This window comes from Notolepis coatsorum, assembly GCF_963971535.1.
Source record: "Notolepis coatsorum genome assembly, chromosome: 4".
Classification (NCBI taxonomy): domain Eukaryota; kingdom Metazoa; phylum Chordata; class Actinopteri; order Aulopiformes; family Paralepididae; genus Notolepis; species Notolepis coatsorum.
This window is the reverse complement of record NC_140168.1, coordinates 15,970,825-16,103,427: the sequence shown is the minus strand read 5'-3', so window position 1 is coordinate 16,103,427 and position 132,603 is coordinate 15,970,825. Positions and strand designations below refer to the sequence as shown.

The following is a 132,603-nucleotide window of genomic DNA, read 5'->3' as shown; positions in this document are numbered from 1 at the left end:
AGTGTTTGAGTCCGAGTCAAAGTCCGAGTCACCAAAGCAGAGCCAGACTCGAGTAAGAGTCGAGTTCTCATTACCCTAGTCTGAGTCATCAAGGTTGAGTCCACTCCCCTCTGGCAGTCAAAGAGCTGACATACAAATAAAAAAAGGTCTACATTAAACATAAATGACACAGCAGTCACCGTTTCAAAGGGAATTTATTTACTTTGTGACACAATAGCCAAACAAATGCACTAGCCATCAATATCTTATGCCATTATATATAAATAAATAAAAAAGAAATGCTCAAGTCCGAGTCATCATCAGTGCTCCAGTCCAAGTCGAGTCACGAGTACAACACTGGCTGAAGGTGCATATTGGTCTTCATGGTGCAAACGGGGAAACGGGACCCAGATCGCTGCATCACGGTGTTTGTTGGTTTCAGGGTGATGCCAAGAACGACTCCTGGATCTTCTCCTTGGCCATTCTGTTGAGCAGCACTCTGGTCTACAACAGCAGAGGAACCATAGACAACCAAGCGGTGGAGAGCCTACAGTATCCTGCAGTGAGATCCTGTTGAAAAGCAACTGTAGTACCAACACACACAACTACTGTACCACATTCTTGTGTCCTTAAGATGAACAAGACCACTAATGATCTACACACTATATGCTCAAGCTTATCTCAGTTAATTTAGTAGTAGTTCATACTTTCTTTGTGTTTTTAACTAATTGCATTTGATTGAAAGTTATCCCCTCCTATATTCAAATTAATTTGTTTACAAAAGATTTATTATTATTATTATTATTATTATTATTATTATTATTATTATTATTATTATTATAATTATTAATAATAAGTATTACTAATTACTAATGGGAATAATGACAGAATGGCTAACTGGGACATCCGGTCAGTGTCTTGGAGCAGGGAATAATAATTGTTTTAACTGATCGATTTCTTTTCTCTCTCTCTCTCTCTCTCTCTCTCTCTCTCTCTCTCTCTCTCTCTCTCTCTCTCTCTCTCTCTCTCTCTCTCTCTCTCTCTCTCTCTCTCTCTCTCTCTCTCTCTCTCTCTCTCTCTCTCTCTCTCTCTCTCTCTCTCTCTCTCTCTCTCTCTCTCTCTCTCTCTCTCTCTCTCTCTCTCTCTCTCTCTTCCCCCCCCCCCCCCCCCCCCCCCCCCCCCCCCATGTGGGTGTATTTCCTTGATCCAGCAGCATTTCTTGTAAATCCCCTCTACGGAACTGAAACTGAAAGTGTCATTCCCTGTTCCCTTAGCAGCAGGCTGTTATCTCCAGAGCTATTTATATCCAGAACTATTTATTACCAGAGTTTGGACAGCAAGGTTTAAAAGATTGTGTCATATTGACTCACTATGATAAGGTGGCCACAACATTGCGTCCATACTCTCCAACCAAGAGTGGAATGAAGTTACTACCCACCCCAGTTAGGACAGCCGAAACCCGTCCAATCTTTCGCCGTCGACTAAAGACGCACTTCAACCATTATCTAAAAAATAAAATAAAATAAAAATATATCTAACCCTAACTAACCTTACTGTCATGCACTTGTCCTAATAAACTAACCTACACTGTAGCATGCAACCCTTTGATGAACATTTACTCAGCTGATAGAGTTGTACCCTTCCTGATGACTTGTTGTACAGAACTTGTAAGCCGCTTTGGATAAAAGCGTCAGCTAAATGTAAATGTAATGTAAGAGTAAAAGGAATAAAGTCAAAACGCTATACAAAATATACAATATACAAAACGCAAATGTCCAAAAACTACAAAATGCTAACAAAATGCTAAAATGCAAGAAATGAGATAGAAAATGACCGTTAGTATGTAATATAAACATAAGTGTATCAGTTTTGGAAGTCCATTGTGGGAGTAAATTAAACTGAAAGTTAAATTTATTTGATTTATATAAGCCAGTCTTGCCCAGCAACCCATTGCATTGAAACACAAGGATGTAGTAGGTTATTATTCGGTTGCCGCTGTTGATATTTAAACCTTTTGAAATCTTGTAGAACTCATTGTATCGTGTCAGTTAATCCTCAACCACGGCCCAGATATGTGACAGAGTTGACAGATTTGATTAAGGTGAATTCCTCCAACGGTGCGTCGTCCGCTGACGAGGAGGAGGAAGGAGCCGACGCCCAGTTTGTGCAGTTCTTCCCCAGCTTTGTGTGGGCTGTGAGGGACTTCTTCCTGGAGCTGAAGATAGACGGCAGAGATGTCACTGAAGACAAGTATCTGGAGCATTCCCTGGAAATCAAGAAAGGTGCTCTAATGTAAAGGTTAATCAATGGGGCTCCTTGGCTAGATTTAGTTTAGTTTATAGGATCCCCACTTAGCTACAGCATTGCAGTAGCTGTTCTTCCTGGGGTCCACAAAAAACGTACATTGTGACCACCGACCGTGCAACATAATACTTAATAACATAACATTACAAGTAAACCGGACAAAGGACTAGTACACACACACAGACATAATACTTACATCATAGTGTAGCAGGGTGGATTATCCCTGCTTCGTGGGAACGGGTGTGCACAGTCACTGGGTAGCGAGACACAGTAGAGCTCCGTCTGACTGCACCCTCGTCTTTGGGCCTGGAGCGTCAAACTGGAGGCCGGCAGTGGGAGTGGATGGGGCCCGGGATTTACCAACCTGGTCTGGTACTCTGGTCTTCCTTGCCTTTCCGGGGCGGTCAGCAGTACTCCCCAACTCGCTCTCACTTCCCCCAATACCTCCGTTAACCCTCCCACACCTAGTGACTGATATGTAAATAAGTAGCTTAGTTCCTCCCGCAAGCAGTACCCTCCCTCGGTGACATTAGAGACCTTAATAGCTGAAAGGGGAAATTGGGTAGGAAGGGGTTAAGTGTGTTAACGTTACCCGCACCAAAAGGGTTAATGTCAAGGCTCAGGAATTGACACGCACACAAGACTCCCATCTACATTCTTTATCGTTATTTAAGGACTGGTCAGCTACAAATACTTAATAGCAATGGGTCAAATGGAAGGTAGTTCTATTATTACTTCAGTTGTAATTCAATACCTTGCAGACACTTATATCGTACACCCACACCGTATAGAACCAGGTATTGCAAACCCAAATATAATAGACCCAGATATTGTAGACTTCAATGTACTTGACTCATTACCCACGTCTGGGCTAGTACCAATAATAATACCTCTCTAAGGCTTTACTTATATGGCAGCGTTACGTTTACCTCCAAGAGGGGAAGGGTTAAGTAGATGGGAAAGTAATATTTAAGGAACATACATGTTATCACACTCAAAGGAAATGAAAAAGGTGGGCCCACTTTACCAAACAAAAGTCCTAAACTAATGCCGGCATGTAATGTTTATGGGGTACCCCTATGCACTGTGGTTAGCAACCATTAGCTTCGCCCGTAGGCCGCGACACACTGTGTAATGTACGATAGGATCTTGGTCACCGAAGTGCCAGTGTACTCAACCAAGATGGCGGCCTCGCCGCACCACCACTAGTCCGGGTGGTAAGATGGCGTCGAACGCTCTCGTCCCAGGAGCTAGCAAGCTGTGTTAGGCAGAGGGGCAGTAGCGGGCTGGAGGCGCGTGCTGAGTGATGGCGATCTCTGCTGGACGGGACGAACTCCCGTGCTAGGCTGCTGACTGCCGGTGCTGACAAGCTGCTGGCTGCCGGTGCTGACAAGCTGCTGACTGCCGGTGCTGACAAGCTGCTGGTCGACGAGCTGTGTTGACGCGCGTGGTAATCTGGTGGCTACCTTAACTGAAGCTACTCTGTGGGTCCTAGACAGCCCTCCTGCTAGCCGAAACATGCAACAACGCACGGTGCCTCTAACCACCAGTTCTCTTCAGGCAACGCTTGCCGGGGGCACCTCGCTGGAGGGGATAACGTTAACATTAGCCACTTTGATATACCGCTTTCTTCTAGGATAACTCGCTGTATCACTAGGGTTATTCCGTTGAGATATTCAACACGCTACTACGCTTATATTTCTACTATAACCCGAAATATACTCAAGTCCAATACATTCACCTGCATGCTTCACTACGGGGCTCTACAACGACATGACCATCCAGGTTCACGTTCAACGTCGAAGAGGCTGGTTCTCTCCACTTCCGTTTCAGTTGACTTGCTTCTTCTGGGCGCCTCCCTCCTGCGCTCCGCCTGCCACCGCCGCCCCCTGCTGGCACCGCCAACTAGCCCCACAGGAAGAACTGGGTGAATTGAATATGATTCAGTTTAGTGTTTATAATCCATATACCAGCCGGTGAGAGAAGGAGAAACTCGCGTCATTGTTCAGGAGAATATCAAGGGAAACTGGTTAACATGTCTTTGTGCACAAAGGGGAGATAAAAGGCCAAGTCAGCACTTCTGAATAATAGTAGAATATTCAGGGTGCTACAATAGCATGACATTACAAGTAAACGTGACAAAGGACTAGTAGGCTACACACACACACACACACACACACACACAGACATAATACTTACATCATAACATGACATTAAAAGTAAACATGACAAAGGACTAGTAGGCTACACACACACACAGACATAATACTTACATCATAACATGACATTAAAAGTAAACATGACAAAGGACTAGTAGGCTACACACACACACACACAGATATAATACTTACATCAAAACATAACATTAAAAGTAAACATGACAGGACGAGACTTGGACTGGTACACACACACACACACAAGACAAGCTCCAATATGGATGGATGGCCTGGTTCAATTCTCTCCACTGACAGGAGGGTGTATATACTGTATGTGAGCTGGTGACTGAAGGGTGGCTGGTATTACATCTACGGTGCCCACCATCTCTGCCTAAGTGCCCCTGAGCAAGGCACTGAACCCCAAAACTGCTCAAGGGGCGCTGACCTCTCTGATGAAATGCATATCAGTGGGGAACTGTGTGTATGTAACTAGGAGGGATATGAGGACTCTGTATGTGTAACTACTGTAGGAGGGATATGAGGACTGTGTGTGTGTGTGTAACTAGGAGGGATATGAGGACTGTGTGTGTGTGTAACTAGGAGGGATATGAGGACTGTGTAGGCTATGTGTAACTAGGAGGGATATGAGGACTGTGTAGGCTATGTGTAACTAGGAGGGATATGAGGACTGTGTAGGCTATGTGTAACTAGGAGGGATATGAGGACTGTGTAGGTTATGTGTAACTCCTGTGATGATTTGATAAGAGGGATATGCAAAAATACATTTAAATGCCCTGTGTACATTGACAATAAAGTAATTTTCTTAGGAGTGCAATAAATAAATCCCATATACATTTCATTTGTCTCGTAGGTCGTGATAAGAAGACCCTGCTCTACAACCTTCCTCGTGAGTGCATCCGGAATTACTTCCCCTCCCGGAAGTGCTTTGTGTTCCCGACCCCCTCCTCTCCTGACAACATGAAGAGGCTGGAGACCATGAACGATGGTGACCTCTGCCCAGACTTCATACAGGTCTCAGACGCCTTCTGCCGCTATGTCTTTGAAAAGAGCCGTGTGAAGACTGTCAAAGGTGGACATGAATTGACCGGGAGTAGTAAGTGAAGCACCTATTTTTTTAATAATTCTTTTGAATGATCTTTTCCCCCCTTCTTTTTCCGTTTTTCTCCCATCCCAATGTTAGTCGTTGCGCACTCTACCCCCTACCGTCGGTCTGGGAGGGCGGAGACTATCATATGCTTCCTCCGACACATGTGTAGCCAGCCCACCACTTCTTTTCACCTGGCAGCGCGGACTCTCACTGGGAGAGTGTAACGTGTGGAAGGTCACACTACCTCTCCCATAGCCTCCCCTTGCTGTGCAGGCACCCCGACCGAACTGTAGGAGTCACTGTTTACAACGACCAGGACCCACCCACGCCGGCTTCCCACCCGCTAAAACTGCCAATTGTGTTAGTATGGACGGTCGGCCAAGCCGGAGGCACCACAGCCGGATTCGATCCCACTGGCTCTGTGGTGGTAGACAGACGCTTAGTCCGCTGCGCTACCCGGCCGCCCGTGAACCACCTATTTAGATTAATATTACATGCCATGTTTATATAGATGTTTGCTGCCGTTTGCACATGTGATTTCAACTTAGTCGTCATATTTGTCTTCGCAGTGTTAGGTCACCTGGCTCAGACGTACGTGGAGACCATCGTCCGAGGCGCTGTGCCTTGCCTGGAGAATGCGGTGCTGACCATGGCTAAAATAGAGAACGAGTCTGCGGTCAGGGAGGGTCTGGACGTGTACAGGAGAGGCATGGAGCTAGCGGAGGCCTCGTTCCCTGTGGACACGGGCATGATGTCAGACCACCACCACCGGTCAAACGAACAGGCCACCAAGGCCTTCATGAGCAGATCCTTCAAAGACGAAAACGGAGACTTTCTTAAAACGCTGGCGGTAAGGGTCCTCATTTGAGTCGCTGTTGCACTAAAAACCTCCAACACAGAATCAAATAAAACAGCAATGGTTGCAGAGAACAATTGGTTCAAACCTTCATTTAATTTCAAACCTTTATTTAAATTCGAAAGGCAACTGAGGTTTCCCTCCTTTGAATGAATGAATGAATGAATGAATGAATGAAAACTTTATTAACAGATTGCAGAATGGGTACAATACAGTACGGCTCAATACATACAATTGTTAAGGGGATGCAGACCTGAGAAAGACGTTTGTCTTGTTTCCATCAGGGTCCCCCGTTTTCAATTCATATAGACATATATGACATACATGACATACAGATAGTCAGTACTGCTACATCTATACATTTATGACATACCAGATTTGCAAATACAGTACTGTAAATGCCACCAACCACTTCAATGATAGCGTTGTGAACGCATAATCTCTGTTTTAAATTATGTGTCTAATCTGCCCGTCGTTTATCAATGACTTGTTTGCAGTCAACATTGTTGAAACGGATAGTTTTTTAAGGCCCTCGTTTTCAAGGAAAATATAAAGATTCTGTGATAATCGGCATTTACTGGAATATTCTGGCATACACAAAAGCGTTGTAATTTTTTCTGCCTATTTATGAATCGTTTTCAAATAAATGCTAGATTATCGATAGTATATGTGTACTTATGCACGCTATAGAAGCGGGCTGAAATATCGATTCTCTCATTTCCTCATCAGCGATCACAGCCACACACACACAAGCATAGGGCAAAACGCTGATATCTCTGTGAAAATAGCTCTGATTATCCTAAGACTGGTAAAATAAATTCCTTACCTCAGATCAGATGTTATCCAAAAAGATAACGATATCCAAATAGATTCCAAATATTGATCGCGTTTATTGATTCAGCGTTGGGTACTGTAAATACATAATCCACGCGTTTTCCGGGCCGGCGATCACAATGGATTCTTCAGTTGGCTTGATGGAAAAAGTAAAATGAGGAAACTGCCCCCCCCCCCCCCCCCCCCTTCATCAGTCTAAAGCAGGGGTCAGCACAGTGGCGGCTCGCCACTGGTGGCGCTATGGGCGCCGACCCACCTGTTAAATGAGAGAATAAGAAAAAAAATAAACTTTTTTGTTTTTTGTTTTATAGCCCTATAAATAATATAAACATGTTTAAAATGAATAATATTTACTCATTTTAAGTATGTTTGTATTTCCAATGCACAATATAACGTTATTATCTAAATTAAAAAAACAGCGTTTTCATGGGCAGGAAGTGACGTTTTTTTTTTTTTTTTCGTATTTCTCGCCTGGGCAAGAAGCGATAGCGCTCTGAGTGCGCGTCACAGTTTGATCGCTGTCTCCGTCACAGCCAATCAGTGCATACGGCGTTGTGCGTTGAAATATGACTATTATGTTGGAATCCGAGCGCGATTTGAAGCGGTCTAGAAAGCAGCGTGAACTTCCGTGAGAATTTCCATAGCCGCATTTCGCGGAGACGCTCTCTGATTGGCCGACGCCAGTATTTTTTTCTATGGCAGAATTTCACAGAGACGATCTCTGATTGGCCGAATCCAATTTCTAATGTTCCAATTCTAGCAAGTTCTAGCTTGGTTCCTGGTACTAGGACTGTTGTTTGTCTTAGAGCGTGCCGTGCTGTGACTGCAAGTTCTTTAGACTGTTAAGCTTAGGCACTCTTTCAAAGTTGGTTAAGGTTAGAGTTTGTCTTAGAGCATGGCGATAGAACGCCAGGTAGTTTGCAGTCTGTTCGAGCGGAAATGGACAAAGGAATGTACTTGTTGAGTTTGATTGATTGATTGATTGAAAACTTTATTAACAGATTGCAGAATGGGTACAATACAGTACAGCTCAATACACACAATTGTTAAGGGGATGCAGACCAGAGAAAGACTTTCGTCTTGTTTGTTGTGCTAACGTCGACGAGCTCAGCTGAGCTAACACTTGGCTAACAAGCTATATGGCGGATTATACACGTTTCCTGCCCTGGACGTTTCAACTAAACAGTGAGTCTCTCTCTCTCTCTCTCTAACGTTAGTACTACTAGGCTGGTGCGGGCTAACTGGCTATCGTTCTGGGAGCTAACGTTAGTAGTACTACTAGGCTGGTGCGGGCTAACTGGCTATCGTTCTGTGATTTGTTTACTTGGTAACACGGGTTGCTAAGGAATTTGATTCAGCGTTGGGTACTGTAAATACATAATCCACGCGTTTTCCGGGCCGGCGATCACAATGGATTCTTCAGTTGGCTTGATGGAAAAAGTAAAATGAGGAAACTGCCCCCCCCCCCCCCCCCCCCTTCATCAGTCTAAAGCAGGGGTCAGCACAGTGGCGGCTCGCCACTGGTGGCGCTATGGGCGCCGACCCACCTGTTAAATGAGAGAATAAGAAAAAAAATAAACTTTTTTGTTTTTTGTTTTATAGCCCTATAAATAATATAAACATGTTTAAAATGAATAATATTTACTCATTTTAAGTATGTTTGTATTTCCAATGCACAATATAACGTTATTATCTAAATAAAAAAAACAGCGTTTTCATGGGCAGGAAGTGACGTTTTTTTTTATTTTTTCGTATTTCTCGCCTGGGCAAGAAGCGATAGCGCTCTGAGTGCGCGTCACAGTTTGATCGCTGTCTCCGTCACAGCCAATCAGTGCATACGGCGTTGTGCGTTGAAATATGACTATTATGTTGGAATCCGAGCGCGATTTGAAGCGGTCTAGAAAGCAGCGTGAACTTCCGTGAGAATTTCCATAGCCGCATTTCGCGGAGACGCTCTCTGATTGGCCGACGCCAGTATTTTTTTCTATGGCAGAATTTCACAGAGACGATCTCTGATTGGCCGAATCCAATTTCTAATGTTCCAATTCTAGCAAGTTCTAGCTTGGTTCCTGGTACTAGGACTGTTGTTTGTCTTAGAGCGTGCCGTGCTGTGACTGCAAGTTCTTTAGACTGTTAAGCTTAGGCACTCTTTCAAAGTTGGTTAAGGTTAGAGTTTGTCTTAGAGCATGGCGATAGAACGCCAGGTAGTTTGCAGTCTGTTCGAGCGGAAATGGACAAAGGAATGTACTTGTTGAGTTTGATTGATTGATTGATTGAAAACTTTATTAACAGATTGCAGAATGGGTACAATACAGTACAGCTCAATACACACAATTGTTAAGGGGATGCAGACCAGAGAAAGACTTTCGTCTTGTTTGTTGTGCTAACGTCGACGAGCTCAGCTGAGCTAACACTTGGCTAACAAGCTATATGGCGGATTATACACGTTTCCTGCCCTGGACGTTTCAACTAAACAGTGAGTCTCTCTCTCTCTCTCTCTAACGTTAGTACTACTAGGCTGGTGCGGGCTAACTGGCTATCGTTCTGGGAGCTAACGTTAGTAGTACTACTAGGCTGGTGCGGGCTAACTGGCTATCGTTCTGTGATTTGTTTACTTGGTAACACGGGTTGCTAAGGAATTTAGGTTCGAGGTTGAAGAAATCTCTCTCTCTCTCTCTCTCTCTCTCTCTCTCTCTCTCTCTCTTCTTAACGTTAACGGTTGTAAATAGTTTTTTTAGGAGCAGTACTACTGCTGGCCATTCATGAAGCGAGACATTGCTGATTGTTTATTTATCGATGGCTCATTGATTTAACTACTGCAGCTCTCTCGGATTGAAAATACGTGGATTATGGCTTGTTCAATATCGTCTATGTTTGAATGAATGAATGAATGAGAACTTTATTAACAGATTGCAGAATGGGTACAATACAGTACGGCTCAATACACACAATTGTTAAGGGGATGCAGACCAGAGAAAGACGTTTGTCTTGTTTACATCAGGGTCCCAGATTTTCGATTCATATCGATAGTTTAATAGCTAGCCTTGGCTCGTTTAACAATATGCAAAATATGTGTACAGCCCTGTACTCATACTGAAGTTATTCTTGGTATATAATAGGTCTGATTGTGTAACGAATCGATTCCACGTCGCGCTGTGTGTGAGAGAGAGAAGGAGAGAGGGAGAGATCTGCCTGTGTTTGGAGACGGGCGAGTTTTGTTTCTAACTTTTCTATTTATATTGTGTTTCAAGTTGTGAATTAGAGTCTAGACTATACTTTATTTGACTGGTTGTGTGTTGTTGTAGTAACAGCTGAGCGACTCGTTCATAAGAGCCGATTCATTGCCGTGAGCGTGAGTCGAATCGCTCATGTCTTGCCATGAGTCTTGCGTGGTACAGTACTGTACTGTACATGTTCGCAAAATATTTGGTATAGCGCCCCTAGTGGCGAAGTACCCAGCGGCCGCCACTGGTCAGCAACCTTTTTGACATGGAGTGCCTTTTTGAAATATAGTTGTAACTAGTGTGCCTCAACAATATTCCATGCATTGTAATTTTTTTTCTCATAATCAGGTCTTTTTAATGAAAATCTTTACATTATTACATCATTATTGTTATTATTAACAATATTATTATGATGGTTGTATCAACCCTAAATCTGAGTTGGGGGGGGGGAATGCAATGCAGACAAACAGCTGCATACAGTGCAACCATTTCACTCACATTTGCCCATTCATTTTTGGACACATCACACACCATCTATGTGTGTACTGTACGTGTGCTGTCATAGCTCCACCTACAGGCCTAATGGAGAACACCAGGAGAACACCAGGATGTGAATGTAGGGTGAATGTGAGGTATATCGTGTAAATACGTTTTGATTGATCGCAAGACTACACTGTACACAAATAAATAATAATAAGTTACCAGAACTTAAAAATATTGAGTTCAGTTACTGTGCATTTTAACACTTTCTCTGCCACACTTATGTACATCCTTATACCATCCTCTGCCAGCTCTATTTGTCTATGGAGAAGTTCCCCTTCTTTGCAGGGCTATAACTTTTTAAATTGTATTGCTATTGACATTACTATGGCCCATTCAACGTCAATTATCTATCGTTCAGGATGTAGGAACGTTATACTTTTTCATTCACATATTCATACTAAAATATGGTCTAAAGTATAAATATGTTTTTATCGTTTTCTGCAGCATTCTGCAGAACGTGATTTATAGCCCTAAATGCATTATATTGATGATCAAATACAGTTTGATAGCGATCGGCGCCGGATAAAGAATTTCAAATGGACGTGCTTCTAGAAGTTACTACTTATCATCTGATGTTGACCGGATGGGGGGGGGTCGTTTATAATTCCGTGGCCAACGTTAGATGATTCATGTAGTGTGGGTGATATGATCATTAGAGCAGTTTGTATTGAACACGGTAAACATAAACGCTGAAACTTACCCCAGTCTCCTCGGGCCGTTGGGCGATGAGCGTGGAGCAAAAAGATTCCTATTATGGATGTTGAAATATGCGATCCATCTCCAGGTTGTATAATAGTATATACGTCCAAATCATGTTGTTTATCGAGTTATTGGTAACGGATCGCTATCCATTGTGTCGAGCTCGAGTCCCGGGACCTATAGCGAGTGGTCGGACCGAATTTGGATGAGCACCAGTTTCCGGTTTGGGCGATCCGCCGATCGGCCACCAGATGGCGCTCTTGAACCGTTGGAGAGTTGAGAGGGGATCAACAGTAGATCTCAAGTCTCCGTGGGAGAAATATGATTGCGATCACAGATTTTTGAAATATTGATCTCAATGACGTGTTGGCAGAATTAGCATGGCGGGGAATGACGTGTTAAGGCGTCCTTGGCGATTAAAGTGTTAAGGTTCAGTTTTCAATCCATAATAAGTTAACAGAAAAATAAGTACACAACCACATTATTTCAACCTAATAAAACTATGTTTATTGTCATTGTTTTAAGAACACAAGTTGACTTGGTAATACTCACATTTTGAGTAAAGAAAATGGCTTTTAACATGTGCAATGTTCAATGAAATAGAAAAATAAATAATAAAATGTGTTGATTAATCAATGGTGACCGTAATAATGTTTTTGTTATAAGGCTCTGCAAATGTTACTGAATGATGTAGCAATGTATTTCCAGCTAAATTGAAATAATAAACAAATAAAGGGTCTCAATTAAATATGTGGTAGTAAAAAGAACCTGTGGGAGGATTTCAACAAGATAAATGCGACAACAGTGCAAAATATTTCACTATAGTATTCCAAAGCAAAAAAAAAAAGAAACTCAAAGTGTTAAGGACCAGCCAGTCACTAGAACGGGTTTCATAGGTTCCAAAAGTCCATTCCAATAATGATGTAGTATAAGGAGGTACCAACCAACCTTCACCTGGTTAAAATACCAGCTGTTTCATATTAAACAACCCATCATCATCAAAGGCAAAATAGTCTGTGATGCCATTGAAGTATCTTAACAAGCAGTTGTTCAACCTTAATGGAAACAGGACTAGAAGATTGGTTCCAGTGAAACCAGTAATGTAATCATTGCATAATTCATCCATATAGATAACTGTTGGTCTCTTACTTTAAATGATCCTGATTGCTTTTAGAGGGATATTTCAAGCCAGTATGCTGAACTTCTCATCAAGAACGAGGAGGCCTCTGAGAAAAGGTGCAGTGATCTGCTGAAACAACTGCATGGACCAGTGGCCCAGATGATGCAGGGAGGGTTCTTTGCCAAACCAGGAGGCTATGAGCTGTACTGCACTCAGCACGATGACCTGGTGGCAAAGTACCGCTCCACGCCGGACAAAGGAGTCAGGGTGAGAATTCAACTGTCAAATAAGACTTTGACTTTTTTGTTAAACTTGTGTTTTGACGTACAGTTTGTTCTTGGTTTCTAACATTAGAACCTACGGTTAGCAGATTAAAAACCCACAGATGAAAACTCAAGTTGCGGCTCTTACTCCGTTTTTTCACCCACTATCTCTGTCCAGCACCTGTTGGAGTTCTTTTTTTTTTTTTTTTTTACGCTTATGTTCTGTTTTTACTATGTTTTATGATTAGCCAACGTATTGTATGTGGCGTTAAACAATAACCGGTAACATATTTGATGTTGTTCAGGCTGAGGAGGTTCTGGAGAACTTCCTGAGAGATCGCAGCGTGGAGTCCAAGTTCATCCTTGATGCTGATAAGAAACTGACTGAGAACGAGAAAAAGATACACGGTAAGTACATGGTATTCTGGCCTAAATCTTAATCTTTTCTTTTGTGCTTGGACCACATTGATCCAACCGCAATCCCACAGTGAATGACTACTGACCAGTCCTAACTGAACTGGTTGAAAGGCAGGCACTTGCTAGGGTTGCTGCAGTGATGTGAAATTTCCCATGACTAATAAACTCATGACAACACCGGTATTACCAGTGACACCGGACATTTGACAAAATCAATATCTGAGTGCTTGCAGTACTTTAATCTTTAATGTTATGCGGCTACATTGATCCGCTGTGTCCGTCAACGTCTGTTTTTAATAAATCTTCAATTAGGCGTGTCCGTTTGATGGACAGACAGAGTTGAAGTTATGTTCTAATTTAAAAATAAACCAACGGACAGTAATACCTTCCATACATTTTCTATCTGTTCATTGACAGATCAATGTAGCTGCAGCCTTATTTAGCGCATCGCGTAAACATACTGTTACTGGTCTGGACTGGTCCTCAGCTCCTCTCCAATCATTCTGCTGCAGAGTTTAATCAGAAATATTTCCAAATCTTCTGCCATCTTTGTGTCGTGTCGTCTTTCGAGCCTCCTTTCTCTCCTTCACGCAAACTAAAATCTACTCTAAATGAAAGTGAAACTTAAGCTACACTTTCTTTGAGACTTAACACTTTAACTGCCGAAGGTTAAATTCATGATATAGCATCCCTTGCCAGCTCTATTTGTCTATGGAGAAGTTCCCCTTCTTTGCAGGGCTATAACTTTTTAAATTCTATTGCTAGATTGCCATTATTAGGGCCCATTCAATGTCCTATATGTATTGTTCAGGGTGTATGAACGTTAAACTTTTTCATTCACATATTCATACTAAAATATGATCTAAAGTATAAGTATGTTTTCATCTCTTTCTGCAGCTTTCTCCAGAACGTGATTTATAGCCCCAAATGCATTATATTGATGATCAAATACAGTTTGGTAGCGATCGGTGCCAGATGAAAAATTTCAAACGGACGTGCTTCTAGAAGTTTCTACGTATCATCTGATGATGACCGGATGGGCGGGGGATCGTTTATAATTCCGTGGGCAACGTTATACCATTCATCTAATGTGGGTCAAATGTTCATCATAGCAGTTAGTGTCGAACACGGTAATACTACACGCTAAAACTCACCCCAGTCTCCGCGGGCCGTTGGGCGATCAGCGTGGGGTAGACAGTTTTCCATTATGGGATGTCGAAATACCCGGTCCATTTCCAGGTTGTATAATAGTATATACGTCCAAATAACTTTGTTTATTGAGTTAGGGCGAGCAATCTATTATCGAGTGTTTCAAGATGGAGTCGCGGGAGCTATAGAGAGTGGCCGGAAGTAATATGGGTGATCAGCACTTCATCCACATGACTTCCTGTTTGGCGCTTCTGCCGATCGGCCACCAGATGGCGCTCTTGAACCGCAAATCTGATATGTCATAAATGTATAGATGTAGCAGTACTGTCTATCTGTATGTCATGTATGTCATATATGTTATGATGAATTGAAAATGGGGGACCCTGGTGGAAACAAGACGAAAGTCTTTCTCTGGTCTGCATCCCCTTAACAATTGTATGTATTGAGATGTACTGTACTGTACCCATTCTGCAATCTGTTAATAAACTTTTCAATCAATTCAATCAATCAATAGAGGGTTGAGAGGAGGCCAGCACTGTGTCTCAGGGCTGCGGAGGAAAAATATGATTTCGATCACAGATTTTTGAAATATTGATATTAAAGACGAGTTAGGGCGTCCTCGGCAACTTTAGCATGGCTAGGAAAGACGCCTAAACACGTTTTCGGCACTTAAAGTGTTAAGCTACACTCTCATTCTTGAGACAAATGAGACTGGGTGCTAGTCAGTATTAGAAAGGTGCTCTGAGCCTGTTATTCCTGTAGTGAACAGTACAGTACAATCAGGATTCTAGAAGATAAATAACTTTCTCCCAAAGCCAGAAACTCAAACCTAGGATTTTATGGAGCTGTAGAATTCTAATTCATTCTACTATTTGTGCATAACTGCATGTTGTTGGAATTTCCTTATTTATATTTGCAATTAAAAGTCTGGAGTATTTTGTAATGCATTTTCCGGGATCACATTAAAGGTAATGGCAGTGATTGAGTGGGGCGTTGAACACTAAACTAAACTACTAAAACAATAATATTATATAATGGGGGACGACAGTGTCTTGGGAGCAGTCGTCTGGTAATCCAGAGTTTCCCAGTTTGATTCCCGCTCCTCCCGGGCAGCGTGTCGAAGTGTCCTTGAGCAAGACACTTAACCCCTAATTGCTCCTGATGAGCAGGTTGGCACCTTGCATGGTCGCGGTGTGTGAATGTGTGAGTGAATGGGTAAAATGTGAGGAACAAATTATAAAGCGCTTTGGATAAAAGCGCTATATAAATGCAGCCATTTACCATTTTGCCATTTATAATAATAATAATAATAATAAATATTCAATACACAGACGACAGATATAACTACCATTAAAGCACAGCAAGGACTTGTTACAGACCCTAAAAAAATCAACGAGACATTCAAAAGAGTTCTACTCCAACTTGTATAAATCAGAAACGGCCTTAGATCAAAACAAAATGGACACATATCTTAATCAATTAACCTTCCTAAACTATCAGAGGATGACGCTAAACAGTTAGAAACACCCATCACACTAGATGAACTTAGGGAGGCCATATCTGAAATGCAAAGAAGTGGTAGGGCTCCTGGAAGAGACGGTATCCCACCAGAAATGTACCTCTCATGTTGGGATGTAATTGGACCCCTATTACTTACTATGATTTTATATTCAATCAAGGAGGGGAACTTCCATAAGAACGACAATATTGCACTCATAACAGTCCTCCTTAAAAAAGACAAAGACCCCACCGATTGCGGTAGTTATAGACCCTTAAGCCTCCTTGGAACCGATATCAAGCTGTACTCCAAGGTATTAGCCATCAGACTTCAAAAGCATATGACGTCTTTAGTTCATCCTGATCAGACTGGCTTCATAAGAGGCCGCTTGATCACGGATAATATAAGACGGTTACTACATGTGCTAGATGCCAGCAAGGATGACACCACACCTAAGGCGATGCTGTCCCTGGATGCGATGAAAGCCTTTGATAGGTTGGAATGGTCTTATCTATGGGCAGTATTAGAAAGGATGGGGTTAGGAAAAGGATTCATTGATATGATTAAAGTATTATACAAAGACCCATCGGCCATGATTACAACAGGTATAATCACCTCCGAAATCTTTCCGGTATCACGCTCTTCTAGACAGGGTTGCCCTCTTAGCCCCGGACTATTCGCTTTATCATTAGAGCCTTTAGCACAATATATAAGACAATCCCAATCCATAGAACCAATCGCAATCAAGGGCACACAACATCAAATTAGTTTATATGCGGACGACGTAATACTGTTCATGCAAAACCATAACACCTCAATGCCTCATCTTCTCAAGTTGATTGATGACTTTGGCAATCTATCGGGATTTAGGATAAATTGGCCAAAGTCGGCTTTCCTTCCACTTAATGCCCCTGCAAAAAATATACTCCTTCCAGAAGAAATACCAATGGTTAAACACTTCAGATGTTTAGGAGTTGAAGTATTCCCTACTATAAGCCAAACGGTGAAGTACAATTACATAAAAATCCAAGATAAGATCAAATACAACTTTGACAGGTGGTCCAAACTTAAAAACTCAGTACAGGCACGGGTATCAATAGTTAAGATGGATGTCCTACCCAGAATCAACTTCATTAGCTCAATGCTACCGTTACCCCCTCCAGATGGTTACTGGAAAAAATTACACTCTACCGCATACAAATTTATTTGGAATAACAAACCTCCACGTATAAAAAGATCCACCGCACAGAGAAACAAAGCCGACGGAGGTATGGCATTTCCAGATTTTTACCACTATTTTAAGGCGTACACTTTAAGACCACTGACAACCTGGTTTGATTCCCAAGCATCTGTATCCTGGAGAAACTTAGAAGTAAATATAGTAGCACCACATAGACTGCAGGACATAGTATACACCAAATTATCAATTAAGCAATGCGAATTGAAATGTGGCCCCATTATTACTAATGCGATCCGGATATGGCGTGAAACACAAAAAGATATTCTAACCCACATAAATGGCATAGTCATACTCCCCTATTCAATAACAATGCACTCCTGATTGGAAAACGACCTATAAGATACCCTAAATGGGATGGGCATACACACATTAGGAGATGTTTTCAACAAACATGGTTTTTGTAGATATAAAGACATACATAAAAAATGTAATATCACCAGTTCCACACATTATTTTTACGCACAGTTATTGGTATGTTTGAAGGCTCATGGAGTCCCATTAAGGATACCAATTGAACACCACAGATATCACAAATTATTCTATGAAAGAGAGACATCGAGAGGTTTTGTATCTGATTTTTATCATCAATTACTAACATCCTCGTATGGAATCCTCCCCCTAGACTCAGTCTGGAGGAGAGATATACCAGACCTGGAAATAAATTTTGATTGGCAAGAAGTCTGGGCAAATGTTCGAATTGCGTCACGTAACCCGGACCATCAACAAATTAATCTTAACTATATTCATAGGACATACCTGACTCCTATAAGATTGAACAGAATGGGACTTAAACAAGACTCCAGATGGTCCTTATGTACAAATGGGGATGAGGGTACATTTATGCACATGTACTGGGATTGCCCACCAGTTAAGATATTCTGGAAAGAAGTGTCCCAGCAATTATCAAATTTCTTAATTCTGAATATACCTGTACACCCCTCTGTATTGCTGTTGAATGATGTTTTTTAGTTTGCAGTCCCTATACAGCTAAAGAGATTAGTTTTATCTGGTATCACAGCGGCTAAAAAGCTGATAGCATCACGATGGTTTCAACCGGAAGAAATTTGTCGGAAGGTTTGGGTTCTTACATATCTCGATGTGATTTATCTAGAAATATCTACAGCAAGAATTTTAGGTGTCAGTGAAACCAAAATTGCAATGTGGTTAGAAGTGGTGGAGAGAATAAAAGCTAGCATATGAATTGTAGTGCCTGGTTAGGAGCGAATGATAATGGATGGATTATCCAAGTGGGGGTCCGGGGGGGGGGGAGCAAGCCAGAGCATATGTATGTAGGGTATTAGATAGCAAGTATTAGGTGTATATCTCGCATACTACATTTATTTAAATGGTGATTTCATTGGATGTGTACTGTTAATTAATGCTTGTATATCTAATTTTATGTTGTTTAAAAAATAATAAAAAAATAAAACACAAAAGAAAATACACAGACGACACATCTCTTTGTGTCCTTTCTGTGTTCTCCTTTGTTTTTGTCAGCATATACCTTTTGCTTTCTAAAGATACTGGATGGACAGTAGCCTGATTGTAAAATAACTTTTGTTTATGAACAGTCATTATTATATATTAACTTGATTGATGGACAAGTGATTTTGTTTGCAGATCATTCAGTTTGAAGAAAATGTAACACTGTTTAGAAAAATCGTTAAGGCTATTATTGCAATAAGGGGGTAGGTATAAGCATATTGCTTCTTCCTATACCTTTTCGGACAAAATACTTGTTTTTCATTTTATCTTACTTTATTATAATATTTATTTTCACAGCAATTATCTTTGTTTTTTTTTGTTTTTTTTACATTGTTATTATTTGTTGTTCTAAATAAAACTATTTATTCATTCATTCATCCTTGACCATCTGCCAGAGGAAAATAACAAAGTCGCCATGTTGGCGCAGCAGAAAATGGCCGCCGAGGAGAAAAACCTGGAGACGCAGCGCATCATGGAGGATGACCGCAGGAGCCAGGAGGAGAGGCTGAGGAGGATGGAGGAGAAGTGGGAGGAGGAGATGAAGGAGAAGAAGGATGAATTTGACAGAGCCATGGAAAGGAAACTGCAGGTACAGAGGGATCTGATAGAGAAGGGCCACAAAGAGAAGGCTGAGTTGATGGAAAGGGAGATTATGGAGTTGAAGAAGATGAAAGCCTCGACAAAGGAAAGTAGCTTCTTCGATAAGATCAAGCCATGGTTCAACGCTGGACTGGACATCGCAAACACTGTCATCCAGTTCAAGATGATGAAGAGGATGTTCAAGTAAAAGATGATGAAGATGGTGTTCAAGTACAAGATGATGATGAAGATGATGATGAAGTAATCGACCGAAGGTTCTAAAGGTTACTAGAGGTGGTCACCAGGGAAAGGAAAGAAAAGATTTAAAAAAAAATAGATTTTGGAACACTGTTTATCTGTAATGGAATGTTTTAGAATTATCAGTTAGTGGAGTAATACTTAACAGAAAATATGATTTACTTTAAGTGCTTTCATCTGTAACCTACAATGTGTAGAGGCATACAGTAGGTTTGTTAACTCAAAAGAGGGAGGATGTTGTGTAGTGATATATGGATCTACTTTATATGCTCAAGCTAGTGTAGGTATACACACTATAATAGCAGTGCGATATAAGCGGCTGGGCGGGAGTTACGGGAGATGACAAGTAGAGCTGCATTTGGTTGTAACTGTCACAACGGTTAAATGAAGTTGGACTTCGAAGGTTTCGGAATCTCTGTTTCTACAAGGTTTACTCCTTGAAGCCTCAAAGTGTGAGGAGTAGAAGTGGGACCTGCTGCTGTCTGTGTGCAGTGTCAGTAACTTGTCAGAGACACTCTGTTGACATAGACAAAACAAAGTTGCTAGTTCTATTTCCAAATGAAATAATGTCCAGGTCAGGCCAGCTTGTATCTCTTGTTTGTCAAAAATATCCAAGGTTCACTGCAATTCTTTTCCACTGTCAAGAGATTTTGACTGATGCTTATTGATGACTAAATGGACTTATTGTTCCTGCTTTGATAAATCTATTATGCACATTGCATGCGACATTTCACACTGTAGTTGTTTTGAAGTATTTTTTTCACACGTTGAACCAATAAACTATTAAATCAAATCATCACGGGAGAGAGTTGATCTTTTACAAATATTGATTGAACTGTTCTGGGCCAAAATAATTGTATACGTGCATTCTTAAATTAGATGGTATGTTCCTTCTATAGTGACTGTACTAAAAGCTAAAATGTCTTCCTTTATATACAATTGGCAGAACACTTGGCAGCCATGCAGAATATCCTTTCCTCTTGTCTTTGTCGTGTGGTTTGAATTTGCATTAGTAATCATGCTCACAACGATTGAGTGTGATTTGGGTTTTGTAAAGTAGTCAACATTATTTCTAACCTGAAACAATTCCTTCCAGATGTTTTCCTTTACTACTAACTACTGTAATACTACCTCCACTACTATTACTACTACTGCAACTGCTACCACGGTACTAACTAATTACAGCTAACTCTACTATGACTGCTGCTGCAGTTGAAGTGGCTGAAAACCATACAGTGTATAACAGTCCAATGAGGTCCATAGGGGAGTTAACTGGGCAACTTAGATGTACAAGGCCTATGACACTCTTAATATTGTATACGGTTTGCAACCATTTCCTCAGTAGAACATATGAAAAGTGAGCTTCCTGTTTTGGAAAAGGGAGATGTATCATGGCTTTTGAAGGCTAAAGCACTTTGTATTGGATTTGTATTGGATTGGAGTTTTCACAGTGATCTGTGAGATGATGGCCTGTACTAGTCAAAACTATGCCAGACAATGTTCACATAAATAAGTGAACCTGTTAAATAAGTGAACCCGTCCTTTAATAGTCATGAATATGGTAGGTCAGACAATATAAAAAACAAAAGAAAAACAATATATATGTTTAGACTGCAGATGAAAGTGGCCCAAATCAGATTTCTTTGCTCATGTGTGACTCAGATCGGAACAGTGAACAGCACAAATTACATGGACTTTGATCTTTTCAGGTCAGATTTTTTTTGCAATGTGACCTCAGTCATGCGACTTTCATGCCATTTTTAAGTCACTAGTCTAGAAATTCTTTTCACGTCGATCTTCGTTGTTATTCATTCATAAATTAATTAATAAATATTATTAAAATGTGCCCAAAAAAAATCTGATCTGAGCAATACATCTGAATTCAGCACTAAGGCGTGCAGTGTGAACGAAGCCAAAGTAGCACTGAGCTTTATAGAATTGTAAGAGCATCTTTACAGCGGAACTCTCTGCCGGGTCCAAAGTCACTGGTAGAGACAACAGGTATTCCTAGTATTCCAGAACGACGCATGCTGCCCCCGGAGACAAGAATGCACATTTAAGTCTTCACTTTTCTTTATTACAGTATATAGATTATTGACCTTGTTTTGGAAATCTTTCTTGCTACAGAGGAGAGAGAGCGAGTGGTCTTGGCTGAGCAGGAAATGAAGGTGATGAGAGAGAAGGAGGAACAGCTGGAGAAAGAGACGCAGGAGATGGAGAGGCTTCAACAGGAGACCATCCATCAGCTCAAGGTATCGACCCTGAACATACTGACTGGACAGCCAGGCACAGTTCACCAATACAGAGCTGCCAGGCTGCCTCTTTCTGGTTTGGCGTTGGTCTACCTGTGTGCCAAACGGCGTATACTGTATATATAACGTATAATATAACCGATAGGGCATACAGACCCTCATCTGCACCTTTGCTTACACTGTTTCTTTTTCTCATAGATTCAAGATTCAAGAGGTTTACTTATCACATATATACCAGGGCATACAGTGAAATGTGGTTGGCCATGCCCGCTTCGATTGTGCAAGAATACAATAGTAAATAAGTAGAAGATGATAAAGTAGACATAAAATAGACATGATAAAATAGACATGTAATAAATCCTGGCTGATCCACACATCTCTAAAACATCTTAACAAACTGGGCAGTGCATTAGATCTTCATCTTTCCCCAGTGCCTACATAACAGTTCAGCCCTCCCTTTAACATTACACGTTTCCTCCTCGATGACGCACTTGAACCACTGAGTCCTTATTCTAACGAGCTGCCTAACACCGTGACCTCTGTCACCTTCAGATCAAGGGCGACCAGGAGGTGGAACAGCAGAAGCGCGAGATGGAGAGAGCGATGGAGAGCAAAGTGCAGGAGATGAGGTTGTTGCAGGAGAAAAACTTCACAGAGAAGGAAAACCTCATGAGGGAGGAGATTGCCAGCCTGAAGACGAAGATGGAGGAGATCAAGCAGGAGGAGGACAAGGGGGAGAAGTCTGGCAGATTTGCTACCGTGGTGCGCAGTCTCATGCAAGGCGTCAGTGAGGGCATGGGTCACTATTCCTCATTCCGACAGGCACGCGAACAGCGCAAAGCGGCAAAGTATGCTGCTGGCAAGGGTGTAACTAGGAGGACACCGAATGTCAACAATGCAAAACGGAATCCAGTCCAGCCAAAAAAGGCCGGCTCAGCAGGATTATAATTGTTCTGATTCTGAATAGCGTTCACAGCTTAACACTTTCGCTGCCACGCTATTCGGTTATCATTACCCTTAGAATGCCAGCCTTCTAGTCGTTTCCGTGGTCGTTGCACTATGTTTGCGAAGCTGTTTGTGTTCTGTATTATAGCTGTAGAGACACGGTGTGGCTCATTTTGACAAACATTACTTGTAGTCCAGCATGGGAATAATAGTTTGTTTCCACACGCTGTAGTTTGTAGTTTATTACAGGCTAAACATCGCGCATTTCCAAGATAATACAATCTTTTTTCATAGATCGCGAGATAAACCGTGTTATGTGCAATAAGCCCAAACCGTTCTGGCTGATCCCCTGAAACCCTGAATACTCCCAAATCAAAGGTATATGACATGTAGATATATACCATCACAACAAAATCGTCCGGTGAAACACAGAACTGTGATCGTTAGAAAAACACGTTTCAGATTCGGTAAAATAGACATAGAATGTACCTTACCTTAGCCAGAAAGTATTCCAAGAAGAATAATTCCAAGTGATCACATCGCCATCGCGGTTACCAGTGTATATGTCTATACACGTTTCGATGGTCAAATACACTTAGGCATTTGGAATTTCAAGGTGATTAATGTGAATCTATGTCCCAACAGGAGGAGTGGCCACAGGCCAAGCAGAAGTGATTCAACCCAAGCCATCGCAGTTCAGACACGGATGATACCGCCACCTGGTGATAGTCGATCGGCATTGCAGTTCTAATGTGTGGGGGTGGTAAAAAATGATGCAGATCGCTCTGGGCAAGTCTGTAGAGGGGGGATTAAAGTAAAAAGATCAAACGATCCAAAAACTACTTTTTACGTTTTTGGCACTCAACCGTCGGCGCCCAATAATGACTTTTTACGTTTTTTGCACAGAAAGTGTTTTCTTGATCTTTATTTCTTCGAGGTTTAGTTGTATTTTTTCTTTCTTTTTTCGTCTGTATAATCTTCTCTCCCTGAACTGTATTGTTGAGATTCAGGTAGTACTACTTACTTGAATATAATCTGTTAACACTGTAACTATGAAGCAGTTAACTAACTAATTTAAGATTTGGTTACCGTAAATTGACAGCAAATAATCCCTGTTCTGATTATTATTAAAAGTGGTGATGCATTCATTGAGTTTAATGATTCATTTGTCATATTAGTTATTATTCAGAGGGTTCTTTCAGAGGGTATATTAAGATAAGATATTCCTTGGGGAAATTCAGGCATAGCAGTACGGGGAGGGTATATTAAGATAAGATAAGATATTCCTTAGGGAAATTCAGGCATCATAGCAGTACGGGGAGGGGGGTACAGGTGTGGGCAGGGTAATAGTAGAAACTAGACATAAATACAGGCAATACAATGATTGATTGATTGACATTTTTATTAACGGATTGCAGAATGGGCACAATGCAGTATGGCTCAATACACACAATTGTTAAGGGGATGCAGACCAGACTTTCGTCTTGTTTACATCAGGGTCCCCCATTTTCAATTCATAACATTTGACATACAGATATACAGTACTGTTTATTTACAGCCAGAGTTTCTAAAAGAATATATACAAATTATAGTACAGTAGAAAAGTTAAAATAGGCAGTGTAAACAATATAATAAAATCTGAATATAACAATATGAGCAATTTGTTTCTTGTATATGGTATAAATGATTATTTTGTGTAAATTAGGTTAGGAATAAGGGGCAGGTAACTATAAGATTTATTCTTCTTCCTGCTCCTTTTGTCCATGGTATGATATTTATGATTGTGTATGAAGAAACTCTGATTATATTGATTTCATGTGGCAAATAAAACTCTGAATCTGAATATGAGCAAGTACAGTAGGCAGTGTGATCAAAGGTGCAATGTTCTGAAATCTAAATCTAGCCTACACTGTACTTTACCATCACTGAAATCTAAATCTAGCCTACACTGTACTTTACCATCACTGAAATCTAAATCTAGCCTACACTGTACTTTACCATCACTGAAATCTAAATCTAGCCTACACTACTTTACCATCACTGAAATCTAAATCTAGCCTACACTGTACTTTACCATCACTGAAATCTAAATCTAGCCTACACTGTACTTTACCATCACTGAAATCTAAATCTAGCCTACTGTACTTTAATATAGCCTACACTGTACTTTACAATCACTGAAATCTAAATCTAGCCTACACTGTACTTTACCATCACTGAAATCTAAATCTAGCCTACACTGTACTTTACCATCACTGAAATCTAAATCTAGTCTACACTGTACTTTACCATCACTGAAATCTAAATCTAGTCTACACTGTACTTTACCATCACTGAAATCTAAATCTAGCCTACACTGTACTTTACCATCACTGAAATCTAAATCTAGTCTACACTGTACTTTACCATCACTGAAATCTAAATCTAGCCTACACTGTACTTTACCATCACTGGAATCTAGATCTAGTCTACACTATAATTTACCGTCAATGAAATAGTTTTTAGTTCTCAGCATTTGTGCATCTTTAAGGTTTAAGCAGTTTAATGTTTAAGCAGACGGTTATTAAGACTCATTTAATGGCTGACCCCCCCCATGGAGAAATGAAAAGACGACATGGAAGTCGATCAAAATCATCCCCTATATGTCCCCCTCTTCAATCTTGCTTTCAAATGCTGTGCATTGGGATGTTTCACAATCAATCATTGATTGATTGATTAGCTTGATATGTTATTTCTGACAAATGGGGGCCGCTTACCCGCAAATTCCCGGGCTGCTTTTTGTTGCCAGTCCGCCCCCGCATCACAGGTCAGGGAAGCTTTGTTGATGCCCTGATGATGCACCTTGTACCAGGTGTGACCATGTGGGGAATGCAGTGGGCCGAGGGTCGGCTTAGCGGCCAGGAACAAAACCAGTGTACTGGACGGACAGACTCTTAAATCATCACACAAGCATACACACAAAAGCACCTTAGTGACTTACACACCACACAAGCACACTTATTACACGCACACACTGCTGCTAACATATACCTTGTATTGTATACGTTTGTATAGATGGAAGATACGTTTGTGTGGTAGCCCAGCCAAAGGGTCTAGGTCAGGGAGGGGCAACTGGCGGCCCGCGGGCCGCATGCGGCCCTCACTGACACTCCATGCGGCCCCAGACCAATATTTTTTTTTTTTTTTTGCATTCGACTAAGAGGTTGGCAGTCGACTATGGCTCCTTTCGATCGATTAGTCGACTATTCGACTAATAGGGGTCAGCCCTAGTGTGGACATATTCAACACTGTTGAAAGTGCCGTGCAGCAATATGGGGGGTTTGATAAACTGTCCGCTGTTGTTACCGATGGAGCACCCGCAATGAAAGGAAAACACACAGGTGCATTATACATCAGGTAAGTTCGCTAACATAATTTCCATCTATTGTGGGTCACTAATAATCAGGGGTGCAGTGGTCATGCCACGCGGTACCACGCCGTCCCAGCACTTTTCTGAGCAGAAGTACGTGGACGGATGCACACAAAAATGAAATGTTATTTCATCTGATGCAGATTGCATGCACAAACATTGAAGTTGACATTCCTTCTATTGTGCGCCAACAGGAGAGACCACAAGTGTCTCATTAAAGACAGAACCATTATTGACCCACTGTGGGGGAGGGTGATTGGTCAATGGAAGGCACTCAGGAATGTTTTGTTTAGTAGCAGGATAAAAGTTTATACATTTAACTAAATCATTTATTATTGCACTTTTGATTTACTGTTGTAGTGAAATGCAGCAGGAATGCTGCTTTGTGTTTGTTGAGCAGTGGGCTTTAAGTTCATACATTTATTTTAATAGAAGCCTTAATTATAATTTGTCACTTTTGTATATATTCGGGTTACACAGCAATACTTTCAAATTCGGCTGTATTTATAAATTCATAAAGTTGAAATTAAGCATTACTAAATGCGTTTTAAATGGAATAAAAACAAAGTTACAACAAATTATAATAGTTTATATGCCTTATTTATCACATCTGTGACTATTATGGGCTATTTGAGTGATGGGGTACTACTGGCGGGACTGCCGATAAACAATGCGGCCCCCCAGATTGATTGTGGAAATTTAGTGGCCCTCACCATATACAAAGTTGCCCACCCCTGGTCTAGGTGGAGGGTGGTAGGAGGCAGACTCGAGAGGCACAATTGAGGTCCAAAAGTGAAAATTTAATTGCAAAAGGTGAATATCTTTACAGATGTGGGGGGAGAATACAAAAAAATATATATATATACAGTATATACACTGACTTATAATTACTTACACTTAACTCATATTAATTTCAAATCAAAATAACAACATGCTATGGCAGCATGCCTGACCCACTCTGCCCAACTGACAGAAACCAGCTGGTTATATAGACCCATAAGTTCTAGCCTAATAATTTCTGTAGAGACCATTCTTTCCGCAGGGGTGTGCTTCATTGACACCTAGGTACAGGTAAGTATTTCACATGGGATTTTCTTCATATGTTTTCCATCACACAACAGTAAACCTAAAGTCAAAGTTTTACTATAAGGTTCTCTCTAGCTTTCAAATACATAACAGCATAAACCAGAAGCATGCCATTGCCAACACTGATGGTCACTGCCGGAGGGGCTCCCTTCCCATTCAGTGTTCCCGCAGCTGGTGAGTTTGTCTACACAACAAATAATACATTTGTTGATTCAAGATTCCTTTATTGTTACATGAAATTATTATAGAGTACAACTTAAGTATAAGAAAGTAAATTATACAAGTATAAGAGAGTGTAAAGTACAAGAGAGTAAATTATCCAAGTATAAGAGTACATTATACAAGTATAAGAGTAAATTATACAAGTATAAGAGTATAAAGTAAAGTATAAGAGAGTAAATTATACAAGTATAAGAGAGTATAAAGTAAAGTATAAGAGAGTAAATGATTGGATTTTGGCTCCTTGACATTACAGCAACAATAGCAATACAATGACAAGAGCCCCTCTGTGAGAGTTCCATGGCTCGTGCCGTCGGGTCTCCAGAGCAAGTAGGACAGAATTCAATGTGCGAATCACACCGAAACAATCTGGATGGATAAATAGCACTCCGGGTAAGGGGGAAATACTGTATATTAGGGCTGACCTTCGAATAATCTTTTGGCATTCGAAGCTTCGGGGCCGAGATTCGATTTTAATTCGAAGCTTCGAGATTAAAGAAATAATAATTATACATTTATTTTTTTGTTTTGTTGTGGGACTTGAACAGCACTTTGTTCAACTTTGTTGTTTTTAAATGTGCTCTAAAGTGGATTGGATTAATTAATTAAATTAATAATGAGTCGGGAGCTGCGCTGCCTGGGCGGCTGCTCTCCGTTACACAGCCAACAACATTACAGTACATAATTATGTTGCAACCTTCGTCTATAAAGCAAACAATTATATAAATATTTATATGTAGTTAATAGAGACAAAGGCAGAATTCGACTTAATTTTTTATTAAGACATGTTTTTATATGGGTCGGGACACTATAAAAAATACTATAGAGAATTGTCAGTGCTGTAAAGTTTAAACCTTTTAAAATCTTAGACAAACAAAACACTTTGCTTTTATGAAATATTGTAAGCCGTCATTTGAGGCTTTATAAAGGCAGCACAATGAACACAAATCTGTCGGTGCCGAGTCCGACCTCATCTTAAATAACAAACGGCATTGCTTGTTGTAGTTAACAAAGAGAGGCAGAGTTGATTTTGCAGGTAAAAAAAAGAAAAAAAGATTTTTAATATATTCGAATTTTATTTTCCCATTCGAATCCCATGCCCATCGAACAAAGCTTCGAAGTATTTAAGACAGCCCTACTGTATATATATATATATTATATTTTGGGTTAAATACCCCTTTAAAATACCTCATACAGTGTTGTATGAAGTAAAAAAGGATTTGATCTATTTCCCAAACTAATGAATGATCTAGAACCCACCTAAAATATATTTGAAGCACCTTTCAATGCCATCCCACCCATCATGGCATATGGGTGCGGGAAAAACATCAGTCCAGTTCCCACTGTATCGCAGATCTTTCCAAAGATGGACTGCTCCTGCTCTTCCTCTACATGTCTCACATTCTTCAGAGCATTCATCTGTTCTTGCAGACGCTCAGCCTCCTCCTCGAGGCGTTTGTGGTGCAGGTTCTGAAGCTCCTGAAATTGATTATCATCAAGACACACATTGTAAAACAGCAGAGACACACGGCCGTCACAGACACCATGTAATGCCAAAGATCAACATAACGATTCTTGAAAGAGCAATTCTTGAAATCCTACCTGATCTTTATCCTTCATCAGACGTTCGTGGTCTGCTTTGGTGTCGCTCCTGTGTCTCTCCATCTTCTCCATGAGCTGATTCACGTTCTGCTCGTTGGTTCTCCGCTGGTCGGCCGCCAGCCTCTCCTGGGCTTGGAGCCGCTCGGCCAGAACCTGGCTCTCTCTCTCGGACTCCTTCCTCTTCGCCTTCCCCTCTGTAGGGAAACCAGAAGAAGAGAACCATTGAAAGGACAAAGGTTTGCCTATTGTCTGCTATTGTAGCCCAATGAGAGTCTGTGGGAAAATTGTAGCTCAATACTGGACCGATCAGTGAAACCATGGTCTCTATGTGTCAGGTACACGGTAGACCAAAATAGTGAAGGTAACCTTTAACTTCTTAACTGGTGCCCCCAAAAGTGGCCATTTTTAAACTTGAACTTGAGGACTGCATACTTTTTTTGCAAACCAAAATACTGGTCTCTTTTGAAAGATAACATTCTGAAGTTTCTGAGAATAGAGAATTCACTTTTAGTGCTAATGAAATATAGTAACATAGGTCTGAACTTGAGTTGAACTTGAACTTCTGTACTCGTGTTTTTCTGTAGTAGTTGCAATATCCAAAAGTATATTTCCAAAAAAACTGATATGGCTGAAAAAATACCCTCGGCCCATAGCCTAAAGTCTTGTGTAGTACATGTCCAGATTTCATAAAAATCCGTTCAGAAATGAGTGATTAGGAGCAATTTTGGTATAAAAAATAAAAAAGCTCTGCAGTAAACCATTTCCTGATTGACTTCAATGCATTCGGCGAAGATTTCTCTTCCTGTTTTCGCTTGTGACTTTTCACCTAGATCCTTGATTCGCTCATCCTGACGTGGGGTAGCATTGGAAAGCCACACTCATTGGTTACAACCCTGTCCAATAATCTTCGCATGTAACTCGAGAACCACTTTTGAGAACGGATTTTGTCGCCTGAAACGGCAATCGACGGGCAACAAATAGGGCTTCGATATATATATATATATATATATATTGTGTTAAAGGGGAACTATTTTGCAATTTTTTTCTCTATTTGGGCAATTTTACACAATTCCTGTGAGTCTATGGAACATATCTGTAAGTTTTTTTTCAATAAAATTCATTGTTTTGTATTTTTATTCAAGTACTTTGGTGGACCACTTTCTCCCCTTGCAAAGTCCAAGCTGTTTTTGGCTGGGCTCCGCCCATACTCGCAATGTGCTTTGAGTGACAGTCACCCACCTGCACTATAGCCTACCTAAGAGATAGTTGATACGCTAGCACAGAGGAAAATCGCAAAACGCAGAAACGCTACAGTAAAATAGTAACATTAATACACTATTGACACATGTGCAGACAGTTGACAGTTGCTGAGTAATGATTTGACAACTTCTGTCCATAATAAATATAACCCCAACGGTGAATCAATGGTCAATGGCTCAGCTTCAACTCCCATATGAAATGCACACACACACACACACACACACACACACACACGGAGGAGGAGTACCGTAAGCGCTAACGTTAATACACTATTGACACAAACAGATGAATGAACGAGGTCCTACTGCCAATTAACTAATTACGACGTACTGTATGTACTTACTGATTCGATACTTTCTTTCGGTCCCGAAGACTTGGTACAGGCTACAGATGAAGCCTTTAGTTTTCATGGACGCTTTGCTGCGACGCTCGCACGGTGATATCACGTTGTTGGAATTAATTAGGAACCCAGGCTGCTGTTCTGTTTTATGCCGCCAGGAGGCGCAAAGTCATTAGACGGACGCTACAACGTCCTAGAGTACTGTACTGTATGTAACGATCTGTATATGTTTTGTTGTTTTGTTGATCCGCGTTTATGCAGGAATGGAATTTAACTATGGTTACCTGGAACAAAACAACAAGCCGACGTACGTCCATTAACACTTTGATCGCCATGGTTAAATTCATAATTTACCATTCCTCGCCATCTCTATTTGTCTATGGAGAAGTTCCCCTTCTTTGCAGGGCTATAACTTTTTTAATTGTATTGCTAAATTGACATTATTATGGCCCATTCAATGTCCTATATATATATTGTTCAGGGTGTAGCAACGTTATACTTTTTCATTCACATATTCATACTAAAATACGGTCTAAAGTATAAGTATGTTTTTATTGTTTTCTGCAGCTTTCTCCAGAACTTGATTTATAGCCCCAAATGCATTATATTGATGATCAAATACAGTTTGATAGCGATCAGTGCCAGATAAAAAATTTCAACTGGAGGTACTTCTAGAAGTTACTACGTATGATCTGATGTTGACCGGATGGGCGGGGGGTTGTTTATAATTCCGTGGGCAACGTTATATCATTCATCTAGTGTGGGTCATATGATCATCAGAGCAGTTAGTATAGAAGACATTAGAAAATAACGCTGAAACTCACCGTACCTTCCTCTCGCCGTTGGACGATGAGCGTGGAGCAGAATTTTTTCTATTATGGGATGTCGAAATATCCGATCCATTTCCAGGTTGTATAATAGTATATACGTCCAAATCATGTCGTTTATCGAGTTATTTGCACCGATCGGTGTTCACTGTGTCAAGATGGAGTCCTGCTAACGATCGCGAGTGCCCGGACGAAATATGGGTGAGCACTTCCTGTTTGGCGCGTCACTTCCTGTTGGCCGATCTGCCAATCGGCCACCAGATGGCGATCTTGAACCGTTAGAGAGTTGAGTGAAGCTCAGCAGTATATCTCAGGTCCCCGGCGGAGAAATATGATTTCGATCACAGATTTTTTAAATATTGATATCAAAGGCGTGTTACGGCGTCTTCGGCAGAATGAGCATGGTGAGGAAAGACGAGTTAAGGCGTTCCCGGCGATTAAAGTGTTAATGTCATCAGAAGAAAGCGGTAAAACGGTTGTGTAAACACGCAATGTTGCTGAATAAAATAATTAACCAGTTAAAACCTGTCGAATGGAGCAGTCAATGTGTATATTTTGTATAGATTGCTAGTGGAGGTGCCAAGTGGGCTCTGTTTATAATGGATATATAATGGATATATCATCTTCCCTTTAATCATCTCCTTAGATTTTTCGTACACGTGATCTCAAGAAGGTACTGAACGAGCTCAGTGGCAGTTTCCTATGTCTGGTAATTTTTAGCATGGTGTTATTCACTGTCAAAGATGCAAAGAAAAATCATAATTCGTATTCTCCTTTGTTTCATCACAATTTAAGCAAGACTAGTAATAGACACAATATTTCTGACACTGGGAATACATTCACTGAGGTCCAGTGAGGTTTCAGAAGATAGGGCTCCGGGCTTAAGAGGGACTTGATACTCCTTCATACCCTTTGTTATCTTAGGACCACTGCCCTTTTCAAATGCATTTTGAAAACACAAGGGCCGTCTCTGCTAAAAGGCTAAAAGGTTATTGTATATATCAGGACATTCCCTTCACTGATAACTTTTATGGACAGACAAACACAGTTTAAGTGGGATGGGATTCATGTAAACACAGATGGGGTGATAACAAGTTACTTTCAGCTAACATACTGCAAACATTACACTCTCTCACGTGGGAGCCGACCACCTATAAACAATTGTGTATGAAATGTTATAAAGAAATTAAGCTTTATTGATGGACCGACTGACATTCTACTACATGTTACCTTCTGCTCGCCGCTCTGCCTCGGTGAGACTTTCATCTGCTGCTAGTAGGGTCCGGCCGAGTGTCGCCTTCTCATCCAGGTATGCCTTCAACATCTCCTCAGCCTGGTACCACACAAACAAAACATATACGCCTAGATGGAAACCTGTTGCCCCCTCACCAATACCGATGGTTAAATTGTATTCTGCTTGCATCTCACACACAAGACGCAAGACCGCTGAAGAACTAAGTAGCCATCTGACGTTGGCAGGGATCCATCTCTGGAACTTACCTTCACTCCTCTGCCTCCTGCACGCCTGTATCCATCGGTCATCGCTTGGAGGTCTTCGCAGAACTTCCTGTATCCTCCAGGAGTTGTGTAGGAAGCAGTGCTCAGTTTGTTCTCCAGAGGTTGAAAGATGCATTTGATGATGCGTTCACATGCCTTCTTGGACTCCTGGCAGTTTTTCTCACAGATCTGTTTGTATTCTCCATCAAGTACTTCCTAGAAACATAGTGTTAATAAATTCAAAGGTATATCCAGTGGCGGACTTAGGCATGGGCAACACAGACAACCGCCCAGGGCAGCATCTTGTTGAGGGTGGCATGAGGAGGCGAAATCTCTCTATTTTTTTTCTTTCTGAATGGTGACATTTGCACAACGGTTTTCTATCGCTCATTACACGTCCGGTCAGGTCAATTAACCTTGTCGGATTGGGCGCCCTGTTTGTGACTGTGAGCTAGACAGGTGACTGCCTGGGAAGGTCCTGTTTGTGACTGTGAGCTATGCAGGCAATGGCCTGGGAAGGTCCTGTTTGTGACTGTGAGCTAGACAGGCAACTGCCTGGGAAGGTCCTGTTTGTGACTGTGAGCTAGGCAGGCAACTGTCTGGGAAGGTCCTGTTTGTGACTGTGAAGGTCCTGTTTGTGACTGTGAGTTAGGAGGCAACTGCCTGGGAAGGTCCTGTTTGTGACTGTGAGCTAGGAGGCAACTGCCTGGGAAGGTCCTGTTTGTGACTGTGAGCTAGACAGGCAACTGCCTGGGAAGGTCCTGTTTGTGACTGTGAGCTAGACAGGCAACTGCCTGGGAAGGTCCTGTTTGTGACTGTGAGCTAGGCAGGTGATTGGCTGGGAAGGTCCTGTTTGTGACTGTGAGCTAGGCAGGCAACTGCCTGGGAAGGTCCCACTCACTCAGTACCACATGGGGAGGGGGCAGGGGATTCCGGAATCTATTCTAGATACAGTAAGATGAAGATATAGATACAGTCTGTTGTTTGAAATTAAATTGTTTAATAAAAGTATTTGTTTGATACAGGATTTGTCCAATGTAGCGTTAATTTGATAGTGTAAGGGTGAAACTTGTTGGTGGATGAAAACAAAAGAGGGGGGTGGTAAGGGGGGTTCGCCCAGGGCGGCATCTAAACTAGGAACGCCTTGGGTTAATCTGTAGTGTGTTCCAAAGATTATTGCTCAGTCTATCTGTGCCTTTGCTGGTCTAGTAGATGATTTTTGTAAAAGGGGCATGACTGAATAGTTTACCCTGAATATACTTTTATTGAAAAATATACAAACATGTATATCACAAATGGTGTGAATGCCAAAGTCTTTGTTTAGTTTAGGCAAAAGAGCCCCGCTTGGTATTGCACTTTGTTTAAATCGTTTTGTTTTGGTCTGAGTGAGAGTTGGAGTTGAGTGGGGGTTTCTTCTGCTATCCACAGAGGTCTGGAGAAATTCACAGTATAATAAGTTACTACAACCCACACAGAAATGTAAACAATGTGCAATACCAAGCGTGGCTCTTTTGCCTAGTGGTCACTATTTGACAGCAATTACAGATTCTACCTTTAATTCAGTTGAGCCCATACATGGCACAAGTAACAAATACATGTAGGAGGGGTTCCCACAGTGATAAAGACAACTGACTGATTCTGATGCACATCAAAATAAAAATAGGGAAAGACAGGTTTTAAAGGAACACGCCAATAGTATGGGAAATGTGCTTTACGTCTTCTCCAGAGTCCGACAATAAGATAGATACCAATTTCCTCCATGTGTGTTCAGTAGAAAGCTATCTGGCTGCAAGCTAGCCTAGCTTAGCACTAATGAATGGAAGCAGACATGGCTCAGCTAGTGTAGCTTAAAACTTTGGGAGAGGAGTTTTTGCGCCACTCCATATTGTAACGTTTGGGTCTTTACTCTCTCCTAGGAGTAAAAGCTCCTAGCGCCACCGTGGAGTATTTCACCCTCTCTATTCTTCCAGGTTGTCCTGATTGCTGATTGACACCTGCTGTGTGTTTGACTCTCTTTATAATGGCCTTGTGTTTATTCTCTCATTTGTCAGTTCTTCATCTAACGTTACCGTGAGTAGCTGTCTACGGAGAGTCGCGTCGCTCCAGGCCTGGAGGATGCAGCTGCCGTGTTTTTGATTATTGTTTAATTATTATTTAGTTTGTTTTTCTTTTTTATAATACCAGTATCACTCTTGATGTTTCAAAAATAAAAGGAAACACTGTTTTTGGTGAGAAGAGCAATTACCGTCTCCGCACCTTTCTTCTGTACTGCATTTGGGTTCAACACACCTACCTGAGTCGTAACACATATCTGCTTCCATTAATTTGCCGCTCAGCTAGGCTAGCTTGCAGCCGAATAGCTTTCTACTGAACGCACAGGGAGGAAATTGATATCTATCATCTTGTCTGACTCCGGAGAAGACGGTAAGTGCATCTCCCATAATGTTAGCGTGTTCCCTTAAAAAGTGATTGGCGTAAGGTGATGGAATCACCGGATGAGTTCCGACACGTACCACGAGCTTCTTCTGGTGTTTCTGCTTGTCGTCTTTGAACGCGTGTTTCAGGAAGAGGGCCAGAGCCTCGCTCTCGCAGGTGGCGTGGATTCCGGAGAGCTCCTCCTGGCTCTCGGTGGGGTAGGGGACCCACATCTCCATGTTCCCCACGTACTGGGCCTGGGCTCGCTCCACAGCTTTGGAGTTCTCGATCTCCGACAGCGCCAATACGGCGTTGTCCAGACAGGGAATCTGTCCGCTACGGATGGCCTCCACGTAGGTCTCCGCCAGGTTACCGAGCACTGTGGAAGGAAGATCCATTCAGCAAGTGTGTCAATTAGATTAGATTAGATTCATATTGAATTTATTGTCATTATACAGCAGAAGTACAGTACAACGAAAAGACATTTGACGCTTGACCCAAGTCGGACAGCTCAGAGTTGACTGCAGCGGCTGTTAGGAAGCATAGGACGGGGGATAGGAAGTATATTATAAAGCAGAGGAAGGATGTTAGGAAGGATGTTAAGGTAGCACATGAAGGGTGATAGAAAGTATAGGAAGGATGGTAGAAAGCTTAGGAAGGGTAATAGGAAGCATAGGATAGGAAGGGCATAGAAACACGTTCAACAATCATAAAAACAGAAACACAAGGGGCGTATTTCAAATTAATTCATGCATAAATGTTTTTAACCCCTTTAAGCCAGACAAAATTAATATCACATCATAAATAGTTCAATACAGTCTGTATTAATTAATGTTGTGTTTCTTTTTCAAATGTAGCCAAGAGTAAAGACCCTAACCCTATCAAAACAGCAGTCAGTGTATATTTTCATCACTACGTTTGTCTACCAATGATTTTACATTTACATTGTCATTTAGCTGACGCTTTATTTCCAAAGCAACTTACAAGTTTTGTACGACAAGTCAGCAGGAAGGGTACAACTCTATCAGCTGAGTAACAATGTGTTGAGTGCTACAGGGTATGTTAGTATATTAGGACAAGTGAATGACAGTAAGGTTCTTTTTTATTTTTTATTTCATTTCAGATATTGATGTGTCTTTAGTCGACAGATTTTAAGTATTATAAGTGAAATATGAGTTTATAAATATCTCTGTGCATCCCGGCGGAAACCGGAGGAATTGCATGCGAGGAAATAACGTGTCAAGTAGTCCTAAGAGAGGAGACCCAGGGCTTTCGATGGACATCAAAATTTCATAAAACTACACTAGCCAGCTCACACCAGCCTCTGTCAAAACTGTTCTTTGCGAAGAAATTCAGTTTTTCGTGATTATATCTCACGGGTCGAACAAACCTGAACGTTATTGCCAAAAATCTGATGAAAAATGGCGGAGCTATGGACATTATAAAAAAGTATCTGTACTTACAGTAGATTTCATTCACAGTCTTTGCTGCCCTGTAACAGGCGCCTGGTGATACTAAATCCAGATTTACCTCTGCCATTGGAAAGAGGAGATTTGGCAGTAATTTATAGGCCTGATATTCTATATTCATATTTAAAATTGTGTCTGGATGGCATACCGGTATATACAAACGGTCCGTGAAAGCCGGACATTTTCATGGATTTATAAACCCCCCCCCCCCGGACGGCCCGGACAGGGCGTGAAAATAGGACATGTCCGGGCAAAAGAGGACGTTTGGTCACCCTACCATAGGGGCTATTAGCTGTGAGCGTTTCCACGGTTAGCTCGCGGCTAACGCTAGGTAGCTTAGCTTGTGGCTAACTTAGTTACTGCCTCTCTGGGTATGTGCGTATTTTTTTGCGCATCCCAATAACCGAACAATACACACATGCCCCGAACCGTGGAGGTCGTACCGAACGGTGTACGGTTCTAATGCGTACCGTTCCACCCCTACAATTTACTCAAGCATAGTAACAGACACAATATCTCTGACACTTGGAATACATTCCCTGAGGTCCATAGATGTCCCTAGATACCAAGAACATGCAACTGGACCTTGTAGAAGTGGAGCAATCTTCCATTTACTTGGGTATGTACTTTTAGTAGAATTTTCTGAAAATATGGCTAGGGTTTAAGAGGTTAATTCATAGGTATAGCAATGACAATAGGTTCACTATGGCATTTCCATGTTGTAAACAGGGGCCAGAAAGCTCATTCTCTGACACTGAGCAGCGAACCTGTGTAGTATCACCCCCTTGTTTGCGAAAGGTGCAACGTCATACTGAATCCACTGTATGTCAATGGACAATGATGGAAATTAATTCAATTAACTTGTATGTTGACCGATTTACAAAATATTCCAGAATTCAGGTCCCTGGCCTACTGCAACGTTTCATCCACCTCTGCCTCTTTAGTTGGCTAGACATGCCACCGGACACCGACACACTCATTCACAGACGCAACCAATCGCATAATCTTCCCAGGTGTTCCCCCTGGTGGAGATAATTATGACCATATCATATTCTGACCATATCGCCCTAGCTTCTTCACACTGAACACTTGCCTTCGTTAGTGGGAAGTCGAAAGTGAAAGTGAGAAGAGGTGGCATTCACTGATTTCCAAGTGCAAAATCACCCAAATGCTGTCGGCAGACAGAAATGCCAGACACCCAGTGGCTGCAGTGTACCCTTTTTTCTCCTTCTTTTAAAAAATGTATTATTATAAAAAAAATTGTTTAATTATTATTTATTTTCTTTTCTTTTTTGTTTATTTAAAAAATAAATCGCACTTACATCTGCCAGTGACCTTTATGCCGCCTTTGAGAGTCTTGGTCTCTGCCTCAGTGTAGATATGTTCAGCAAACTCTTTAGCCTGTTGGACAAAGGCTGGTTCCAGGTCAGCGTCAGTCAGGTCATCCATTTTCTTCATTAGCTGACCGCTGGCCGGCCTCTCGAACACGAAGCACCAGCGAGGCGAGAAGTAGTTACGAAGGCAACTACGGGGAGCGTTGAATTGCTGAACCTTTCTACTGCTACCTTTGAAACACACACATAACAGAATACCCTTTAGTGTAAATGTGCATGAGCACTATTGGCTCATTGAAATGATTGAACTATATTCAAACAATTTGTCAGTAATTCATGAAACCTGTTTTCAGCCTGAGAGCGTTGTCCAGGTACTCATTTGCTGTTATGGGTTTCCTGTCAATCTCGAGTTCAAGGGTGAAATCTCGCACAGTCCACACAAAGGAGGGAAAGTAACGCACATACTCCAGATCATCGTCTTCATCCCCATTGGACTTGATTTTGATGCGCTCTGTCAGTTCTGATACAAAGCTGGGAGGGGTGGTGTTGAGGATGACAACAGAACCTCACACCAAACACTGGGTTTCAGACTGGGTTCCCTGCCTGAGCAGGGATATACTTAGAAGCTGGTAAATGGATCATGCCAGTTAGGGTACCCCTTGTGTATACCGTTTACGTTTTACTCATAGTATATATTCAGATTCAAATACTTGCCTATATTTATTGTAACATATACAGACCCTCATCTGCACGTTTGTTTACACTGTTTATTGTTCTCATATTTTTATATTCAGAGTTAATTATATTGTTTACACTGCTTATTTCTTCTCATATTTTTATATTCTTATCAAATAGTTTTTCTACGATTTCCCTGCCCATACCTGTACATCCCCTCCCACCTCCCCCACACTGCTATGATACCTGAATTTCCCCAAGGGGATCAATAAAGGAATATCTCATCGTATCATATGTAGTTTGGGGATCAGAGTTGAAGCTCTGAAGAGACAGAATTGACTGATCTCAAACCCCACCCTCTTTTCTCCATCCTCCAATCACAACTATTGCTTCCCTCAGCAGAGCTTAAGATGGGTCAGTTGTGTACATAAGATACATTGTATCTTTAATACTGAATCAATGTGTCCTGAGAAGAAAATGAAGAAAAGAGGAAAACATTGTTTGAAGCTAGAAGGCGTCTCCTACCCTCGTATCCCATGAGCCTTTGTGTGTTTTGCTCAGTGACTGGTTGTGCCTTTTTGTTGTTGCTCTGTTGTCGTTTTGTATTTGTAATGAGTGTTTTGGTTTTAATTGTATTGGTCGAGTAATGTAATTCCTTCTATTCATTAAATTGTTGTGTGGCCAATGACCCCCCCCCCCTTTCTTTTAAATTTAAGTTGGAATTTGTGAGTCAAATATCTCTGCCTCATCTTCTTCCAAGCCCTACTCGCAACAATATATTCAATTTAATTTGGTTTCAAAATGTTTTTTTTATGTTTTTTGTGGAAATTGGAAACAAGTTTTTTTAAGCCTTTGCAACAAATTCCCCCAAACAAGAAATGGGCAATGGCGAAATACGTTGCAATTTTGCGAGGTGGACCGGCCGGAAACAGCAATGACGTAACCACTACACCTCCCTATAACCACAGATATAATTTGAGTAAAAGAGGGAATAATGAGGGAATAACTTTAAGGATACTGCAGTTTCTCCAGGGCATTGTTGTCGATGGTCCCCATGCTGTTGTAGACCAGGGTGCTACTGAGCAGAACTGCCATGGCAAAGATCCAGTTGTCATTCGTTTGATCGCCCTGAAACCAGAAGGAAATGTTTTGATGTGTTAGTTAGGTTACTGTGATCACATAATTCATAGTTCACCACCCTTTTACCTGTCACTGGTTACGTTTAGATGTGTTTAAAAGCCAAAATAAATGGTTTTGAAAGTCAACAGGTGTTCATGGTACAATAAAACCATTGCAATCTGATGAAACATTGCTTCCGTCTATGACGTACATAGAAACAGTTGGGCGTAATGAATCCATAGGCTTCCTCTCCTTTACTCCCTCATATATCCATGTCTCTGAGTGGATTTCGGCCTGTATGTCCGACATCTCCGCCTGGATGACGACCAACCACCTCAAACTGAACCTAAGCAAAACAGAATTGCTTCACCTGCCAGCCAAATCCTCCCCGCTGACCGACCTTTCCATCACAGTGGAAAATGTAGCTGTGGCCTCGTCCCCGACTGCCAAAACCTTGGTGTAGTCATTGACGACCGGCTGAACTTCTCTGCTGACATCGCTGCAACAACCAGAACCTGCAGATTCCTCCTGAGCAACGTCAGAAGCAGTGGTGCGTTATTAAAATCATCGGGGGTTGCACGCACCACGTGCACGCGCGCTCTCGGCGCGTGCGCGCGCTCCCGCGAATGCGCATTTAATGTCCCCTCGCTTGAGCGCAGACTGGAGACAGTGCCTGATTGCCTCTACGAATGGAATGTAACACATGTCTTCACAACAGGTTGGGTGTGAATGTATCTGAGAGCGTATTTAACACACCTGACGACCGGCGCTATTGATATGCAAATAGCGAGTACTTATCATGGGGTGGCACGGAGTGCAACCCCGTCCCATGAAGAACGCATGCCTGGTCAGAAGGATCCACCCCTTCCTGACAAAAGCCACTCAACTCCTTGTCCAATCAACAGTCATGTCTCGCCTCGACTACTGTAATGCACTGCTCACTGGTCTACCGACCACCGCCACCAAGCCTCTTCAACTCATTCAGAACGCAGCCGGCCGTGTGATCCAACCTACTAAAGTCAGCGCATGTTACCCCACTTCTTAGGGACCTGACTCCCCATCGCCGCACGAATCCGCTTCAAGGTCCTCGACCTGGCATATTGCTCAGATTTTCAGTCATGCGACTTTCTTTTTTTTAAACTTTGACCAGTCAGCTGGTTCTTTTTAGCGTTTATCGCTTTTTCATCGCACTCATACTTGGTCAAGTTCGACCGACAGAAGCAGGCTGAAAGGGTTCAGATGGGGGGGAAAGACACTCTGGGAAAGGCACGGCTGCCGTCCGGGATTCGAACGCGCTCAGCCCCAGATCCGCGCGAGCGCGGTTGTCCACGGCGCTGAAATAGCACTCGCGGTACGTGGTGAGCTACTGGAGCTCCCCCAGTCATGCGACTTTCATGTGACTTTTATATTACTCTAGGTTGACATTTGTCAAAAAAATTATGTACGTCCATCTTCTTTATTGTTCATTTGCGCATGTGGGTCAGTTCAGGAGTGTGACCGGTTCACACACAAATCCGATATTGGCCACATTTAAAAATAAAGAAAAGTAACGTGAACAGCCAAACAAAAACTAAATCTGATCTGAGAAATACATCTGAATTGAGCACTAAGGCCCCGTTTAGACGGAAACGCTAGCAGGTGAATCCGCAAAAATATTTTTTTCAGATGTGCCTTTCGTTTATACGGAAACGGCGTTTTTACGGGGTGAAACCGTAAAAAAGTGAGACCACCTTCCAGGGTGGAATTCCTAGAAACGGTAAACCTTTGCGCTCTCGTCTAAACTGTCAAACCGCATAAAACGATGACGAAAGGGTCGTCAAGGCTCTCGTCGCGCCTACTGCTTACATCACAGGCATGCGCCAGTAGCCTAGAAGCGTAAACAAAGCATGTCTGATTCTATCCATGGCGATCACCTGAAGGCTACATTGGCAGTACTTTTAAATACACAAGAATCTGTCCCACGGCTATCACAACTATTATGACTGGACCCACTGTCTGTGAGTGACTCTGCTTTGGTCCAATCACATTCCCCACCCACACTCTGCGAATCAGAGGCAGAGTAGGGCGGGTCTTCACAGCACGTCATGTGACATATGCGCCAATCGTGTGACAGCAGGGCTCCGTTGTCTCGAGTTGTTACAGCCTCGTCTGCACGGAGAATTCCACCCCAAAACGCTCGTCTAAACGCAAAATTAAAAGTGAAACCGCAAGACGACTTTTGCGGTTTCTGTTCAGACTTCCATCCCAAAACGCTCGTCTAAACGTAGCCTAAGGCTTGCAGTGTGAACACAGCCTAAGTGACCCGGGAGCCTAATAAATGTAGAATGTAGGGTATACAGGCCTAAGAAAAACTGGAGCCGTTTCTGTTAACTATGCATGCAGACTACTTGTTTAGCTTAATATGCTTAATGTGAATTAATTCATGTGCAAATTAATATGGCCTAGTGTAACGGTGTGCTATAGAGTTCACAATCATTACTGGCACACATTAGAGGGGAGAGAGAATAAATACATTTTGATGTTGCCTTCATATGGACCATTTATTACAAAAAGATTTGCACTACATCCATACCTAATTTTAGCATTTTGCATTGAAAAACCTTTGCATTTTCTACCTCATTTGTTTGCATTTTGTACTTTAGTCTGTATTTTGTATAGTGTTTTGTATAGTGTTCTGCCTTATTCTATGCGCACTGCCAGCCAGCCTTTATGCGACGGAGAGATACACTTTCAATTTTGACGGAGAGAAGATAATCTCCTGATTCAGATACAATTGAACACAAACGGTTCCAAAGATATTAACGCTTCTCTGCATATTTTCACACCGCCACAAAAGTAAAAGTACTGTACTGGGTCCCTTGTTTCGGAATGGATTTTGGTGCCAGCTGTCATTTCTGCGTGTCTCTGTCTTTGACACTTGAGACCTTAAGTACTTACAGGGTATCTGCAGGTTTAGCCCAGTCAGATTTAATACTTTTTAATGCCACTCAGAATGAAATTGAATACCAATTTCACAATAACAAAATGGCAAAAATCACACAACGTAACAGTACTATATATACCTGTATGTCATGTATGTCCCTATGTCATAAATGTCATGATGTCACGTACAGTATGTTCAGTTGTGTATGTCATAAATGTCACTATGAATTGAAAATGGGGGACCCTGATGTAAACAAGACAAACGTCTTTCTCTGGTCTGCATCCCCTTAACAATTGTGTATTGAACCGTACTGTATTGTACCCATTCTGCAATCTGTTAATAAAGTTTTCATTCATTCAAGTCGTACTAGCCAGCAGCGTAACTAAGAGTAAGTAAGATATATGTACAGATATAGATATAGTATTAATAGGTTGAATGAATGAATGAATGAATGAATGAATGAATGAGAACTTTATTTAACAGATTGCAGAATGGGTACAATACAGTACGGCTCAATACACACAATTGTTCAGGGGATGCAGACCAGAGAAAGACGTTTGTCTCGTTTACATCAGGGTCCCCCATTTTCAATTCATAGTGACATTTATGACATACACAACATACATGACAGGTTGCCAGTAGTCCTACCTGAGATGGCACAGCTGAGGTGGAGGCTGCAGGGGCCGAAAAGAAATGCGAAATACTAGTTTGCAGGCGGGTTTTGTTAATAGAGGTATGCTTAGAGCTCAGCATGTGCGACTCGACTGCTTTCACTCCCACCATCCCCAGTTTAAAATCTTGTTTTGCGGCGTTTGCAGCAGGCTTCGCTGCTAACGTTACGTTAGCTATAGCCCCTTTCGTGACTGTGATGCACGCCAAAGCATATTGGCGTGCATCACAGTCACGAAAGGGGCTACGTTAGCTATAGACTCCGTTGCTGAAATAGTTCCATGATGCAAACACTGGGTTGTCAAGCCAGTTCTCGTAAAATTTGCACTTTCCCATAACTAAACGCAACGTTAGTGCTTGCTAACGTTAGCTATAGACTCGGTTGCTGAAATAGTTCCCGACAAACATACCTCTGTTGGTTCTGCCCCATTCCGGTCTGCGTAAATAAAAAGTCCGACTTTATCTCCCGTTAATCGTTTTCCCCCAGATTTCATAATGAAACATAAGATGACATGGCATTTTATCTTTCCTGTCTATGGCATTTTTTAAGACCTCTGAAAGATGGATTTAAAATTTTTTAAGACAAATTAAGGCCTTAATAGTTGATAAACAAATTTAAGACTTTTTAAGGATCCGCAGGGACCCTGACTTAACTACTCCCCTCCGACACAACTGTAGTTCTTTATACTGCGTCGGAATTCGGAAATAATGCTTTCGGACTATGTAACAATAATTAACATATATATATATATATTTTTTTTAAACTTAAATTTTTTATTAACAGTTATTTAGACAGACAGCACTTACAAAAAATAAATAATAAAAAATGAAAAATGTAAAATGAAGAAACTAGCAATAATAATTAACATATTTACAAGTTACATTACGTTTAGCAAATAAGGAGACAGATAGAGAACATTTCAAAGCACTCAAAATTGCCAATATCTCCATTTCGACCTATTTATGAATTGCTCAACATTCGGGGATTTTCTGAAGAATCGTGAGCTCTTTAACACTTTCATAGCCCAAGCTTAATTCCTTTTTACCTCCTTGAATGCCCAGCACCACTTCAATGTTAACGTTAATATCGCCTAATCTATGTTTTAAATTATGGCTATGTGTCTAATCTACCCGTCGCTTATCAAAGACTCATTTTCCAGTCAACATTGTCGTAGCAGATTGTTTTTTTATCGCTTCATTTCCGTTTTCTAGCATTTTGAAAAGCACTAGTTTTCACTAGTTTTCCATGATAATCGTCCTTTACTGGAATATTCTAGAACGTTGTCATTTTTCTGCCTATTTATGAATCGTTTTCAAATAAACGCTAGATTATCGATAGTATATGTGTACGCATGCACGCTCTGGCCGTGAGCTGAAAATCGATTCTCCCATTTCCTGACCGCTCGCACAGTCAATCAGCCATATCACATAATCACATAAAAGCTTATATCTCCGTGAAAACGAGTCTGATTATCCTAAGACTGGTAACATAGATTCCTTACCTGAGATCAGATGGTATCCAAATGGATTATTCCAATTCCTGATCGCCATTCGAAAAAATAGATCATTTTATTGATCCACCGTGTATACTGTAAAAACACATAATCCCGCTGCTCTGAGGCTCACTAGTGGAGCTGATCGACCCCGGCTGCGTGAGTGAGAAGTAAAATGTGGAGTCCCGGATTTCTTTTTCATTCATTTTCATTGAGTTCAATCCAAAAGGGTGAATTACCATCTGGGAGACGATAGGGGGCGCTTTTTTCAAAACGAGAAAACTCGGGTTGGGCAATCAAAGTGTTAACAACCCGACCTAGACCGTGCCGCGTCACAAATGACGTCTCACCTTCTCCACGTCTCCCAGTCCCTCTGTGTCCAGCAGCACCAGAGTGTGGTCAGCCTTTCTGGGGTGAGGAACACACCACATCCAGATGCCCTTGGTCTTGGACTGGACGGTGGCTCCCAGGGCGAATCCTTGAGGTCGGAACATGGAAGAGTAGCAAACCAGATTCGTTACTCGACTTGTAAATATGTAAAAAAAAAAGAAAAAGGAAAAAAATCCAGCATTGGGAGAGGTCGCTTTAGCCGGCAGCTGCAAAACCGGCTATATTTACCACATATATGTCCATATTTGTCACTTTGATATCCGATCAAATCAGAAAATCAAATCCAAGCTTTAAACTGGATCAAATATTCAAAACGGGTAGTTCAAACCGACAAAACTAGATTATCTTGATCCCACCAGGGCCCAGGAGAAAAAGAAAAAGAAAAAACATATATATTAGGGGTGTAACGGTACACAGAAGCCACGGTTCGGTACGTACCTCGGTATTGGGGTCACGGTTCAGTACGAGTTCTGTACAACAGGAAAAAAATTATTTATAATTATTATTATTAATATAAAAATAAATTATAATATTTTTTTTATTTATATATTATTATTATTATTATTATTATTATTATTATTATTATTAAAATGAAATAAAATAATTTTCTATAGGCTTGCCGTGGTAGTCAGTGATACTGGTGTCATTCTGTGTTCAGGCATCCAGAGTAAATTAATTGCCTAGTGCCCCTTTAACAACGTATAGGCTTGCTAAGTTTCAGTTTCACTCCTAGAGAGGATTTAACTTCACATGAAGCCGAGACTGAAGACTACTAGAGAACAGATGACATGTATTTTATTTATTATAAAGAAATGCCCACTTGCGGTCATAAGCAGTAGCCTATCGGTAAAAATGTTTAAGCTGATTTGTTACATCCCTACAGGATATATATACAGTATACGGTGTATTTAGTGAATACATTTTTATTTTATTTTTTGCATTTTAGGGGGGTGGCTTCGGGGGCCCTATGCAACCGCATAGTCCGCATATGGCAAAAAACAGGCCTGGTCCTGACTGAATTCAGTCGTTAAAGTACCCAGGGCACCTATCGCAAAGAGTAGGGGGTTCCCCGACGTTCTGTGAAGGCTGCAGGTGTTTGGATCACGAGCAGATAATAGGGATTCTTTAAGTTATTCGTGTAACAAATAACCACTAAACTGCTACGCAGACATTAACTCAATCAGCGCCAGAGGGCGCTGTGTACTGTGTTGGTTAAAAGGCCAGCGTTCTAAAGTATAGGAATACGTGGCGGTGTTTGCAGGGCTAAAACTATAGATTTGTTTATTAAGGACAATGCAAATTAATGAACATCATTTACATGAGTGTATGCATAACATCACAGCATGATAAGGACGTAAATATGCCGGGAATAGCACAGGGCTAATTTCCACCCGTAGTCCTAACATAAAACAAACACATTTGATCGAGTATCTATCGTTCAATATGTGAAAAAGATTTTTTTTTTCATCCATACATTCCTGGTTAATACCATGGTGAATATAAGTATCATTTTAGAGCAGTCTAGGGTAATTCTTCTTATCTCGGGCCTGGCATCCATTGAGTTAAGGAGAAGGGGAAAAATAAACAACAAAAAACTACCTTTAATGGAGTTCATACAAATAACCTAAATAACAATAAACCTCCACTAAGGAAGTTTATATGTGGTAGTGGACTAATGCCAGTTCAAAAGGAAACAAAAAGAAAGAAAAGAAACACACTACAATAAAAGGCTCAGCTACTAGAAAATAAAGTGTTAAAATAAGCCAGTAGCCTAAAACCAGAATGGCTACAGAAAAAGGCTAAATGCTGAATAGGGCAGAGATCAGCAATACACTTTAATATAGAAAAGCCTGGCCGGAAGGGTAGCCAACACGAAAGGAAATGAGAGCCTGCGAGACTGAAACTTAGGCCATGTCCACACGAAGCCAGATATTTTGCAAAACCGACATTTTCTTCCACATTTGGGCCTTTCATCCACACGTAAACGGTGTTTTCAGAAACATAAACGGAGATTTTCGAAAACGCATTTTTAAAGTGAAGATTTTCCAAAATATCGGTTCAGTGGATCCGTGTAGCCACTGTAAACGCAGAGTCTAGATAAACGATGACGTCACAGCTCACTAGGGCTGTCTTAAATACTTTCAAGCTTCGAAGCTTCGTTCGATGGGCATGGGATTCAAATATGAAAATAAAATTTGATTATTATAAAAAAAATTAAATTAAAAAAAATTATTGTTTTATTTATTTTTTGTGTGCAAAATCAACTCTGCCTCTCTTTGTTAACTACAACAAGCAATGCTGTTTGTTATTTAAGATGAGGTCGGACTCGGCACTGACAGATGTGTTCATTGTGCTGCTTTTATAAAGCCTCAAATGACGGCTTACAATATTTCATGAAAGCAAAGTGTTTCGTTTGTCTAGTCTAAGATTTAAAAAGGTTTAAACTTTACAGCACTGACAAAGTTGAACAAAGTGCTGTACAAGTCCCACAACATAAAAAAATAAAAATATGTAATTGTTATATATATATATATATTTTTTTTTTCTCGAAGCTTCAAATTAAAATCGAATCTCGGCCCGAAGCTTCGAATTCCAAAAAAAAAATAGAAGGTCAGCCCTACAGCTCACTACGCATGCTCAGACTGTTGTTCTATGGCAATAGGCGCCCGTAGCCTTGAAGCGCATGAAGGTAATAACAATGGACAGCGCCTGGTGCTGAAATGGCAGACAGAAGTATTACAGTTTCTTCCCCCTCGAATGTATATTTTCTTTTATTGATCTCTGCCTCTTAAGCAGTACTGTATATTTGTATATCTTGTATCATAAATGTCTGGATGTAACAGTACTGTATATATCTATTCCAGTGCCGTCTGACAGATTCGGCCATCAGACGTTGCTTGCGTGTAACGGAGATGTATCTGTTATTTAGTTAGGCCTACTGGACATTTTCGTTGACATAAGTAGACTTTTAGTTTTTGTTTATTTATTAAGTTAATATAAACCGAACGTTTTTGAGGTTGTTAAATACACGCTTTTGATTTATTTAAGTGGTGAGTGACGTTTTATTCGTTGTCCGCTTATTTCTCGCCGGAGAGATACAATGCAATGTTGAGATCACAATATCCCGAACAAAATAAGGCGAGTCCTTATCACAAACTGTTCCAAAGATATTTAATGTTTTGCTAAACATGTCTAGTATTGCGCCCGGCTTCAGTTAAAAGCCAAATTGCATTCTAAATTTTGTTAATAGACGCCAGACAGAAGAGCGTCTGCACCTGATGCGCGCTGATGTTGCGGATAGTTGAGGATGTTGGCATTACGCTTCCCAGGATGACCTAATAACTTAACATTATTAGTTGAATAGTTACTGTACAGGAATTACAGGAATCATTTGAATATGTGAGTTACGTGAATATAGCTTGCCCCGTGGACACAGACATTCATACGCATTAACAGCTCCTGTTAATACACTTATATTACACAGTAACGTCAAATAAGATATTGAAAGATGAAGGATGAAGTTACAAATGAAAAGGGGCAAAAGCACTTACTCTTTGACAATTCTACAGCACACAATGGATTTTAAACTGATGTCAAATCAGAGCAAAAAAAGCTGAATCCACTTCAAGAAGACTCACTACATTAGGTATAATAACTTCGGTGGACAGCGCCTTGGTGCTGAAAATACTTATGACTGTGATGGGCGAAGACGGCACCACACATGTGAACAGTAACAATGCAATTAATGAATGTCTTGTTGTAATTAGTATATGTTGTAATTAGTATATACTGTACTGTACCCAATGTCATGCGTCTTCTTGAAGCGGATTCAGCTTGTTTTGCTCCGATTTGACGTCAGTTTAAAACCCTTTATACTCCTAGGCATATTTAATTCCGCCTGGATCTTTTCTTTTTATTGTGCACTGTAGCATTGTCAAATAGTAATTGCGTTTGCCCTTTTCCCTTTGTAACTTCATCCTTTATCTTTCAATATCTTATTTGACGTTACTGTATGATATAAGTGTGTATTAAAAGACGGAGCTGTTAATGCGTATGAAGGTTTGTGTCCACGGGCAAGCTATATTCACGTAACTCGCATATATTCAAATTATTCCTGTAATTCCTGTACAGTAACCATTCAACTAATAATGTTATTAGGTCATCCTGGGACCACTCACGCGTAATGCCAACATCCTCAATTATCCACAACATCACAGCGCATCAGGTGCAGATGCTCTTTTGTCTGGCGTCTATTAACACAATTTAGAATTTGCTATTTGGTCTAAAGCCGGGCGCAACACTAGACATGTTTAGCAAAACATTAAATATCTTTGGAACAGTTTGTGATATGGACTCGCCATATTTTGTTTCAGAATCGGGAGATTGTGATCTCAACATTGACATTGTATCTGTCAATCGTCCTGTCCGCTCGGTACCGCTATGGTATTTGAGATATCGCGTATCGCGTATTGCTTGTTGGAGCAATTTATATGCGTTTGTGTTTGTGTCTGGGTCAAGTTTTTTTTTTAACACTGTCGTGTGGACGAGGACTTTCTTTTAAACAGAGCCTGAAAATATCTGTTTTGCAAAATATCCAGATACGTGTGGACATGGCCTTAAATACTCAGCTACCATAGGCACAGCTGCACTGAATAAGGTGCAATCAAGCCCACACACCTGCCCTACCATGAGGCAATTAACCACAGAGGCCAGTGATTGACAGCTGATTGATTGGCCTAATCATCCCTCCCCCTTGAATTGGCCTAATCACCCCCCTCTCCCTGAATTGGCTGATATATCAATCCCTGTCGAGAGCCACGTGAGCTCCCCTTGCTCACCTGTGAGTCTCTTTTCCAACCCTGCCCTCACCAAAATCCCGCCTTACCCAGACTGACAGCCAACCATGTACCGATCAATGTGACTAGAACAGGAAGTGACCGTAACAGTAGTGATTATTAGGGGTGGGACGATACATCGATCCAGATCGATACATCGATGTAATTATCAACAATCGAATCGGATCGATGCGATGTAATAAGATCGATTCATATCGATACTCTTATTTTGAAAATCCTGTGGCGAGTCTCATATCCGCCCAAGAACAACAGCAGTAGCTCCGTGTGTGTAGATGTTACAGCATAGCATTCTCCCTTTCTGTGTGTGTGTGTGTGCGCGCGTCTTTGGAAAGACCAGATGAGGTCAGAGGAGTTTGATGTTTAAATGTTATTTAAACATAAACAATATAATACATAATAAATGTAGGCCTATACATGATCATGCAACATCAACAAATTGTTGTAGGAACTGTTTGGGAGAGGGAGGGTGTGAGTTTTGAGTTCCAAAAAATGTAGCTTAAAGTTTAAAGCTCAATATATAAAAACGTGGCACTTTACAGTGAACAGGAGGTCTATTTGTATTAAAAACAATAGATTGATTTTCCTTTAAATGTCTGGAAGAGCTCAAAAATACAAATGTCAAATGATATTTTCATTACCTTTTTTTTGTTGATCTAAATGTTACTGATTGTGTTAAATGGGCATATGATATCATCTCATATCGATCGCAGGCACCTGAATCTAATCGTATCGTATTGTATCGTGAGAGACTTTGTGATATCGGCAAATATCGTATCGTTGTCCAAAGAATCGATATCGTATCGTATCATGATGAAACTGGTGATTCCCACCCCTAGTGATTATGCTCACCTTTGCGTGACCCAGCCAGCTTGTTCATGAGGTAAGACTTCCCGGTGCGGTACAGGCCCACTACTGCCACCACGACCACGTGTTGTTCAATCTGGTCTAAAATCTCCTGGGAACTGCGGACCACAGACAGTTTCCCATCGCCGTCGGTCTCTAACAGACACACTGGCTCCTTCATTGACACTCTGCCGGCAGCCATGATGGTCACTGTAAAACCACAAGGAAATGCAGAGACATCAGGATAATACACTGCTACCTAAATGCTTAAGTTATCTGGGGTATCTGCAAGTTTAAATCTAAGACTTTTTAATACCACTTAGACCTAAATTGAATACCAATTTCACGACCGTACTAGCAAAAAAAAATCGGCCTTCTTTTACAAAGCAATGTACAGTAGTAGACCATTTATAAAAGAAAGAAAATGACCAAAAAGGTGTAGGCTGAAGCCGAGGCTTATAATTGCCTACCCTTTTTACATTACATTATTTACAAAAAAACATAATTCAGTACATAATTTTGCAAAAACAAAAGGTTACAAAAGTTTCATAGTTGTATAAAACGTATACACATTTATTTATTTGTTTTATATTAAAAGATTGTCACGATGTGAACACTTTGAGTGCCAGCAGGGGGCGCCAGAAATAGCGCTTGAGTGCCAGCGCTGTAGTCAATGGGAGGGCGATCACATTTGCGAACGCATAAATTATATCTTGTCCTTGTATACTATTGCTACTGTCATTTTGTATTTTATTTACTTATATGCATGTACATAACCTTGTTTTTGTTACAGCCTCCCACCCCCCCCCCTTCCCACAAAAGGCCTTTGCTTTTTGGACAGGCTGCTTTTGTATATAAGAATTTGTTCTTAATTGCTTGCCTGGATAAATAAAGGTTAAATAAAGAAAAGCAGAAAATAAAATCTTAAATTATGGCTATGTGTCTAATACGCCCGTCGCTTATCAATGACTTGTATGCAGTCAACATTGTCGAAACAGATTGTTTTTTTTAATCAGTTCATTTCCGTTTTATACCATTTTGAAAAACGCTCGTTTTTTTAAACTTCCAGAAAAAAAAAGATTCTGCAGGAATCGCGCTTTACTGGAATACACAAAACACGTTGTCATTTTTCGGCCTATTTATGAATGGTTTTCAAATATTCAAATATTATCGATAGTATATGTGTACTTATGCACGCTAGAGAAGCGGGCTGAAAAATCGATTATCTTATTTCCTGATCAGCACACACACAGCCACACACACACATATGGGACACGCTGAGATATAGGTGAAAACAGCTCTGATTATCCCAAGACTGGTAAAATAGATTCCTTACCTCAGATCAGATGTTCATGTTCTCCATAAAGATAATTCCAATTCCTGATCGCCATTCCAAATATCGATCGTGTTTATTGATCCAACGCTGGGTACTGGAAACACGTATTCCACGCTGTTGTGAGGGTCGGCAATGAATGGGATCGTCTCCTGTTACATGCCTGACAAGTAAAATGTGGATTCCGGACTCTTTTTTTCCCATCCATTTCATTCAGTCCAATCCAATGGGTGCAATACCATCCGGAGAGACGATAGGGGGCGGTATTTCCCCTGTTCGAGCTCAGACAGATCCCCACTGGTAACGTGAGGCTAGATTGATGAAAAATTTATGGAAATCGATAATAAAAAAAATAACGATTAAATAATATTGGTAGAGATTTGCACTACAATTCAAGTCATACCTCATTGCACCTTACCCTAAATTGTACCTCATCCCATTCTGCATTGTACCTCACTGAACATTACTCTTTTTTACTCTGTATTGTATATTGTATGTATATTGACTGAACACTTTTTGTTTACGTACTTTTGACTTTTTTTATTTTATACTTTTTATCTATTTTTATCTAGCACACTCCCAGGAGCTCATACAGAAAAAAGCATTTCATGGAAAAGTATTCTGTATTTTACTATTGACAACTAATAAAGAAACTTGAAAATTTAGGTGTTGACAGAATTGGCTATGGGGCGACAATAATATAGACATGAGGCATGGTTTCTACCTTTAGCCCAGCTCAGCGTGGTTTATTATGTACAATGATTCATAGCACAGCAGCACATTGAGATCTCCTCTCCGTGAGAGGCAGATGTGAGAAGAAGTAGAGGAGGAGGAGACCATATAAGGAGACAACTCTTTTTTTACTCGCCACCTGGTGGCATCATGAATGGCTCCGCCTATAGCGCCCTCCAGTGGACACAGATATACATACAGTCAGTGGAAGCAGTTGAGTACAGTTAGACAGTTAATTGCAACCTAATATTAGGTTGTATTTTAGTTTATTGTATATTTTGTATAGCGTTTGGACTTTATTCTTTAAACTTGTTTACTGTATGAAGCACAATCTGAGGGGGCACATACAGAACCAAGCATCTCACTGTAATGTATACACTTTACGTGACAAATAAAACAAAACTTGAAACTTGGGTGCACACATCTAGACTGATTGATTGATTGATTGATTGAAAACTTTATTAACAGATTGCAGAATGGGTACAGTACAGTACAGCTCAATACATACAATTGTTAAGGGGATGCAGACCAGAGAAAGACTTTCGTCTTGTTTACATCAGGGTCCCCCATTTTCAATTCATCGTAACATATGTGACATACTCCTGATGAATTGAAAATGGGGGACCCTGGTGGAAACAAGACGAAAGTCTTTCTCTGGTCTGCATCCCCTTAACAATTGTGTGTATTGAGCTGTACTGTATTGTACCCATTCTGCAATCTGTTAATAAAGTTTTCAATCAATTCAATCAATCAAACATGACATACCGATAGACAGTACTGCTACATCGATACATTTATGACATACCGATAGACAGTACTGCTACATCTATACATTTATGACTACGGCAACTAGACTAGTAATGTCTAGCTAGCTCAGTGGTTCTCAACCTATCTCACGTCCGTGTCAAAAACTGAACCATGCCCTTCAATTTCTCTGGCATTGCTGCAATGTGCAGCGTGCGAATATGCATAAATTTGCTCCATAGTCTATAATCATATACCGGTAGGTTGATTTCAAATTTAATGAGAAAACTTACCACACTACGCTGATGTTGTAGAGTAGACGGGTAGTTACAGTCGGAGGATCCGCCGTGAACGCTCTTTTCTGTGAAATGGCTACCGCTTTTTATAAACACCGTGTGTTTCACATTTACTTTCACTTTCAATCTTGATACGCGTGCAGTTATGAATCTGTCCCATGGCCACTGCGCTGCACTATAAAACCGAGAGAGATCCGAGAGTGAGGAGTCGGACCAGACATTGACGCAGCAGGTAAATTACAGTTGGATGGATGATGATACAAAAAAAGTCTGCTATTCAAAGAAAGTGACATATTTTCATATATGTTGGCTAATTTCAGTAGACGGTAGGTGAATGAATGAAAACTTTATTTAACAGATTGCCGAATGCGTACAAATTAGTACGGCTCAATATACACACAATTGTTAAGGGGATGCAGACCAGAGAAATACTTTTGTCTTGTTTACATCAGGGTCCCCCATTTTCAATTCATAGTGACATTTATGACATACACATTTATGGCATAGGGACATATATGACATAACTGTAGGTATTTTAGTATACTGTTACATTTGTGACATATACGATATGTTAATGCCATTGGCCTAAATGTCGTATGATTGTAATAATAACCATTGGTTCATATTCTTTTTCAACCGTATAGCCTAAAAAGGTACACGAACGATCCCGTTCACCATGGATTCTCCCATTTGCCTAATCGATTATGTTGACGGGGAGCTTCGAGTTGTGCCAGAGGCCATCACCTACCTCCGGGGAATCAGGCAGCGCGTCGTGGTGGTGGCGGTGGTCGGTCTGTACCGCACCGGGAAATCTTACCTGATGAACAGGCTGTCTGGGAAGAGAGAAGGTGAGAGTTGATAAGTGTAAAATACGTGTATTTGGGTCAACTTTGAGGAAGTGCCCACTGCCCACCATCTCCTAGCCTGCTAATGGATACCCAAAAAGGGTTTGCTGGAGAGAAAGAAACCCTATTAATTTGTTTTACAATTATGAATTCGAACTGAACAGCCTACCAACTACACTAAGTTTACTGTTTTCAAATGGTGTGTGTGTTATGATCCCTTACCTACTCTTATCTATAGACTTGTTTACTAGTTAAACTAGTTCACTATTACTAGTTGCACTGCTGGCCAGTATGACTTACTACAACTCTGTACATACATCTGATTAGCACTATTACTCGGTAGTACTAATTTATTATGTAATATACCCAAATAGCTCTGGGTCTTTCTCTGGTCTGCATCCCCTTAACAATTGTATGTATTGAGCTGTACTGTACTGTACCCATTCTGCAATCTGTTAATAAACTTTTCAATCAATCAATCAATCAAGGTATCCAGTAGCAGGTGAGAATCTTTTTATTGATTAGTTAATTTTTATTCTCCCTTTGACGCCAGGCTCCCAAGCAATGACGTGTATGGCTCGTAAATGTTATTTTTTTTAATAGCTGCGACCACACGCAGCTACATGGTCACTCACTCTGAATTGATTGATTGAAAATGTTATTAACAGATTGCAGAATGGGTACAATACAGTACAGCTCAATACACACAATTGTTAAGGGGATGCAGACCAGAGAAAGACTTTCGTCTTGTTTACATCAGGGTCCCCTATTTTCAATTCATCATAACATGACATACATGACATACAGATAGACAGTACTGTTACATCTAGACATTTATGACATACCAGATCTACAAATATACAGTACTGTTTGTGAGTACAAAAATAGTCTAAAAAGAGATTATATACATTTGAGGGGGAAGAAACTACATTGGAGGAGGTTGGGTAGGTTGGGGGGGGGGGGGGGGGTTGGGTAGGCACGGAAACTGTACATTAGAGGGGGTTGGGTTTGGACATTTACAGGGGCCAGTTTCGAATTGCAGTCTCCCGTAGGTGCTCTTTTAGAGAGGTTTTGAAGGTGGGTAGTGATTCACATTACTTTACAGCTGTGGGTAGGGCGTTCCACATTGTTGTGGCATAATTGCAAAACATGTTTAGTCCCTTGTTTGAGCCGAATCTGGGTTTAACATGATTTGTGGAGCTCCCTCTGGTGTTGTGGTCGTGGTATTCACTGACCTTTGGGAAGTATTTTGACATGTACATGGGTACCTTAGTGGTGTAGTGTATCTTGTAGACCAGGCCCATTGCAAGTTGCTGTACTCTGTCGTCTACTCTAAGCCATCCTAGGTTGTCAAAGTGGGCAGGGTGGTGGTGGGTTCTAGTAGTAAGGTCAAGCAGTAGTCTGACCAGTTTGTTTTGTGATGTTTGTAATTTAGTTTTTAGCGCCTTTGAGGTGCTTTGGTACCATGAGGTGCAAGCATAGTCGTAGTACCCTTGAATGAGAGTCTTCAGGGTATTCTTGTTTACCAGAGAAGAGATCCGGTACAAGAATCTAGTTAGTTGGTTGACTTTTTTTTATTACATTGGATGCCATTTTGTCACAGGAAAGATTTGCCTCTAGTATGGAACCTAGGTATGTAATTTCATCTTTCCTTGTGACAATATTGTCACCCACCCACAACTGAGAAGTTGTCGGTCTTGCTGAGTTTGTTTTTTGAACCGAAGAGAATGGACTCTGTTTTACCCAGGTGTAATGATAGTTTGTTATCAGCAAGCCAGGTGCAGATTCTGCCGAGTTCAGAGCTGAGGATTTTTTCAACCTGTAACTTGTTCTAGTCAGAGACCAGCAGGGCTGAGTCGTCCGCGAACAGGAACAAGTTGCAGTCACAAGCTGACGACATGTCATTCGCATAAATTAGGAACAGTAACGGTCCTAGTATGCTTCCTTGTGGAACACCACAGGTAACTGGGAGGGGGGGGGACAGAGTACCGTTTACCTCCACCATCTGTTCTCTCCCCTCCAGCGTAGGATTGCATCCAGCTCACTGATAGACTATCAAAAGTCAAAACCAATTGCTTTTAGCTTGTCAATCAGAATGGAGTGATTGACAGTGTCAAAGGCCTTTTGTAGGTCCAGCATGACCATGCCGCAGTATTTGCCCGCGTCCACCTCTTGTTTGATGTGGTCGTTCAAATAGAGAAGGCACCCTTTTGTCCCCACCCTCTAGCAGCCACAGGTTTCGTCCTAGGGGGTTGAATTGGGCATCATGTCAAGTGTGTGTGTGTGTGCGTGTGTGCGTGTGTGTGTGTGTGTGTCGCAGCTATTGAGAATTCGCTCATGTGCTCTTGGGTAGAAACGAAGGGAACCGAATCACTGCGAAAAGAGCCGGTCTTCAGGGCCTGTGATTTAAAGGAACACGCCAACATTTTGGGAAATTAGCTTACCGTCTTACCGTGCGTTCAGTAGAAAGCTATCTGGCTGCCTGTTAGCCTAGCAGCTTAGCACAATGAATGGAAGCGGACATGAGCGGTTAGCTTAGGCATTGTCCAACTAACTCCTCTCCCGAAGGCTAACCGGTCATGTCCGCTTCCATTCATTGTGCTAAGCTAGGCTAATGTGCAGCCAGATCGCTTTCTACTGAACGCACAGAGAGGAAACTGGTATCTATCTTATTGTCTCGCCCTGGAGAAGACGATAAGTTAATTTCCCCAAATGTTGGCGTGTTCTTTTAACCTCTTAACAGGCACCCAGAAAAGTGGCAATTATTTTTACTTCAACTTGAGGACTGAATACTCTTTTTGCAAAGCTTATCTTTATACTTTATGCTTATAGCACATGTTTATGCCTGGTCTTCTTTGAAAGATAACATTCTGAAGTTACTAATGCAAAAAAGGAAAATCACTTTTAGTGCTAATGAAATAGAGTAACATAGGTCTGAACTTGAGTTGAACTTGTGTACTCACATTTTTCTGTAGCAGTTGCAATACAAAAAAAGTAATAAAATAAACATAGCGGATCCATAGCCTGAAGTCTTATGTAGTACAGGTCCAAATTTGATAAAAATCCGTTCAGAAATGACTCTTTGAGAGCGATCCGGGAAACCGTGTGCCATTTAAAAAAAAAAAAAAAAAAAAAAAAAAACTCTCTGGTTTTGGCTCATCAACTTTCACCTATATCCCTTATTTGCACCCCCCACATGGGGTATCATTGGAAAGCTACATTTATTGGCTACAACGCTGATCAATCATTACCGCAATTGGCAGATGATTGGCAGTTCTGGAGTGCCAGGAGTCCGGGGTGGTCATCTGATGCTCCCTCGTAAAAAGTCACTTGCCTGACATATTGTCATCTAACTCGAGAACCGAGGCACGGATTTGGTCGAGTGAGGTGGCGTTCGAACGGCAACAAACGGATCTTTAATTCAGTCATATGTTTGGCGAGAAATGCAGCCCCAAGCCGCTAGATGCTTGCAAAGTGCAGTGACTTTTGTTTGTTCCGCCGGCGGGCCGCTGCGTGTTGGCTCATACTGTAGTGGAAATAAGACAGAATGGTGGACTCCTCGCTAGACTCACTTTTTAACCATTATTTCCACACCTGTCCTGTAATGTGTCTGTGTATGGAAAGGAAGATCAATTAAATGTGAATTGAATTAGAATTAGACAATCCTTTACATTTGTGTTGTGATTATTGCTATTAACTGATTCAATACTGTAGCCTACAAATGCTGGTAGCTCTGTGCTGCTTTCTGATTAACCATAAAATATAAACTGTAACTTGTCTTGAGCTGTACTGTACTGTACCCATTCTGCAATCTGTGAATAAACTTTTCAATCAATCAATCAATCAATCAATCAATCAATCAATCAATCAGTCTCATAGATAATAATACACCCATTCACTTGTGAACATTTAAGGAGAATACCATCAACAATTCACATATTAGGCCTTTGGCCCATTTCGCAAATGTTTTAATAATTATTATTATTGTTTGTCACATACCAAAGTCTAATGACTATATAGAATATAAGCTGGAGCGGGCTGTATGTGAAAACCAGCCCCTCCAGTAGTGCATTAAGCACAGTCCCGGGCAGGTAAGAAACGTACACAAGGCGTTTTTCCAAAATAATAAATTATATTTATTTTATAGGGTAGGAATTCAAACCTCCACTGATTTATTATTCTAAGGAGGGGAAGTAATCCCACAAACATATAAACAAATAGGGAAAAAGGTAATTGGAGAACAGACAAGGTAAGGTATAGGAGAATACTAATAATATATATATAATACAATATGATCTAATATAATATAATATATAGTATATAACTTAGCACCAGAGCAATACCGATATATATATACTTACTTCCACACAGGAAGGCATATGGCTCTAAGGCCCACAACAACAATATATATATATCCTGCTACTGGTAAGTCCACACACAGTGGCAAACAAAGCACAAGGTATCCACACACAGTGGTCAATCAATGGCAACCTCCCAATACTCTGATCACTGGTAACTGACAGAGAGAGGCGCCAGGATGTGTGTCATCTCCCACTCTATATCCACTCATCTCAACTGACTGTCTGAAGGTGCACCAACCAGGTGCAACCAATCCAATCAAGGAGATGAGTGGCATCTGCGAAACAGAAACAGGAGGTTAGGAGATGACACAACATCACACAAACAAAACAACACATTAAATATACTAACCTGATGTTACATGGTGTTAAAATATATGGCAATAATGATAATGAACAACCCACGTACGTGACATTGTTATTGTTATTTTTACATCAAAATTACTTTTATTATTACAGTACTGTAATTCTGTTCCAAAAAGATAATATACCTCCATCCACAGAGGCAGTAGTGAATGTTCAGTTACATAGACCAAATTGGCATGGGAATAACATTTGAACGCAAATATTCAGTGATCTTCCCCAGAACCCCAAAATGGGTCAGTACATGCCCATGTAACTATGAACTTAAAATGTAGGATTCGCCCTGGGATCCACCATCCAGTCCGAGACCAAGGGCATCTGGATGTGGTGTGTTCCTCACCCCAGAAATGCTGACCACACTCTGGTGCTGCTGGACACAGAGGGACTGGGAGACGTGGAGAAGGTGAGAGCAATTGTTTTTAATACTCCAAGTAAGACAAGATAATTGGCCTGTTCACATTTGACTGATTATTTTGTGTTGTGTGTACAGTATGTGCGTCATTCTTGACTTAACAGCTGGCTAGGGCTGACCCCTATTAGTCGAATAGTCGACTAAACGATTGAAAGGAGCCGTAGTCGACTGCCAACCTCTTAGTCAAATACAAAAAAATAAATGTAAAAAAAAATTTAAAGAATTTATATATATATTTTGTATCATTCTTTCCAAAAGAAAAGAGGCCTAGAAGCGTGGCTAACGCTAATGGCACGCATACCAGAGGCTAACTGCCTAAGAAAACAGGCACAGAGGCACTGAAAGAGGATTTCACCCATCTAATGAACACACTAGACTAGACAAATATCAAGATCAATCAGTGGACCAATTGCATGCTTTTGCAGAGCACAAGAAGCCTTCCGTTGACTCCTTCAGACATTAAGCACCCCCCCCCCACAGCCCAAATGGGATGATTAAAAAAAAAATAAAAAATGTATACTTTAAAAAAAAAACATTTTTTATAGTCGACTATCGGCTAATTTCGGCCAATCATAGTCGACTATCCAAATCCTTAGTCGGGGACAGCCCTACAGCTGGCCTAGTGCCTTTCCTTGGAATGTCACAAGATCAAAAGAGTAGAATAAACAGACCGTGTTGTATCTTTTTTTTTAGTTACAAGTTATTATAATTCTAAAATTCAAGTGGTCTACATGTTAAAATTATAGTTATACATTTGATTAGATTAAATTCAAATGTATTGTTGTCATCATACAGTGCAAGTACAGTACATCGAAAAGAAGTGCATCCAAGTGCAAATGTAGCAGTAAAGTACAATGTACAGGTGATATACAATGTACAGGTGATTAAAGTGGGTACTGGGTATTTGCAGGTGTATAGTAAGTATATACATTCTGACAGCCATCACGGACCCGAGGGAGTTAACGGCGATCGTCCTGATCGGAGTGTATATTCCACCGCAAGCCAGTAACAACGTCGCGCTCTCCAGACTCCACGACGAGGTAAATAGAATACAAGCGGCGAACGTTAACGCCGCCATTTTAGTGCTGGGTGATTTCAATAGCGCCAATCTGAGAAAGGTATTACCTGACTTCTATCAGCATGTGACTTGCAACACCAGAGGCGGTAACATCCTAGATCACTGTTACACGCAATTTAAAGGTGGCTACAAGGCTCATTCTGATAGTGGCTTTGGTAAATCAGATCACGCGTCCATTTTTCTTTCACCAAAGTACAAACAGAGAATCAAAAGCACTCCCGTAGTCTCGCGAGAGGTGCAGAAATGGGATCTGACGTCAGAGGAGACACTCCAGTCTGCGTTTGACTGCACAGACTGGAACGTGTTCCGCGACACAGATAACGTTAATGTCTACACGGAGACAGTGCTGGACTATGTTTGTACTTTGGTGGAAGAAACAATCCCCACTACCAAAATGAGAGTTTACCCAAATCAAAAACCCTGGGTAGACAAATCCGTCCGTGAAGCTCTGAGAGAGCGCACCAAAGCATACAACGACGGCCTAGTGGCAGGCAACATGAATGACCACAAGGTGGCGCGATACAACGTAAGGAGGACAGTGACAGAGGCCAAACGGCGCTACAGGGATAAAATTGAACTCCAGTTTGAACAAGCTGACTCTAGAGCTATGTGGCAGGGGCTCAAAACGATGACAGACTACAAAGGCGCCTCCCTCAAACTGAACAGTGACATCTCCTTAGCAAATGACCTCAATACCTTCTATGCAAGGTTTGATGCTGGTAATAACAACACCAGCCCACAAGCCACGGCAATGGGGGGGGGGGGGGGTCTGCTGCTGATGGAGACTCAGTGTTCAGGGTAACAGAGCATGAGGTGAGGCGGACCTTTAAAAAAGTGAATATCAGGAAGGCAGCAGGTCCGGACGGCATCCCCGGCCGCGTCCTAAAAGTCTGTGCCGACCAACTAGCCCCGGTATTCACTGACATATTTAACCTGTCCTTAGAACAGGCTGTCATCCCCACCTGCCTGAAGAAGTCCACTATTATCCCTGTACCCAAAAAATCCAAGCCTGCTTGCCTCAACGACTACCGCCCTGTAGCTCTCACCTCCATAGCCATGAAGTGCTTTGAGAAGCTAGTAAAGGGCTACATCTGCTCCTCCCTCCCCATCAACATGGACCCCCTGCAATTTGCATACCGCCCCAACAGGTCCACGGAGGACGCCATAGCCCATGTGCTGCACACAGCAGCATCACACCTGGACAAGAGGCAGGGGAACTATGTGAGAATGCTATTCATCGACTACAGCTCGGCATTCAATACCATAGTCCCCTCCATACTCATAGCCAAGCTCAGGGACCTGGGCTTGAACTATGACCTCTGCCAGTGGGTCTTGGACTTCCTGACTGGCAGACCCCAGGTGGTGAGAGCAGGCAACTGCACCTCCTCATCCATCACCCTCAACATAGGGGCCCCCCAGGGCTGTGTTCTGAGTCCCCTCCTCTACTCCCTGTACACACACGACTGTGTGGCTCAGCGGAGTAGCAATACAATCATCAAATTTGCTGACGACACAGTGGTGGTGGGCCTGATCTCTGCCAACGACGAGAGGGCCTACCTGGAAGAGGTCAAGGTCCTGGCGGGATGGTGCCAGGAAAACAGCCTCTCCCTGAACGTCAGCAAAACAAAGGAGATGATTGTGGACTTCAGGAGGTCGGGGGTCAAGGACTACAGCCCCCTCAGCATCGACGGGGCACCGGTTGAGAGAGTCAACAGCTTTAAGTACCTCGGAGCCTACATATCCGAGGACTTGACATGGACCACACACATTGACAGTGTTGTGAAGAAGGCACGACAACGCCTCTTGTAACTGAGGGGTACAATTCCCTGACTGTATTACTAGATATGATACTTACTACCACTACCTTTGTACTTAATATTCGGCCACCCAGTACTCGGCATAAATATATTATGATGAACACTGTCACGTAGATGAAACGGATCCAACACAAATGTACGAATTAGAAATAGGTCTTTATTTCTACACAGCGATGGTGTGTAGAGCAAGCACTTAATCAAATCAATCACATTTATGAATGGGAATTAGTATGCACTTTTATGGCAAGAGTATTCGTTGGTATATCAATAGAGAATGTCCAATCTCTGAAGGCGCAGGTGGTACATATACGACCTGGAATAGTTAAGGAATAACAGCAATGATACTTTAATGATTATAGACTGGATACACTAGGGGGGGTTAATCCGGTCGCTTGTAAGCCGACAGGAGTAGGAAGGGGGGGGGGGTAGAGTCCGGCTGCCTCATCCGGCCAAGGGTATCCCAGGTGAACCCACTGTAGTGCCGTTCAATGCGCCGGCGATCCTTGGACCACAGATGAAAGCAGATGGACTCTTTGTGGGCCGGCGTCCTCCGGTCCACGGAGGAGAGACGTGAAGCGACCTCGTCTTGCAGAGCGTCTCCTCACCTTGCGTCCTCTCCAGGGGGGGGGGTTCCAACACACGGCAGTGTCGGGGGTCTTTATCCATGGAATAATCAACGTATACAAAGCATAATCCGTGCCTGGGAAGGCGGGCTGTCGTCGGTAGAATAATCCGGTATACAGGTCCACTCGCTCGTCGGCTCTGGGGCTCCTCGGGTGCAATCTCACATGGGGTCGATAATCCTGGATAAGCAGCCAGTTTTCTGCCCGAAACGATGGGGTGCTGACTACGGTAGTATTCTCACCGCACGAAGCACTATATATTAACAGACTATTATTAGCTTAATAGACTACGTCCAACTCGACGATATAGTGCCAAATATGACTATTCAAATATTAATATACACGATGTCTCAATACCGATGGTAGGCCGAACTTGGCCTTACTCCCACACGTGGCGTCGCGGGGAGGCTTTACGTCTGTCACTCTATTGGAGGGTAAGAAACTGGACTGAAAAAGGAAGTCCTACTTTAGTAGCGCAGTATATATACGCACTATGAACAAATAGTCCCATTAGTGGTGCGGTAGCCAGATTCCTACGCGGAACTAGGACTTGTTCGTACATGTTGAGCGGTACGTTTGAACTGGGTCTGGGGGGTATGGCAGCCTGGCACCAAGGTCTCGACCAATAGTAGAATGGAGACTATTATGGGATGTTCAGTAGGCTAGAATGGATATTCAATGCATATTGTACAAGGAATATACAAGGGATATCAGGGAATATTAGAGAATATACAAATACAATTAAATATATATATATAATAAATATATATATTCGGTTTAATCTGGCCCTTCACAACACCTCTACTTCCTCAGGCGCCTAAGGAAGTTCCAAGATCCTTAAGAACTTCTACTCATGTACAATAGAGAGCATCTTGACTGGCAACATCACCTCCTGGTTTGGGAATAGCACTGCACAAGACCGAAGCAGACTACAAAGAGTGACACGTTCAGCCGAACGCACAATTGGAGGGGGGCTCCCCACCCTCCAGAACATTTACAACAAGCGTTGCAAGGGCAAGGCTAAGAGAATCATTAAAGACTCCAGTCACCCGAACAACTGCCTCTTTGAACTGCTGCGGTCAGGCAAGCGATACCGGAGTCTCAAGGCGAGCACAGAAAGACTCAGAAGAAGCTTCTATCCCCAGGCCATCAGACTGCTAAACGAACAATGAACACTACACAACAACAACCACCAAACGCACATAGCACACACATCCACACGCACACACTCACTTTAAACAGACACACTGTAGCACCCACTCCACACACTTTATAGCACACACCCACTTTAAACAAACACACTGTAGCACCCACTCCCCACACTTTATATTTATTGATGAAGGATTGCACTACAACTCGTACACCTTACTGTAAATTGTACCTAAACTGTACCTCATCCCATTTCTGCTTTGCACTATATAGTACTGTACATTAGTACACTGCATAGTATTGTATATTATATGGTAACTCAGAACATTGTACATATGTCTATCTTCTTCTAAATTACATGCTATACTATGTTATTTGATACTATCTTGTCTAGCACAGTCTCTGGAGCGTAACAGTAAGAAGCATTTTGTATGAAAGTATTCTGTACTTCTGTATGACAACTATTAAAGAAACTTGAAACTTGAAACTTGAATATAGATTGTCTGGTCAGTAACATGGGTCTCCCAGTCCCTCCTGCTCTGCAGTAAACAGGACATACATTTTCTGGTATACCTTTACCCTTTATCCAATCAGGAGAGAGAACTCCTCACTGCAAAAATGGTCTGAAAAATAATAAATAAAAACTAGTTTTAAGCAAAATATGTGCTTGAAACAATCTGCCATAAGCAAATTTGGCTAGGCAAGATTCACTGACATAAGTTAAAAAAAAAAAAAAAAAAAAATATATATATATATATATATATATATATATATATATATATATATATATATATATAGGAGGAGGAACTGGGAGACCCACGTTACTGACCTATCACTCTATATCAGTGTAGAGCTATTTACATGGCGGTGACAGTGGCTCAGTAGGTAGAGCGGTTGTCTGGTAGTCGGAAGGTTCCCGGTTCGATTCCTGCACTTCCCAGGCAGCATGTCGAAGTGTCGTTGAGCAAGACACTTTACCCTAAATTGCTCCCGATGTGCCGGTTGGCACCTTGCATGGTAGCCTCTGCTGTGAACACACACAACATTTTTTAAAGCGCTATATAAATGCACCATTTACCATTTAATACTTATTTAAACAAACCACTTACCACGTACAGCATCTTTAAATAATGTAGCCTTATGATAATAACAATCACATTTCAATAAAGTCAATTCATTGTAACGTCATATTTGCTACAGGGAGATGCCCAGAACGATGCATGGATCTTTGCCTTGGCCATTCTGTTGAGCAGCACTCTGGTCTACAACAGCAGAGGAACCATAGACAACCAAGCAATGGAGAGCCTACAGTATCCTTCAGTGAGATCCTGCTGAAGGAGTTCAGTTCCACTGTTTTCTTTTTGTTTTTTGATTTAATCATTTGTCCTTTGTATTTTACAGACTGGACATTCAACACATGTTCCAAACATTCACAATACAATACAAACACATGTGACAAACAATACAATACAAACACATACTTTATAACAAACAATACAATACAAACACATATACGAAACAATACAATACAAACACATATACCAAACAATACAATACAAACACATATACCAAACAATACTATACAAACATATAACAAACAATACTATACACACACACATATGACCTAAAGCGTCACCCAGAGGGGGTGCCAAAAACTGCCTGGCAAAACAAAAAGCAAAACAATTTATTAATATATATTATTTTGCACCCCCTTTTATATCTGCAACCAATATATATATATTTTTTTATCTACTTTTTCTCCCATTTTCTATTTTTCTCCCATCCCAATTTCGTATCGTCCAATTCTACCCTCCCCTGTCTCGAACGCTGTTAGGCCATGCCTCCCACTGGCCGGCTGCAATGTGGACTAAGCCTTGCATCACGTGTCCCCTCCGGTACTCGAGGAAGCAGCCGTCGCATCTTTTCACCTGCACAGCGCGATCTCTCAGCGTCGGGGGTCTGCGTGGGAGGGACACGCCACCCCCGTCGCTTCCTGATTCTGCACCAACCGACCTGTAGGAGTCGCTGTCCACAACGTCCGATCCCCACCCATCAGCTTCCCACCCCCTAATACTGCCAATTGTATTAGTATGAACGACCAGCCAAGCTGATAGTAATGCGGAGAGCTGGGCTCGAACCCAGCGTCTCCTGCATTGGTGGTGAGCGCCTTGCCCACTGCACCACCTAGCCGCCCCTGCAACCAATATTTTTACATCAAAACTATTCAAATCTAACATGGGGGGAAAATGTGCCATTATTTGGGGGAGGGGGGTGTCCTATGCCTTGTCTCCACTAGCCAGGGCCGCAATATTGTGTTCCATACTATCCAACCTGGACAAACTCTGGTACTAAATGAAGAGGGAAGAACTGTTATGGACTATTGTTGGAGCTGAGACAGGCACAGTTCAACCATCATAATCAAAGCTCTCTCTCTCTCTCTCTCTCTCTCTCTCTCTCTCTCTCTCTCTCTCTCTCTCTCTCTCTCTCTCTCTCTCTCTCTCTCTCTCCCCTCTCTCTCTCTCCCTCCCATGTGGGTATTTCCTTGATCCAGCAGCATTTCTTGTAAATCCCCTCTACGGTACTGAAACTGAAAGTGTCATTCAGCTGTTATCGCCAGAGCTATTTATTACCAGAGTTTGGACAGCGAGGCTTCAAACATAGTTCTAGAGCAGGGGTCTCAAACTCAATGTACCTGGGGGCCGCTGGAGGTAGAGTCTGGGTGAGACTGGGATATTTGTGAGATCAAATATTTCACAAAAAAGGGGTTTCAAGTATTAAAAAAAAAAGTACAACAAAGTCAATAGTCTGTTCTCGATGTGAATGTAAATGAGAGCTATTCTATTGCACTACTTTTAATCCGCTTATTTTTATGCACTTCCTTACAATTTCATGACGCACTTTACCAATGTGTCAGTTCCCTGCTCATCTTATGCCTATTTCTATGCAAATCTTATGCCTATGTCTATTTTACTATGCCTATATCGTTATGTCTGCACCCTACCAATGCATCAGTTCTATGCTCATTATATGCCTATTTCTTATGTCTGCACCTTACCAATATTATGCTCATGTTATGCCTATTTCTTATGTCTGCACCTTACCAATGTTATGCTCATGTTATGCCTATTTCTTATGTCTGCACCTTACCAATATTATGCTCATGTTATGCCTATTTCTTATGTCTGCACCTTACCAATGCTATGCTCATGTTATGCCTATGTCTATTTTACTGCTGTGAAACACTTTGGGCTGCAACTCCTGTACGAAAGGTGCTATATAAATAAAGTGTATTATTATTATAGCTAATGGAGACAAGGCAACAGTGATATGATAAGGTGGCCACAACATTGCGTTAAATCAACCCCCCCCCCCCCTCTCTCTTTCTCTCTCTCCCTCTCCCTCCCTCTCCCTCCCTCCCTCACATGTGGGTATTTCTCTGACCCAGCTGCATTTCTTGTAAATCCCCTCTACGGAACTGAAACTGAAAGTGTCATTCCCTGTTCCCTTAGCAGCAGGCTGTTATCTCCAGAGCTTTTTATCTTCAGATATATTTATTACCAGACTTTGGGACAGCAAGGTTTAAAAGATAGTGTCATATTGACTCACTATGATAAGGTGGCCACAACATTGCATTCATACTCTCCAACCTGGCCAAACTCTGTTAATAAATGTCTCTGGTTATCGCGCAAGTGGTAACCAAGTACCTTAATTATGTAATATAAAAATAGACTTTTCTGTCGTGTCAGGTACACAGTGTATCGGTTATGGAAGTCCATTGTGGTAGTAAATTAAACTGAAAGTTTCATTTATTTATATAAGCCAGTCTTGCCCAGCAACCCATTGCACTGAAACACAAGGATGTAGTAGGTTATTATTCGGTTGCCGCTGTTGATATTTAAACCTTTTGAAATCTTGTAGAACTCATTGTATCGTGTCAGTTAATCCTCAACCACGGCCCAGATATGTGACAGAGTTGACAGATTTGATTAAGGTGAATTCCTCCAACGGTGCGTCGTCCGCTGACGAGGAGGAGGAAGGAGCCGAGGCCCAGTTTGTGCAGTTCTTCCCCAGCTTTGTGTGGGCTGTGAGGGACTTCTTCCTGGAGCTGAAGATAGACGGCAGAGATGCCACTGAAGACGAGTATCTGGAGAACTCGCTGAAACTCAAGAATGGTAACCAGAGCTCCATTCATGACGTGTGGTTCTTCTGATCAGGGGGGGTTCTCAGTGGACCCATCTCAACATCCTCCTTTCTTCATCCTCCAATCACAAGCAACGGTTATTTTTTTGGCGGTCAAGTCTTTTGATTTATTGCAGCGAGATTACGTTATTAATTTTAAAAAAAACACGTATTAAGTTCACTTTCATGAAAAGGAAAACGAAAAAATAATCGATCTAATTAAACATATATAATAAATATTTACATAAGTAGAGGGGAAAAAAAGAGAACCCACCCTCCACCCTGAGGTCCAAGCCACCACCACCATCTTATTTCAACTTACAGTGGCTTTCAACTGCACCGCCACATTATTCCATATTGCAAGTGTTGCCTCCTTCGCTCCGTGTACACGAGCTGTCGAAAGCTTTACACGCGACAGTTGATGGAGTGATTGGAGGATCAAGGAAAGAGGGCAGAGCTTGAGATAGGTCAATTGTGGCAACCCTTTCCTATTGCCTAACCAGGACATATTATTTATTTGATTCCCAACACCTACCTTTCCCCCCCAACTGCCCAAGATTAGAAGCTGTATAGCTCGGTTATGAAACAAGGTACAGCCCGACACTCGTAAAAAAGGAGATTATTGTTCACATGCTTTGTATATTTTAATGATGTCTTTTTGGTAGTTTACATTTACATTTAGTCATTTAGCTGACGCTTTTAGCCAAAGTGATATACAAGTTGTGAACAACAAGTCAGCAGTATCACGGTTATAGTTTGGAACCCAATAGGCCTATGCAGACAAAGAGAACCGGCAGACAGGTCTGGATAAAACCCAAATGGATATATTTAATAAGGATGGTCAATGTCCAGGCAGGGGTCGATACACAGGGAAGATACTCATAATGTCCAGGGTGTACGCGGGGGGGGGCAAGAGAGTCAGACAGACAGGGGTCAGAGCAGGTATGGGATAGTCAGACAGGCAGGTGTTCAGAGCAGGTACGGGATAGTCAGACAGGCAGGTGTTCAGAGCAGGTACGGGATAGTCAGACAGGCAGGTGTTCAGAGCAGGTACGGGATAAAATAATAATAATAAATCAAATTTATATAGCGCCTTTCATAGAACCCAAGGTCGCTTTACAATCAGGACAAAAAATAGGGCAAGGAAAGTAGGGGGGAGGGGGAAGAGGGGATGAGGGAAAGTAGGGGATAATGGACCTAATTTAATCTAAAACTAACTGATGGGGAAAGCCTTGGTGAAGAGGTGTGTTTTTAGAGCGGATTTGAAGGTGTTCAGGGTTGGGGCGTTGCGGATTTCGGGGGGGAGAGAGTTCCAGAGGGTAGGGGACGCCACGCTGAAGGCTCTGTCCCCAAAAGGGATAGTCAGACAGGCAGGTGTTCAGAGCAGGTACGGGATAGTCAGACAGGCAGGTGTTCAGAGCAGGTACGGGATAGTCAGACAGGCAGGTGTTCAGAGCAGTTCCTTGTGAGCCAGCCAGTGTCTCCAGGTCTTCACCAAGCAGGCTGGGGAGAGAGGACAAGAGTACAGAGTTAGACACGGTCAAAGAACATGAGATCCAGGCGAACAACTAGCAGAATCAGAATAGTGAACACGAGCAAAGTAACACAACTAACTGGTTTACGATCTGACAGCTTCTCCACATCTGGGGCGAGGTTATATCCCCGATGTAATAGGCCCACAGGCGTCAGATCAGCTGCCACGCTGAACACCACACCTGCACCTACTTGATAATGAGAGCGGGAGATGGGAAAAGAGAGAGAGAGAGAGAGAACTGCCCGGCAGGAACCATGACAAGCAAGAGTGGTACATCTCTGGGAGTCAGTGATATTGAGCTTGAGTGCATAGTAGTATAGATATTAGCGTGATATGTAGTAGTATAAGTATAATAGTAAAAGACAGTAAGACGGTTTCCTTTTTTTCAGTTTTTTAAAAGTATGAGGATGATTTAAATTTTTTTTAGATATGCAATCAATTTATGTCTATAATTAATTGTCTTGTAGATCTTAACAAGAAGACCGTGCTCTACAACCTTCCTCGTGAGTGCATCCGGAATTTCTTCCCCTCCCGGAAGTGCTTTGTGTTCCCGACCCCCTCCTCTCCTGACAACATGAAGAGGCTGGAGACCATGAACGATGGTGACCTCTGCCCAGACTTCATACAGGTCTCAGACGCCTTCTGCCGCTATGTCTTTGAAAAGAGCCGCGTGAAGACTGTCAAAGGTGGACATGAATTGACCGGGAGTAGTAAGTGAACCACCTATTTAGATTAAAGGGGAACTATCTTACTATTTCTTTCACTATTTGGGCAATTGTACACAATTCCTGTGAGTCTATGGAACACATCTGTAAGTTTTTTTAATTTTTGTATTCATTGTTTTGTATTTCTAATCGAGTACTCTATAGCAGCATTTTCTGCACTTCCAGATTCCAAGCTGTTTTTGTCTGGGCTCTGCCCATACTCGCAATGCGCTTTGAGTGACAGTCATCCACAGTCTGCACTGGCAGACAGAGAGAGAGATAGAGAGGGAGACTAATTAATTTTGCCGCGGGGGGCATAATCCCACGGGACAATGCATTGGTAACTTGTTTCAAATGACAATATATACCCCCGTGAATATTATTGCACGGATCGGAATACGTGCGGGAGTGTGTGCTATGATATTTTGCAGGAGAGATGCTCCGAGAGCGTGCGTGTTTCCCCCCACACACACGCAGTCGGGAGTGTGTATAAATGCTCCGAGACGAGTTGCACCGTATGAGAGCCTCTCTCTCCCTCTCTCTATCTGTCTGTCTCTCTCTCTCTCTCTCGCTCTCTCTCTCGTTCTCTCTCTCGCTCGTTCTCTCTCACTCTCTATCAGCACTCGCGTCACGTCAACCTGTTTCAGGAAGTGTCAGTGACAGGGAAACCGCCTACGCATTATTTCCACTTGCTCCGTTGTTGAGCGAATTGTTGATTGTGGGCGGTGGCTACAACCACAGAGGGGGCTGAGATATGCAGATCAGCGCCTTGCTACGTAGGATAGCGAGTCAATTCTGAATGGCTTGGTTCAGTGGGGGAGGTTCTTGTCTGAGCTGAACTGAAGAAACGGGAGTAGCTAGAGATTTCACATCTAGTCAGTGTTGGTACAACCCCACATTGCTAGAAAACAATGCAAACCACAGGAAAAGGCCATTTATAAGATAGTTCCCCTTTAATATTACATGCCATGTTTATGTAGATGTTTGCGGCCATTGCACCTGTAATTTCAACTTAGTCGTCATATTTGTCTTTGCAGTGTTAGGTCACCTGGCTCAGACGTACGTGGAGACCATCGTCCGAGGCGCTGTGCCTTGCCTGGAGAATGCGGTGCTGACCATGGCTAAAATAGAGAACGAGTCTGCGGTCAGGGAGGGTCTGGACGTGTACAGGAGAGGCATGGAGCAGGTGGAGGCCTTGTTCCCTGTGGACACGGGCGTAATGTCAGACCACCACCACCGGTCAAACCAACAGGCCACCAAGGCCTTCATGAGCAGATCCTTCAAAGACGAAAACGGAGGCTTCCTTCAATGTTTGGCGGTAAGGACCACGATTGAAAATCCTTCTAGCTACTAAGGCTGAGCCCAAACGTTCGGACGTTCGGACCTTCGTTCGTTACGTTGGCATTCGAATTCTAAATCAAGATAAAAAAAATTTAACAAAAAAAAATATATATATATATATATATATATATATATATAATTTTTTATATATATATTTTGTTTATGTGTCTATTCATTCTGTTTAAACCAATGGGGTTTTTCTTCACTGTTGCAGATAAAGATTAGGCTACACTAATATTATAGTATTAAAATTGATGAGTTATATTAATTAAAGAAAGTTGATTTAATAAAATAAATAAAGTCTAATTTAATCAGATTAATGACTTTATTCAAATTGAGGATTTAGTTTGAGAATATTTATTTAAAAGATTTTTTTTATGATTAAAAACGAAGGTTCGAACGTCGAAAAACCCTGACAAAGTTCGAATCCCAAAAACAGGCTTCGGGGACAGCCCTACTAGCTACCTACGTCATATGATGCTGCCCATTATCAGTCCATATCAAACAAAACATAACTTTCCATGAAGTTCATCGCATTTCCTGCATTTTCTCTGCCGTGTGTTGGAGCGTAAGCGTAGATTTAGGGTGGGTGTTGGTTGCAGGGAACACGCCCCCCTCGATATTGAGAAGAGGTAAATCTGTCCCCCTCAAAAAATATAGCTAATATGAAAGACAACCCCCTCCCCAAAAGAGGTAAAAACATTTATATATCCTTCCTACCTCGAACTATATATTAACCAACAATTTCAGACACCCCTACAGGACCATACCATCTCAACCTTGCAGACGCGCCTCTCATAAAAGTAAACCAGAATGCAGGAAAGTGTTTGACACTCAGGATTTCTTGGGGGAGGACCCTCCAACCCCCAGCTTAAAGTGTCCCCCCCGTCCCCCCCCGTTGAAACCTACATTGATATGATTGATTGATTGAAAACTTTATTAGCAGATTGCAGAATGGGTACAATACAGTACAGCTCAATACAGAGAGGATGAAGACCTTCGTCTTGTTTACATAATGGTCCTCCATTTTCAATTAATCAAGACATTTATGACATACAAGACATACAAATATACAACGGTACTGTGTAAGAAAGAGAGAACGTCATAAAAAAATATTTAAATCCGAAGGGGAAGAAACTGTACATTAGAGGGGGTTGGGTGGGGGAGGGGGGGGAGGATCCAGTGTGTATGATCCATGTGTTGGAGGATCACGTGGTAACTAACCACGAGGGAGTTGTGCATGGAACTCCACACAGGAATTGACATGCTGGCCATTTTGCTCTTCTGCATTTATATCTGTACATACCCCTTACCAACTCTTACTAGTTACAATATCTATATCTGTACATATTAATACTATATCTGTACATATCCTTTACCTACTCTTACTGGTGGTTACTATATCTATTATCTATATCTGTACATATTAATAATATATCTGTACATATCCCAGGGCCTTACCTACTCTTACTAGTTACTATATCTATATCTGTATTCTGTACATATTAATACTATATCTATATCTGTACATATCCCTTACCTACTCTTACTAGTTACGCTGCTGGCCAGTATGACTTACTAGCATAGTGTCTTTATACCTGTATCACTGTACATATTAATACTACAACTCTGTACGTACATCTGATTAGCACTATACTCAGTAGTACTAATTTATATATGTTTTACCCATTTTAATCTCCTGTACTGTATATTACTGCCACACTTTACTGTTACATTTGCACTCTGGCTGGATGCCAAACTTATTTTCGTTGTACTGTAACTTGTGCTGTATAATGACAATACATTTTAATCTAATCTAATCTAATCCGATTGTTTTTAGAGGGATATTTCAAGCCTGCATGCTGAACATCTCATCAAGAACGAGGAGGCCTCTGAGAAAAGGTGCAGTGGTCTGCTGAAGGAACTGCATGGACCAGTGGCCCAGAGGGTGGAGGGAGGGTTCTTTCTCAAACCAGGAGGCTATGAGCTGTACTGCACTCAGCACGATGACCTGGTGGCAAAGTACCGCTCCACGCCCGACAAAGGAATCAGGGTGAGAATTTAGGGGTTGAATCTGTGATCTGACTTTAGGTTTTCTTGAGTTTGTTTTTCGTGTGTTTTTAAGATTAGTGTAAATAGCCGTATGTAAAGTTACACGATGAACAACACTATATTCCTCGTTTTTGAAGGCTGAGGAGGTTCTGGATAACTTCCTGAGAGAGAAGAGTACGGAGTCCAAGTCCATCCTTGAGGCTGATAAGAAACTGACAGAGAATGAGAGAAGGTTCCAAGGTAAGCTGCTCCTGGATCTGTACATGGAGGACAACAGCTCTGCATTAGTATTAAAATGGCTGCTGCATGTCCTGTTCTTTCTCAAATGGTGCAGGACTCAAACCCCGTCGTGTCTTTCAGTCCACCGGTTGCCAAATCTGTCCATGCGCCCTCTCATGGCTGAAAAGAGAATATAGCATGAATTTTCCAAGCCTCAACTGCAGTCTTTTTGAAAGTTTGAAACGCATCACTACTACAATCAAATACAGCCCTGTCCTATATTCTATTCTATTGTATTTCTATTCTAATTTAGTTTATATATTCCATTCTATTTTATTCTACTTTAATTGTCTGTTACTGTTGATGCACCAAGTGACCAAGACAAATTCCTTGTATGTGCAAACTTACTTGGCACTAAAGACATTTCTGATTCAGATTCTGAGGAAGTTGCATCTAAGAGGAAAATAGTCAAGTCAAGTCAAGTTTATTAGCATGTCCCAAACTGGGCAATTCATGTTACAGCAGATAAATAAGAACTCCAAAAACACAGTAAACATACATAAACAAGAAGAACATAGACAGACATGTACAGTACATGGTCACAGGATCAGATAATGATAACAGCTAAATAAGCAACTACAACCATCCCCCACCTACCCACCTCAAAGCTACCTTATCCTGCTTCCTTTATTGATGGAAGCAGGATGGCTAATTGTTTTTAGCTGCAGGAGTCTCTAAACGTTGGCCGGAAGGCAATAATTGATATTCCGGATTTAGGGGATGAGAGCTGTCTGCTCTAATAAATAGATGACGCTTTCTTGAGCACCTGCTCATCATATATATGACCCAGACTTGCTAGCCCCCCTCACAACCCGGTTAACTCATTCAGCGCCAGGGGTCGCTGTCTACCTTCTGGGTAGAACGCCATCGCTGTAAGTCAATGGGGAGACTGTGAAACTTGCGAGTGCTTAAAGGGGACATGCATTGCTATTCCTAGCACTATTTGGGCAACTTTACACAATTCCTGTGAGTCTATTGAACACACCTGTAAGGTTTTATTAAAAAAAAATTCATTGTTTTATATTTCTAATCAAGTACTCAAAAGCCAAATTTTTCTCACTTTGGATTTCAGGCTGTGTTGGCCTGGCTCCGCCCATAAGCACTTTGAGTGACAGTCATCCACACAGTCTGCGACTGGCACAGAGAGAGATAGAGAGAGACTGAGGGGATACTAATTAATTTCGCCACGGGGGGCATAATCCCACGGGACAATGCATTGGTAACTTGTTTCAAATGACAATATATACCTCTGTGATGATTATTGTACGGATCGGAATACGGGCGTGCGCGTGGGAGCATGCGCAAAGATATTACAGTGATATGCTAGTGCTCCCGACTTGAGATAGAGAGGGAGAGAGAGCGTATGAGCCTCTCTCTCTCTATCTGTTTCTCCCTCTCTCTCTCTCTCTCCCTCTCTCTTGATTGCTCTCTGCCTCTCCCGTATGAGGAAGTGTTGGGTTTCACTATGCGCTACAACCACAGAGCAAATCAGAGTCGAATCAGAATGACCTAATTCACTGGAGAAGGAAATTGTCTCAACTGAATGAGAGCAATCCGCCAATATGGTATTTAGAGACACAGACCCATTGATACTAACCCCTATTACTATAAAACAATGCTAAACACTGAAAAAAGCCACTTATAATTAGTGATGCGCCGATCACGTTTTTTGCCACCGATACCGATCACCGATCGTCTTGAGCCATATCGGCCGATACCGATCGTTTTTGATATAAATAAATAAATAAAAAAAAGTTTATATAATTTTTTTTAATTTTTTTTTATAAAATATATATATTATATAATTAGACTTGTACTTGTAGTTGTATTATCTGCGAGACATCGCCACCACGCAACAAGTCAAAATGCTCGCTATCTGCAAACAGCTCCACTGTCTGTGTGTACTCGAGTAGCCTCCAGCTACGGCCAGGATTCTCCGGCGCTGCAGCTGGACCCTATTGGTATAAATCACATTCAACATGCCTTCAGCTCGAATACGCATCGAATCAATGTTATAAGACATTTATATCAGGAGCTATCTGTAGCTACTGCTAGCCGGCTAGATAACGTTAAGACAACGCCTCAGTGAACTATTTAGTTTAGAGCTAACGTGAGCTACCGACTCAACGGAGGTAACTTATCATGCACTCGACTATTGCTGGAGCATTTGTTGATATCAGCAGCTATCAGTAGCTAGCCAGCTAGATAACGTTAGACAATGGCTCATGTAGTCACTGGGTCTTTTAGTTTAAACAGTAACGTTAGCTCGGTAGGTAGCCAACGTTAGCTCACGTCGCATGCACCAGACTATAGCAGACTGCGAGGCATAGGAGCCTGTTGTTTACACGAGTGCGGGAGGGGCTGGGAAAGAGGAGGGGCCGTACGCTTCACGCAGCTCTGTGTGTCTGAGAGAGGAGTCAGCAGTGAGATCTCCGCTAAGAATTGGATCATGTTTTTCGATTTTTTTTTGCCGATCGGCGAAAATAAAGCATTATCACCGATCACCGATCTCATATTTATACTGAATATCGGCCGATACCGATCGCTGGCCGATCGATCGGGGCATCCCTATTTATAATGCATGTCCCCTTTAAAATATATCTTATATTATAGCTATGGGTCTAATAACACCGTTGATTGTCAGTGAGTTGCTTCTGGTCAACATGCAAAAAACAGATAGTTTTTTCATCGGTACATTTCCGTTTTACACCGTTTTGAATATGAGTATAGTTTGGGTGATTCTTAGTAATCCCAGGAAAAGACGCGATAATAGCCCTTTAGTGAAATCCACTTATCACGTTGTAATTTTTCGCCTGATTATCGAATCTTCTTGAAATCAACGCTAGATTATCTTTATTATCCTTCCTCATGCACCCATGAAATGGGGCTTGTAGCGGGGTGCTCGCCCCCCCCCCCCCCCCCCACCGCCACCAAAGGTAAAAAGCACAACACAGTCCACACAGACAGCTTCGATCGCGGGAGAAAGAAATATCAGATCAACGCAAGATTTGATATATAGTGTTCTTACCTTGTCTCTGATCCAATGATCTGATCGCCATTCCAAATACTGCTCGCGGAGGTCCGTCCCACGTTGTGCGGCATTGCATATGAAGGGGGGGGGGGGGGGGGGCAGCCTCGTAGATGTATTGTTGTAAACGCTCGTCCTGCCGGAGTATTTAAACCCCGCCCGCACGGCTCAGATCGGCCCAGAAAAGAAACTACATGGTTTCTAATGGAGTGCAATACCGGCTGGAAGGCGTAGGTGGCGATATTTGCCCTTTGCGAGCTCAGACCCATTCCCAATGATAACATCAGGCTGGATGGATGAAAAATGTATGGATATAGCTAATAAAAGAAATAACAATTAAAACCCGAGTTTTCTCGTGATTGGCGCTCAACGGTTGGTGAGTTAACCCGACTTTTCTCGTGATTGGCACTGAATGAGTTAAGGGCATTCTTTTGTTTAACGCAAAGGTTTCTATACCAACAAATGGCAGCAAACGAAACAACAGACTATGAAAGCCCTGTAGAACAAAATCATCAAAGACTTATCAACCTGAAATTTCAAACGATTGAATAGTATCAATCAATCAATCAATCAATCCAATTTATTTGTATAGCACATTTAGACATGACACTTGTCAACCACTTCACAGTAAGTCGTATAGTTAGGAGACCCTTGCCGATCTGAGGGCCCTGACGTTAGTATAGGGGGTGAGGAGGTCTGCGCAGCTAGGTAAACAAGGGCATTTTATTTAGTTGAATAAACAAAACAAAAAACATTTGTTAAGAAATAGGTCGGTGACAACAGCAAAGAAATGGTATGCATTCACTTTGTTCTCAAAGGGAAATACTGCTGTTGTGAGGTTCCTTTTGTCCATCTGCACTGTCAATTACTTTATATCTTTTTGTCCCGAATAACTTGCATTGCCTCGACAGAAATGTCGTTTTAATTGCTAGGACATCTAAAGGGTAAATGGTGCATTTATATAACCGCTTTTATCCAAAAGCGCTTTACAATTGGTGTTCCTCACATTTTACCCACCCACTCACACATTCACACACCGACGGGTGCCGGCCTGCTCATCGGGAGCAGGTAAGGGGTTAAGTGTCAAGGACTGCTCGGGAGGAGTGGGAATCAAACCGGGAACCTTTCCGATTACCAGACGACCGCTCTAAACCTAGTACATGAGACACTACAGCTCCATGAAGACAGTTACAGTACATGAGACACTACAGCCCCATGAAGACAGTTACAGTACATGAGACACTACAGCTCCATGAAGACAGTTACAGTACATGAGACACTACAGCCCCATGAAGACAGTTACAGTACATGAGACACTACAGCTCCATGAAGACAGTTACAGTACATGAGACACTACAGCTCCATGAAGACAGTTACAGTACATGAGACACTACAGCCCCATGAAGACAGTTACAGTACATGAGACATTACAGCTCCATGAAGACAGTTACAGTACATGAGACATTACAGCTCCATGAAGACAGTTACAGTACATGAGACACTACAGCTCCATGAAGACAGTTACAGTACATGAGACACTACAGCCCCATGAAGACAGTTACAGTACATGAGACATTACAGCTCCATGAAGACAGTTACAGTACATGAGACACTACAGCTCCATGAAGACAGTTACAGTACATGAGACACTACAGCCCCATGAAGACAGTTACAGTACATGAGACACTACAGCCCCATGAAGACAGTTACAGTACATGAGACACTACAGCCCCATGAAGACAGTTACAGTACATGAGACACTACAGCTCCATGAAGACAGTTACAGTACATGAGACACTAAGCCTCTTCAACTCATTCAAAATGCAGCGGCCCGCCTGATCTCAAACTTACCGAAGTCAGCCCATGTCACCCCACTTCTTAGGGACCTGCACTGGCTCCCCATTGCTGCACGTATCCGCTTCAAGGCCCTCGACCTAGCATACCGTGCGGCAAAGGGAACCGCTCCCGCCTACCTCCGGTCAATGGTCTCTAACTACACACCCTCAAGACCCCTACGCTCTGCGTCTTCTGGCCGCCTCAGATCTACTCCTATCCAAGCTCCCGGAGGGTCATCAAAGAGAAGCCGCCTATTTTCAGTCCTTGCCCCACAATGGTGGAATGAACTACCCATCCCAGTTAGGACAGCCGAATCCCGTCCAATCTTTCGCCGTCGACTAAAGACTCACTTCTTCAACCATTATCTGAAATGATAAAAAAAAAAAATAATCTAACCCCGACTAACCTTAATGTCATGCACTTGTCCTAATAAACTAACCTACACTGTAACACGCAACACTTTGATGAACATTGTTACTCAGCTGATAGTTATACCCTTCTTGCTGTCTTGTCGCACAGAACTTGTAAGTCGCTTTGGATAAAAGCGTCAGCTAAATGACTAAATGTAAATGTAAATGTACAGCCCCATGAAGACAGTTACAGTACATGAGACACTACAGCTCCATGAAGACAGTTACAGTACATGAGACACTACAGCCCCATGAAGACAGTTACAGTACATGAGACACTACAGCCCCATGAAGACAGTTACAGTACATGAGACACTACAGCCCCATGAAGACAGTTACAGTACATGAGACACTACAGCCCCATGAAGACAGTTACAGTACATGAGACACTACAGCCCCATGAAGACAGTTACAGTACATGAGACACTACAGCCCCATGAAGACAGTTACAGTACATGAGACACTACAGCTCCATGAAGACAGTTACAGTACATGAGACACTACAGCCCCATGAAGACAGTTACAGTACATGAGACACTACAGCTCCATGAAGACAGTTACAGTACATGAGACACTACAGCTCCATGAAGACAGTTACAGTACATGAGACACTACAGCCCCATGAAGACAGTTACAGTACATGAGACACTACAGCTCCATGAAGACAGTTACAGTACATGAGACACTACAGCTCCATGAAGACAGTTACAGTACATGAGACACTACAGCTCCATGAAGACAGTTACAGTACATGAGACACTACAGCTCCATGAAGACAGTTACAGTACATGAGACACTACAGCCCCATGAAGACAGTTACAGTACATGAGACACTACAGCTCCATGAAGACAGTTACAGTACATGAGACACTACAGCCCCATGAAGACAGTTACAGTACATGAGACACTACAGCTCCATGAAGACAGTTACAGTACATGAGACACTACAGCCCCATGAAGACAGTTACAGTACATGAGACACTACAGCCCCATGAAGACAGTTACAGTACATGAGACACTACAGCCCCATGAAGACAGTTACAGTACATGAGACACTACAGCCCCATGAAGACAGTTACAGTACATGAGACACTACAGCCCCATGAAGACAGTTACAGTACATGAGACACTACAGCTCCATGAAGACAGTTACAGTACACGAGACACTACAGCTCCATGAAGACAGTTACAGTACATGAGACACTACAGCCCCATGAAGACAGTTACAGTACATGAGACACTACAGCTCCATGAAGACAGTTACAGTACATGAGACACTACAGCTCCATGAAGACAGTTACAGTACATGAGACACTACAGCTCCATGAAGACAGTTACAGTACATGAGACACTACAGCTCCATGAAGACAGTTACAGTACATGAGACACTACAGCTCCATGAAGACAGTTACAGTACATGAGACACTACAGCCCCATGAAGACAGTTACAGTACATGAGACACTACAGCTCCATGAAGACAGTTACAGTACATGAGACACTACAGCCCCATGAAGACAGTTACAGTACATGAGACACTACAGCTCCATGAAGACAGTTACAGTACATGAGACACTACAGCTCCATGAAGACAGTTACAGTACATGAGACACTACAGCTCCATGAAGACAGTTACAGTACATGAGACACTACAGCTCCATGAAGACAGTTACAGTACATGAGACACTACAGCTCCATGAAGACAGTTACAGTACATGAGACACTACAGCTCCATGAAGACAGTTACAGTACATGAGACACTACAGCTCCATGAAGACAGTTACAGTACATGAGACACTACAGCCCCATGAAGACAGTTACAGTACATGAGACACTACAGCTCCATGAAGACAGTTACAGTACATGAGACACTACAGCCCCATGAAGACAGTTACAGTACATGAGACACTACAGCCCCATGAAGACAGTTACAGTACATGAGACACTACAGCCCCATGAAGACAGTTACAGTACATGAGACACTACAGCCCCATGAAGACAGTTACAGTACATGAGACACTACAGCTCCATGAAGACAGTTACAGTACATGAGACACTACAGCTCCATGAAGACAGTTACAGTACATGAGACACTACAGCTCCATGAAGACAGTTACAGTACATGAGACACTACAGCCCCATGAAGACAGTTACAGTACATGAGACACTACAGCTCCATGAAGACAGTTACAGTACATGAGACACTACAGCTCCATGAAGACAGTTACAGTACATGAGACACTACAGCTCCATGAAGACAGTTACAGTACATGAGACACTACAGCCCCATGAAGACAGTTACAGTACATGAGACACTACAGCCCCATGAAGACAGTTACAGTACATGAGACACTACAGCCCCATGAAGACAGTTACAGTACATGAGACACTACAGCCCCATGAAGACAGTTACAGTACATGAGACACTACAGCTCCATGAAGACAGTTACAGTACATGAGACACTACAGCTCCATGAAGACAGTTACAGTACATGAGACACTACAGCTCCATGAAGACAGTTACAGTACATGAGACACTACAGCCCCATGAAGACAGTTACAGTACATGAGACACTACAGCTCCATGAAGACAGTTACAGTACATGAGACACTACAGCCCCATGAAGACAGTTACAGTACATGAGACACTACAGCCCCATGAAGACAGTTACAGTACATGAGACACTACAGCCCCATGATGACAGTTACAGTACATGAGACACTACAGCTCCATGAAGACAGTTACAGTACATGAGACACTACAGCTCCATGAAGACAGTTACAGTACATGAGACACTACAGCCCCATGAAGACAGTTACAGTACATGAGACACTACAGCCCCATGAAGACAGTTACAGTACATGAGACACTACAGCCCCATGAAGACAGTTACAGTACATGAGACACTACAGCCCCATGAAGACAGTTACAGTACATGAGACACTACAGCCCCATGAAGACAGTTACAGTACATGAGACATTACAGCCCCATGAAGACAGTTACAGTACATGAGACATTACAGCCCCATGAAGACAGTTACAGTACATGAGACACTACAGCTCCATGAAGACAGTTACAGTACATGAGACACTACAGCCCCATGAAGACAGTTACAGTACATGAGACACTACAGCTCCATGAAGACAGTTACAGTACATGAGACACTACAGCTCCATGAAGACAGTTACAGTACATGAGACATTACAGCCCCATGAAGACAGTTACAGTACATGAGACACTACAGCTCCATGAAGACAGTTACAGTACATGAGACACTACAGCCCCATGAAGACAGTTACAGTACATGAGACACTACAGCCCCATGAAGACAGTTACAGTACATGAGACACTACAGCCCCATGACAATGGCCCTCTCCTTTACTCCCCTCCACCAGAGGAGAGGAGGACCGCCGCCGGCTTGGAGCAGCAAGAGAAAGCGGCCGCGGAGCGACAGCTGGAGATGGAGCGCGTCATGGAGGACGACCGCAGGAGCCACGAGGAGAGGCTGAGGAGGATGGAGGAGAAGTGTGAGGAGGAGAAGAAGGAGCAGCAGGAGGAATTCGAGGGGGCCCTGGAATGCAAACTGCAGGAACAGAGGGATCTGATGGAAAGTGGCCATAAGAGGAAGGCAAAACGGATGGAAGAAGAAATCGGGGAGTTCATGGCCATGCATGGCCCAGGGCGGGCTGGACCTGGCTTCTTGGAGAAGATCAAGCCAGTGATTGAGATTGGAATGGGTGTCGCGAACACCGTTTTGAATTATAAGCTGCTGACGGCCACGATGAATAGCAAACACTGACTTTGGTTGTTTTCGTTTTCTTTTGTGTTTTCATTCTGTGATTCATTCTGTCATTATGTGTAATGTTTCATGACATTATGTGATCATCATTGTATTCTTGAGTACAAAACCACCTTCAGCAGCCTGCTTGTCGCAAGCTATTGGCTTGATAAAGGTTTTATGCATATGGTAAACATTTATTTTGGCCATTGTTGTGTAAGGCTTGAGATATACTGTATTTGAAGTCGCTGGGTGTGATTTTTCAATATTGTTATTTCACATATCCTGTTTGAATAAAGACAAAGTGCTAAATCATCATGTTGTATCTATTCGTGTTTGTATCGACTTAATTCGAAGCGAATTCGCTCTGGCATTATTATGCAGTAGGCCTACATTCAGTACAGTAATTATTTCGATTTTTCAAAACTGACGTTTTGAATTCACTTTCATTTGGGACTCTTTCTTGCTGCAGAGGAGAGAAAGCGAGTGGCCTTGGCGAAGCAGGAGGTAGAGGCACTGAGAGAGAAGGAGGAACATCTGGAGAGAGAGAAGCAGGAGATGGAGAGGAGTTTTAAGGAGACCATCCATCAGATGAAGGTATCAACCCTGAGCACTTACTACAGGCTAAACGAAGTTTCTAGGCAACCAGAGTTTTGTTGCTTAAACACATTTCCTGATAGACTACCCGACTTCCTCAAAACCCTAAACACAAATCTCAAAACTCACACAAAATGCTAAATCCTACACTTCTCTTGCAAAAGCACACTTTACTGTTAACTCTTCACTAAATGGACAGACACATACAACATCTATGAGTAGACATTCTAAGCACTCATTGAACACTGGTGTGCACAATGGAAAAGACTATATGAATGATTTATCAGTGGAGCCGGCGGAGCCAGGCGTTCATGGAGTAAGACGTGTTTCACGGGAGCTCCCTACCATCGTGCGAAATACACTTGTCACCCCACTAGTCTTTATTTTATTTTTTATTTGTTATTGGTCTTTTTGTTGAGTGGTCGAGTATCTACTACTTTCGTCGACCTTTTTTCAACTTTTCACGATGTCGATGGGAACCAGAGCTACGAGCACTCCAGCCGGCAAAATGGCACCGAGCCCGTCCTCGCCGTCGCCTGAAATAAGTGAAATTCTCTCGGTCGTGACCAAACTCCTTGCGGACTTTGAGGTACGCTTCGCTGATGCACAAAGGAAAGCACAGACGGAACTTTTTGATACCTTTCATCGGGCAATGTCGGAAGAAATCAGGCTGGCGGTCGCCCCGTTGAGAGAAAAGATGGAGTCGCTACACGCTACCTCCACGGCTAATGCTAATGAACTAGCCTCGCTAACGACAGAGGCCTCACAACAGGGCGAGAGGGTGGCGGGTCTGGAGAGCTCCCTGCTGGCTAGGCAGGCTGACGTTGCCCAACTACAGTCGGTAATTATGGAAATGCAGTCCCGGGAGAGACGATACAACATCAGTAGGGATGCCCCGATCACGTTTTTTGCCACCGATACCGATCACCGATCGTCGTGAGCCATATCGGCCGATACCGATCCGATACCGATCGTTTTTGATTAAAAAGAAATTAAAAATTATTTTATATAAAAAGTTTTTTTTTTTTTTTTTTTTTTAATAAAATATATATATTATATAATTAGACTTGTAGTTGTATTATCTGCGAGACATCGCCACCACGCAACAAGTCAAAATGCTCGCTATCTGCAAACAGCTCCACTGTCTGTGTGTACTCTAGTAGCCCTAGCTCCAAAAAGGATTCTCCGGCGCTGCAGCGGGACCCTATTGGTAACGTTATGCTTTGGTCATTTCACATTCAGCAAGCCCTCAGCTCGAATACGCATTAAATCAATGTTATAATACATTGATATCAAGAGCTATCTGTAGCTACTGCTAGCCGGCTAGATGACGTTAAGACAACTATTTAGTTCAATCGGACATTTCGTTTTGAACCGTGAACTAACGTCAGCTAACGCAAGCTAACGGAGATATCAACATGGGCTACTGGACTTCCTGGGGCATTTGTTGATATCCGGAGCTATCAGTAGCTAGCCGGCTAAATACCGTTAGACAATGCCTACTAAAAGTGAATAGTTGACTGGGTCATTTTGTTTAAACAGTAACGATAGCGAGAGAGGGAGAGAGCCCTGGACTCAGCGGGACTGAGAATGAAACGCTGTGTAAACAAGCACACGCAGACGCGGGCTCTCTCCTCTCTCTCTCCCTCCCCTCCTCACAGCGAGGCAGATAGTGAAACCAGACACCTCGACTGCACTCTGCCAGAGAGGGAGAGAGAGAGAGGGAGAGACAGAGAGAGGGAGAGACAGAGAGAGGGAGAGACAGAGAGAGGGAGCCCTGGACTAGTGGGACTGAGAATGAAACGCTGTGTAAACAAGCACACGCAGACGCGGGTTCTCTCCTCTCTCTCTCTCTCCCTCTCTGGCAGAGTGCAGTCGAGATGTCGGGTTTCACTATCTGCCTCGCTGTGATTTCCACTCGCTCTGCTATCGCTGTGTGGGCTGCCTAGGTTGTGGGCGGGCATTGGCTATCTAGACTCAGCAGAGGAGGTCCGCCTCCTCTGTGTTTACAAACTCTACACGGGTACGGGCGGGGCTAGGGAGGAGGAGCAGTTTGCAGGTCCTGTGCGTCTGAGACAAGCGAGTGAGATATCCACTTGATCAGTTTCCGCGATCGGCGAATATGACTAATTATCGGAATTCCCCGATCGCATATTTATACTGATTATCGGCCGATAACGATCGGTGGCCGATCGATCGGGGCATCCCTAAACATCAGGATTGTTGGTGTTCCGGAGGGCAGTGAGGGAGGTCGGCTCTCGGAAGCCATGCCGGAGCTGCTACAGAAAATACTGGGGACTGATGTCCTTCCCAGGCCACCCGTATGTGAATCGGCCTACAGAGCGGGCAAGACCAGTCCTGGTGTGAGCGGGGAGCCGAGGCCCATCATTGTCAAGCTAAACAGGCTACAACAGAGGGAACTCATCATGCGGTCTGCCCGTGCCAGGAGGGGGAACTCTGTCTCGGCAATCACAAAGTGGCCATTTACGCTTGAATGATCATTTCTCGGATATCCCTTCGATCAAGACGCGACAGGGAACAGTCACTACTGATTTGAAAAAGATCAACGACACTTTTAAAGAGTTTTACTCACAGTTATATAGCTCAGAGGTTAATTTCGATAACTCTAAATTTGAATCGTTCATTGGCGGGCTTGAGATACCCCACATTTCTGAGGAAGAGGCTAAGGAACTGGGGAAACCGATCACTCTTATGGAACTTAGGGAGACGATTGCTGAAATGCAGAGGGGTAAGGCACCAGGCTGGGATGGGATTCCACCCGAAGTATATTTAGCTTTCTGGGACCAACTGGGTCCATTGATGCTCGATATGATCAATTACGCTATCGAACAATGGGAGTTCTCAAGAGATGTCAACATGGCGTTGATTTCTTTACTTCTCAAGAAGGATAAAGATCCCAATGATTGTGGTAGCTATAGACCCTTGAGTCTTCTCGGGCCGATCTAAAAGTGTTTGCCAAGGTGCTGGCCCGCCACCTGCAGAGATTTATGACGGTATTGGTACACTGCGATCAGACTGGTTTTATCCCGGGGCGCCTGGCTGCAGATAACCTTAGGAGGCTGTTGCATGTAGTCGATAACCGTAAAGACAATACAGCTCCGTCTACAGTTCTGTCTCTGGATGCCATGAAGGCGTTTGACAGACTAGAGTGGTCATACCTGTGGAAGGTACTTGAGGTTATGGGTCTTGGAAAGAGTTTTATTCATATGATTAAAGTCCTGTATGCCTCGCCGTCGGCAATGATACTGACAGGCAAAAAAGGTTCCACACTTTTTCCAGTCTCCAGATCTTCTAGACAGGGTTGTCCTCTGAGCCCAGGACTATTTGCGCTTTCCCTCGAACCATTGGCCCAATTTATTAGGCAATCGGAGGACATCGTCCCCATAATGGTCAATAATACTCCACACAAAATTGCTCTCTATGCGGATGACCTACTGATTTTTATGGACGACCCCTCCCGGTCAGCCACAAAATTACTGGGAATAATCGACGACTTTGGTAAATTGTCAGGCTTTAAAATTAACTGGAACAAATCAGCCTGCCTACCTCTTAATGAGCTGGCCAAGGCGGTGCGACTACCAGCTGATATCCCCATAGTGGAACATTTTAAATACTTGGGCATAGAGATATTCCCCACGCTGAGTCAAACTACTAAGTACAACTTCACGGGTACTTATGATAAAATACGCCAGGATCTAGACAGGTGGTCGTCCCTTCCTAACTCCTTACAAGCCCGGGCTTCCATAATCAAAATGAACGTCCTGCCTAGGATACATTTTGTTAGCTCAATGCTCCCCTTGCCCCCTCCAATAGACCACTGGCGCAAGGTACAATCGATGGTATCTAAGTTTATCTGGAATAACAAACGCCTGAGAATCAAAAGAGCTACTACTCAACGTAGAAAACAGGATGGGGGCCTTGCAATCCCTGATTTTAAGCTTTATTTCTGGTCCTTTTCACTGAGACCTCTGATGTGCTGGCTAGACCCTGTAGAGGCTGTATCTTGGCGCTCCTTAGAAGCGGCGGCGGTTTCACCGCTAAGATTGCAGGATGTAGTGTACTCCACTGTCCCTATTTCGAAATGACGACTGAGGTATGGACCGATCATAACTCGCGTGATCCAAACGTGGCGTAATGTACAGAAGTCGTGTGGGGTTAAATGCCCATGGCACCTGGACTCTCCAATTTTTTATAATCAGCAACTACTTGTTGGGCACAAGCCGGTTAGTATTCCTCAATGGCAAAGCAGGGGAGTTCATACTCTGGAGGATATTTATGATAAGAACGGCCTTCGGGCGTTTCAGGACTTAAGAGAATTTTATGACCTTCCCGGCGAGTCCTTCTTTCTTTACCTTCAACTAAGGTCAGCGCTGAGGGCGCATGGCGTGCCGTGGGCTCAAGCTTTGCAACCACACCCCTTCCTCAGGCTCATAGTGGACAGGACGACCTCCAGAGGGTTTGTCTCAGACTTTTATACGCTCTTAATTCAATCCACGTATAAAAATGTCATTGGATACAATCTGGCGTGGGGATATCCCGGAGCTGGACCCCGAGTTTGACTGGGATGATGTTTGGGCAAATGTGGCATTGTCTTCCCGCAACCCCAATCACCAGCAAATTAATTTTAATTATATTCATAGGACCTATCTTACACCTAGGAAGCTATTTGCTATGGGACTGGTAACCGACTCTCGGTGCACTTTGTGCTCTCAAAGGGCCGCTGGCACTTATATGCATATGTATTGGGATTGCCCACCAGTGGCCCGCTTCTGGAGGTCAATAACGGACAAACTTTCAGATTTGTGTGGCTTAACTATCCCATTCACAGCTGTTACGCTACTCCTGAACGATATAACGACACTACCCGCGTCCGTACAACTAAAAAGGGTTGTCCTAGCGGGCGTCACAGCAGCGAAGAAGCTAATAGCATTGAGATGGAAGGAGCCTGAGAAGCTCACAGTGATTAACTGGTCCCTAACACTGTTGGATGTGATTTATCTTGAGATATCCACGGCGCGGGTGATTGGGGTGGGGCAGGCTGGTATTGACCTGTGGTTTGCGGCAGCTGAGAAGGTCAGGACCGCCGTGTGCGGCTGAGCGGGGTTGAGGTGCATGTTCGGGGGAGTCCGGCGGTCTCGTGGGAGGGGGAGGAGGAATTGTCTTGTCTTTTGTCTTGTCCTTCTTAACTTTAACTGGGGGAATTTTATTGGGGGGGAGCTATTTTGCTATTTCTTCACTATTTGGGCACTTTTGCACGATTCCTGTGAGTCTATGGAACACTCTGTAGGGTTTTGTTTTTCGAAAAGGTTAATTGTTTTGTATTTCTAGTCAAGTACTCAAAAGCAGCGTTTTCTACCTCAAGATCTTAAGATGAGAATTAAAGACATAAGTCTTATTAATATAGAGCCACACGGCCGGGAAACGGTACTGAATACTGGGAAAGGCCATTTGTAGGATAGTACCCCTTTAAAAATTTAAAATGTTGTACTCTGTTTTTATAATTTGTTATTTCTTTTATTATTATTGTTTCTGTTATCTTCCTGTGAAGTTCTGTGTATTGTTATTATATTGTGTTGTCTTGTTTTCATGTGAAGTAATAATAAAAAAAATTGATAAAAAAAAAAATTATTTATCAGTAGAATTATGCCTTTGCATGTGTTACACGTTCACCTGTTGGATGTTTCAAGTTTTGTCTTACTGTATTTGACACGTATAAAGTACATGTACATTACAGTGAAATGCTTGGTTCTGTAAAAAAAAAAAACATGTAATGTTTTTACGTATACTCAAATAGAAAACAACACACAATATTTTACTGTATAATAACAGTGTATTTATTTACTCAAAATGGGATGAAATTAAAGAGATAAGTAGGCAATAAACGGGCGGCTGGGTGGCGTAGCGGAGATTGCGCTCGTCACCAATGCAAGAGACTCCGGTCTCGACTCACCGAGTCAGCGTTGCCTGCGGCTTGGGCCAGTCGTCATACTATCTCAATTGGCAGAGGTAGCGGGTGGAAAGTCGATGGGTGGGGATTGGACGTTGTGGACAGCGACTCCTACAGGTCGGTTGGGTGACCTGTAGGGGACAGGTCACCCACGCGTTACTCCTCGCCACTGAGAGTGGTGAAAAGATGCGACAGGCTGCCTCCTCGTGTATTGGAGGGGACACGTGATGCAAGGCTTCTATCCTCACTACAGCTGACCAGTGGGAGGCATAGTCTAGCAACGTTCAAGACAGGGGAGGGGAGAATTGGCGATACGAAATTGGGATGGGAGAAAAATAGAAAATAAGGAGAAAAAGTGGATTAAAAAAAAAGAAAATAGGCAATAAACAAAACTAGTCTGCATCCTGCCTTCGCTCCCTGTCCTATTCCTCCTCTTGGGACCACTTTTATTTTGTGGTCCTGAATCAGATACAGGTCTGATCTTTTGCAATACGACCTTGTTGACATTTGTCCCAATTTCTTTTTACGTCCATCATCTTTATTCATTTGCGCATGCGGGTCAGTTCAGGAGCGTGACCGGTTCACACTGGAGTCTGATATTGGTCACATTTAAAAAGGAATGTGAACAGCCAATCAGATCTCAGTAATAAATGAGAATTGAGCACTAAGACTTGCAGTGTGAACACTGCCAGGGTTAGGGGTTTGATTCCCACCACCATCTCTTCCAAACCGCTCCAGGGACACCACACCGGGGGGGCGACCCTGTGTTCTGACCTTTCTAAAGAAATGCGTGTTCTTATGACTAGAATCGCCTGTTATTTGATCAGAATCCCCTGCTATATGATTAGAATCGCCTGTTATTTTATTAGAATTGCCTGCTATTTTATTAGAATCGCCTGTTATTTGATTAGAATCGCCTGCTATCTGATTAGAATCACCTGCTATTTGATTAGATTCGCCTGTTATTTGATTAGAATCGCCTGCTATTTGATTAGAATCACCTGCTATTTGATCAGAATCGCCTGCTATTTGATCAGAATCGCCTGTTATTCGATTAGAATCGCCTGTTGTTTGTGACCAAGATGTCTGCGGTCGAATACTACGAATAGTAAAAGTTAATAAAAGTTTATTTGGGGTTTATTATTTATTTATTCATTTCCCCTTTTCTCAAATTCTGTTGCACAACCTGTGTGTCATTCATTCTCATGAATATAAATAAATTGCCAAACAATTAGCGATTGCTTTTCCCCCGTGACCTTAGATCAAGTGCGACCAGGAGGTGGAACAGCAGAAGCACGAGATGGAGAGAGCGATGGAGAGCAAACTGCAGGAGATGAGGTTGTTGCAGGAGAAACACTTCACCAAGAAAGAAAGAGCCATGGAGGAGGAGATATGCCACCTGAAGAGGATGATGGAGAAGCTCAAATCTGATAAGGAAGTTTTGGAGCGATCTTGCGATTTTGCTAACATGGTGAATGGTGTCTCACGAAATCTTAGTGAAGGCATGAGTCACTACTACAACATTAAGCATTTGAAAGAACAGAGCAAGACAAGAGCCCAGAACCCCCCCAGAGCCAGTGCCCACAGAGCCAGCACCCAGAGTGCCCCCAGAGCCAGCACCCAGAATGCCCCCAGAGCCAGCACCCAGAGTGCCTCCAGAGCCCAGAGCCCCCCCCGAGCCAGCGCCCAGAGCACCCAGGGCGCCCCCAGAGCCAGCACCCAGAGTGCCCCCAGAGCCCAGGGTGCCCCCAGCGCCCAGAGTGCCCAGGGCGCCCCCAGAGCCAGTGCCCAGAGCACCCAGGGCGCCCCCAGAGCCAGCACCCAGAGTGGAATACCATACCCAGCACTATTGGGTATCTATCTTATTATCTATCTATATTATTCTAATAGGGGGTGATACATTTGCATTTGAATGTCGGAACGTGGGCCTGCCCTCTGCTCAAGTAATTCTAGCTGTATGCTTTAGGTGTTGCCCAACACATTCCTTAAAGTGGTCCACAAGATCCTAATTTTTGTTTGTTTTGGTGACACATACTGGTGATAAGTGCTCATTGTTATTGTGTTTTTTTGCAATGTATTTGACTTGCTTTCCATCTTGAAAATCCATGGTAACTACTGAGTTAGCCCTCTATTCATTCCAAACAAACACGCTGTTGGAGACGTGAAACACATCACTTCCTGTGTGCCGAATGACTTTCAACACAGCGTTGTTTATAACAGACGAGAACAGCAAAGGTATAAAAACATTAATGAACTGGGTGCAAGTAGGATCGGTGTCAAAATAGAAATGCGTTTATAAGAAAATGTTCACGATCATTACCACTTACTAAGATATTAGATCGTTAGGCATGAGAACTGTGTAGATTCTGATTCTATATGAGCGTGTAATTCTGTGGTTGAGTCTAAATGGTCGTAACATTACGGTCCATAATAGCGAGGACTGTTGTACACTGTTACACTGTTTTAAACTCAGCCATTACCTGCTTACTCCACATGAGTGAACTGTGAACAAGCAGCTAGAGTGAGACATTGGACCTGGAGTGAGTAGAACTTGTGTAAAAGACCCCTATGTTCTTCTGGCCTCAGACCCACTCATATCAGAGCTCCTGACAGAGTAGAACTTGTGTAAAAGACCCCTATGTTCTTCTGGCCTCAGACCCACTCGTATCAGAGCTCCTGACAGAGTAGAACTTGTGTAAAAGACCCCTATGTTCTTCTGGCCTCAGACCCACTCATATCAGAGCTCCTGACAGAGTAGAACTTGTGTAAAAGACCCCTATGTTCTTCTGGCCTCAGACCCACTCATATCAGAGCTCCTGACAGAGTAGAACTTGTGTAAAAGACCCCTATGTTCTTCTGGCCTCAGACCCACTCATATCAGAGCTCCTGACAGAGTAGAACTTGTGTAAAAGACCCCTATGTTCTTCTGGCCTCAGACCCACTCCTGTCAGAGCTCCTGGGGGGGACATGAAAGATCTCGCTCCACAATGGTGGAACGAACTTCCCACCAGGAAGTCAGGACAACTGAAATTATTCAATCAACATCTGAAATGAAAATAAATACATGAATAAATACATAAATAAATAACCTTCATACTGTCTTTTACTATTATGCACTTTGCTACTAAGTAATCTACCTTGCCTATATTACTACCTACTATGCTGTCTTTACTACTATACACTCAAGACTGTAGCACTCAGGTTCAACACTGTTTGATGAACAATCTTACTTACCCTTAGCTGCCAGAGTTGTACCCTTCCTCCTCACTTGTTGTACACAACTTGTAAGTCTCTTTGGATAAAAGTGTTCAGCTAAATGACAAAGTAAAATGCAAATGGTTGGAGTCTGTGGCTCTCATTACAAACGATCCGATATCTTGTTGAGTTGACCTTACAAGGTGCTTTGTTATATCAATATGGGCATATCGAAGGATCCTGCCACTCTGATTAAGAATTAAACGTATATATGGTGATTGAATAAAGGTCTGGTGATTTTTAACAGCCATTAAGGGTCACTGATTTCATTATCAGACAGTAATTATCCAAACTACACAAAGACGTAGTCATTCACGGAGTCAAAGGGCAGCTATGTTCTTAAACATGAATGCACATAGCTTACACAACATCAAGACACAGGCTCAATCAAACTGGAAGGGTAAGGACTCACTTTCCAGTGTCACGTGAAAATACTTAATGTCCCGCCCGTGATCACACTGGAATGAGGTTTATAAGAACTGTTTGATTGAACATTGATTGATTGTATTTTATTAACAGATTGCAGAATGGGTACAATACAGTACGGCTCAATACACACAATTGTTAAGGGGATGCAGACCAGAGAAAGACTTTTGTCTTGTTGATCAGGGTCCCCCATTTTCAATTCATCATGACATTTATGACATACATGACTGTTTAAGAGACAGAGATCATAAAAGAAAATATATACATTCGAGGGGGAAGAAACTACATTGGAGGGGGTTGGGTGGTTTGGACATTTACCGGTGCCAGTTTTGAATTGCAGCCTCCCATAGGTGCTCTTTGAGAGCGGTTTTGAAGGAGGGTAGGGATTCACATTATTTTACGGCTGTGGGTAGGGCCTTCCACATTGTTGTGGCATAATTGCGCACCGTGTTTAGTCCCTTGTTTGAGCCGAATCTGGGTTCATACTGTCTTTTTATTGGTAACATCTCACTACACATCTCTCTAGGTCGTCCTCGGAAGAGCCCTCAGCTGGGCCAGGCAGGCTGAGCCCCAGCTGTGTTGTGTTACCAGTCACCTCGATCCTCCATGCATTTGGCTACTAGCTTGCCAGTACTTTACGCGCCTGCGTCTTTCTTTACGTCCGTTAGTGTGGGATGCCGCCTTCGTTTTTTTATTTTTTTTTTAAGGAACAATATTTATTCCCTCTTAAATAATAATTTGAATAATAATTCTTGGCTATATAAATGTATACATGTATATTCACATACATTTTTTTTTATTAAGGTACACTGGCATTGAAAAGGTAGATAGACCAGCGAGAGGCGGAGACCATGGCAAACTACTTTTGCAGAGAGAGACCTACCATATACACACCCTGCAGACTATGGCCCCTCTTGGACTGAATGAAGAGTTTGATATCAAACCCTTCCTGTAAATACACACATTCTGTCTGATTCTGTTTTTTTAATAAATGTTTCTGTTTTTTAAGTTTTCTTATATATTTTTTCTCTATTTTGTCATGTGAAGGTGTGTCACATCTAACTACTAATTACCGTACTACTGTTATTGTAACTATGTACCGTATGTTCTGGCACTTGAGCTGCAATATGGTCTGTAAATGTGTAGCCTATAGGCTAATTGATTTGAACCTTGACCTGGCTCAACCTTGACCCTTAATTTGTATATGTATATATACCCCACCCCTTTTCACATGTTGGTGACACTTGAAAAAGGCCACAGGCCGAAACGTTGTGTTCAAGTATATTAAAACTTGGGAACACTACAGACGGTGTGCAGACTTTTTTTCCACAACATATTAGATACATAGCCATAATTTAAGATCAATTGACAGAGGGCGGTCAGGTGGCGTAGCAGAGATTGCGTTCGTCACCAACACCGGAGACGCTGGATTCGCCTGTTCGAATCCAGCTCACAGCTCCGGCGTTGTCACCAGCTTGGCTGGCCGTTATTAGAGGGTGGGAAAGCTGGCGGGGTGGGTCCGGGTCGTTGTAAACAGCGACTCCTACAGTTCGGTCGGGGCGCCTGCTCAGCGCGGATAGGATCTAAGGGGGGTAGTGTGAACCTTCCACACGTTACACCCTCTCAGTGAGAGTCCGCGCTGCCAGGTGAAAAGAAGCGGTTGATTGGCTGGACGTGTGTCGGAGGAAGCATGTGATAGCCTCCACTCTCCCAGACCGACTGTGGGGGGTAAGTGCGCAGCGACCAGGAAGGGGATTGGGAATTGGCATAACGACTAATATTAGGATGGGAGAAAATCGGAGGAAAAAGGAGGACAAAAAAAAAGTAAAAAAAAAAAAAAAAATTAAAATCAATTGACAGAGCTCTCATATTTGCGAATGCAACAGCGTTCACCCTGATGTAAACAAAACAAGTCATTGATAAGCGACGGCCATATTAGACACATAGCCATAATTTAAGATATAGTTTATGCATTTGCAAATATGAGAGCTCTGTCATTGAAGTGGGTGGTGGCAGCATAACAGCATTCACCCTGATGTAAAGTAGCGATTTTTTATTGGTTTGTCATGACAAACCAATTACATAATCCAACATATGTGTAAAGAAACAACATATTCCAGTTAACGGTATATTTTTTTAATGATTCGTTACGGTATAAATTAGGTTAACTGGAGCTGCGTATTGCTGGCTCTCATATTTGCGAATGCAACAGCGTTCACCCTGATGTAAACAAAACAAGTCATTGATAAGCGACGGCCATATTAGACACAGCCATAATTTAAGATATAGTTTATGCATTCGCAAATATGAGAGCTCTGTCATTGAAGTGGCTTGTCGCGGCTCATGCGCGGGCGTAAGCGCTAACTGGCGGCGATAAGGGGGGCGTGCTAGCGTGATCAACCATATATCCTTTGCTATTTTAAGCTTGTTCTGGAAGAAATTACTGTGAGTGTCAACCTTTAGTAAAGTCCTGTCTTTAGTTATCCTAAATAAATCTTATACAATTGATATCTTAATTATAACTTATTAACCTTAGTTGTATAGTGCATAATAGTTTGTCAATCTGTATTGTTCTAGAGAAAGAATGGGCATTCATTCAAGTCAAAGTTCATTTATCATGGATGATTCCATCATTCCAAGCTGTGAGAGAGAGAGAGAGAGAGAGAGAGACACACACACAGACAGAGAGAGAAAGAGAGAGAGAGACACACAGACAGAGAGAGAGAGACACACAGACAGAGAGAGAGAGAGAGAGACCTGGAAAGCGAACAGGCTCTTGGAATGGGTGTCTGGGAGGAAGTGGGGGGTCTTTTGATGTTGATTAAACGGCAAGCAACTAATGTCATGAGTGCAAAATTAAAGGACAATAAAATCTAATCTAACTGAAATTGTGTAGCACAGACCTTTCTATGGATCAAAACCTCAATATTATTATGGTGTAGGTAATACTTCACGTATCCTTAATCCCTAGGCTAATGAGGCACTAAGATGTTAGTAAAAAAAAAAAATGTATGTCAATGACAGAAAGTAATGGTATATATGTGTGTGTGTGTGTGCGTGCGTGCACTGTGCACGAGTGCACATCTAGGGGCGGGGTGTAGATTTTAGTCTCCCTGATGTTGACTCCTTAGCCACAGCCTTGGGTTGTTTAATACTGGACAAGTGTTCATAACGGCCGTTGCGTGGGCCGGTGCGTGGGCCGGTGTGTGGGCTGGTGCGTCTGAATGTCCCGGGCTGAATTTGTGTCCCAGTCCGCCCCTGCCTACCGCCAATGTTCCCCCTAAAGGCTCGGGCACATTGAACGTGCACGAATTTCACGCACGGGTTCCTAGCGGGATCGCGCGCCTGGCCAGACACACAGAGTCCGACTTCTCAGCGCGGAGCCCTCTCAGCACTCTCTCTCTCTCTCTCTCTCTCTCTCTCCCTCTCGCTCTCTCTCTCCCCCTCTCTCTCTCTCTCTCTAGAGAGAAAACGAGAAAGAAAGAAAGAGGGGGAGAAAGAGACTGGAGAGAGAGAGAGAAAGAAAGGCAGGGAGAATAAAGAGAGAGAAAAAGAGAGAGCTGTACTGTATTGTACCCATTCTGCAATCTGTTAATAAAATTTCCAATCAATCAATCAATCGCATGGCGCACGCCTCCCGTGCCGCCTCGAATCCAATTGAAGCGGAAAAGATAGCTTGCCGCTCGGGAGCCGCCCGCGAGGAGCGCTCCCACTTGCGGCCAGTAGCGTCCGTTAACATGGGAGCGGAAGTGAAGCGGCAGCCGCGCGCAAAACGCTCCTGCGCACATCTGAAATCTGTCGTGCACAGAAACGTTTGTGTAAAATATGCATGTAGTTAAATTGACTGGCGCGCTGCACCGAATACTACGGTAACTTGTTGCGTGTGACGTTACCAAGAGAAGCCTCGCTTTCAGTGCTTTGTGGGCGTCGCTACTGCACGCTCACACAGACACACACAACAGAGCAGGAAGCGGACGCGTCTATGCCTTCTACAACGCTGTTCGGTTTCCGGGTTTCTCTGATTGGCCACTAAGCCCACGTGACCCTATACCTTTTGATTTGTTAATAATATCGTGTCCAGGCGAGGAACGCGAACGACTTTCGCAAAATGCACATACCGCTCTATAACTCAGCTTCCAGGAATTAGCCCGGATCAGTCTGAAACTATACAATATTCACCACAGGATAACACGCGAACGTATACATGAAAAGATTTACTCTTTTTTACATGTTGGATGAGAGATAGTGACTGTCAAATGAGCCATAGTATTGTCTCCATAGCTATAATATAGAATATAGATATAGCTCTGCAAACATCGTGACGCACAATGAAAATGCCTATCTTTTAAAGCATGGCCCATTGACTACAAGGATGGGGATAATGGCTGGCGCTGAATCAGTTAACATAATTATTTGATTGTTGAGATTAAAAAAGACACTAGGCACATACTTTTTTACATTTATTCGAAATAAATACAAATCAGCGTATCAATCCCTCTGAGGTAGCCACTTGTTCAACAGAGTCACCGTGCTGTTGAACGAATTAAAATATTAAACTATTCAAGCACGTATGAAACAGAAGATCATTTGCTAAAATGTGCAGTAAAATCACACGGAGACATTTTCTGTTAGCTACAATTTGATCCTTGCAATTTGATGCTTGCAATCGGCAAAAACATACAACGGTTATTTACATCAAGATCAGGCTCCAATATGAAGTGTTTAGAAAGAACAGTGTCTATAGGTTTTATGAACATAGTATGGAAACATGTGCATGTAAGAATATATTCCTCGTCATGATGGCAAAAAGAACAATGTAGTGCTTAACCCTTTCACTACCACACTACCAAAGGGTTAACCGTCTAGTGTGGTAGTGAAAGGTTAACCTTCTGTAGTGTGGTAGTGAAAGGTTAACCTTCTGTAGTGTGGTAGTGAAATGTTAACCGTCTGTAGTGTGGTAGTGAAAGGGTTAACCGTCTGTAGTGTGGTAGTGAAAGGGTTAACCTTCTGTAGTGTGGTAGTGAAAGGGTTAACCTTCTGTAGTGTGGTAGTGAAAGGGTTAATCCAATAGAACCCACTTATCAAGGCTTGAATTCAGTTGCAAGTTGGTCCAATATGGCCTGTAGCTTGTCCCCGTCCTGCGGTGAGGACCTGGATGAGGCCAGAGGCAGGTGTGTAGCCACAGCCTTGCGATCTGCAATCAAATGTATGAAAGAAATAGTCAAAGCAGGGAATATTCTTTTGCAAAGTTGCACCGTGTAGGAGACAGAAGTCTGTAGTGTGTTCTGTGTTTGCTAATAATGTTGTCCTTTGTAGGCCCACCAATTAAAATGTGATTAAAATGTATTGCCATCATACAGCAGTATACAGCGAAAATAAGTGTGGCATCTAACCAGAGTGCAAATGTAACAGTAAAGTGCAATAGTTATATACAATGTACAGGTGATTAAACAAGGTATAAAATATATAAATTTGTACTACGGGGTGTAGTGCTAATCAGATGTATGTACAGAGTTGTAATATTAATATGTACAGTGATACAGGTATAGAGACACTATGGTAGTAAGTCATACTGGCTACACAATAATGTAATATTAACATATTACAATGACACAGATTAGCATAAATTACGACTACATTTTCAACAAAAACAGAAAACTAGTTGGACATGGAGTTGTGCTGTTCTCTGGTCAGTGCTGTTCTCTGGTCAGTCATTTCACCTCCAAGAGTTACACAGTACAGCTTTATGCTCCAATATTATTCAGGAGGACTCCTGTCTTTATGTTGGTGCATATAAACATCACATTCCATTTAAATGTCTTTAAGTTGGTGCATATAAACATCACATTCCATTTAAGTGTCTTTACGTTGGTGCATATAAACAGTCACCACATTCCATTTGTATATCTTTATGTTGGTGCATATAAACACCACATTCTATGTATAATGTCTTTAAGTTGGTGCATATAAACACCACATTCCATTTAGGTCTTTATGTTGGTGCATATAAACACCACGTCCCATGTATTATATTTGGCGTAAGCTCCTATCCCCGACTACGGAAACCAGAATGTGATGGCTGGGATATGCAGTTGTTCAGGAAAAAACGTCATCCCGTTTTAGATCCGTGTGGGATATCGGTGATCGGGGTATGACGATGTATACTGGCGTACAACACCTCATCGTGACCTTTAAGACCTATAACCAGGGGTGTAAAAAGTACCCAGAAATTATACTTGTAGTGTCCGCTTGTCGCTCCCCAATGAATCGACAAGCGTCCGTCCACGATGCACCCGCAATTAATTATCTTACTCAGTCCCAAAGTTTGTGATGTAAATATGGAATGTCCCAAGTTGCTGCTGTTTACAGAGTTTATTGTTGTCCAAAGGTGAATGATGGTGAATGAAGGGTTAAATCAGAACCGTTGTCAATTGCTCCATGGTCAGTTCCAACCGGTGAGACAGGTAGGAAAATGTATCCTCATCACAGGTGCATGCGATTACGGCAATTAGCTAAGCCATTTATAGAAGAGGGGCCATAATGGAGGCGGTGAGCCCCCTAGTGTTCAAACATAAATAAGACACTACTTAATAACAAACACTCATGGCCTTTACAATACTTAAGTATGGGTACCATCTCAAAATCGTACTCAAGTAAAAGTCTAAAAACACACTTGAGTAAAGTCAAAAAGTTTCTACTTTTAGATGTACTTAAGTACTAAAAAGTAAACGTACACATTTTATTATATTCTGGGGCAATGAAGTGTTCCGTTTCGTCCTCTTCATCACTCGTATTATCGTTTGTGGCCATCTTCTGTAGCTTGTCACTCTGACTGTCTATTCTTCTGATAGCAGATGTTTAATCAAAGATCCACGCTTTCTAGTCTTGCACAAGGACCAATCAGCATGGGTATGGGCAGGTTCATTTTCCATTGATGGGGATTTGATTGGCTGTTTTTAAATAAAGTGCGGCCACAGGATTAATAACGTTAAGGTTATTCAGAAACAAATATACTAATTAAAATGGTTGGACCTGCGAGATTTGTACTTTGTAGGTCTGCATTTTAAATGTAAGGAGTCAAAAGTATGTTTTTTTTCTCTGAAATGTAATTGAGTAAAAGTACAAGTATACAAACCTAATAATACAGTACAAATCCCCCAAAACAGTACTTAAGTATTGTAACGAAGTACAATTACTCAAGCACTTTACACCCCTGCCTATAACTAGAATATTAGGTTGGCTCTGGAGTATAAATGTGAATGTAAATACAGCGAATCACTTTTGGAACAGGTCCCACGATGTTCTAAAACCGATAGGATTACAGTGTCTGACCCTGGAAGAAGAGGCCGCTGGGCTGCTTGGAGGCGGCCCCCGACGCAGCCAGCCAGACCACTGTGTCGGCCCCCATGGCTTCTGTCCGCAGTCGGTTCTTCATCTTGGCATGGAAGTCGGGCATGGACAACTGGACGGCTGTGGAGAAAACACAAGACACTGGATGGTATTTCCAAACATTCAGGTAGGGCTGGGCGATATGGCTTAAAAATAAAATCTCACATAAAAGAAATGTTCACACCACATCCGATTTTAATCGATTTCTTTCTCTTAAAAACTACAAACGCCAAGGAAGTCATTCAAATAAGCCTTGTTTTTATTTGACACAAAAATCAAACCAAGATGAATTTCCCTATTGGGATTGAAGTGCAAACCTAACTTTCACAAATCTTTACTTAAAAGAAAAAAAATATAATATATATAAAAGGTCTTGATGAAACAAAGATGAATGTCCCTATTGGGATTAATAGTGCAATAACTTGCTTTTTCACCAAACATAAATCTTTTTCAAATAAAAGGTGACTATTAAAAAAAAATTAATTAGGGGCGCCAGGGTGGCGCACCACGTAACTGCGCTGCAGTGCAACACGGCCGTCCCGTGTTCGACTCCCGGACCCGGTGACCTTTGCCGCATGTCCTCGCCCTATATCTTCTCCCATCCTTCCTCTCTGTCCAATAAAGCAATAAAATGCAAAACATTTTTAAATCGTCCTAAATCATTCATTCGAATTAATCAATAAAATCGATTAATCGCCCAGCCCTACATTCAGGTATTTTGGATGGTAGATTTGGTGTAAACTGAATTATTGGGTTTTGAGAAGTTGCACGTCTAATGTTTGCCTGGTGCCTTGCCTTTCTTCTCCACCAAAGGCTGCCTTTCTGTCATCGTCTTCTACAAGTTACCAAAGACGTTACAAAATAACTGGAGAAAACTACCGTTTGGGCTGTTTGGGACAAATGGAGCAACACTTATCTCGATTGTCTTGTTTTCATGATCGTGGGAAGACAAATCATAATTGAAATTTAAACATCGATTAATCGCCCAGCCCTACAGCCCATAGTATTCTCGTGATGATTTAAACCGCTGGTAAAAATTCAAAACCAGCAACAAAGATGTGCACTTATGCCCAGGAATTTTCTAATTAAAGTAGGCAAACCTCTGCCTACTGTGACGGTGATGCGACCAGTGTTGGTGTAGATTCTGTGTTAAGTCCCAGGTTCAGGTTTAAGCGGGCAGCGGCTAATGAGTCGTCACCAGACAGCTCGAACTCTCAGTGGCAAGGAGTAACGCGTGGCCGTGGGAGGCTCACGCTGCCCCCAATACTTCCTGTTTCTGCTGTACAGGCGTCACCCAACCGACCTGTAGGAGTCGCTGTCCACAACGTCCAATCCCCACCCACTGGCTTTCCCACCCTCTAACACTGCCAATTGTGTTAATATGACGGCCGGCCAAGCCGGAAGCAACGCCGAGAGCTGGGCTCGATACCAGAGTCTCCTGCGTTAGTAGCGAGCCGCTAGATACCCAGCCGCCTGCGAATGTGCAATTTTTAAACAGTGTGAAATAGTGCTCATTTATCTTAATTTATTGATCTAAATAAATGACTGCTGCTACATTTTCTTTTGAATGTTTAACTTTTAACTCAAGTACTGATTTTAGCGTTTGTCCACCTCATTGCTTTACTCGTTTGACTTTGTTATTATGTGTTCATTTTAGGGCTGTCCCCGACTAAGGATTTGGATGGTCGACTATGATTGGCCAAAATTTGCCGTTAGTCGACTATATATATATTTTAAAATGTTTATCATTCCATTTGGGCTGTGGGGGTGCTTAATGTCTGAAGGAGTCGACTGAAGGCTTGTCCTCTGCAAAAGCATGCAATTGGTCCACTGATGGATACATCTTAATATTTGTCTAGTCTAGTGTGTTCATTAGATGGGTGAAATCCTATTTCAGTGCCTCTGTGCCTGTTTTCGTAGGCAGTTAGCCTCTGGTATGCATGCCATTAGCGTTAGCCACGCTTCTAGGCCTCTTGATGATACTTTTTTTTTTTTTAAATATATATTCGACTAAGAGGTTGGTCAGTCGGCGTGAACACTTAAGGCAACCAACTTGCACTTCCGCGTTTCTCTGATTGGCCGAGCGCCTTCCGCGTTTCTCTGATTGGCCGAGCACTAAGCTCCAGGAGAGAGGAGAGAGGCTGATGGGAGCCGAATCCCGGATCCGATTTGTCTGATGAATACCCGCAAAACATGGAGGTCCCGAACGCATGGAAGTATTGATTGCGCCGTAACGAATCATTAAAAAAAGATACCGTTAACTGGAATATGTTGTGCCTTTACACATATGTTGGATTATGTAATTGGTTTGTCATGACAAACAAATATGTAGTCACTGTGTGTTGTTGTAGCCACCGGGTAAATCGCGATTTTTTTATTCGTTTGTCATGACAAACCAATTACATAATCCAACATATGTGTAAAGGCACAACATATTCCAGTTAACGGTATATTTTTTTAATGATTCGTTAAGGCGCAATCAATACTTCCATGCATTCGGGACCTCCATGTTTTGGGGGTATTCATCAGACAAATCGGCTCATGCGCGCGCTCGGCCAATCAGAGAAACGCGGAAGTGCAAGTTGGTTGCCAGTCGACTACGGCTCCTTTCGACCGATTAGTCGACTAATCGACTAATAGGGGTCAGCCCTAGTTCATTTTATGTCTATTTTAACGTTTGTCAACTGTAATGTTGACTGATGAGAGCTACTAGATATCTGAATTTCAATAAAGTATCTATCTCTCCATCTATTAAAACATGCTACTACACTTTCTACAATATGGCTACGTTCACACTGCAGATGAAAGTGGCCCAAATCTGATTTATTTTCTCATACTCGGATACAATTATCTTTTCACAACAGTGAGAACAGGACAAAATCACATGGAATCTGATCTGATAGCGTTCATATGTGGTCCTGAATCAGATACAGGTCTTATTCTTTTGGAATCTGATCTTTTCTATTCTATTCTGATTCTGAAAGCGTTCATATGTGGTCCTGAATCAGATACAGGTCTTATTCTTTTGGAATCTGATCTCTTCTATTCTGATTCTGAAAGCGTTCATATGTGGTCCTGAATCAGATACAGGTCTTATTCTTTGCAATGCGACCTCAGTCTGAACAGTCATGTGACTTTCACGTCACTCTATCTAGACACTCGGTTCAGGAGTGACCAGTTCACACTGGAATCTGATCTTGTCCACATTAAAAAAAGATATATATAATAATATGAACAGCCAAACAAAAAAATTATCTGAGCAATAAATCAGAATTGAGCACTAAGGCTTGGAGTGTGAACGTAGCGTATGTGGGTCCCGAACCACAGTGGGTCGTTACCTGGTGTGTCTGCCCAGCCTGGGTGCATGGATGAGAAGTGGATCTCTTTGTGTTGCGATGCCCATCTCTCCGTCAGGATCACCTGCTGTCTCTGTTGCACACAAAAGTCCAAAAGCACTCAACTCTAAGAATAAAGTTGTATTCTGCCCTTTAGTCTACACTTGTGGCCAGGCAGCCTTACTTGCTTACTTTGTTCTGAGCATACGCCATGGTGCCATCAAACGCCCCGGTCTCGAACTGCAGGTCGTCCACGTTCAACTTCTGCACCAGCATGCCTCCAGATGACACTGTAATCTGGGGAAGATATGCCCATAGTTCTCACAATAATCCATGACCATCGTTTTCTCACAATAATCCATGATCCATTTACAAGGAAGGAAAATAAACAAGGAAATTGTTTATTTTCAAAGTGATACGCTACAATCTGCCTTTACTTCATTTCAGTGTAAAAGCACTAGATCCCTTAACTTCTAGCAGCCAGCTAACACTGAATTCTCAGACAGCGACAAAACCTGTGGCAAAACCGTGAGATTCAATGAATTGTCTATGAGGAACAGCGGGGTAGAACAGCAGAGGGGAACAGCAGAGAGGAACAGCGGAGAGGAACAGCAGAGAGGAACAGCAGGGAGGAACAGAGAGGAACAGCAGAGAGGAACAGCAGAGAGGAACAGCAGAGAGGAACAGCAGAGAGGAACAGCAGAGAGGAACAGAGGAGAGGAACAGAGAGGAACAGAGAGGAACAGAGGAGAGGAACAGAGAGGAACAGAGAGGAACAGCAGAGAGGAACAGAGAGGAACAGCAGAGAGGAACAGCAGAGAGGAACAGCAGAGAGGAACAGAGAGGAACAGCAGAGAGGAACAGCAGAGAGGAACAGCAGAGAGGAACAGAGAGGAACAGAGGAGAGGAACAGAGAGGAACAGCAGAGAGGAACAGCAGAGAGGAACAGAGAGGAACAGAGGAGAGGAACAGAGAGGAACAGCAGAGAGGAACAGCAGAGAGGAACAGAGAGGAACAGCAGAGAGGAACAGAGAGGAACAGAGAGGAACAGAGAGGAACAGCAGAGAGGAACAGAGAGGAACAGAGGAGAGGAACAGAGAGGAACAGAGGAGAGGAACAGAGAGGAACAGAGAGGAACAGCAGAGAGGAACAGAGAGGAACAGAGGAGAGGAACAGAGAGGAACAGCGGAGAGGAACAGAGAGGAACAGAGAGGAACAGAGGAGAGGAACAGAGAGGAACAGAGAGGAACAGCAGAGAGGAACAGAGAGGAACAGAGGAGAGGAACAGAGAGGAACAGCGGAGAGGAACAGAGAGGAACAGAGAGGAACAGCAGAGAGGAACAGAGAGGAACAGAGGAGAGGAACAGAGAGGAACAGAGGAGAGGAACAGAGAGGAACAGAGGAGAGGAACAGAGAGGAACAGAGGAGAGGAACAGCAGAGAGGAACAGCAGAGAGGAACAGAGAGGAACAGAGGAGAGGAACAGAGAGGAACAGAGAGAGGAACAGAGGAGAGGAACAGAGAGGAACAGCAGAGAGGAACAGAGGAGAGGAACAGAGAGGAACAGAGGAGAGGAACAGAGAGGAACAGAGGAGAGGAAGAGAGGAACAGCGGAGAGGAACAGCGGAGAGGAACAGAGAGGAACAGAGGAGAGGAACAGCAGAGAGGAACAGAGAGGAACAGAGGAGAGGAACAGAGAGGAACAGAGGAGAGGAACAGAGGAGAGGAACAGCAGAGAGGAACAGCAGAGAGGAACAGCGGAGAGGAACAGAGAGGAACAGAGGAGAGGAACAGAGAGGAACAGAGAGAGGAACAGAGAGGAACAGAGGAGAGGAACAGAGAGGAAAAGAGGAGAGGAACAGAGAGGAACAGCAGAGAGGAACAGCGGAGAGGAACAGAGAGGAACAGAGAGGAACAGAGAGGAACAGAGAGGAACAGAGGAGAGGAACAGAGGAGAGGAACAGAGAGGAACAGAGGAGAGGAACAGAGAGGAACAGAGAGGAACAGCAGAGAGGAACAGAGAGGAACAGAGGAGAGGAACAGAGAGGAACAGCGGAGAGGAACAGAGAGGAACAGAGAGGAACAGCAGAGAGGAACAGAGAGGAACAGAGGAGAGGAACAGAGAGGAACAGAGGAGAGGAACAGAGAGGAACAGAGGAGAGGAACAGAGAGGAACAGAGGAGAGGAACAGCAGAGAGGAACAGCAGAGAGGAACAGAGAGGAACAGAGGAGAGGAACAGAGAGGAACAGAGAGAGGAACAGAGAGGAACAGAGGAGAGGAACAGAGAGGAACAGCAGAGAGGAACAGAGGAGAGGAACAGAGAGGAACAGAGGAGAGGAACAGAGAGGAACAGAGGAGAGGAAGAGAGGAACAGCGGAGAGGAACAGCGGAGAGGAACAGAGAGGAACAGAGGAGAGGAACAGCAGAGAGGAACAGAGAGGAACAGAGGAGAGGAACAGAGAGGAACAGAGGAGAGGAACAGAGGAGAGGAACAGCAGAGAGGAACAGCAGAGAGGAACAGCGGAGAGGAACAGAGAGGAACAGAGGAGAGGAACAGAGAGGAACAGAGAGAGGAACAGAGAGGAACAGAGGAGAGGAACAGAGAGGAACAGAGGAGAGGAACAGAGAGGAACAGCAGAGAGGAACAGCGGAGAGGAACAGAGAGGAACAGAGAGGAACAGAGAGGAACAGAGAGGAACAGAGGAGAGGAACAGAGGAGAGGAACAGAGAGGAACAGAGGAGAGGAACAGAGAGGAACAGCAGAGAGGAACAGAGAGGAACAGAGAGGAACAGAGAGGAACAGAGAGGAGGAACAGCAGAGAGGAACAGCAGAGAGGAACAGAGAGGAGGAACAGCAGAGAGGAACAGAGAGGAGGAACAGCAGAGAGGAACAGAGAGGAGGAACAGCAGAGAGGAACAGAGAGGAGGAACAGCAGAGAGGAACAGAGAGGAGGAACAGCAGAGAGGAACAGCAGAGAGGAACAGAGCGGAGGAACAGCAGAGAGGAACAGAGAGGAGGAACAGCAGAGAGGAACAGAGAGGAGGAACAGCAGAGAGGAACAGCAGAGAGGAACAGCAGAGAGGAACAGAGAGGAGGAACAGCAGAGAGGAACAGCAGAGAGGAACAGAGAGGAGGAACAGCAGAGAGGAACAGAGAGGAGGAACAGCAGAGAGGAACAGAGAGGAGGAACAGCAGAGAGGAACAGAGAGGAGGAACAGCAGAGAGGAACAGAGAGGAGGAACAGCAGAGAGGAACAGCAGAGAGGAACAGAGCGGAGGAACAGCAGAGAGGAACAGAGAGGAGGAACAGCAGAGAGGAACAGAGAGGAGGAACAGCAGAGAGGAACAGCAGAGAGGAACAGCAGAGAGGAACAGAGAGGAGGAACAGCAGAGAGGAACAGCAGAGAGGAACAGCAGAGAGGAACAGAGAGGAACAGAGAGGAGGAACAGCAGAGAGGAACAGCAGAGAGGAACAGCAGAGAGGAACAGCAGAGAGGAACAGCAGAGAGGAACAGCAGAGAGGGGCGGAGCCTGGACACAGCAGAGAGGAACAGCAGAGAGGAACAGCGGAGAGGGGCGGAGCCTGGACACAGCAGAGAGGAACAGCAGAGAGGAACAGCGGAGAGGGGCGGAGCCTGGACACAGCAGAGAGGAACAGCGGAGAGGAACAGCGGGGAGGGGCGGAGCCTGGACACAGCAGAGAGGAACAGCGGAGAGGAACAGCGGGGAGGGGCGGAGCCTGGACACAGCGGCTGCTGCTAACCAGTGGTGGAAGAAGTACACAGTTCCTTTACTTAAGTCAATGTAGAAATACTCATAAATGACTACTCTGGTAAAAGTAAAAGTCCTCCATTCAAATTCTACTTAAGTAAAAGTAGATAAGTATTTGCTATTGAATGTACTTGAGTATCTAAAGTAAAAGTACACATTCTTCATGACGTTTGTGTATCCATTGACCTCTATGTTATGTTAAAGTGGTATGTGGTCCAGTTATGCTGCTCTGATTTAAAGGTTATGTTAAAGTGGTATGTGGTCCAGTTATGCTGCTCTGATTACGTCCTCTTGAAGTTGACAGGCTTAAAATGTGAAAGTATATCATCTTCATAATTTTTTTATTTTGTATAATATTATGTTTTCTATGTCAAATCCTTTTCTTCAAAGTAACTAGTAACTGGTGGGTTCAGATAAATGTAGTGGAGTAAAAAGTACAATATTTCCCTTGAAATGTAGTGGAGTAAAAGTATAAAGTTCCCTAAAATGAAAATATTCACAAAGTACAATTAGCTCAAAATTGTACTTGAGTAAAAAAATACTTAGTTACTTTCCACCACTGCCGCTAACTAGGGTTGGGCAAAACTCACAAAATTACTATTCGATGGTCACTGGGAACTATTCAAATACTAAAATAGTTTAATGTGAGATCATCCAACGAGCGAGCTACAGTAGCTGGCTGCTGCCATTGCTAACAGCTAACGCTAGTGGACCAGGCTAGTGTATTTCCGGGGGGAAAGATGCACTGATGCTTGAAATGTGTGAGCTTAGTGAAACAACATGGCAAACGTACAACACGTTGCTACCATGTAACATCTCTGGTCTCTCTTTCTTCATCTTTCTTTTCTGCTCGCCCAGCTCTTAACAGACTGTTGTGCTACCTGGCTAGCTAGTGAGCTGTACCCAGCATGCCATTCAGCGGTCTAACGATTAATAGGGTCCCCTCTCAATACACTACACTGTGTAGTTGCCGGCAAAAACAAGGTCGAGACAAAACAATATTTACATAAACTATTCATTATTATATATTTTTTTACAATTTAACCACATTTTACAATGTTAGAAAATGCCCATCCCTACCACTGACCCCGCTCTAAAGAGCTGACAAATTGTTAACTTTCAGCAGAGTCGACCGGCAATAAGGAACCCAGGAGGTTGAACACTTTTAACTGAATTATTTTTAGGAAAACTCCAACATTTTGGGAAATTTGCTTATTTAACATCTTCCCTGGAGTTAGACAAGAAGATACATACCTTTTTTGTCTCTGTGCGTGCATTTAGCTTAGGGAACAGTCGCTCCGTTAGCGTAGCTTAGCTTCATCACTGGAAGTGGGGGGGTTTTACAGCCCGACGTTCCCTACAGTGCCCTAGTCACCAAATACACTCCAAATACAACTCCAAAACGTTCCTGTAAACATGTTGTGACCTGTGTATTTACCACGTGGAGAAATAAAAAATTATTGAATTAGACAATTACGTTTTCTAAGCAGATATACTCGGAATTTTTTTTTGCCAAACGACTCCTCTCTGCGCGCAGTCAGTGATTTCTACGTGGAAGCCGTGTTTGTTTACATTCTCATTCATTCAAAGGATCCGAACCGATTGAAGTTTATGGATACCATGACTTAAAATCCTCTTACCTTGACGATTAAAAGCCTCCCCAATTTAGAAAACAGTAATCCAATGGCTGGTATTGATAATATTGTAGTGCCCGGAGGAAAGAGGAATAAACGGAGGTAACGTAATGCTTGTTTAATGTACAAAGCCACGTCAGTAAACAAGAACACCAGCACATGAATCACCAGCACAGTAATGAATGAATAACAACCCGTGCAACCGCAATAGATGTCCCCACTGGCCCCGGTGCCAGATCATTAGTTCCCTCCCACTACACAACATAGTCAGAAGATGAACACGAACCAATACTGTAGTCACTACACCAGCCCCCCCAGTGTTCACCTCAATATACGAAATCCTCACGGTGAGGAGGGCGTATGGCCCGGCCCCTACGACTGTAGGTAACGTCAGGAGGTGCGGGAGGGGGTGTGACAGCGTCCGTCACATCCTCCTGCCGAGCAGGATGGGGGTCAGTGACCAGACGCTCACGAGCGGCGGGGGGTCCGAGGGGTCGCAGGGGGGAATGGCCCTGGCGTGGCAGGGGAGGCAGGACCGGGGGCCGGCCCCTGCGCGGCGGCAGGGCCAAGTCCAGGGGCAGTTCAAGGTCCAAGTGTGCCGGCTTGAGGCGATCCACGGAAACACACTCAGGCCTACCCCCCACGTCGACCACAAAGTTCTTGGCCCTGGCCTCGATGACGCGGAAGGGTCCGTCGTAAGGAGGGCGTAGCGGAGTCCTGTGGCCATCGTGACGGATGAACACGAACCTCGCCGAGTGCAGCTCCGGGGGCATCCTCGACGTAGGGACCCCATGCTGCGTAGTCGGGACCGGGACGAAAGTCCTGGCGCTGTCCAGCAGCGAGGCGCGCTGAGCAGCGGCAGACCAGGGCTCTGTCGACCTGGGAATAAAGTCACCGGGGACCCGTAGCGGTTGTCCAAAAACCAGCTCGGCCGACGACGACTGGAGGTCCTCCTTTGGCGCCGTCCTGAGCCCCAGCATGACCCACGGGAGCTTGTCCAGCCAGTCGCCGTCCGTGAGGCTGGCTCGAAGGGCGGCCTTCATGGAGCGATGAAAACGCTCGCAGAGCCCATTTGCCTGCGGATGGTAGGCGGTCGTACGGTGGAGCTTGACCCCCAGACTCTCCGCCACCGCCGCCCACAGTTCCGAAGTGAACTGTGAGCCACGGTCAGAGGAGAGATCAGCCGGGGTGCCGTAGCGGGAGACCCACACCGAGATGAATGCCCGGGCCAGGTTGGGGGCCGTCGTTGAGGAGAGCGGGACCGCCTCCGGCCAGCGAGTCGTCCTGTCCACCATGGTGAAAAGGTAGTTGTATCCGTGCGAGGGGGGCAGCGGTCCCACCAGGTCCACGTTGACATGGTCGAACCTCCGCTCGGGCACAGAGAACTGTTCCAGGGGGGCCTTGATGTGCCGATGCACCTTGGCGCGCTGGCAGGCGGTGCACGTGTCGACCCAGGCTCTCACATCCCTCTTGAGCCCCTGCCACACAAATTTCTCCGACACCAGTCGCGAGGACGGCTTCCTGCCAGGGTGAGACAAGCTGTGTATGGCCTCGAAGGCAGGGCGCCTCCAGTTGGCGGGGACCACCGGCCGTGGCTGACCCATGGAGACGTCGCACAAGAGCGTAGCCCCCGCGTCACCGAACACTACCTCCTCCAGGCGCAGTCCAGTGTCCGACGACTTGAGAGCTTGGACGGCAGGATCGGCGGCCTGGTCCGCAGCCATGCTGACGTAGTCCAAACCCAGCTGTACCGCACCGACCACCGCTCTGGAGAGACAATCCGCCACCTGGTTGGACTTCCCAGCAACGTGGGCGCCACCCACCGTCTGACTTAGGAACGATGTGCAGGGGAGACGCCCAGGGGCTGTTCGAGCGCCGAACGATGCCCACCTGCTCCATGTGCGCAAACTCCGCCCTGGCGACGGCCAGCTTCTCCGGGTTGAGGCGTCTGGCCCTGGCGTAGAGGGGAGGCCCACTGGTCTCAATGTGGTGCTCCACCCCGTGTTTCACTGTGGGCGAGGAAAAAGTGGGCTTGCCCAGGTCGGGGAACTCAGCGAGCAGCCGAAGGTACTGGTCACTTTCGGCGAGTGTATTGGACCACCCGCCGTAGATGGCCTCCCCCTGCGTACATGCAAAGGAAGCGAAAGTCTGCGAGTTGACCAGGCGCTTGTTCCCCACGTCCACTAGCAGGTTGTGGGCGCACAGAAAATCCGCGCCAAGGAGGGGGAACGTGACAGCCGCAACGACAAAATCCCACGAAAAACATTGTCCTCCGAAGCATACGTCCACCGCCCTTGTGCCGTAAGAGCGGATGGGCGTGCCGTCCGCACCCGCCAACTGCGGACCGCGCTCTTCTTTTGCCACATCCGACCTCTCTGCCGGAATGATGCTCCACTGGGCACCCGTGTCGCAAAGGAAACTGCGACCAGAGGCGGTGTCTCGGATGAAGAGCAGCCTGTTGGTTACGCCAGCGTTCAGGGCCACTACTGAGCGCCGGCCCCGCCGTTTCCCGTAGGTCCGAAGGTGCAGGGTGAGCGGCACCGTCTGGCCTTGGCGCCAAACGTGGCATAGAAGAAGCAATGGCCCGCTGCGTTACCGTGCTGACCAGAAGGCCTGGCGTCATCCCTCGCTCTCCTGCGACGGTCCGGTGGCGGGGCGGTCGCGGGAGCGAGCAGGTCGGTGGACCGCTGAGGCATGGACAAAACGAAACGGCCCGCCTCCCTGGCCAGGGCGCGGGGGCCCACGATGTCGGTGTTGGCCAGTGCCATCCTCACTTGTGCCGGCAGCGTGCGCATGAACAGCTCCGTAAAGAGGATCATGGGGTCTTCTGTCCCCAGCAGATTCAGCATCCTCTCCATGCGGGCAGAAGGTCTCTCGTCTCCCAATTCCGACATAGCAAATAAGCGGCGCACCCTCTCTGCAGCGGACAGTTCAAATGTATCTAGCAGTAGGGTCTTGAGGCGCTCATATCTGTTCGTCGCCGGGGGATCAGACAAAAAACCTACCACTCGAGCTGCGGTGGAGCTGCCCAACACTGCCACTGTGTGGTTGTACCGGTCGTCGTCGTCATCCACGTTGCTCTTGTTGAAGTTTGCCTCCACAATAGCAAACCATGCAGCCGGAGCCGCCTCCCAGAACTCAGGTAGTTTGATCGTGGGCGCGCGCGCACCACGCGCTTCCCTGACGGGGGATGGTGATGGCTGCCGATGGCCAGAACGTCTTCCTCGTCCGGACATTTTGAAAGAATGTTCGTTCGCCGATTATTGTACACAATTCGCCGTAACAAAAATCCACGTCGGGGTCACCAGTGTAGTGCCCGGAGGAAAGAGGAATAAACGGAGGTAACGTAATGCTTGTTTAATGTACAAAGCCACGTCAGTAAACAAGAACACCAGCACATGAATCACCAGCACAGTAATGAATGAATAACAACCCGTGCAACCGCAATAGATGTCCCCACTGGCCCCGGTGCCAGATCATTAGTTCCCTCCCACTACACAACATAGTCAGAAGATGAACACGAACCAATACTGTAGTCACTACACCATACTACTAACTACTGCACGCTCGGAGCTAACCGGAGCTAATACTAAAGCTAATATAATGACTTCCTTTCTGGGGGTTTTCAAAATAAAAGAGCGACCTCTATAGCAGCGGAATACGTTTATTTTGTACATTATCTAACGTTAACACAAACCTAAACTAACGTTACAACTAACCTAAAGTTAGTTTAGGTTCGTGTTAACGTTAGATAATGTACAAAATAAACGTATTCCGCTGCTATAGATGTCACTCTTTTATTTTGAAAACCCCCAGAAAAGGAAGTCATTATATTAGCTTTAGTATTAGCTCCGGTTAGCTCCGAGCGTGCAGTAGTTAGTAGTATATTATCAAAACCAGCCATTGGATTACTGTTTTCTAAATTGGGGAGGCTTTTAATCGTCAAGGTAAGAGGATTTTAAGTCATGGTATCCATAAACTTCAATCGGTTCGGATCCTTTGAATGAATGAGAATGTAAACAAACACGGCTTCCACGTAGAAATCACTGACTGCGCGCAGAGAGGAGTCGTTCGGCAAAAAAAAAATTCAGAGTATATCTGCTTAGAAAACGTAATTGTCGAATTCAATAATTTTTTATTTCTCCACGTGGTAAATACACAGGTCACAACATGTTTACAGGAACGTTTTGGAGTTGTATTTGGAGTGTATTTGGTGACTGTAGGGCACTGTAGGGAACGTCAGGCTGTAAACCCCCCCCACTTCCAGTGATGAAGCTAAGCTACGCTAACGGAGCGACTGTTCCCTAAGCTAAATGCACGCACAGAGACAAAAAAGGTATGTATCTTCTTGTCTAACTCCAGGGAAGATGTTAAATAAGCTAATTTCCCAAAATGTTGGAGTTTTCCTTTAACAACTTTGAAAAGGCTTGCTGTAGTAGGTACATTCTTAAGGTTTAAAATTAATGATAAATGTGGTTTGCTTTTCAGATTACTGCTGAACAAGCTAGTTGCTACCTGTATATGTCTTTAGACCCAGAACTCTAGAATAGTTAGGACAACTCAGCGCTCTAGAATGAGTTAGGACAACTCAGTGCTCTAGAATGAGTTAGGACAACTCACCACTCTAGGACGAGTTAGGACAACTCACCACTCTAGGGTCTTCAGCCTCTTTCAGGGCAGGTATCAATGCTGTGGTGAGGATGTATGTTCCTGGAGGTATACAGAGGCATAGAGGTCAATTAAGCAATGCATTCCTGGTTCAGGTATAGTCCATAAAGTGACTGTTTAATCGTTCTTTATATCAAATGACCAATACTGAAATGATAATACATACTTTGCAATGCCAGCCAACAAGGTGAGGAGTTGAATTATCTATGGCTCTATTCAAGTGACTATATAGGTTTTCACTTCTTACCTAGTTATATATAGCTCTAGTCACTGCTTACCTAGTTATCTGTGGCTCTAGTCACTGCTTACCTAGTTATCTGTGGCCCTAGTCACTGCTTACCTAGTTATCTGTGGCTCTAGTCACTGTTTACCTAGTTCTGTGGCTCTAGTCACTGGGGGGCTTCCCACTCTCCAGAACATTTACAACAAGCGGTGCAGGGGTAAGGCTAAGAGAATTATCAAGGACTCCAGCCACCCAAACAACTGCCTCTTTGAACTGCTGCGGTCATGCAAGCGATACCGGAGTCTCATGGCAAGCACAGAAAGACTCAGAAGAAGCTTCTATCCCCAGGCCATCAGGTTGCTCAACGAACAATAACACTATGCAACAACCATCAAATGCACTCACAACACACTCATCCACACGCACACACCCACTTTAAACAAACAACACAATGCAGCACCCACTCCCCACACTCTAGAACACCTAAACACACTTTATATTTATTGGTAAAGGATTTGCACTACAACCCATACCTCAGTACACCTTACTGTAAATTGTACCTAAATTGTACCTCATCCCATTTCTGCTTTGCACTATATAGTATTGTATATTAGTATATTGCATAGTATATTGTATGGTAACTCAGTTACTTCTATTCTGCATCGAACATTGTACATATGTATATACTGAACACTGTCTACATACGTGACTTCTATTTTTACTTCTATTTCTATTTTTACATGCTATACTATTTTATTTCATACTTATCTTTTGTCTAGCACAGTCTCTGGAGCGTAACAGAAAGAAGCATTTTGTATAAAAGTATTCTGTACTTCTGTATGACAACTATTAAAGAAACTTGAACTTGAAACTTGAAACTGTTTACCTAGTTATCTGTGGCTCTAGTCACTGTTTACCTAGTTATCTGTGGCTCTAGTCACTGTTTACCTAGTTCTGTGGCTCTAGTCACTGTTTACCTAGTTATCTGTGGCTCTAGTCACTGTTTACCTAGTTATCTGTGGCTCTAGTCACTGTTTACCTAGTTCTGTGGCTCTAGTCACTGTTTACCTAGTTATCTGTGGCTCTAGTCACTGTTTACCTAGTTATGTGGCTAACGTCACGGTGACCAAGTGCGTCCACATTTTTATAGGATTCTATCACATTTTCATAACAATAGCGAATATTACTTACCCTGCGCCGTTTTCATTGGGGTTTCTTACAAATTAACAATGTTTTGTTTGTCCTTTATATGCGGATAACATTCAAATCTTAAATTGTACCATTATGTTCCCGTTTAGACAACAAACATAATGCTAATGATGCACTTTTGTTAAGATAATTAGTTTACCATTCGCGGTCACTTTAATGAGGTCGCATTAATAGTTTACCGCTGTTCAGATCGCGTCAAAGAATAGACTCGTCCCAGTGACCTGTGACCTGTGCTAACGCACGTTGTTTGAACGACCACATCAAGCAAGAGATGGACGCGGGCAAATACTGCGGCATGGTCATGCTAGACCTACAAAAGGCCTTTGACACTGTCAATCACACCATTCTGATTGACAAGCTAAAAGCAATTGGTTTTGATAGTTTATCAGTGAGCTGGATACAATCCTACCTGGAGGGGAGAGAACAGATGGTGGAGGTAAACGGTACCCTATCCCCCCCCCCTCACAGTGAACTGTGGTGTTCCACAAGGAAGCATACTAGGACCACTACTGTTCCTAATTTATGCAAATGACATGTCGTCAGCTTGTGACTGCAACATGTTCCTGTTTGCGGACGACTCAGCCCTGCTGGTCTCTGACAAGAACAAGTTACAGGTTGAAAAAACCCTCAGCTCGGAACTAGGCAAAATCTGCATATGGCTCGCCGACAACAAACTATCATTACACATGGGCAAAACAGAGTCCATTCTCTTCGGTTCAAATAACAAACTCAGCAAGACCGACGGCTTCTCAGTTACAGTGGGTGACAATATTGTCACAAGGAAAGATGAAATTACCTACCTGGGTTCCATCCTAGAGGCTAATCTTTCCTGTGACAAAATGGCATCCAATGTAATAAAAAAAGTCAATCAACGAACTCGATTCTTGTACCGGATCTCCTCTCTGGTAAACAAGAATACCCTGAAGACTCTGGCAGGAGCACTCGTTCAAGGGTACTACGAATATGCTTGCACCTCATGGTACCAAAGCACCTCAAAGGCACTAAAAACCAAATTACAAACATCTCAAAACAAACTAGTCAGACTACTGCTTGACCTGACTCCTAGAACCCACCTCACCCCTGCACACTTTGCCAACCTAGGATGGCTTAGAGTAGACGACAGAGTACAGCAACTTGCAATGGGCCTAGTCTACAAGATACACTACACGACCAAGGTACCCATGTACATGTCAAAATACTTCCCAAAGGTCAGTGAATACCACGATCACAACACCAGAGGGAGCTCCACAAATCATGTAAAACCCAGATTCGGCTCAAACAAGGGACTAAACACGTTTCGCAATTATGCCACAACAATGTGGAACGCCCTACCCAAAGCTGTAAAGGAATGTGAATCACTACCCACCTTCAAAAACACTCTCAAAGAACACCTACGGGAGACTGCAATTCAAAACTGGCCCCTACAAATGTCCTAACCCAGTTGTACAATAAAGACCAAGCATGGCTTTGTCAGTATTCCAATGTACCCAACCCCCCCCCCCCCCATCTCCAATGTACAGCCCCACCCAACCCCACCCCACCTACCCAACCTCCTCCAATGTACAGTTTCTATGTCAAATGTATGTCAGTATTCCAATGTACAGTGTCCCCCCCCCCCTACCCAATCCCCCCCCCCCCCCCCTCCAATGTACAGACCCACCCCACCTACCCAACCTCCTCCAATGCACAGTTTCTATGTCAAATGTATATACACTCTTTTTCTGGATTTTTTTTTGTATCACAAACAGTACTGTATTTGAAAATCTGGTATGTCATAAATGTATAGATGTAGCAGTACTGTCTATCTGTATGTCGTGTGTGTCATATGATGAATTGAAAATGGGGGACCCTGATGGAAACAAGACGAAAGTCTTTCTCAGGTCTGCATCCTCTTAACAATTGTATGTATTGAGCTGTACTGTACTGTACCCATTCTGCAATCTGTTAATAAACTTTTCAATCAATCAATCAATCAAACACTCTTGGGAAATGTATTGTTGTTGTTTTCAACATTTTCACCTTTTAATTTTAAACCAATGCTGCCATCTACTGACAACAGAAAGTGTTGTGTAGCGCAGTGGCGGCTCTGCCACTAGGGGCGCAAGGGCGCCGCCCCCCCTTCAGGCCCTGCCTGGTTATATGAGAGTAGAACAAGAAAAAGTATCTTTTTGTTTTTTGTTTTATAGCCCTATAAATAATATAAACATGTTTAAAATGAATAATATTTACTCATTTTAAGTATGTTTGTATTTCCAATGCACAATATAACGTTATTATCGCAATTAAAAAACACTCGTTTTCCTGAGCAGGAAGTGACATCACGTTTTTTTAATTTTTTTTATTTTTTCGTATTTCTCGGCCCGGGCTATACGCGATAGCGCTCTGAGTGCGCGTCACAGTTTGATCGCTGTATCCGTCACAGCCAATCAGTGCATAACGCGTTGTGCGTTGAAATATGACTATTATGTTGGAATCCGGGCGCGATTTGAAGCGGTCTAGCCAGTAGCGTCAAGAATATCTGTAGCCGCATTTCGCGGAGACGCTCTCTGATTGGCCGACGCCAGTATTTTTTTCCGTAGCAGAATTTCACAGAGACGATCTCTGATTGGCCGAATCCAATTTCTAATGTTCCAATTCTAGGTTATTCCTAGGTTGGTCGGTGGAGATAGTTGTGTTGTTGTGAGAATGATGCAGGCAGCTGTTTGTCTTAGACGAGCGTGCCGTGACTGCAAGTTCTTTAGACTGTTAAGCTTAGGCACTCTTTCAAAGTTGGTTAAGGTTAGAGTTTGTCTTAGACCATGGCGATAGAACGCCAGGTAGTTGCAGTCTGTTTGAGCGGAAATGGACAAAGGAATGTACTTGTGTTGTGCTAACACTTGGCTAACAAGCTATATGGCGGATGCAGTCTGGAGACAGACTACAGTGGTCTGGAATACATCATCAGTGGATTATACACGTCTGTCTGTCTGTCTGTCTGTCTGTCTGTCTGTCTGTCTGTCTGTCTGTCTGTCTGTCTGTCTGTCTGTCTGTCTGTCTGTCTGTCTGTGTCTCCTCTCTCTCTCTCTCTCTCTCTCTCTCTCTCTCTCTCTCTCTCTCTCTCTCTCTCTCTCTCTCTCTCTCTCTCTCTCTCTCTCTCTCTCTCTCTCTCTCTCTCTCTCTCTCTCTCTCTCTCTCTCTCTCTCTCTCTCTCTCTCTCTCTCTCTCTCTCTCTCTCTCTCTCTCTCTCTCTCTCTCTCTCTCTCTCTCTCTCTCTCTCTCTCTCTCTCTCTCTCTCTCTCTCTCTCTCTCTCTCTCTCTCTCTCTCTCTAACGTTAACGTTTGTAAATAGTTTTTTTAGGAGCAGTACTGTTAGGCTACTGCTGGCCATTCATGAAGCGAGACATTGCTGATTGTTTATTTATTTTATAACACAAGACTATGACTACCAACTGCCTAGCCAGCCGTGTATCAATCTTGGATGCAATAATAACGTTACCACACTGACTGTGTCGATGGCTCATTGATTTAACTACTGCAGCTCTCTCGGATTGAAAATACGTGGATTATGGCTTGTTCAATATCGTATGTTTGAATGAATGAATGAATGAGAACTTTATTAACAGATTGCAGAATGGGTACAATACAGTACGGCTCAATACACACAATTGTTAAGGGGATGCAGACCAGAGAAAGACGTTTGTCTTGTTTACATCAGGGTCCCAGATTTTCGATTCATATCGATAGTTTAATAGCTAGCCTTGGCTCGTTTAACAATATGCAAAATATGTGTACAGCCCTGTACTCATACTGAAGTTATTCTTGGTATATAATAGGTCTGATTGTGTAACGAATCGATTCCACGTCGCGCTGTGTGTGAGAGAGAGAAGGAGAGAGGGAGAGATCTGCCTGTGTTTGGAGACGGGCGAGTTTTGTTTCTAACTTTTCTATTTATATATTGTGTTTCAAGTTGTGAATTAGAGTCTAGACTATACTTTATTTGACTGGTTGTGTGTTGTTGTAGTAACAGCTGAGCGACTCGTTCATAAGAGCCGATTCATTGCCGTGAGCGTGAGTCGAATCGCTCACGTCTTGCCATGAGTCTGTTGCGTGGTACTGTACTGTACATGTTTGCAAAATGTTTGGTATAGCGCCCCTAGTGGCGAAGCACCCACCGGCCGCCACTGGTGTAGCGTCACCTTGAGAGGCACTTCCGTAAACACAGTCGCCCAAAAGACATTCTAGAGATTCCCACTTTTTACTGGGAATGGGGCGTGGCCGTATTTGGTCCCAGACAATAAGAGTGGCTGCGATTGGTCTACGTTCCGTTAGTTCTGTGGCTCTAGTCACTGTTTACCTAGTTATATATGGCTCTAGTCACTGCTTGCTTACCTAGTTATCTGTGGCTCTAGTCACTGCTTACCTAGTTATCTGTGGCTCTAGTCACTGCTTACCTAGTTATCTGTGGCTCTAGTCACTGTTTACCTAGTTATCTCTGGCTCTAGTCACTGCTTACCTAGTTATCTGTGGCTCTAGTCACTGTTTACCTAGTTATCTGTGGCTCTAGTCACTGCTTACCTAGTTATCTGTGGCTCTAGTCACTGCTTACCTAGTTATCTGTGGCTCTAGTCACTGCTTACCTAGTTATCTATGGCTCTAGTCACTGTTTACCTAGTTATCTATGGCTCTAGTCACTGCTTACCTAGTTATCTATGGCTCTAGTCACTGTTTACCTAGTTATATATGAGTCTAGTCACTGCTTACCGAGTGTATTTGTCGCAAGGTTCTTCTCTAAACCCTCCTCAGTCAGCTCCCTCTGGTTCACCATACAGCCTGCATTGTTGATCTGGGGGCGGAATGACAAAGCCAAAGTAGAATTATTGTAAAACTATTGACTGGAAATACTTGACTGACGAGGCTATACTGAACACCGTGTATTTCACATTCAATCAATTGCCCAATGAATTACTAAGTGGTACATGACAGGGGTGCTTAACCATACCTACCAGCACATGTAAACTGTTGTCTTGTGTAAAATCCTTGGCAAACTCCCACACTTGCCTCGCACTGGACATGTCCACCACGTGAACATGAACATTCTGGAAATGGAAAAGACGAGTCAGCGTGGAAGAACGTCTAGGCTCTAGGGCATAAAAGAAAATATTGTTTGGTTCCTTTTGGTTGTCAGTTAATGCCATGGGTAGGTAGGGAATATTTTAATTTAATTTTTTTCCACAGCGACTATGGATAGGGAATTTCTTTATTTAATTAAAATGTTCACAACAACATGGATGCATGTACTCTGCCAGCATGTTTAATATCCATAATACTAGAGGTTTGACTAAGATTTTTATGAAACTTTATTGTAAAAAAATATATAAATGTTTTATTTTTTATTTATTTTTACTCATAAAATAAATTGGGTCGCACCTAAATCGGCAGGGTCGGTCGGCAACCGGAACCAAACCATTATATTTTTAGGCCTAGACAAAATGAAGTAGTTAAGACGTTGTCCATCAGTGGTTTGGGGTTTTGGCATAATAACACCACTGTGACAAAACTATACTGCCCTGCAGAGGCTAATGCAGTAACTACGCAAACAGTGAAACACCTGGTTGTTGGTCCGTTCCACTACATCATTCCTCACCTGGTTGTTGGTCCGTTCCACTACATCATTCCTCACCTGGTTGTTGGTCCGTTCCACTACATCATTCCTCACCTGGTTTTTGGTCCGTTCCACTACATCATTCCTCACCTGGTTGTTGGTCCGTTCCACTACATCATTATTCATTCCTCACCTGGTTGTTGGTCCGTTCCACTACATCATCCCTCGCCGCTTCTGCCCGCCCCTTGTTACGACACACCATGTGAACCGTTCCCCCTGTGGACAAACCATAGCAGTTGATCAACCCCTTCACTCCCAACACAATATACTGTTCAGTATATTTTCCTTCGCTTCCACTCATAAGCGAGGAATGCAAGAATGTTCTTAGTCCCCCTGTTGTGTATAGGCTAATATTATTATGTCTCTGCTCAAACAGCAGTTAAATTTAAGACTTTTTAATACCACTTAGAGCAAAGGTTTTGTACCAATTTCACAACCATACTAGCAAAGACAACAACAATACATAGCGACACTGAACTGGCCAATTCAAATTCTCACGCGTTCCATACAAGCTCTCGCCAGACGCACAAAGTTCCCGGTAGCCCTGCAAAAAACAACTACTTCAATACAAAAACATTTCATATATTTAATCACCCCACCCACAGTACACACAAAAGTCAAATACCTATGCAACTTAAGACTTTAATACCTTTTAAGGCCTTAAATTGAGAATCGTGAATTTAATACTTTTTAATACCCGCAGATATCCTGTAATAGCAAGGTAATCGACCACGGATACACCCTAAAGAACACCAGACTGGACGACCAGACCGGACGACCAGACGGAGAGGGCCGGGTGAACAAACAACCCTGCAGTGCCAGCGCCACACAGGGGATACCCGTCACCCACACAGTAGAGGGATGGACTTTATTGCTCCTTGGCTATCAGTAACGGACCTTTCAGTCAACTCAGCACACACACCTTTACCTCAACTATGCCCCAAAAATAAATCATTGCTCATCTCTAATGCATAGAAATTAATAAAAATACAATACAAAGTTGTCTATCAATCACATAACTCCCAACTCATCATCATCATGCCCCCTCTCTCCCACACATACAACACAGAACAGCCTAAAATCTAAAGTCTAATCTCGCCGTCCACACACCTCTGGTGGTGTACCAACTCTAACCCAAGGCTCGAGAAGTGAAAGACTCAAGGAATAAGAGTGAACCTCTGTTGGCTATCTCCAGGGCTGTGGCCTTCCCTATGCCGCTGTTGGCGCCGGTTATCAGGAAGGACCTGCCGCTCAGGTTGACGTCCAGGTCCGCGGGGTTGAAATGCTTCGCTGCGGCTTCATAGCCACTTCTGTTGGGGGCCAATTAAAAACACATTAGAATCACAAGTAGTCGACTACAATCACTATGAAACCACTACATCAAAGGCCCGATCTGTGATGGATCTTCAGAAATCGCTTTTTTGAAACGTTCTTAACCCATCGTAAAGTAGAATACAGGTATATTTCTGATTTATACAAAACAAACTAATAAAATACTAACCTTTTATTATTATGCACTTTGCTGCCAAGTAACTCGCGGCATAGGAGGTCCTTTGTCCCCACTGCCATCAGACTGTACAACAGCACAATATAGTGCTATATAGACCTCTGACCTGTTCCCCACACACCTGTTTTTATACACCCGTTTTTACACACCTGCTTTTATCTCATCATGCTCTTATTGATAGATATGATTTCATTAAATTTTATCATGTGCTTATTTTTTATTCATGATGAAGACATACCGTGATACAACTGAATGAGAACTGTCAATGTCTGTATACTGTGTGAGCTACTCTATCCATCTATCTATCTAATCTACCTTGCCTATATTACTACCACTATGCTAATATGTCTCTATACTACTATGCACTCACGACTGTAGCACTCAGGTTCAACACTGTTTGACAAACAATCTTACTGACCCTTAAGCGCCACTAGAGTTGTGCCCTTCCCTTCCTGCTGACTTGTTGTACAGAACTTGAGTCGCTTTGGATAAAAAAGTGTTAGCTAAATGACTATATGTATATTTCCAAACATCACCAATGTAAACAAACCTTTACCATCCACAAAATACAGCTCACACAATTAAAAACGTCACGTCATGTGTTATGGTGATGTTATTACCCCTCCTGCAAAGTCATTGTCATTATGTTGATGTTAAGGAGAAGGAAGGGAAGGAGGAGTCGTTACGATACTGTTACTCTAGCTGTTATATTACCAGCTGTTACATTACTGGCTGTTAAGGTGTAATGATTACGTTCTTTGATTCGATTAAGGTCGTTCAGGTTATTGTGTTTGTTAACTTAACCATTTATAAGAAGGGAGATGTTATGGTGATGTTATTACCCCTGCTGGTAATATGTGGGAACTGTCATCTCGGTCTGGAGACGACCGGATGGCTACGTCATCACATACGGCCCGGACTGGTGTGTGTCTGAGCGCGAGCTAATGGCTGGCAGTTGTATGTATATCTGAGAGCATAATAATAAAGCTATCTGAGAGCATAATAATAAAGCTATCTATTGAAACAATATGCACCTATTGTCTAGTCTAGTGTTAGTCCTTGTCAATCAAATAAAGACTGAAAACGTGTCTTGTGACTGCAACTTGTTCCTGTTCGCGGACGACTCAGCCCTGCTGGTCTCTGAGTGACAAGAACAAGTTACAGGTTGAAAAAACCCTCAGCTCTGAACTAGGCAAAATCTGCACCTGGCTCGCTGATAACAAACTATCATTACACCTGGGTAAAACAGAGTCCATTCTCTAAGGTTCAAATAACAAACTCAGCAAGACCGACGGCTTCTCAGTTACAGTGGGTGACAAGATTGTCACAAGGAAAGATGCAATTACATACCTAGGTTCCATCCTAGAGGCAAATCTTTCCTGTGACAAAATGGCATTCAATGTAATAAAAAAAAGTCAACCAACGAACTAGATCTTTTAATTTTTTTTATCTACTTTTTCTCCTCCTTTTTTCTGTGATTTTTTTTCCCCATCCCAATTTACCTCTCATGCCAATTCTCCCTCCCCTGCCTTGAACGTTGCTCACATATGCCCCCCACTGGTCGGTTGTAGGGAGGATAGAAGCCTTGCATCACGTGTCCCCTCCGATACACGTGGAGGCAGCCTGTCACATCTTTTCACCTGCCAGCGCGGACTCTCATTGGCGAGGTGTAACGTGTGGGAGGCTCACACTACCCCCGCCATTTCCTGTCTCTGCTGTGCAGGCGTCCCCCAACCGACCTGTAGGAGTCGCTGTCCACAACGTCCAGATTACCACCCATCGACTTCCACCCACTAACTCTGCCAGAGTTAGTATGACAGCCGGCCCAAGCCGGAGGCAAGGCCGACAGCCGGAGTCGAACCCGGTGTCTCTTGGTGACAAGCACAATGTCCGCTGCGCCACCCAGCCGCACCCCCAACAAACTAGATTCTTGAACCGGATCTCCTCTAACAAGAATACCCTGAAGACTCTGGCAGGAGCACTCATTCAAGGGTACTACAACTATGCTTGCACCTCATGGTACCAAAGCACCTCAAAGGCGCTAAAAACAAAATTACAAACATCACAAAACAAACTGGTCAGACTACTGCTTGACCTTACTCCTAGAACCCACCTCACCCCTGCCCACTTTGACAACCTAGGATGGCTTAGAGTAGAAGACAGAGTACAGCAACTTGCAATGGGCCTGGTCTACAAGATACACTACATGACTAAGGTACCCATGTACATGTCAAAATACTTCCCAAAGGTCAGTGAATACCACGACCACAACACCAGAGGGAGCTCCACAAATCATGTTAAACCCAGATTCGGCTCAAACAAGGGACTAAACACGTTTAGCAATTATGCCACAACAATGTGGAACGCCCTACCCACAGCTGTAAAGGAATGTGAATCACTACCCACTTTCAAAACCACTCTTAAAGAGCACCTACGAGAGACTTCGAAACTGGCCCCTGTAATTGTCCAGAGAGGAGATCCGGTACAAGAATCTAGTTTGTTGGTTGACTTTTTTTTATTACATTGGATGCCATTTTGTCACAGGAAAGATTTGCCTCTAGGATGGAACCTAGGTATGAAATTTCATCTTTCCTTGTGACAATATTGTCACCCACTGTAACTGAGAAGCCGTCGGCCTTACTGAGTTTGTTATTTGATCCAAAGAGAATGGACTCTGTTTTACCCAGGTGTAATGATAGTTTGTTTTACGACTAACTGACTAGCCTGAGCGAAACGCACTCTCCCAACCACTGGTTACAGAAATTATCAAGTTTAGTGCTTGATTGATTGATTGATTGAAAACTTTATTAACAGATTGCAGAATGGGTACAATACAGTACAGCTCAATACACACACTGTACAACTGTACAAGCAAAACTGTACATTGGAATATTGACAACCATACTTGGTCATTTACTGTACATTGGAGGGGGTTGGGTTGAAATAAGCTAGTTGTCAAAATATGTGGTCATCATGACCTTAATTAAATCCTTATTTCAGATATGCAATTCGTGCACGCCTATAGTTATCCTACACACCTTGCTTTAAGTGGCAACCAAATATACCGGTAGGTACTCACTTTGTATACTCTTGTAGTCCTTTCATAAACCAAACGACACGCCTGTAAATGGACATTATTTTCGTAAATTATTTGGCTAAAACGAGCAGCTATCTAACCAAAACGCCACTTGATGGTTCTTACAACAACAATATATAACGTTTCGTTAGCTAAGACCAGAGTCATGTAAAAGTCTCTCTCTATGACTCTGGCTAAGACATGCCTATTTGTTACGTTTCATAAGTGGTTAGAATGGGCGTGGTATGAGGTCACGTGGCTAGCTTGCTAGATCAGCATCAAGCAAACGCGTAGCACGGACCGTTTGGGCTTCCGGTCATGCCTTTTCAAGATAAAAGCTCCCAAGACAAACTCGAAGTGATGTCACAAAAATGTAATACACTTTATATCCCATTGGAAAAGGCTTCGTTGCATTTGTATGCATATCCTATGAGCTTCTGGTACTGAATAATGCTACTTTCAAGTGATATTCTGCAAAGTTATATTATATGCTCTGCAAAAGAATATATAGCCTATAAACTAGGTGCTGCTACTCAAAGTGTGTAGATTTAACATATAGTTAAAGGTGCTGTAAGTGGTATATTCTTGTTCAAATAAGTGTTAGATAGCTCTACATTCAGACAGCCATCACTGATATAGAGCGTTTTGTCAGTAAACAGAAAATATCTGGTATCCCGTTCCCACTGTATCCAATCAGGAGAGAGAACCCTTGATATATTTTGACTTATTTCAAGAAATTTTACCAAGCCAAATTTGCTGACAGATTCCTTTTACTTGTTTCAAGCACATGTGTGTTTTTATTTCTTATTTTTGTCAGACCATTTTTGCAGTGTGCAGTTCTCTCTCTTGATTGGATTAATACATTTTCTGTTTACTGTAGAGCGGAGGGACTGGGAGACCCATGTTACTGTCCAAACACTCTGTATCAGTGATGGCTGAGCTATTATTTTAACAAAGAAAATACCACTTACAGCACCTTTAAAGACTTCATGACACACCAGCAACTGCTGGGTCGACCTGAAGCCTGCAGGTAGATAGAAAGTGCACGAATAGAACGCAAACAGGTGAAAGCTCCTATCCGTGTCATCGGAGTGAGGAGGCGGATGGAAGGCCTTGAGCACAATGTCCCTGGAGCGATAAGAGCTACAGGTATTTTTGACTGGAGGAAAGAACCAGAACCGGATCCAGAGGACAAGAGAACAGGTCCAGTTTCTGAGCCACACACCACTCCTGGAAGATGTGCCACTTCCCTGTGTAACCAGTGACAGTGGATGGAGCGCATGGGCTCTGGATAGTATTGATCACAGAGGGGTCAAGTTCAAGTTTTATTTGTCACATATAAGGTACATGTACATTACAGTGAAATGCTTGGTTCTGTATGAGCCTCCAGAGATTGTGCTTCATGCAGTACAGTACAAAAAAGTTAAAAGAATAAAGACCCAACACTATACAAAATATACAAAGTGCAAAATGCAAACAAATGCAAAATTGAGGTAGAGGGGTAGTGCAAATATTTTAGTAATAAATAGATCACATATGGTGTAATGTTAAAAAGTGTTCAAAGTGTCTAAAGTGAATGTTTAAAGTGAGTGTGTGCATGTGGATGTGTGTGCAATGAATGTAGAATGGCTGGGTTAGTGTAGCATAGAGTCCATATCGAGCATCCTGATGGCCTTGGGGTAGACTTTAGTCTTGTTTACATCAGGGTCCCCCATTTTCAATTCATCAGGACATATATGACATACATGACATACAGATAGACAGTACTGCTACATCTATACATTTATGACATACCAGATTTGCAAATACAGTACTGTTTGTGATACAAAAAGAGTCCAGAAAGTATATACATTTGACGTAAAAACTGTACATTGGGGAGGTTGGGTAGGTTGGGGGGGGGGGGGGGGCTGTACATTGGAGGTGGTTCGGTGGGTGGGGGGGGGGGGGGGGGCAGGAGGGGTGGGGGGGGACACTGTACAACTGTACAAGCAAAACTGTACATTGGAATATTGACAACCATACTTGGTAATTTACTGTACATTGGAGGGGGTTGGGTTGAAATAAGCTAGTTGTCAAAATATGTGGTCATCATGACCTTAAATCCTTATTTCAGATATGCAATTCGTGCACGCCTATAGTTATCCTACACACCTTGCTTTAAGTGGCAACCAAATATACCGGTAGGTACTCACTTTGTATACTCTTGTAGTCCTTTCATAAACCAAACGACACGCCTGTAAATGGACATTATTTTCGTAAATTATTTGGCTAAAACGAGCAGCTATCTAACCAAAACGCCACTTGATGGTTCTTACAACAACAATATATAACGTTTCGGGTTTCGTTAGCTAAGACCAGAGTCATGTAAAAGTCTCTCTCTATGACTCTGGCTAAGACATGCCTATTTGTTATGTTTCATAAGTGGTTAGAATGGGCGGGGTATGAGGTCACGTGGCTAGCTTGCTAGATCAGCATCAAGCAAGCGCGTAGCACGGACCGTTTGGGCTTCCGGTCATGCCTTTTCAAGATAAGAGCTCCCAAGACAAACTCGAAGTGATGTCACAAAAATGTGTGCAATGAATGTAGAATGGCTGGGTTAGTGTAGCATAGAGTCCATATTGAGCATCCTGATGGCCTTGGGGTAGAAGCTCCTTTTGAGTCCCTCTGTACTGGCCATGAGACTCCGGTATACTTGCCTGACCGCAAGTAGTGCAAAGAGGCAGTTGTTTGGGTGGCTCGAGTCTTTGACTATTCTCTTAGCCTTGGCCCTGCAACGCCTCGTGTAAATGTCCTGGAGAGTGGGAGCCACTCTCTGCAGTCTGGTGCTGCGGTCAAGTTTCAAGTTTAGTTTTTTTCATCAATGCCCATCCTTTCCAGGTTCAGCCTCTCAGCATCCAAGCCATCAGACGTTGGGACGAGAGGACAGAATACTGGGACGTGTGCCTGGGACAGTGCTCTCAGAGACCATGTGGATGGGACAGTGCTCTCAGAGACCATGTGGATGGGACAGTGCTCTCAGAGACCATAGGATGGGACAGTGCTCTCAGAGACCATAGGATGGGACAGTGCTCTCAGAGACCATAGGATGGGACAGTGCTCTCAGAGACCATGTGGATGGTGGGACAGTGCTCTCAGAGACCATGTGGATGGGACAGGGCTCTCAGAGACCATAGGATGGGACAGTGCTCTCAGAGACCATGTGGATGGTGGGACAGTGCTCTCAGAGACCATGTGGATGGGACAGGGCTCTCAGAGACCATGTGGATGGGACAGGGCTCTCAGAGACCATGTGGATGGGACAGGGCTCTCAGAGACCATGTGGATGGTGGGACACGGCTCTCGGAGACCAGGTGGATGGGACAGGGCTCTCAGAGACCATGTGGATGGGACAGGGCTCTCAGAGACCATGTGGATGGGACAGGGCTCTCAGAGACCAGGTGGATGGGACAGTGCTCTCAGAGACTATAGGATGGGACAGTGCTCTCAGAGACCATGTGGATGGGACAGTGCTCTCAGGGACCATGTGGATGGGACAGGGCTCTCAGAGACCATGTGGATGGGACAGTGCTCTCAGAGACTATAGGATGGGACAGGGCTCTCAGAGACCATGTGGATGGGACAGGGCTCTCAGAGACCATGTGGATGGGACAGTGCTCTCAGGGACCATGTGGATGGGACAGTGCTCTCAGGGACCATGTGGATGGGACAGGGCTCTCAGGGACCATGTGGATGGGGGGACAGGGCTCTCAGAGACCATGTGGATGGGACAGGGCTCTCAGAGACCAGGTGGATGGGACAGTGCTCTCAGAGACCAGGTGGATGGGACAGTGCTCTCAGAGACCAGGTGGATGGGACAGTGCTCTCAGAGACCAGGTGGATGGGACAGTGCTCTCAGAGACCATGTGGATGGGACAGTGCTCTCAGAGACCAGGTGGATGGGACAGTGCTCTCAGAGACCATGTGGATGGGACAGTGCTCTCAGAGACCAGGTGGATGGGACAGTGCTCTCAGAGACCATGTGGTGGGACAGTGCTCTCAGAGACCATGTGGATGGTGGGACAGGGCTCTCAGAGACCATGTGCCTGCAGGGACAGGGGAACCCGGAGCTATCAGGATGACTGCTGCGTTCCCGCCGTCTCACCCTCGGCACTCAGCAACTGATTTAACCCTTTCACTGCCACATGATGACAAAGGGTTAACCCTTTCACAACCACACTACACAGAAGGTTAACCCTTTCACTACCACACTACACTACAGACGGTTAAGGGTTAACAGGCGGATAAGGGGGGAACGCATACAGGAGCCATGCGCGACACGGAGGAGGCATTCACTCCCAGAGGGGGGGGGGGGGGGTGTCCTTCTTACTGGCTGAAAACCACAGGAGGCGTCGTGTGGACTTGCTGGTCCACCACAGCTTCCCCCGAACCGGTTCCAAATCTGTTTTCTTTTTCATATTTAAATGTATTATTATTATTATTATTTTTTTTTACAAACAAGACAATACAAACATGACAAGACCAAAACTAAGACAACAATTATAATAATTATAATAATAATAATAATAATAATAATAATAATAATAATAATAATAATAATAATAATAATAATAATAATAATAATAATAATAATAAGGGGGTGAGGGGGGGTTGCAGAGAGTGTTACAAAGGTTCAGTAGTACACAAACGTATTCAAGATAGTGATCTAATAAAGTTCCAGGGACCTTGAAGGCCATCGGGCCGATCACTCTCTTGAAGAGATAGAGCAGCCTGTTCCATTGATAGCAAGTCCATGAAGTCTGAAATCTGTTTTGATTATGACTGGGTCCAGCCTCTCCCAGACCCCCCCCCCCCTTGAGACATAAAGGTACGTTCCCACATTTATCTACTCCCTGGAATGTGTAGAGCCCTGAGACTTCACAGGTGGATAAAAGCATCAGCTAAATGTAAACTAAACATACATAGGTGAAGGGTTCCTCATACAGTTGTCAAGTTGTATAACCTTCCTGGTAAGGGGATTTATTGTCTCCAATTGGAGGTGTGGGTTTGAATCCCACTTCGGACAATATATTTTTTTTAATCGTAATTATGGTACATGTCTTGTGAATTGTAATATATATATACATTTACGTTTTACATTTAGTCATTTAAAGGGGAACTATTTTACTATTTCTTTCATTATTTGTGTGTGTGTGTGTGTGTATTGAGCTGTATTGTACTAACAGTCTGGTTAGTTGTTAGATCATATCTCACGAGGTAAAGCTGGGAACGAGGTCAGGAAGATCAAGAAAATGGGAGAGGAGGAGGAGGAGGAGGAGCAGCGTCGCGGGAAAGAGCATAGATATATATAGAACACTAGATAGCTTACCCGCGCTGCCGGCCAATGGAGAGCGACGTCACTGAACCGCCGCCATCTTACCCCAGTCAGCCTTGAGTGAGAGTGAGTGAGCTGCACAGACAAAAATACTCATAACTCGCTGAAATATTGACGGATTTACAAACGGTTTGGTTTATTACAAGCATTATTAACGTGGCTATGATTCAAGCGGTTTGTAAAAAAACATCTTTAAAAAATATTTTTTTTATAAGTATGCAGTATCATAACTACATCTTTGGTGTTTATAGCAAACCAACCCGTTTGTAAATCCGTCAATATGTCAGCGAGTTATGAGTATTTTTGT

At 43.1% G+C, this 132,603-nt stretch overlaps 5 protein-coding genes across 7 annotated transcripts in view; 3 read left to right on the top strand and 2 right to left on the bottom strand.

Annotated features, from left to right (window-relative positions):
- The window catches only part of LOC311226426 (guanylate-binding protein 3-like), a gene marked incomplete at its 5' end in the record, with an annotated part of 45,596 nt that extends 21,539 nt beyond the window's left edge, over positions 1-24,057 (top strand). Inside the window, 8 exons of the mRNA XM_084311852.1 lie at positions 422-531; positions 2,050-2,261; positions 5,311-5,553; positions 6,117-6,397; positions 12,878-13,090; positions 13,392-13,494; positions 21,840-21,964; positions 22,517-24,057. Coding sequence (XP_084167978.1) covers positions 422-531; positions 2,050-2,261; positions 5,311-5,553; positions 6,117-6,397; positions 12,878-13,090; positions 13,392-13,494; positions 21,840-21,964; positions 22,517-22,912 — 1,683 coding nt within the window. The 3' untranslated portion in view covers positions 22,913-24,057. The remainder of the gene's footprint in view (positions 1-421; positions 532-2,049; positions 2,262-5,310; positions 5,554-6,116; positions 6,398-12,877; positions 13,091-13,391; positions 13,495-21,839; positions 21,965-22,516) is intronic.
- A 3,642-nt stretch (positions 24,058-27,699) lies between these two features.
- LOC311226861 (guanylate-binding protein 3-like) lies at positions 27,700-54,545 on the bottom strand. 2 transcript variants are annotated; one of them, XM_084312283.1, is made up of 11 exons: positions 54,438-54,545; positions 51,342-51,545; positions 45,597-45,724; positions 40,061-40,170; positions 38,711-38,898; positions 38,356-38,598; positions 35,663-35,943; positions 33,153-33,365; positions 32,883-32,985; positions 29,226-29,419; positions 27,700-29,102 (listed from the first exon to the last, which is right to left on the bottom strand). In XM_084312283.1, exons 2-11 carry the CDS (start codon positions 51,535-51,537, stop codon positions 28,884-28,886), a joined length of 1,875 nt encoding a protein of 624 aa, XP_084168409.1. In that variant the 5' UTR covers positions 51,538-51,545; positions 54,438-54,545; the 3' UTR covers positions 27,700-28,883. The 2 variants fall into 2 exon arrangements, with proteins under 2 accessions (XP_084168409.1, XP_084168410.1); XM_084312284.1 differs by lacking the exon at positions 54,438-54,545 and adding an exon at positions 52,672-52,757.
- A 104-nt stretch (positions 54,546-54,649) lies between these two features.
- Positions 54,650-84,472, top strand: LOC311226862 (guanylate-binding protein 1-like). Of its 2 annotated transcripts, none has more exons than XM_084312285.1 (10): positions 54,650-54,672; positions 55,085-55,288; positions 60,282-60,409; positions 66,286-66,395; positions 69,046-69,257; positions 71,266-71,508; positions 72,540-72,820; positions 74,684-74,896; positions 75,033-75,135; positions 83,844-84,472. In XM_084312285.1, exons 2-10 carry the CDS (start codon positions 55,117-55,119, stop codon positions 84,245-84,247), a joined length of 1,866 nt encoding a protein of 621 aa, XP_084168411.1. In that variant the 5' UTR covers positions 54,650-54,672; positions 55,085-55,116; the 3' UTR covers positions 84,248-84,472. The 2 variants fall into 2 exon arrangements, with proteins under 2 accessions (XP_084168411.1, XP_084168412.1); XM_084312286.1 differs by lacking the exon at positions 54,650-54,672 and adding an exon at positions 54,696-54,766.
- Positions 84,473-84,702: 230 nt separating this feature from the next.
- On the top strand, positions 84,703-93,510 carry LOC311226868 (uncharacterized protein). The gene is made up of 2 exons (XM_084312295.1): positions 84,703-84,823; positions 92,053-93,510. The coding sequence occupies exons 1-2, from the start codon at positions 84,785-84,787 to the stop codon at positions 92,686-92,688; spliced, it is 675 nt and encodes a 224-aa protein (XP_084168421.1). The 5' UTR covers positions 84,703-84,784; the 3' UTR covers positions 92,689-93,510.
- A 5,837-nt stretch (positions 93,511-99,347) lies between these two features.
- LOC311226866 (dehydrogenase/reductase SDR family member 12-like) lies at positions 99,348-127,059 on the bottom strand. Its single transcript, XM_084312293.1, has 10 exons — positions 126,929-127,059; positions 123,519-123,652; positions 122,476-122,558; positions 121,684-121,776; positions 121,442-121,523; positions 115,250-115,311; positions 105,389-105,493; positions 105,200-105,290; positions 101,805-101,942; positions 99,348-99,666 (listed from the first exon to the last, which is right to left on the bottom strand). Exons 1-10 carry the CDS (start codon positions 126,982-126,984, stop codon positions 99,554-99,556), a joined length of 957 nt encoding a protein of 318 aa, XP_084168419.1. The 5' UTR covers positions 126,985-127,059; the 3' UTR covers positions 99,348-99,553.
- Positions 127,060-132,603: the final 5,544 nt, after the last annotated feature.

Coding starts and splice junctions, on each gene's coding strand:
- LOC311226866 (XM_084312293.1), bottom strand. CDS start 126,984: ATGTCCATTTACAGGCGTGTCGTTTGGTTTATGAAAGGACTACAAGAG. Junction 121,524..121,683: donor ACAACAGTTTACATGTGCTG/GTAGGTATGGTT, acceptor TTCCGCCCCCAG/ATCAACAATGCAGGCTGTAT. Junction 105,291..105,388: donor TGGCGTATGCTCAGAACAAA/GTAAGCAAGTAA, acceptor TGTGTGCAACAG/AGACAGCAGGTGATCCTGAC.
- LOC311226862 (XM_084312285.1), top strand. CDS start 55,117: ATGGATTCTCCCATTTGCCTAATCGATTATGTTGACGGGGAGCTTCGA. Junction 55,289..60,281: donor GCTGTCTGGGAAGAGAGAAG/GTGAGAGTTGAT, acceptor CTTAAAATGTAG/GATTCGCCCTGGGATCCACC. Junction 71,509..72,539: donor ACATGAATTGACCGGGAGTA/GTAAGTGAACCA, acceptor TTGTCTTTGCAG/TGTTAGGTCACCTGGCTCAG.
- LOC311226868 (XM_084312295.1), top strand. CDS start 84,785: ATGGAGAGGAGTTTTAAGGAGACCATCCATCAGATGAAG. Junction 84,824..92,052: donor AGACCATCCATCAGATGAAG/GTATCAACCCTG, acceptor CCGTGACCTTAG/ATCAAGTGCGACCAGGAGGT.
- LOC311226861 (XM_084312283.1), bottom strand. CDS start 51,537: ATGGCTGCCGGCAGAGTGTCAATGAAGGAGCCAGTGTGTCTGTTAGAG. Junction 40,171..45,596: donor GACTGGGAGACGTGGAGAAG/GTGAGACGTCAT, acceptor TTCTGGTTTCAG/GGCGATCAAACGAATGACAA. Junction 29,420..32,882: donor GGCAGAGCGGCGAGCAGAAG/GTAACATGTAGT, acceptor GTTTCCCTACAG/AGGGGAAGGCGAAGAGGAAG.